We start from the raw sequence: 124,958 nt of genomic DNA, 5'->3' as shown, positions 1-124,958 counted from the left end.
TAAGATAAGCACAGATAACTGAGACAAAGCCTGCATAGAAAAAGACACAGTTGGAAAAATGCCTAGGTACGCCAAACATTCCTCTTTTGCCAGGGGCGGGTCAGGCTATCATAATACTTCTGGTTTGTTATGTACTTGTATTACATGTGGCAGCTGAGTCCCATCAGTCGGGTACACGGCCATAATTGTCACTTGTCCTTCTGGTTCCTTTCCAGAAATGAGGTAGGTTATCTCAATCCTCGCCGAGGCATTGCCAGGTGACTCTCACTTGAGGCCAGGACTCACCTGAACACTGAATCCTTTGTTCCACTGCCCAACCTTGGGTCAGACAATGAGCAAATAATCAGATTGCTGTTCACTGACAACCTGTTTTCCTTAGAACATACCTAGAGAGACTGTGATCAAAAAGTTTGAAAACTGGTGTTTTTTTGACAGATCTTCATCTAGCCTCCAATACTTTTGGTGTAATTAAAGTGCTAAGCTCCTAAATGGAGACAACCATACATGCAGTGTTTTACTCTAAATAAGATATATATGTCCATGGATAGATACACAGAAATATTGATCTCCTTTGTTTGGAAAACACTTTACTTTGCTTGTGGACTATCAGCAGATTTGCTTTTCCACTCACTGTCACACCAATGAGGACAGATGGAGGGTACATGCTCTTGAAAATTGAATGGTTCCTTTTAAAAGACAAACAATATGGCTCATTTCCTCTGTGGGTACTGATAAATGCACGTTACTTGCTTTTAGATCTCTAACGGTATAGCTGATACGTTGTATTTTGAGGTCCTTTATGTTATCTGTGTGTTAAGAGTTATAAAAACAATGAAGGACTTGGCTAGGGCTTCCTGTGTCTCACCTCTTTTAACAATGGAATGATTGGATGGGTCAAACAAGAAGCCACCCAGACTTCCTAAAACCTAAAATAAGAAAGAAAACATCATATTAACAGAAGCCTTTCAATACTGAGCTCAGCTTATTCAGTCATCCTTAAAAGCCCAGCAACAGAGATGAGCATGTGGCAGGTTGTGGATGTTATCAGATTTCAGTTGTTTTGGTTTCAGGAGGTGATAAACTGATTTCCAATGTCAGACTATAAAATCCACTCGGCTAGCACCTGCCAGAGCTGCTGCAGGAGCATGTTCCCTGCCGTAACTGTGACAAGATGGATCAAAGATCTCAGATTTCAGGCATTTTGGATTCAGAAGAAAAGAGCTCAAACTCAATCCCCTAACCTGCACGCCGTTAGTATGGAGTATGGGATCTGGGGTTCCATGCAGCATAATGATGCTACACACTTCTGTGGTCCAGTCTGGTTGTCTTGTATGTCTACAAGTGTATCTGTAGGACCCCGTGGAGAGAGAGTCTCTGCAGGTAGCGGGGTGCTAAAATTGCTACTCATAATAAAACCCATGGTGTCTTGGGTACAAGGAGTGGATGGGATTGGGTAAGGGCATTAGTTTCAGCAGGCTTTTGCAAGTGCACGTGGGCAAGTGCTACAGCTTGGCATCCTCAAAGTAGTAATTAATGTCTGTCCATAGCTGAGGGCAGGCAGGGAAAAAGGTTTTATCCTCTTTCCTCTCTTTATTGATTTCCCCTCTTTGAGCTCTTGTACTAGATACTGACATTATGAAAAGATCAACTCTACATTTCTCTAACTACAAAAAAAAATGAAAATAGCTGTATTATCTGGGGGAGACTTCTTTTAACTCTTGAAAGACATTACTGTACTGAATGTACAATGAATTCTGTCTATGCTGCACAAAACCAGGCATTTCTCGTCCTTTAAAATAATTTATCTATGCCTCCCTAGCCAGTTATTTCTAGGATGAGATGAATCATAGCCTGTTTCTGCCCAGTGACTATAAAAGGAGCTTAAAATGACCATCTCAGTTTTTTATAACCATTTTTGTTGTATTGCTCTTCCTTAATTTAGCTTCACAGTTATGCTTAGTTACAAAAAACTGTTTGTAAACCAGAAGGCATCAGATCTGTTATGCCAAAACTAAACACAAAATTGTTTTATATAATAAAATATGATTTGGAGAGTATAAAATACTTGTAGATAATAAAGTAACCCACCTAAAGATCTCCAGAGTGGTGGTTTGCTGAGGCGGATGCTCTGGCAGCTCTTGTGTGCACTGGGTGGTGTGCGGGTACTGGGGCTCTCCCTGCCTATCGTGATCCCAGTGACAAGCCTTCCCAACCCCCAGCAGAAGAAACAGCAAACACTCTTTTTCTGACCTATTCTAGACATCTGTGCTGAAGCTGATTGGAGGGCTTGTTTCCATCCCTCAGGACTCCCCTTGCAGTTGGGTACCATTGCAGAAGCGAGGTGTCTGCAGCACCAGCATCCCTCTGCAGCATGATGGACCTGGTCAGAGGGTGCATGAGGCAGGTGAGGCTGCAGCAAGACCGTGCCCTGAAGGAGCTCACTTGGGAAAACAGGAGGTGAAACGTGCTGGGATGGCGCTGGCAGAAGGGCACGCATGGTACAGCACAGATGTGGCTGTATTTGTGATTGTTATTTGTGGTTTCATGGGTGGATTAACAACATCTTGCAAGACCACTGCAGATGTGCTGAACTGATGGCTGCTTGGACTTTGCAGCCTGAGAAAGGACCTTCCACCAGGGCTGACCACAGGGGAGCATCACACCTGACTCCACTCCACAATGTGAGCACAAAGCTAGCCACTCTGCTCTGCTTAAACAAATCAGTGGTAAATGACATTATAAGCTCATTATGACAGGGACCATCTCTTTTGTTCTCTGTCTTGTTCTCCACTTTTTTTCTGACATTGTCACAGAGATAATAATGGTGTTATTAAAACAAATTACAGGGTTGGTGTAATGTATCATTTTCTGACCAAAGTTATTGTTATTTATGAGCATTATGCACAGAATGCTGTAAATAAATAAATTTCAATAGGTATAAAAATAAAACACTGGTTTTGTTTCATAAAATGAATTATATTTATTTTATAAAATAATTTATTATTGCTTATTCTTTTATAAACTTTAGTAAATTATCTTGTAATATTTTGTAAAATAATTTATCTTTTACATTTCTGAAAAGAAAATTAATAAATTATAACGCCATACTAGTCATTAAGCCAACTGGGACCAGTTCAGTAAGATTAATTTTGCATTCTGATGTTGTGTACTCTGCTGGCTAAATGAAAAGCAATTAACTATAATGAACCTTTATATTTGCTATTCATTTTGCAAAACCAGGAAAATCAGAAGACTGCAATACTAGCTGCTTCTAAACTTCATCAATCCAACTGGACCCATTAGGAATGAATAATTTTAGGCTTTTCTCTATATTCCCATTTTCTCCATGCACTTTTTCCATACTGCAGGAGAGGTTGTATTCACAGTGCCAGAGCAGGGGAGAAAGACTCACTGTAAGGTTCAGGATTGAGAAATAAATACGAGAAAGATGATATCAGATGCCAGAGCTCATAAACCGGGTAGAATAATGGCTTTTCTTATTGCATCACTCTGAATTTTTGGGGTGTGGTTTAGACGGTGGCTGAGCACTGGGAGAAGGGACCTCACTGGTTTTGCTGTGTGTCTCATAAGGCTGTAGCTTTAAATCAGCGCTTGGAAACACAAAAGCATTCAAAGTGCTCATCTCTGGTTTTAGGTAGTCAGTACCTCTGAGAGGGTGCTCAGAACATGTGTAGGAGTTTCCCTCTGCCACGAGAATATTTTGAGATATCTGGTTTTTGACAACCCAATTTTCTTTGCATGCTTCAACTCCCTGGCTTCATGTTCTGATGAGACAGTTCTGTCAAGCATTTGTAATTTTTTTGTTTCAACGGATTAATAATTCTAACCCGGCTGAAATGCAGCTAAAAAAAAAAAATAAAATATAGATGGCTTTCTCTTTTTTTGAGTAAATATTATTTGTATGTTTTAAATAAAAATTTTAAATACAAATTTAAATACTATTTTTTAAAAAAAAACTTTACAACTGCATTTTGTCTTGGCTGTGTCCTACTATTGCTCAGATTTAAGAGTGAGGTACCAGAATCATTTGGACACAGAGCACCATGGTGGTCCTCTGTGCATCACCCACCTCTCACTGGCAAACACCAAGCACTTCCCAAATTCATCAGGCACTCCGACAATGTTAGTCCATCAACCACCTCTTTGCTCCTTAAAAGCAGATGCTTGCTGACATTTTTCTTCTTCTTTTACACCAGCACAGGGAGAAAGGGATGAGAAAGAGGTTTTTAAAGAAGGTGAAGGCAGTGCTTAAGAAACGAGGTTACTTTCCACTGCTGCTGACATGCGCAGTTGTTGAGCTCCTTCTCACTGCTGCTCTCCTTCCTTTCCTCCAGCTTGTCTTCCTCTCAGCATTATGAACATCTATTTGTCTCTTGTTTTAAATCTGCTCAAAGTATTTGGTAATTTTTAGAAATACTATGATTCTTTTTCATATTGGTACGGTGCAGGAGCAAAACATAGGGCTCATTGCTGCCGTCAGCAGTTAGCTGAAGGACATGTTCGTTTAGATCTTGGCAGGAAGGTATCTTTAAACATCACTGTAGGGTGAGATGGGATCTTGTAAGGAAACACATCAAGCTGTTTTCTGTTGCTGGCTTTCCAGCGTGAGCTATTTCGATGGGATGGCCCCTCTGTGCCTGTCCTAATCCCTACTCAAAGGATTATGGCATTGCGCTTCGTGAGGGGTATTGGCTGATGTAATCCACTGCTACGTGAGAGATTTGCTGTAGGATGGTGCTGAAATGCAAAGCAGTATTTTTACTCAAAAGATGCTGGTATGTTGTAGTAGTCCTTTTATGTTTGGAGCTATGAAAAATCAGTGCAGTGTAATGATGTGCTGCTTGTGACAGTGCCTATCATCTGGAATTTGAGTTTTGTATTGAACACTTCAGCCCCATTTCTCTGTTGTATTTTACAATGTGACCATAAGCCTTCTACAGGCGTCTGCCTCCTGTGACAGAGATTTGCAGGGCTCGTTCGATTTGCTTTCAGTGCAGTTGTTTTTTGATTCTGAGTCTTGTTTCCCTAGTCCTTCAGAAGACCCTTGAAAGTTAGGTCATTGTCCATTTCCCATATTTACTTGTAGCTTCAGAGTTAATTTTTTCCATTTCTTCCCTTATTTTCTCTATCTTCATGATTTCTGTAAGGTAATACCTGTTGATAATGGAATATTAATTTTTTTGTTCGCACTTCAGGCTTCTTATATCTTCTTATTCTTCAGTGGAGAAGATATTTTTATCACAAATCAATAAGAACTAATGTATTACTACCAATGACATCTTAAACCAAAATTTTTCATTTAAAACTGACTTCTGTAGTGGAATTTCAGGGAAAGTGGACACAAGTATCTATAGTCAAGGTTTGCTGAGGTTTCCTGCAGTTGTATCAATATCATGTAATGATAGATGCAAAATTAGATTCAAGGTGCCTGCTACTTGCTTGGCTTTGCAACCTTGAGGAATTTCATGTAAAAGCTGAAGCATCTGGTGCACTGCACCTTTTCTGTCACAAAAACTAGAAACTTTTAATCTTGCTGATGTAGATCGATAGGTACGCAATTTTGCATGCATGTTTTGCAAGAAAAATTTTTAAATGATGGCTTATCTGTTTTGTGAGCGCCTTAAAAATTGCACTTTCTGGGCCTGGCTGTGTCATGATGCTATTGGCCAAAATGCCCCCATGCACCATCTCCTGCCCTGACAGACTTTATAATGTGGCAGTTTTTCCCAACTGTTTTTTTCCTCTCCAGAACTGGCTGTGTTTCCTGTCAAATGGGCAAATTTTGAATGTGCTTAATTGAATTGACTTTTTTTCCTAGTTGTGTTATAAGGCACATAAGCTTTAATTGTCAGGATTGCTTGTCTTCTGTTTTTATACACTTGAACATATTTCAGGATATTTTTAAAAAGAAAAAAACCCTGAAGAACTGTGATAAATCAGAGCTCTACCACATACCTTAAAATGGTGTCACTGTACCACGTTGGTGCTGTTACAGTGCGTGGTTGTCTTGCAGGCACGTTGCTTGAGTGGCCTCATCTCCACAGTAGAAGACCACTTCAGAGTTGTGATGGGGTGCTGTACGGCAGCGGTGGCCAGCCTCTGCTCCCCAGGCAGGGCTTCCTGACACAGTGCTGACTGGTTTCTGGTGCAGAGGCACCAGTCATGCTCCACATTTCCAGCAGCCCACTGTTCCTCCTGCTTGCGTGCAGCTTGATGAGGTTTCTGAGATGCTTTGCTTCCTCACACATCCTCAGGACATGGTCAGAGTAGCTCAGTAAATGGAATTAAAGGAAGCCACTCATCAATGGCCTTGATTTGTGGGGGTTTTTTTGGCCCTAAAACACACTAAGTGACTTAATAGAGGCAATTTTAAATTTAGTCCCAAATTATTCTCTTTTACATCTAAGGAATTTCTCTTTAGGATGATTTTATTTCACTGTCCAGTCTCATTTTCTGAGCCAAGCTACCCATTGATGTTTCATGCATTGCCATAATTCTGACCAGTGTTTTTTCCATTTTTAGTATCTTTTGGTAAGTCTTCTACTGTTGGGTGGTATGTGGGAAGATTGTGAAGAAATTCTTCAAATAGCAAATTGGAGAGAAATTCTCCTCCCTCAGAGCTGGTGGCAATTCTCTAGAACAAGCCCATTTATCTGTTTCTTTTTTTAACTCCTCTGCTCTTGTTACCCATGAATTGGGTATTTTAAATGAAATTTTAGTTTCAAAAGATTTTGCTCATTTTTCTTCCTGCAAATCAGCTTTATTGATGAGTTTTATTTTAAAACAATATCCCCACCACCATACCAAACCGCAGCACTTTGTTGTCATGTTTTGGATATTCCAGATTCTTGACAGAAATTCTTGTTTCTATCAGCAGTACCCCTAGCAGAAGGGAAAGAAATGTAGGGAAAAAACTGGAAATGCAGCTGTTTTGTGGATAAGAACAGGAAATAAAAATTTTGCTTATATGCTGGTTTCTAGAGATAATGATGTTCCGTGTATTATAAGCACGACGAAGATTTCTAATGTTAGGATTGATGCACATGGAAACATATTAGACAATGCACGGCTATTCTTTATTTTTATTGCTGAGATATGTATTATGAGTAAAGTTGGAAGGACCTTGTTGTTTTTGACATATGCTAGTCCAACTTACAGTGATTTCATTGACCTCCACAAACACCGTGCTCAACCCACCTTACTTTTGGAAACTGCCTGGAGCATCCCAAGTGTCTGCGGGTTGCTGTCAGTCCAACACAGGACCTTACAGGAGATCTGGTTCAGCAAATGGAACCAGGCAGGATTGTCCTGACATGTCGCAAATGCCACCAAGGCCCACAGGAGTTCCTGGGTCAGCTACCCACACTGGTGACATCCCATATCATGACGGGGGCTCTAGGGGCACCCTACCTGATTGACAGCTACTGTTCCAGAGAGGTGCATGTGTCCTGTGGATCCTGTGTCTGATCTGCCTGCTTGGACATTCCAGGGCACCTCAAACAGAGCTTTGGACATTCCAGAGCATCTCAAACAGCACTTGACACCTGAAACAAGCCTTGAATTTCTCCTGCTGCCAGTTAAACCAACTGACTTTTTTCCTTTTTTTTCTGTGGGTACAGAAATCAGTTGTCTTCTGCCTCTTACATATTTAGTGATCATGGTTGTGTATCTGCACACTAGATATAAGGAAGAAATTTTTTATGATGAGGGTGGTGAACCACTGGAACAGGTTGCCCAGAGAGGTGGTAGATGCCCCATCCCTGGAAACATTCAAGGCCAGGTTGGACGGGGCTTTGAGCAACCTGATCGAGTTGATAATGTCCCTGCTCATTACAGGGGGGTTGGACTAGATGAACTTTGAAAGTCCCTTCCAATTAAAATCATTCTATGAGTCTAAGATTCTATGATTCTTCTCAACACTAGATAAATCCTATGTTTGAGATTAGTTTTAATAACGGTTAATAAAATATCATACTTTAGAACTAGTGTTTGTAAACATTTTGAAGATGAAAATGCTATATGTGTGAAATACTATGAGCTTTTTGTATTGTGTTAGATCACTGGTGTAGTCAAGCAGAATGCAAAAATCTTCCCACTGTCTCAAAACATTATTAGGATGCAAACCTCTTGATGAGTAACAGCTAAAGCAGAGTGGAAATACTGTAACAGTGAGTATACTGACTAGTATAATGAGGGTGGTGAGACACTGGCAGAGGTTGCCCAGAGAAGCTGTGGCTGCCCCCTCCCTGGCAGTGTTCAAGGCCAGGCTGGACGGGGCTTTGGGCAACCTGGGCTAGTGGAAGGTGTCCCTGCCCATGGCAGGGGGGTGGAACTGGATGACTTTTAAAGGTCCCTTCCAACCCAAACCATTTCAGGATTCTAAGATTACATGATAATAAACTTTTCTTTCTCTTAGATGTAAGAAGTAACCAGACCCAATGTCTGGAAACAAACCCAACACCAACCGTTTCAGTGTGACAATACACTTTTTAAGGTAGCAAAACAAGGTCTGCCCCATTTGAGTCACTGTATTTCATCCTTTACTAATGAATGTAGTTTCAAATATCTAAGTATGCTCTCTATATGTAGTCATTATCACACAGAGCATTCTATGAACAATCTCAGTTTGTGTTTAGTTTGATTCAAAGGACATTAGCCCTAATATGGAAAAAAATTTATATATCATAACTGATTTTAAAACCATTGACCTCAGTGTGATAAGTGCAGATAGCATACTTTAGTTAAAATGTCACTTTTACCCATTTTAATGCTTGTGAGTAAGTTTAAGAGTAGGCACATTTATTCTTGCTGCAGACATTTGTTTCTAATCACATTTTTGAGAAAACAGAAAACAAATATTTTCCCCCACTTTCTCATGAAAAGATTAACACATTTCCTAGTTTATTATTCCTTTCATTTCAGTAAAGTCTCCTTTAACTCACGCTGATAAAACAGATCAGAATCCTTACATGGGCATAAAATACATCTGGCTAATAAGATATATTTGCTTATGTCACCAGAAATAAATCCTTATATGAATTTTCAATGAAGTTTTTTGTCTGTATTATGAGCTTTGCTGAGGAGATGGTGAATTGAACTTTTGCTTCTGTCACATTGACAAGTACCTGTTAATACAGGGAAAGTTTGGAGCCACATGCTCACAGAGAAGACAGTTCCCAGTCCTCCCTGTGCCTGGAAATGGGTAATTTTCTATCGTTTGGAGTTGAATATAGGAACAGTTAAGCAACTGTTGCCAATGGCCAGATCTTTTTCTGAGGAAGTACAGCATTGTCTCCAATGCAGCTGTGTAAAATATAGAAAAATAATTTTTTTTTTCTTGCTACCTTGAGCTTGCTTGTTGACAGTTTCTGGAGGCACTGGTGTGGATGCTCCTCTGGCTTTGTGTTTGTGGTAAAACAGAAGGTGGCACTCCTCAGTTGTACATGTACTTGGACTCATACACACCAAGCTTCCAAAACTATCATGCCATAAGCTGTGACAAACATAAAGCAGACAGTTCTGTGTGCACTTGGATCTTCTCTGGCTTATCCTCCCCAGTGCTAAAAGACCACGTTCCTGGAGACATACAGTGGGTGTCAGAAAAAGAAATAGGATATAGATTACACGATAAAAGTCCTCCTGAGGGTTCAAGTGCAAGTCTAAGAAAACACACTGGAGTGAGATCATGAAATGAATGCTTTGTATAATTCAAGAGTGGTCCCTTCCAGCTATAATGTCTATAAAACAGATGAGCTTCAGCCTGCAGACCCCTAAGAAGCTGCTATGCAAGGAGATGGGTGTAGGGCAGGAAACTCCAGTCCCTGCCTGACTGCCCGTTAACAAAGTCATGTCATGGTGTCTAAAAATGCAAATTTCTATGTGAATGAAAAATAGTTGTATAAATTGAAACAGAGTCCTGTATGTTGTGTTTCAAGGGTAATTTTTTATTTATAACATTCAAATGATAATACATATTCATTTGTATACACAATACTGGATTTCAGGCTGCGGAATTGCTGTGTGACTCTCGGCATGTGCCTCTGTAAGATTCCCTGGTGTTTTTCCAGTAAGAGTTTGATGCCCATCAGTGAGATTGACCTATTTGGTCAGGATCTGGCAGTCACATTTTCTTCTTTCACAGAGCTACTTAAATATCAATGAGCATGTTGCTGTCACCATTTATGCTAGTAAGGTATAGGCTCATATCTTAGGGACTCAGAAAGTAGAAGATACTGTCAAACTCTGCTTACAGGAAAGTGAGCTGTTACCTGCATTCTATATACAAACTATTACACTTCTAAAAATGAACCTCATGAGGTTCTACAAGGTCAAGTGCAATGTCCTGCACCTGGTTAGGGGCAACCAGATATCATTACAAGCTTGGAGATGAAGGGATGGAGAGCAGCCCTGCAGAGAAGGACTGGGGGATATTGGTAGATGAAAAATTAGACATGAGCTGGCAACATGCTCTTGCAGTCCAGAAAACCAACTGTATCCTGGGCTGCATCAAAAGAAGCATGACAAGCAGGTTGAGGGATATGATTGTCCCCCTCTGCTCTGGTGAGACCCTACCTGGGGTACTGTGACCAGCTCTGGAGCCTTCAGTACAAGAAAGACATGGACCTGTTAAACCAGGTCCAGAGGAGAGTCATGAAAATGGTCAGAGGGCTGGAACACCTCTCCCATGAAGAAAGACTGAGAGAACTGTGGTTGTTCAGCCTGGAGAAGAGAAGAATCTCCAGGGAGATTTTTAATGTTTAAAAGGGGGCTTACAAAAAAGATGGAAAGAGACTTTTTACCAAAGCTTGTAGTCACAGAAGAAGAGTCAGTAGTATTAAAATGAAATAGCATTGATTCAGATTGGATGCAAGGAAGAAATTCTTCACTGTGAGGGTGATGAGACACTGGCACAGGTTGCCCAGAGAGGCAGTGGACAAGTGTTCAAGGCCAGGCTGGACGGGGCTTTGAGCAACCTGGGCTAGTGGAAGGTGTCCCTGCACATGGCAGGGGGGTGGAACTGGATGATGTTTAAGGTCCCTTCCAACTCAAACCATTCCATGATTCTACCCTTTTCAGAAATAGTAAGACCCAGAGCACCCACGCATCGTACGAACTAAGGACTTCGGCTGCAACTGCCCTCAGCAGTCTGGGATGAACAGGAAGAAGAGGGAGACACACTGTGCTCCTCAGTGTTAATCTTGGTGTGAACAGAAGCTGGATGTTCATTGTCCAAAGTCAGCTTTGATTTTAGTTTTTCTTGTTGTAGCAAATTGTTCTGCATTCATGGGTTTACCTGCTTTTTAAAATTATTTTTGTTTCAATTGTGTTTAACCAGTCTAGTTCCCCTTAAAGTATTTGACTGTGTATAGCACATACTTAGGTTTATATACAATCAGTACTTATTGGTGGCAACAGGCAGGGAAAATGAAGACTAGAGTAACACAATACATGTTAAAATTAGATGAAAACTGAAAAAGAGGGTGAGAGAGATGTAGTACAGGTAAAAATAGGAGAGTTTAAGAGCTGTGTGACAAATAAGCCATATGGAAAATGCAGGGAAACTGGGGGTTTGGGGCTGGAACAGTGCTATGTTATTTAAAAATGGTGACCTTCTCACCTAGTGCTGGGCTGCCAGCTGCACATGCCTCTCTCAAGAGCTGAGATGTGACTAAGTCCCCTAGATGGTGTTATAGCACTATAATTCTTTGTTCCCTCTTATTGCTTGTTCTGCACTCTCAGGGGACTAGCTGGTAAAATAGGCAATATCCTAAGAATGTCTTGTCTTTGGAGGGGTCACGTCATGTCGGCAGATGTCACCCAGTCTAATCAGCTAGTACTGGGTTGTTTTTCTAGAGTGATAGTGAGAAATTCAGCCAGATACTTTGGAAACTAAAGTTTCCTTATTTGATAGCTCTTTCTCAATGTTGTTAGTGTGTACTTAAATTCTTGTCTTTAATGTCAAATAAAATGCTTCTGCAGAAACAGAGGCTTGTTTATATTGGAGATCTGGCCATGCAGCTTCTATGCTAAATTTCTTTGAGCGGACAAGCTCTCTCAGCTGAGAAATCTTGATAGAAGAGCAGAGAGTAAGTTCACAAACCTAACTTTTACCATAAATTGCATATTTCTTTGTCTCTATAGTTTGGGACTGCCCATCGAGTGTTCTTTGTGGTAACACATCTGGGGTTTCAAACCCTGGGGACAAAAGCCTGCTACTGGACAAAGGCCAGTTATGTCCTTGCTCAGTTATAAAGAAAAAAAAAAAAGACAGTCTTTGAACAGCCATAGGGGATTGCTATTTAATGTTACACAGTTTATATCTGCAGCATATGTTCTTAGGAATAGAAGTTCCTTGGCTACAGGAGGTGACCTTTCCATGCAGGTGTTTTTCTATCAGCATCATGCCTAGGGAGTACAGCACTTTTTAATGTGAAATGATTGATCCATATTGGGAATTTTCACTCTAAACTGTTGATGTGAAGGGGCCAACTGTGGGCTTTCATAAGAAGAAAGGAAGAAAGGCCTAAAAGACCTAAATTTTTTGTAAGTAACAGGTATCAGAGCCATAGCTCCTGAAATGCCACACTGAGCTGGCACAGGCTGTCAAATTTGGGTCTGAGGAAATCTTGTGGTCCCAAGCTGCAGGTGGAGGAGCTGAATGAACACTTCCAGGGAGGGGCCATCCACAACTTCTCTGGGCAACCTGTGCCAGTGTATCATCACCCTCATAGTAAATAATTTCTTCCTTATATCTAATCTAAATCTACCCTCTTGCAATTTAAAACTGTTACCCCTCGTCCTATCCCTACACTCCCTGATAGAGTCCCTCCCCATCTTTCCTGTAGCCCCCTCTAAGTACTGGAAGGCCACTGTAAGGTCTGCCCAGAGCCTTCTCTTTTCTAGGCTGAACAACCCCAACTCTCTCAGCCTTTCTTCATAGGGGAGGTGGTCCAGCCCCCTGATCATCTTTGTGGCCTCTTCTGGACCCACTCGAGCAGGTCCATGTTTGAACAAGGTGTGTATGTCTGCAGAGACTCAGTTTCCAGTGTCAGAGTGGCCAAAGTGACTGCTGTCACTTCAAGAAGATGCTATTGAGCACACTAGAGCATGCAGGTATTATGGCAGCATCTTTTATAGAGTCACTCTGAATCAGTTTATTACTTTTAAGAACTAGTTAGCCCCAAAAAATCAGGTATGAAACAAACACACACACACACACACCCACCAACCATGTAGGTTTCTGAGTATTATGTTTGATAGATGCGGTATGACAGTGGTGACTTGTCCTCATCTCACCCCGGAAGATGAGCAGCAAACTGATATTTTGTAAAGTCAGTGCACAGCTGGATGGGTTTACTGCACCTGTTTTTGTTCAGATTACAAGAGTCCAAGGGCTGGGTGGCATTCCCACAGGCAAAGCAGCAGCATGTGAATTTTGATGCACAGCTGGGGTTATTGCCTTTTATTTATTCAGGCACTCATTTGTACTGCATTTGAAGAAGATGCAGCCTGACTTCTGGGCCTTAGGGAGAGGAGGTGGATAAGGAAGTGAGTGTTGACAGCTCAGAGACTGGAAACTTTAAAGCAGTTAGTTTGGATAGTGGTACAGATACGAGTGCAAGGGAGGGGGACTGCATTCTGCCCTGCAACCTGCACTGGAGGCTTTGTGCCTATGGCTAGGCTGTGGCTGGCATTTGGAGTAGCTGGTTGAAAGCTGTATAAGGCATATGTGTGCAAGGCACAGTCATTTCTTTATTTTTTTTAGAGTAGACATGAAGAAGCTGTGGAGGGAGCAGAGTGGAAGTACAGTCAGTAGGTGCAGGGGTGGCAGCTACGGTAACACCCTGTCCTGATGCACTTATAATGAAGTTTATTTGCTTTATTTTCCCCCCAGAACAGAGCTAAAGTGAACATGTTGTGTTTGCACTGTGGCCTGGAAATGTTGCCATCATGGGTGTCTCACCCTCCAGTGCTTCAGCTTGTTTGATCCTGGCAGGATTTGGCCTGGAGCTGAGTCATCAGTTTATTCAGCATGGTCCATATAGGCAGATATCTTCAGCCCTGTTATACAGATCTCATTTTCCATCTGTCATCTTGTATGAAAAAGAAGTTTGCAGGACAAACAGGTCAGCCAGACTTCATAAATTCTTCTCATTTCATGGGAAAAACGATGTATGTGTTTGAAAAAGTGAAAAAAACCTCAAGCATGAGGAGATGTGTGGAAGCGGAGCACGGCACTACCACCTTCATGTCTCCTGGGGAGGAACGTGGGTGTTGTGAAATTTATATGTGGATCTAACTATAATATTGCCTGAATAATAAAACTGAAGGCACTGGAGACTAACAGTGTAAAGAGTAGGAAGGAGCATGTGCCAGGGGCCAGAGCAGAGAAAAGGGAGTGTTTACCCCCAGGACTACCTGGCCAGGGACACTGTCCTCCTGTGCAAGTAGGAAGACCAAGTCAGAAACAACATCTTCCTCTGCAAAGTGGGTGTTGGAAATATTTTAGCCTTTTCTTCATGTAGCACCCAGAGGCGTGGTGATGTGCCAAGCGATGTAGGAGGTTTTAGCAGGTAGACTGGACCCTGGTGCAGTACCAGAGTCAGTGCCAGATGCCTGTCCCCTGGGGTCACCCCGTATCCTGCTGCCACTTTGGTACTGCAGGGCTTGAAGCTAGAAGGGACAGCATGTGGGGTGTTGCAGCCAGGTCACATGAAGTACCTGACATGAGAGAATACTGTAAAACTAATTAGCTTTTTCCATTCATCAATAGATCAGAAATTAATTCTATCTCCTTTTCTAATTTGTCATTTGAGCCATACATTAAAATGTTTCTTGATCTTCAAAAATAAGCAGATTCTTAGTTAGACAATTAGACAATTATTTTATACAATATTGTACATTTATCAGTGTATTAGTAATATGAAAAGCTTGCCCCTAAGTTATTGACACATCAACAGTAAATCTGGCTTTCTTTAATGTTTTTCTCCCTATCTTAATTATTTTAAAAAGGTTTACCCGCACTGTAGAAGTCCAAACACCAGTATAAACTGGATCGTGCCATTTGATTTGAAGTGACCCATCACTCATCACTAGCCTCATTATTGGAATCTGCCCATTTGGTTTGACTTCTGTGCATGGGGATGTCAGAGGCCCACTCCAGTACAGGCCAGATTTCCACCTTGGTTATAGCCATAAAACCAATAATTTTCTTCAAAGCCTCTAACAGCACGAAGGGGATTGTTTGCAAGGTGCAGGAAGTGGCATCAGGCATTATAAAAATCATAGTGTATAAAATGTAATAACGCAGTAGCAGCTCATCAAAACCAATTTAGCACTAAATCACTCAAAATTTAAATATGTTATTTCATAATTCACATCACTCTTGGTAACTGATGCTAGTAAAGACCCCATCAACACAGAAAGATGGGTAATGGGATTGGTGGCCCACCCTAATTCCGGCATCATGAGGTAAGGCTTTGCTAACACTGCTGCTATCATCGCCGTGTCTTCCTTCCTTATTAGGGCAGTCTGAGGTTTAATTTCTACTTGGACCGCCTCAAACAGATCAGATCGTCACTGAACTGGAAGTGGCAAAATCCTTACTGGTAACATTTGCAGCTGACCCAGACTTCAGGAAATGGTTAAAAGAGGAGGGAGGACAGCCTGTGGATGCTGGGCAGCCCAGATTACCTCTGCCCATGGCCAGATTCTCACTGAAGAGCAAGAGACCGTGACTCATCTGGTGAGCCTGGTTATACAGCACGAGGCTTTGCACCTGCCCGAAAGCGTGTGGCTTTGGGGGAAGCCCAGGGCAGCCCCAGGGCCTACGGGGAGGGCAGAGAGGAGCTGGAGCTGGGCTGCAGGAGAATGAGAGGCAATGGGCACAAGCTAAAATATGAGAGGTTTAGATGGGCATAAGGAGAAACTTTTTCCCTGTGATGACACTCACACAGCTGCTGAGAGAAGCTCTGCAGCCTCTCTCCTTGGAGACTTTCAAGACGCAACTGAGCGAAGCTCTGAGCGTCTGGGGTTGATCTTGGAGCCAACCTCCAGCCTGAATTTTCCTCTCATACTATGGAAAAGCCTAATGCTACCAGGGGAAATGCAGGCAGGCTGGAAAATATCAGGTAGGAGTAGATGTGTTATTGTACCTCCTAATTTGGCAGTGTTGTGATAATCCTTGAGCCATGAAGGTTTCAGTAACAATTTAACACTGAGACAGTTTAGGGGTGAGTCACAGATTTAATGAAGCATTGGGAAAAGTACCTTTGTTGTGAGACTCCTAATGAGCTCATCTACTTAGTTTAACAAAGTTAAGATTAAGAGTCAGCTTTGATTCCTGTAACTGTTTATTTGAGGAACAAATCTGATCATGAATTTTTCAGTGATTCAGATAAAGTCACAGCAAAATCCAGTGGATGAATGAAGTCAAAGTTACATGGATTCAGGAAAGAGGTCATTATTAATAATTAATAAATCATTTTGATAATATATTTGATTTTTTGAACAAATTTGCTATGGGTCATGATCAGTCCTCCACTATGAGCTATCTTTAAATCAAATATATTTGACAGGTGTGGTCTACCTTAAAAGAGAATGCATTCAAGTGAGTCCCTTGCCCCACATGATGCAAGTTGAGGTGGCTGAATGGATGAACCTGAGCAGCTAGTTCTGGCCTCGTCCCCTGGACTGGTGCAACCCAGGGCAGGCACACAAAACCGTGCTCAGGAGCCTGGCACAAAACCACAACTTTGTCTCTGATGCTATATTTAGTCACTTGGACAGAGATTCAGCAAAATACTTAGTCTTGCTGTAAGAGTGTAAATAATTCCATCATCAAGAAACAGCTTAAAGTACACTTAGTTCCCATTACTTGGTTGCATAGACAGTCTAGCTTTCTGTGCTTCACTTGCTCTAACTGTCAGATATAGATAATGACTCACTAAAATGCAGCATTACGTTATTCATCTCTTTGTAATTCACAAAATGTGAAGCACTTTTGATGAAAGACACATATAAACATTACTGTGTTGCAACTAATTGACAGTCACAGGCTTAACCTATGTTTCAAATAATGCAAACTTAATGTGAGCTCACAGCAGAAAATGTACACTCTTTGTCCTTTCTATATTTAACCAGCACTCATAAAGTATGCCACTTTATAGAGCAGTTTTCATCAAGAGGTTTAAATACATTTAAATGTTAACTAATTAACCGCCCAGCATTTTTATGAGAAGGCTGAGCAATAGTAATGCAATGGTTTAATTTTAAGAGCATGTGCTGAGGACCAGCAGTACACTGAACACAATTCTTCACACTAACACTGGTCTTTGTAGTCCTGGGCACCATCTTTTTAAGTGTTTTTTTTTTTATTTAGAAAAGTGTATTTACATTTTAATTGACATAGTGTTGGGTATTGTCACAATAATTGTCAGCTAGCAGTTGTCAGGGTGCTACCAGCTGAGGTGTGAATGGGTATTGAGAAGCACAGATGGTTAAACAGAATCATGAGAAATCACTCATCTGGAAGTTGTGGGAACAGGAATAGAGCCCTAACCGGGAATCAGATCTCCCAGGCCACCTGGTCTGTATGTTACATGTCATCGCCTTCCGTGCTGATATAGAAATGTGTAGACATTTTCTTCTTTTTGTCCACAAACAACTCCCATCATTGTTGCTGAGCATGGAGAAGTGATTTCTAATAAACTGAGAGCATGGCATCACCTTAAATGATGAGAATGTTTTAAATGTCATATGTAACAGTGGGTAATCTCACACACCTTATACAATCATTCTGTTCTTTATCAGACAGATATGGGCATGGATGTTGAGGTTCCCCAGCTGCTAAACATCACTGCAGGATTCAGCACAAGGATAGATATATGAGATTTCTTTTTTTCCTTTTTGCAGTCTAGGAGCCTAGGCAGGTTCAGCGCTTACCTGCTCTGTAAGTTGGGTTTTTTTTCACAGAAAAAATATACACAAAACCTAAAGTTTTATGTTTCTTATTTCTATAAGAAAACTTGATTTAGAGATGCACTGCTTAGTTATGTATCAGTGGATGTCTTTCTCCTCCCATGCTCAACAAATTGCTTAGATGCAAAGGCTGCATTTGCGATGAAGGGTCACGTTGTCACACTCATTGGGTGCCACCGTCTCTGCTCTTAGCTTCACGTTTACCTCCCCATCTCCTGACACATAGCTCAGACACATGAGCTGTGTGACTGCTGCAGGCTCCACCATTAGACAACGATGCAGCTCCAGGAAGGAGACCAGATCTTACAAGGACTGAGCCCATCTTCAGTGATGCTTAGCTCATTCAGTGACTGCATAGGGATCCTAGGGCAGGACAGGATCCTAGGATTTAGCTGCTTCAAGTGCATCCTTAGGTGAGATAAATCTGAGCTTAAATTCACTTATAATTAGAAAATATAATATATGTGAGTACCTGGATATGTGTGCTTTTCTTTTCTCTGTTGTTTCAAGACCCGAAGTGTCACAGCTGTGGTCTGGGAGAAATGCATCCCCCGGTTCCTTGCATGTACCCTGAATTGTAAACAGAGATTTACATGATGCTGAGCAAATGTTTGGCATCTGCATATAGCCCAGTGAAGACAGCCAAGCTAAGGGGGAGTAAGGTTGTTTAGAGGGTTTCTGCCATCACTCAGCATTTTGAGAAAATATTCAATTCAAACCCATGCCATATAACTGGACTGAATGAATAAGTACATGACTATTTTTAGCATTTCTTCATCTAATAAAATTCACCTTGCCCTAACTATTTTACAGAAATTCTCATAGTTCTAAAATTACAGCTATATATTAAATTCCAATATGGAACTTGCTGACAGAGTCATTAGTTACGTTGCAAAGGCTGCATAGCAACCCATGTTAACTTTTTTATTGCTTTAGGATGACCACAGTTCATTAAAAATAGAAGACATTGCATATAGACCAATTTCACCCATGTAGTCTTAGATTTTAAAGGTAATTCCTAACACATATCCCTCCTGGAAGAGAAAAATACAACTGTAGAACTTCTCTTGAAGTAATTCATATAAGTCTGATTCCACAGTTTCTTGCAGTGGTTCTGTGTTGCTGCCAACACAATTTTAGAGTGAAGTGTAGTAATAACTTTAATGGCCAAGAAACTATATTAAATAGGTATTGCAACAGGTAATATATTCTGAAATCATACACAGAAGAAGTCTGCATTTGGATATTTCATAACACTTAAAATCAGAATTGAAGGAGTCCCTGAGAAGAAAGACTTTCCCAGAATATAAACAAGAGGGTTGCCACACATCTCATAGAGGTGTCTGAGCTATGAGTCAAGAGACAGGGGAGGTGAATGTGGAGCTAACAGCAGAGGCAGGGGCACTTGATGTGTGTGACACTGTGACCATTCTCTGGGTATGCAGCCACTGCATCTAAGCAATTCTGTGCTCGTGTACACAAAATGCTCTTCCATCTGCCACAGCACAGATTCAGCTGGCACATGCAGTGCTGCCTGTGCAGAAGATCCTTTCTGATGCCGAAGGGGAGCCCTGGGGTAGCTGAGCAAAATACAACTTCCCCCATGCAGTTCCTGGTGAATAGGAGAGTTCACCTGGGGCTGGGGACAGGATGCTCTGCCCAGGCTGGCAATGGGCACAGGGAAGTCTTTCCCTTGCTGGAGTTGCCTGGAGGTCCTCAGGGGCATAGGGGGCATTGCCAGGCATTGCAGTCTTCCCAGAAAGTTTGCAGATGCTGAAAAACTGCTAAGTGTGCTTGTGGTCTGAACCTGTTGTTAGTGTGCCTTTGTCAGGGCTGCTGGCTGTGAAGAGCATCAGTGTGCCTGTGTCAGAGCTGCTGGCTGTGAAGAGCATCGCTGGTGGTTGCAGAAGAGGGTCTAACAGCTGATAGCTGCTCTTTCTCTGTTAACTTTCAGGGGAGACTGAAATTCTTGGCAGGGGCTGTCTGGAAGCATGGCTTTGGAGCCTGAGCCGTCTGGGACCATTTCTTCTGGAACAAGACAGAGCCTATAAAACCAAATATTTAAATATATTTGCATATCATCACACAGCACACACACCTGTGCACTCTGTGAAAGAAAAAAGTTACAAAGATTTAAATGCTTGGTCTTACTTGTCTTGAAAGATGACTATATGTAGAAGGCATCCCACCACGGTGTCCCTGCGCATCACTGCAGGAATCCCACCAGTGCATCTCAGCAGGCGTGAGAGCAGGTGTCTCACCAGACATCATCCACATCATCTCACCGGGACACCACGGCAGGAACTACAACAGGGTGGTGCTTTGCTGCCAGCCCTGCTTTGGGCCTGGCGGGGACAGACAGACCAGGAAGGCAGGTTAGCCTGGATGGGACGGGGCAGGGATCAGGAAGGGAGAAGCAACAGCCTCCAAGAGCATCCGATTATGTTGGTGGAAAGAAGAGCCCTGAAGGTGCAACCTGCTCCTCAGCTGACTTTTAAGGAGCTTTATGCATGTTTAGTCCAAAAATGGTAAAAAATGGCTTTTCTTCCACCAATTATATATCATGTCACCAAAAATACAGTTTTCATAGTGAAATCAAGCCTCTGGCTGAACATGCATAATGTGACCTTGAGTGGCCTATGCCCACGAGCAATGGGGAGAGCAATCCTGCAACAGCACTGCGTACAGGAATGATATGTCCCTGGGTCTTGTCTCTCTCAGAATAAAGAAAAAAACCAGAAGCAGCCATGCAGATAAGAAATTACCATTTACTTTTCTTAAATGTTTCTTTCACAGGGTCTGGTTGGCTTGTGAGCACCCCATGGCCACTAACAGGGGGAGCAGCCATGGGGAGCCAAATCTGGAGCTGCCTGACTGGCTTCTCTGTTTAGCAAAGGGAATAATCTTACACCGTAAAAATGATTTTCAGAAATTTCACTGGATTCTCAAGGCTATCAATACAGTCTTTCTCCAACTCTGTCTTTCATTAGAGAGGGGAAAGTATTTGGGTTTATATTTAAAATGAGGAATAATTTGTTCTCTGAATTAAGACAGCTGAGGTCTTTGTGTGCCTGGTGTAGCAGAGCATCAGGAATTATAATATTTAAATTCACATCCTGGTGTCCAGGGGCAAACCCCTCACTAATGGCCTAAGATGTGGGGCATAAATAGATGATGTCTTATTCTGCAGGTACACACATTTAACTTCTAGGCTCCTTTTCAAGGTTGATTCTCCACTTACAGAATCTTTTCACTATCTGTTTACAAGAGATCTCAAATGGTTCCTTAAGAAATAAAGTTTCATTGCATCATAGGAGTATTTCTGATACATAATATGAATGTTGGATTGCTAAGAATATATCACATTGAATCTCTTTCTGAGCTCATTCTGTTGTTAATATAGATATTGAGGTAATTGTGGTAAGGAAACAGGCATGGGCACAAATGTTTTGGAAAATGTACTCTAGTGTCAACATAGTGGAGCATAGGAACAGAGAATACATTAAAACACACTGACACATGGGCTGGTGAAGGGCTAAGGCTTGGACAACCAGCCCAAGCCAGAGTTGACCTATAGATGAATCTGCTATATTTTATAACTGATAACCATTATGCTAGTGGGTATTGTATTACGTTATAACAACCCACTTATGCTGATGTAAAAAGTGCTAAAGCATTGAAATACTGAAGCCTGAACAACAGGCCCCAAGCCGAAGCTGATAACTTAGCATGTAATCATTAACAAAGTATGTAAGCTCGCTACTGAAAGATGCAGCTCAGACAGAATATAATCTGTAGTGAGGAGAGAATGTATCCAACTTCCCTTGTTTAGCCTTGTTCAAGGCTGAGAACCCACGTATCTGGCCTTGTTAGAAACTCCCTTGGTCTCCCACATCCCGAGCCCTGGCCAGGCTTTGGGTGGAATCCAACAGGAGAATGAAACCAGAAATGTTCCGCTCAAAACAAAGGTCCCAGCTATTCTGGCCTGTCGATCTCTGGTGTATAAGGCTGGGCCCGCTCACAGCGACTTTGGCAGCCTCACCTATGGGTGGACGCACACGCAGGATTTCCCCCTTGCCGGGACAGGCTCCCCAAACCCTCGCTGTAACCGGGGCTGCCCAGCCACTGCGGGGCTGGGTGATGGTAACGTGTGCGAGTGGTGAGGGATCTTTCTTAATCACTGTTCTCTCTCTCATGCAGCAATGATTTGATGCATTACCCTGTATTTTCCTGTTTGTTGATTTAGGTGCACAATTCTGCCTTTTCTTACTGCACATTTTCTGTATTAGTTACATTATTTGGTTATCACGGGTAAAATACGCCTGCTCTTTCCACTCTGGTGTCTGAGTTTAATTGGTATCCTTAATCAGCAAAACAGCTGAAAATGGAGGAAATGCTCCAGGCCTTGCTCTGGGCTCAGTTTTAACAACTCAGGAAAGTCATATTCTTGCTGTCTCCCCACCATGGTTACTTGAAGGACGACTGTGCTCAGGCAGTGACTGCAGTGCAGATTTGGCTCCCAAAAGTCATAATTTGTGATCATGAACAAGGACTAAGCCTTTTTTGCATGGAGTTTATATATTTCCAGTCCAGCCTTGCTGGATACCAGTAAGTTTCTGTCCAAACTGTTTCCACATTGCAAGCACAGCATTTGGCTGTGCAAATATCGCACCAAATAACACTCTTACTGTGGTTTGAATTTTCTGTATGCTAAGCATTGCTATTCAGGTGATGAGTCCAAGGAGCTAAAAAGATCATGTCACACATTTCAAATGACAGTATTTTGTGGATTTCCTGTTTATATTGCAAACAGTAGGAAGGTAACAAGTTGGTAATTTTATTTATATATTGGCAGATGCTGGCATCCAGTATTTGTCTACCTCTGCTGGTTTTGCAGTAGCTGTTTTTTGTATTTGACAATCTTCCTGTGTTTTATCCACATGCTGGCCAAGATCTTTCCCCAGCTCTTATCCACAGGTTATAGGTGGTTATAGAAGAACTGAGCCATATGTTGACTGTGAGTTTAAATACTGGCACATGAACAGCCAACATGCTCTTAAACAGTAAGAGAACTTTTTGGAAATTATTTTCAAGAAGGAGTGAAGGGAAAAGTATCAAATTAGTTTATTTATTTGAGAGCAGGAAGAACTGTCAAGGCCAGGGAATACCTGTCTTTATTAATATATCTCTCAATATCCAAATTTATTTCAGTTCTTAGTGTCTTGCCATACCCAGTTGGATCAGAAGTTCTTTAAATCAATGTGATGGGGCTATTAAACATGTATACTTTATATAAAAGTGATACCTCAACTTGTGTGCTTTCCTTTCAAATTATTTTCAAAAGAATTCCTTTCAAAACAAGTAAATTCATTTCAAAATAAGAATGAGTGGGAGCTTTAACAGGATAAAACTGGGTTTGACTCAATGTTTTCATTCCCTGATAACATTGCAGCATAATAATTTATGGATCAAGGAAAGCTATGGAATCTTCAAGCATCAGTATGCAATACTTTATATTTTTTTTGAAAGAACCTACTTTTACAGTAAAAGGCTAACTCGCAGAGGTGGTGAGGACCAGGAGATGAAAGTCACCTTGCAATATCTCACCTTGCATTTTATCCATGGCCTGAAGGCCCATGTGGGGCTCTGGGCTCTGCCCTGGCAGTCCCAGGCCAAGACCTGGGTCCAGCAACATCTGACTTCTAGGATACTCTCACTCCTGCTGGGATCGAGCCCTTGAGCTCTGCTGCTGTTGGAATGGCATGCAGGCACGGGCATGGCAGCCACTCTTCTGACAACAGGTTTCCCCATGCAGTAAACTGGTTAATAACAGTAAAATTTCAAAAGCCTTTTTTTTAACCACAGAGAATAAATAAAGTCAAAAACTGACTGTGGGGATGGTTTTATTCAGGACAGGTTTGAATCCAGCGTCTAATTTAGCCAATATACTTTGAATTATATATAGATTTAACATTTACTCTTCAGAAGCCTAAGGTTCTTTAAAAGGTCATATTTCATTTTGTATTAGAACATGCTGTGTTGGCTTTCTGCTCATGTTTTTTTTGCACGTATGACCGCTTAAGATAAAATGTTTTCTACTTCCAAAAGCAGCAAGTGTACCGACACTTAACAAAAATATCTTTTCTTCATGCCCATTTCTGGTCAGTAGGAATTTTTCCTCTCTCTATCAAGCAGCAGAGTAGAGGAATTAAGGCCAATTTCTTCAGGTTTCTGTCTCAGATTCTCCAGAGAGCAATGAATATCATAATAATGCAAAATTATTCTTCACATTCAGCACCATTCCCAAATGATTTGCCTGTCTAACTCATCATGCTGATCTCAGCTGCCCGCTTTGTTTTTATGAGTTCTGGGAAATCAAAACACAAAACAATTTTGCTTTAGCAATTGTATCTTCAACCAGACAAGAAACAAAGTGTGTGCAAGTCCTCCTCCCTTCCCCATCATGTCTAGAAGAAGCATGACTGAAGAAAATGGAGTAATGCCTTCATTATAACTACCAGAGTCAACAAGAAGAGAATGAGCCCCACGATATTTACTCTAAATTTTACAAGAGTAATCTAGTTTTGAGTCCGTTAAACCAAGTTAAACCAAGTATGAACCCAGCTGTGTCATGTCAAAGGTTCAATACTACACTGAAAGATGTATGTACTTAAATATACAGCATTGTGCTGGTTTAATTGAACTGGTGCAACCCTGAGTGTGCATACCTCTGACAAGAGTGGCTGTCATTTGAGGGTCCACATCAATTTTTAGTTTATTTAGATTTAGATGGGTTGAATAGTAGAACTTTGGCAATCTGACCAGTTTTGGTTCAAGTAGCTGAGGACATCTGCATGCAGGTCCCAGCCAGCAGATGTAGGAGGCTGTGCTCAGGCTTGCCCATGTGGTCTCTGCAGAGGAGGTCACCTGTTCGCAGCCAAGCTACAGAGCTGCAGCTCCTGTGTTTGAAGCAGCCCTTAATTATACTCCAAAGTAAAGTGGCAGGAAAAAATGGTATGGTCCCTGCAGTCATGGAGCTGTACAGAAAGCCAACTCTGAAGCTGAGGAACAGTGAAGTGTTTCTGAACTGAAACTGGTATCACTTCAAAGTGCAAAGAAAAGAATTGGAGAATGGAGAAAGAAGGAAAAATGCACTTGTGTGTGTGTGTGTGTGTGTGAAACAAGACACAGCTACGATACACAGAAAGAAATGCTGTCTTCTACCCGATACATCAGCAGCAGATTACTTCAGATTGATTAAAATCACCTGCTAACTGCAGTCCAGAGAATAGCCACAGTCTCCTACTTGGTTCTTTAGAGGTTTGTGGATGACTCAACTGAATATGTGATAGTCCGGTTTAACGGCAGGCAAAGAAACATAATTTTTCTGTCACACCAGTCTGTAGGGAAGCATTTCTCTCTGGAGCCAACGGCTGCTTTGTGCAGATGGAGCTACCGCATGGAGCATCCCTCTGCCATGCTCACCAACACATCAGTCTTCCTGAATACACCAGCAGTAAAAATAGACTGAGGAAATACCCAAAGGGAAAACACAGAGCATCTAAAATGCCAGGAGCAATTGAAGTTTGTAGAACACCATCTCTTCCTGAGAAAACCCTCATAGCTCATCAGCAAGCTTCACCTAACAGACACGAGAGAGTGATTTGCATGCTTAATTTAGCCTTGCAAATATGTCAGTGGGCATAGGATGGAAATCTACCTAACGTTTAAGAAACTGAAAGAATTTAGAAGATGCCAACTTTTAAACACAAGAAATATCAACCAAAGCTGACTGTAGGTGCCCCAGCTCCAGCCCTCCTGGAGCACAGGGACTGCAGGGAGTGGCCTTCTCCTACCAGCTATGGCTCATCTAAACTGGTCATCTGAGTGCTGGTGTCAGGGAAGTGGGAGAGGGTTGCAGCTTTTGAGAGTGAAACAGTCCATCCCAAGTCAGGAATTTGGTGTGATTCATCTCATCCTGAAAGTAGGCACCTCCGTTCATGTGGGGTGAATTTTACATCTTAAATCAGGTGAAACTAATCCCAGCCATGTAACCCTTCCAGGTTAGAAAGCTTTGAAAGTAGTCTGCAGTCATAGATCCATTTTGGGTGGGAATCATCTCCCCTCTTTAGGACATTCAGACATCAGATATCCAGGTCTGAAGTAATTGCTTTAGTCTTTCTTTGTCATCAGTGGAGAAGAATGGGTACCGCTGGAGGGAGATTCATCTGTTTTAGGAGAGCTGGCAGGCTGGTTGTCTGACTCATCCTCTGGAAATGCTTACTGCATTCTGTTAAAGCAGGTCACTGTTAACAAAAACTGCATAAAAAGAAGGAAAAAAAAGGCCTTTTGGGAATACAGAAACTATTTTATGAGCTAGAAATGCAGGGATTTGCTAGCAGGTGGAGAACCTGGGACTGTTTCCATAGTTGCAGGTGCACTACTGAAAGCATTGGTCAGAAGTGCAGGGGTGGTTAGCCCAAAGATGTCTTACACATGTGCCACACATATAAAAACCCAGAAGTCCTCTGATCTTGGACAAAATAAGGAGTGTGACTTCGAGAGTAGCCTCTGAGGATTGGACTTCAAACACTGTTTGATCAGACTATTTGTGCAGTGTTGGTGCAGCTTCACAGGGCTGACACCTGAGCCAGGGTGACTAACTGGGGGCTGGCTGTCTAGCCCTGCATATATATATATATCTGTATGTGTATGTATATGCATACACAGAGAATTCAAAAGGACTGACATGGAAGGAGCTGAAGTTCACTTTACTTTCCGGTGTACTGGTTAAAAGAACAAAGAACTCAGAATGCTTGCACCAGACAGACTCATTTTCTCCTCTGAAAGTACTGGGTTGGTTGATGGGAGAAGCCGCTGTGCTGTGCATGTGTAATTCACATTGCCAGTTACTACAGGCTGAGTCTGTGCTTGTGTACTCAGACCTAGGAATTTATATTGGTAAAAATAGCAAAGCACTTTTATCTGAAATAGGTATTTCTGTATTAAAAGTTTATTGGCATGTGGTATAACAATTTAGTTTTGTGCCCAGGTACTGTGCCAGTGAAGCTGGTGGGAGGTGTTGGTTGTTCTATCACTCAGTAAATGCATTTTTGTTAGCTACACACTAATCCATGTGTAGGTAGAAATGGTGTATGCTCTATTTTTATGGATGATGTTATGTTAACTTGGCTAAAGTTTTCCTAGCTTTTTTATTAATAAATTGCATGTAAAATCCATATCTAGCAATCAGAAATGATAGAGCACTACATACTGAGCAATAAGGAACTGTCATTGTTAAAGCTGCCTATCCCTGGCTTGCTTCTACATCTTGTTGGATGAAGGATTTTGCTGGATGAAAGGACTTGCGTTTGCTTTTGTATTACTCAACAGAAGATTATTGAGACAGCACTACAGCTTTAGATATGCTTGTAACATCTTTTAAACCTACGTAATTTTATTAATTTTTCATAGAACTCTAATTTCATAATGAAAGAAGACAAATTAAAGGATATTTGTTTCTGTTGACAGAAGATACATATTATAATCCTTTTGAAAAGCAGCACAGACTTTTTAGATGCAGAATACACACCGATGCAGTTAATTATACAACCAATTTTCCTGCAGTTATGCTTCATTTATTTCTGAGTAGTCCCTTTAATTTTAATAGGCCTACATGCTAGAATAAAATTAAGCAAATGAATGTTTGTATGTCACAGCCTTAGGGGGCCACTATATACCAGACAAAATGTATAATACAGCTCAGTGCTGTATATATGGGTTGCAACTGCTCTTTTAAAAATAGATTCCTCAGTTAGAAAAGGGTATGAGACAACTATTTAAACTAAAGGAGAACATAGGCTTAAGAACAAATGGACATCAAATGCCCATGAATATATTTAGGTTGGAAATGAGAAGAACATCTTTAACCATTAAAAGGTGAGAACATCCTTCTAAAGGAAAAAATGGATAGAGGATGAAACTAGCTGTGAGATATACCTTGGCTGGTTTAGCACAGTCTCGTGACCGATTTCTTGTTTCAGACAGCAATGGAGTATAATCGCCCAGGAGCTCTGCTCCAGCCATCTTCTAGTTCTAGTATAATTTAATGAGTACTTTTTATGTAAATAACCTCCATTGTTCTTCACGAGTGCTTGGATCCGCACTAATCACCATCAAGCTCATTAAGTTCAAGTACTTCAACATGAAAGCTGTGAGGTAGAATCAGGTTCTCTTCTGCAGAAGTAATTGGGCAGGTGAAAATGGCTGATGACCTTCAGTGACTGCAGTGGGAGGTGGGAAGATGAAGGCACTTGCAATATGTCCCTGAGCAGCATCAAAGAGAATACATTAATCAAAGGAGGAACAAAACAGGGCAGAAGAATGGCTGATCTGAGAACCACACTGCATCTTGCTTGTTAGCTGGAGTCAAATTGCAGCAAATGTCCTCAGCAGTCACAGACTGGGAAAACCTGGGGGATGGTGCACAGTAAAAGGTGGTTGTGAAGCAGGTAAATTAGTGTCTATATGCACAAATAGCAATGTTGGAAATAAAATGAGAGTGATGGTACCTGATCCTTGAAGATGCCTGGTGTTTGTAACCCAAAAGTGAAACATGGGCTTTTCTGTGAAAACTATCTGAATTTTGCAAAGAAAACTATTCCAGATTTTTGAGAAACACATCATGCCCTGATGTAGTGAGTTTATTATTCCTCTGCACAGTGGTGATAAGGGCCCATCTTGGCTTGGCTGTGGAGAGAATACCCTGAATTTGAGCTCCCCACATCCCATGGACATGGAGGAGCTTCATGGGCTGAAGCTGTGATGATGATTTTCTTCAAGACAGAGAAATTTGGAAATGCTGTCAGCAGCCCTTCCACACATCTAATAAATTTGATTAAGGTATGAAGAAAAATTCATTATACAAACAACAAGCTCTACAGTTTGTTGGCCAGATTACCTTTAGTGTACTTTTAGGCATCACTACTGTCAGAAACAAGAAGCTGGGCTTGAGGGCTGTCAGCCTGCTCGGCTCCACTGCCTTTTGGTGTTAACACAAGCTGGGGACAAGTACTGAGAAAGCAATTAAGGGTTATCTTGTTTCTCACAGTCTGGCTTGGAATTAGTTGCTTCCCGTGGCTGCTGTTTCACCGACTGTTGGTGCTGCAGAGCTATTCCCTCAGGAAAGCAAGCAGATGGCTCTTTCCTCACACAAGAAACGTCCTAGTCTCCATTACTCAGGTGCCACACGACTGCAGCAAAACAAGACAGTTGCTCATGCAAGATGGTACACTCAGAAAAAGAGAGCTGCTGCTTCTGGTCATGTCAAACGTGGGTGTCCCACAATCTCCATACAGAAGGTATGTGAAAATTCAGAAGTTTTATTGAAATAGGATGTTCTTCACACAAAGATTAGGGAGTGCTTTGCAAGAATAAACAAAGAATCAAGAGAAAAGAATAAAATGTCCATGAAAGACACCATAAAGTGTAGAAGCCATCTTCTGTAAGTAGGTTGCACAAACCAACCTAAACTGCAATTACACAGCTTCAGCTTCCACTCACCTCTACAAACAGCAGACAAAGTTGGGATTCAGAGACTCTTCTTGGACTTTGGAGTTTCCTCTTCATCTTTTGTGGGGACCTGCCTCTTTAGTGACTGTTTCCCATTCCTTTTCTTTGGAGGTATACTCCTCTCGGGGCTGTCTGGTCGGTGAGAGCTGCAACATCTCCTGTGGAGGGGACACAGTGGCTGCAGGAGGCTGTTGGGGGATTCTGTGGGCTGGGACTTGCTCGGCATCACCTCCCCTCTCACATCACTGCCACCTGGGGAGCACCTCGATCACCCCACAACCTTCCACCCTGACCAGCAGTGCAGGACGAGTGGCTCCATGAGGCTGGGTGATTTCAGGAGGGGTCCCCTTGGCCCTGTCATGGGCAATCCCAGAGAGGCTGTCTGCTTTGTGCTGCAGCAAAGCACAGCACACCTTGCTGGGGTGTTATTTTTGAAGGGGTGACGTGGCATAGAAGTGGGGCTGGTGCAGAAACTCCTGGCTCCATCCCCTGCCCTGTGCTTGGGTGGGAGGCGATTGCAGGGTGCTGTCTCTATCCTGTCAGCCTTGCAGTAACTTTCCTCCAGACCATTTTAGGACTGTGCCAATCCCCTAAATTTAACCAGTGATGTCAAAGGCTCATGTTAGCTCCCTGCACAGAGCCCTGTGCCCACACACACTGACGTGAGCCAGGAATAACTCCACCACCACATAGATTTGAATCCTGTCCCAAGCAATGCCACCCAGTGCCTGTTTTCATAACACAGACCCCTGAGCCATTGATGTGCAGGTGGAGCAGCACCACGGCTCAGGGGGAAGGAGAAGCTGGGGCTGGGCAACCTCTCAGCAGTGGAGCTGAAGGAGCTGGATGCAGCCGACAGGTTAAGGAGACACCTCTCAAGGTAAGCTGGAAACAGGCGGTGTTATTTATTGATCCAGTGGTGACTGGAGAGCAGGCGTAGGGATGGCTATGTTTGGTTTGGCTGTTGAACTGTCAAATTGGAGGAGGAAAGAAAACCCACTCCAGTGTGGATTTGAATGGATGTTACTTTTCTTGTTGTTGGTTTTGTCGTTAAAACAGCAAAGGAGAGAAGAGGAAGTTCTATTCAAAACAAGATTTTGGATGGGACTGGAGATGACTGTTTCTACTTTGGGTGCCGGTAAAGGAAAACAAGGGAAACAAAGGACTCATTTCACCAAAATGTGGGAAAGGTGGCACCCGCACCCCCTCCAACCCCCCACCCCCCCTTCCTGTCCACCCCCCTCCTTCCCTTCCTGCCCCTGAGAGGCAGCGGTGCAGCACCCCACCAGGGGTTGAGACATGGACAAGCTCCCACCTAGCTCCTCCCTGAGCTGCTGTCTGTTTTCAGACAGAATTTGCCAACCACAGTGGGGTGGCTTTTCTCATCCTGTTTCCTGGTGTCACCTTGTCTCACCACACTCTTCTGGAGGAGTGCAGTGCTTGCAGCTGGGGACATGTTTAGCAGAAGATAGGCCCTGGTGTGAAGACCTTTCCCCCCCCTGTTCAGAAGAACTAGTGAACAGGACCAGGTGAGAGGAATGGGAGTTTTGACATGAACCTGTTTCAGTGGGGCATTGTTGTTTGTGGGGATGGACTTGTCTAGTGCTATTAGGGAAAAGCAGTCACAGCCACACGTGGTGTTTTGCTGCCTGGGCAGGACATGAGTGAGCAGAAGGTTTGAGCTGCATTAGCACAGGACAACCATCACCTCTGCATTTCAGTCTGGCCGCAGGCTGTTAAACACCTGCTGAAGCCTGTTGCCGTTCTTGTTTTCTGGAGCCGAGTGGCTGAGAGCAGCCGCAGCACGGATGGTGCAATCTTGGCTCAGTACACATGCAGACATCATGGGAAACATGGAGAACATTCCCTAGGAGTAAAACAGCTTGAGCTGTGGCTGGGAAGAAACACTCTTCTAGCTTTATCCTTTTCCCCCAACTTTGCAGGAGAACAAAATCTCATCTTTAAATTTTTTGATTTATTGATTTTGTTGGGAAAAGAGTTAGAGCCCAAGACCATAACCAAATGGTTAAGGATGTAGGAAGCTCAGGTTTGAGATCCGCATTTGAAACAGGCCATCTGAGGTCCCACAATTGCCCTACCCTAACTGTTGGCTGCTCATGCCTCCCAGGTGGCTTTTCCACATATGGACTAAGAAACTTTTCCTGGCAGAAGCTTTGTTGAAAGTGGTATATTCCCAAAATGAGAAAAAAAAAAAAAAAAAAAAAAAAAGGATTAATTGATATTTTCCAGGGAAATATCAATTTCCCTGGCAATTGAGAGGCAGCAGTGTGTGTGCAGGGGCTGCGGGAGCCTCTGCTGACCCTGCTGTGTGCAAGCCTGTGTTGGGTGGACAAGGCTCTTCCATGGGTGCGGAGCAGCCCTGCGGCCTTCATGTATCATGGCCACTGCTGACACAAATGACAGCCCTTTGGAAAACTGTGGAGGCTGGTGTGCAGGCTCCAGTGCCTGGGAAAAAAACAGCAGTGGAAACCCCACTGGCAGAGCCCAAGTGGCAGAGAGCCAAGAAAGAACTGTTACAGCTTGCTCATAGGGGGAAAGAGGTAGACTTCGTCTCCTTCGGTTCCCATCCAGGACACATATGCGATGTTTCATCCTTTGTGAAAAAATCTTGGAGGAAAAGCCTAATTCTTGGCTTTTCAGATAACCCAAGCTGTACATCCAATGTGGTTCACTGTCCCCATAGGGGAGTAGAAGGTGGGTTTGAAGGGCACCCTGCCTGCTTGGTGGGGAGAGAAGGGACTGAGATATGGAGGGAACCAAGGAGTGCCATCATTTTGTGGGGGTGGAGCTTGGGATAAGTGGCTACTGGAAAGAGGGAAAAGGGCAGCCTCTGTCACACCATCTTTTGGGGAAGAGCCATGGGATTGCTCCATGCCCTAGAAAAAGGTGCTGCCAATTTGCTCAGACCTACCAGGCACGCTTCCAGCATGTGGCTTGCAGTAAGAACAGAAAAAGGCTTGAGAGCAGTTGCTTTCTTCAGGGGAGAGGGAGTCAGACAAAAATTAATGCATTTAATAGAATTGAAAGCTTATTCTTTGTTTATGAGTGATAGCAAAAAAACCCTAAACCACCCAATGGAAAGAGTTCATATCTATTGTATCTCTGATTAGAGAATCATAGTGACAAACGTGGGTAGGACTGACTGATGGTCAACAGCCTGGTAAAGCCATGGGAAGGTTTTTTAGTTTATTGGCAGCATCACAAACATGTCAGTGTTGAAGCAGGTGTCTTCTTGGCTTTTACAAAGTGTAGGGCAGTTCCAGTGTATCATACAGTAAAAAGATAGAGCTATCCCCATCCATTCACTTTGTTGCACCTGGGGTGTGTGGTCCGTCATCTCTGGATGTCAGCAGGGAGAAGAGAACATTGTGGACCTGAGGAGGTCTCTCTTTGCCGCAAATGCGGAGCTGATTCTATTAGAGAAGTGCTACCCACCAATGTCTGATTGGTGATGAATTTTTCAGTAATGCGCGTGTGAAAGTAATAACCAGCTGTGTATTACCTCAAGGGATAATTAAATCACCTGGTGTCAGTCTCCAGGATGCATCTGGACACATCCTGTTAGATGCTGTTCTTCCATAACTGACCTAAGCAGATGTTCTTTATGGTTGTTCTTCACCGATAGCTCATACTAGTTACATGGCATCACTGTGTTCATCAGAGTCTCTCATTAATCACCAGACCGTGGAGTGGATAATTGTTACTTTGGTTCCTTGCTGAGAATTTCAATAACATGCACAAACCAAAAGCCCCTTAATGCTATAAAACACAAGTCTAAGGAATACTCAAGCAGTAATGTGAAAGGAGAAGAGGAGCTGGCATGTTTTACATTTCAGCTGGAACAAATGCCACTGCAATGCTGATATTTTTGCGGTGGAGACAGTTTTGTTTTCTTAAGCAGCAAGTAGACCTGGCTGGAAAACGGCATTTCTCTTTTATGAGATATACAGAAGTTTCAGCTTTTGAGTTTGTTCTGGTGTGAAGCAAAACCAAGGTCTTCTCTAGTTTTTCACAAGAACTGAAGAGGGTGAGGCAGTGGTTTGCTGACAAGGACTCACCCTTTACCATGCCACATCTGAGACTGGTGGATAAACCCTTGCTCAGCCTAATTAGTGGTGGGGGCTTATAATTGTTCCATCCTCATGCCTGGTGAGCAGCTCTGGCTTCCCCTGTGCCAGGGGGCAGAGGGGACCCTGCGTGAGGTGGGGCTGAGCCCTGGATGAATGCAGGTCCTCTTGCAATTAGAGGAGGGACCTGCAGAGTGTGTGGGGTGCAGGGTGACCGCAGTGTCCCAGTTCACAGGGAAGGGTGGGCAGCCAGAAGAAAATCAGGAGAAAGTCACTGATGGTTGCATTTCTTTGATCCCAGGAGCAAGACATTAGGTGTCTGTGCCACAAATGACCCTGGAGGCAGAGATCACACCCTCATAAGTCAGCACCAGACTCTTGGGGGTAAGGAGACTTATTTCTCTTGGAGAAAGGAGGAGAGAGATTTGTTTCTCTTCTCCCCAACCACAGCAGGGCTTTCACACTCCGTTTTATGTAGTAGACATGAGCAAGCTTGTGGCTTACCATTATCTTGAGGTCCCACTTGGTCTGCTTTTTACATATCCCAGCCTACCCAAGCAAGACTTGATTCTTCCCTCTTCCACCAGTGTGAAACCATCAATGAGCATCCATCTCTGTGTCTGTCCAACAAGCGTGCCACAAGGCCAGCTAGGTGGTCATCTGGGACCTGGGGGCCCCACACCGGCACCTCCTGAGTGCCAGTGTCTTTCACTGATGGAGCTGGGGCTGGGGCACCCGGCAGCCCCACTCCCACCACCCAGGGAGAGGCACACCGGCTGTCAGCTGAGCTGGGAGCGAGCGCAGGCTTGTCCTTGCATGGCGACATACGGGACTGGGAGGTCAGAGCCGTGTATGGGTGAGTCACAGGGAGCAAAGGTGCTGGGTTAGCCCTGAACTGAAGGAGGACACATTAGGACCCAAACCAGGTGCAGGATGCCATAACCCCTATATGCAGCCAGGTAAGGAGGGAAGGACAGGGCATCCTTTACATGAGCCACTGAGGTCTGGTTTTGCCTTGTGACTCCTCCCCTAGTTGCCAACACCACTGCTGCCTTACCAACCCCTTTTCTGGTCTTGCTGATCCTGGGGAAAGGCATAAGGGTGGGTGACAAATCAACACTCAGCCATGTGGCTCTGCTGCTGCTGAAGAGGCAGCAGCACAGCACCCCACCACTGTTTGGGACATGGACAAGCTCTGAGCTTCCCTGTGAGATTGTGCCCGGAAAGGATTTTCTTAGGAAAAAGTGTCTGTTTCCAGACAGAATTCGCCAGCCACACAGGGATGACCTTTCTCATCCTGTTGACTGGTGTGACCCTCTTCTTCATTCACCCTACTCTTTCGGGGGAGTACAGTACTTGCATCTGGGCAGACGTTTAACAGAAGACAGGCCCTGGTGTGAAGACCATTCCTCCACCAGTTCAAACAATCTCATGAGCAGGATGAGCTGAGAGGGACAGGAGTTTGGACATGGGCATCCAGATGCAAGACTCAGGTGATGTGGCTGAAGAAGGGACATAGGCTGGTGGCATCCAGCACCAGCCCCTGCCCCCAGCACAGGGTAGTAAGAGATAAGAGACACCCCATTTGTGGGTTAACCTTTCTGCAATGCTGTGCGATAACTGCTCATTGCCACCTCACCCCATCTCACCCAGGAGCTTGACTTGGGCTGCAACTGTCCGCTCCATTTGTCTCTGAGGCAGATTGGTGCCGCTGGCTGTGTATCTGCTGTGGAACTCGTGACTCACAGTGTGAGAGCTGTGGAGGACCGTGAATTACACAGCGCTGGCTGCTCACCTCTCTGAAGGCGGTTTTGGCTCCCCGGGATGTTTGTGCAGGAGCGAATGAGCCTGTGCTGCAGCAGGGCGACCACAGTCCTGCATGGACATGCTGGGAGAAGGGTAAGAGCATGCCCCGTGTCAGCAGGGATGGAAAAGCCACCAGGACTCCATGTTGCTTTAATTACAAGCCTGCTATTTAGGATTTTTTTTAGAAAACAAGCTTACTCCAAATCCTCCATTGCACAAATGTCCATCTGTTAACTTCTGTCCAAGCAAAGTGATTTCTCCAAGTGTCTCCCACTACAGTCAGTGTCTTAGGGTGTCCTCATCATCAGGGTGTATCCTGGTGCACCAGCACCCCAGGGGCTTGGTGGAAGAGGTTTGACACTGCCAGGGCTGCTCCTGCTGCTTTGCAGCTGTAGTGGGTGAGCCTGAACGTGAGGATGGCTCCGGACATCCCAGCACAGCCGAAGCGCCTCTCAGCTCCTCACCTGTGCACAGGCAATGGCACAGGCGGAATTTTTCACCACCCCACACAGAAGCTGCCGCCACGGCTGGCACCAGTTGGCATCATGCTGGCAGTCCCCAAAATGCCTCTTGCTAAGAGGTGCTTTGTGGTCAGAGCTGAGACATGCCTCTGGAGGAGGTGTGGGAATGCAGGTTCTTTGAGGGTCTTTGCTCCCCTGCTGATGTCTGCTGCTCCTGGACCAGCTGGCTTCTTAAAAGCACAGGCAGCCTGCAACCCACCTCATGCCTGGCACCATCCCAACCTGCTCACACTGCACCAAGGCACCAAGCACAGCCACATACTGTCAGAGGCATTAGGCAATACTGGCCAAAGATGAAATAGGGTGATAAAACTGAGCCCTAGCTGGAAAGAGCGAAGGCTCAAAGGCTGCACAACATGTTTCTCTTTGTCATTCCGTGCACGTGGGAGCTTGAAGCCCTCCTGGTCCTGGGAATGGGAGCTGCTTGCCTCCCAGGTATGAGGTTTTCTGTCTAACCTGGTGGCTGGAAGTCCTTCACAGCTGAGCTCATAATTTTGAAATCACCTCCTGAGTACTGTAAACTGTCAAGAGAGATGATGTCTGGAGCTGGTCTTTCGGGAGATGGAGCAAAAATCAAGATCCGTTCACATCTGCCTCAAGTGCGTGGACTGCCTGTGCTCAAGTGAGCTTGCTGTTGTCATGCACAAATCAGAGCTTCATTTCTGAGATGTCCTTGTTATAAATCATCTGGGAAAACTGGCAACTCTGAAATTCAAACACTGCAGGGTGTGACCATCTGCTGGAGCCATTCCTTTCATGGTAAGCCCATATTCTTCCTTGGAAGAAGCTGGTGTAATCAAGGCCCCCTTCACTGTTTGATCTCAATTCTCAGCCTTGTCTCCTCCCTTATGTTTGGCACAAGGGGCTTCTCTGGGAAGTTCACCTACATGGTATCTCATTCTCTCATGGTATCTATTTGTCTTCTGAGACTGCCTGAGCTGGCATTTGATCATGGCAGAAATCCCTTTCTGTCACCTTTCCCCAGGTGCTTCTGATTCACTGGAAAACCCAGGAAGACACCCGCCATCCTTATCAAGATGTAACTAGCCCAGACACTGCCTCATCATATCATTTTTTCAGCCTGTATCACTGATGACTCAGCCTCCATTAACAGAAGTTAACAGGGATTATTTCACCCTACCTTTCCTCCTGGCCAGATGCCCCCCTGTAACTTGTGCAACCCACTGAGCTTCAGATCAGCTCTTCCAGCGCTGTGGCGGCTTTTGAGACTGTGCTGCTCTTCTTCAGCACTCCCCACATGTGCTGCTGCAAACTGCAGAGGGAGGCAGGAATGTAAGTGGACAGCCCAGCATCTCTGATAGCTTTGACGTTTGGGACACACGAATTAGCAAGGCCTCTGTTCGAAGTGATCTCCTTGCAGGGCTACCTGACCATCAAGGGATTTACATGGCCAGTTGATTTCTTTTTTTCTCTGCTGTGCTTCTGCAGGTTACTTTCCCAAAGATAATTATATGACTCAGGAAGACAAATGCATACCTTGCATACTTGCGGGAACCATAATGCTGATAGGTGGTGTAGAGCATTTTGAAGCTCTTTGAACACACAAGAGCAGCTGAATTCCGGTGACTTACCTACCCAAACTGAAGCAAGTCCAGGCAACGGCTGCATAGTTTTCGTGGAGCCCTTACCCAACAGAGGACAAACGTCTCCACAAGAAAGCTTTGGTCTTGCAGCACTGAGGCAAGAACGCTTTTGGTCACCAGAGAAATCACAGGTGTTTTGTCAGGTAAGATTTACCATGTATATTTTACTTATTTTTGAAAGATCTTGTCCAAACTGAGGCGTAATGGGTACATCTTCTACTAAGAATGCAAAAAAAAAAAAAAAAAAAAGCAGTCGTGTGCTTTCTGAGAGGTCACGGGAACAGCACAGACAAATTAACCTCTCTTAATAGATAATTGATTCTTGTGGCTAAAATAACATGGCAGCTAATTGCCTGTGAAGATAACTGGCAGAAATGAGGTGTGGTGGTGTTTGGTATCGCTGGTTTAGCACAGACAGCTCTGCAAAAGACACAAAGGGAGACACAGGCTTTGCTTCAAGTGCTTTAGCGTTTGAATCATTGAGTTGCAATTCAATTTGCTGATTTTGGAAGAAAACCAGAGAAAGTAAGAAAGAGAAATTTCATTCCACGTGGTAACTTGGAGAACCTTACAGATCTTAAAACCACCCCAGATCTGGGTTGACCCGCTCACCCAGCATCTCCAGTACCTTGTCATTGGAGTGGTGTTCCTGGAGGGCTGCGAGGTGGCTCCTGGTGTCCTGCCGTGCCTACGAGATGGCTGAGACAGTCTTGTGAGCTTCTTTGGGACTGTTTGGGGGGGCACCCTTGCTCAAGAGTGAGAGTAAGATCTTGGCTGAAATTGAAGCTAGTATTTTCAAAGCTTTTCAAGGTTTTGTTCTGGTTCCTGGTTATCTGTGTTGTCTCTAGCTAGGGATGAGCTTTTCAAATGAAATAATGACAAGTAAATAGGGATGTATTTATTGATTTGCTTCCTACCTTTATATCCAAAGGGATATAGAGGAGCTTCTAGTAGTGCCTGGCCCATCAGTGTGGGTGACCTGAAACTACCTGTCTGTCAATATCTCCCCTGAGACCAGACCGGGACAGGGTGTCCAAAAGGGCTTTGTCATACAGAGAGCTTATCAGAAATGCCTTGGGGTCCCTAAGCAATGCTGGGAGCCTGTCCCTGAGCCCCTTTCCGCTCTGGCCATCCTCACAGCCCTGAACCAAAGCAGGGGGATGGAAGCTGCGCTTTTGGGAAGCGTCTCTTTGGAGGAGATCCTGTGTTTCCTGTCTCCTGAATGTTTTTGTTCATTGGGGCAAGGGGAGCAATACATCTTGCAGCTTGTCCTGACATGTACCTGCTGTGTGTAAACCCACAGCTTTTATAAAAAGGGCTTCTGTCCTGGGGACTCTGGAGCCTTCAAGTTCTTCTTGGCTCTGGGCTTTTCCTTCAGCTGTCGTAAGATCAGATTAATGATGTATTAGTTCGAGATAACGGCCATGAGATCATGTAATTAACTTGTGATCATGCTCTGTGCCAGCTGGCTGAAACTTGCTACTTTTAAAAAAACCTTTTCCAGACCAGCTACAAATAGAGCTTTTTGAATGATCCATTAATAAATAGCTCATTTGTCACCTTTTGGGCTATTTAAGGGAGAGCACATCCAAGGCAGTAAAGAACAGCAGTGGGTGATTAAAGACAGCCATGAGGCTGAGCTCTGCGGTATGGGGGAAGCAGTTTATTGCCTTGTGCCCTTCGCTGTGGCCATTGTGCTCCCAGTTACACAGGTTTGTGATGTCCGTCTCCAAGACCTGATCCTGCCCTGCTCAGCTCCATAAGGCTTGGTCAGACCTTCTCATTCCTGTTCGCGTTGCCCTTGGGCAGATGAATAGCTGCAGAAAGGTGGGTGCAGAAAGGTGACGCCTTCGCAGGGCAAAGATACCTGCCCAAGAGCAGCGGCTGCTTGCCCAAGCGATGTGACTTCACTTTAGCACTGCTCCCACATTTGGCATACGTGGCCTTTTTGACACATGAAAGTTTTGCTCCAAGCAAAACTGAGGGTCAGGGGATACTTTAACTTCTCTGGATTCATTAGGAGTGGGAAGGATCTGGGTTACTGTGTAGGCACCATAAGGATGTATATACCATTTTGCTGAGCACTGTGCTGGAACAGGCACCATAAGGTTGTATATATACTATTTTGGTGAGTGTGGGATGGACCTTTCCAGCCAATGCCTGACAAGAGGAAGGCTGTGCTGCTATCCCACTATTTCTGCAGGACACTGGGAAACATCCCAGGGGAAGGGATCTTCTGTCTTGTAGCATTTAATTCCACATGTGGCTGCTGCAAGACTGCTGCCCAAGACCTCCTACAGTCTGCCTGAGCTCTCTTGCTCTTCTCCAGCTGGACCAAGCTCCCTTCTTCAGTCCCTGCTTCTTGCCTCAGCTTCAGTCCTGCCTTGGCTGCCCACCTCATCCCTTTGGCATGGTGAATATCTGTCCCAAACCCCACAAATTGCTTGGAAGCACAGGTTAAGGTCAATGAACTGTCTTGCTGGAAAACACACTACCAACGGCCGGTCCCCACTGTAGGGTTTGCAACATGAGTGGAAACAGAGATTTCTCTCCCCTGTCCCACCCTCCCTCACCAAACTGATACCCCACTCTCCTCATTGTCCTCCCTGATGCCCATCTACCAGACCTCCCATGGCTGGTGGCCATGTTAGCTGTTGTGTAGCCCTTCCTCTTGCCCCAATCCCTGCTGATGCTCACTCCCCCTTTACACCGGGCTGTGACATGCTGGTGGTGGCTCTGCAGTCACTTGCCCTGGCCTGGTCACCACGCCCTGTGATGGTGTGGCTTGGGGCTCCTCTGCTGCCCAGGAACCAGCTGTGTGCACCTCACACTGCCTGACTTCCCCAGGCTAGATCCTGCTCAGAAGGGTTCACACATGAGCTGTTCTTAGGTGCTACAGGGGGTTGGAAAGGTTTTTCATCTGAACAAAGAAATCATAAGAGCAAATGGCTCCCATGTGCTGCTTTGGAGGCTCAGATCAGCAAGGTGGTGTGTGGTTATCACCAGCTCCAGGTGACCACCATCCCTAGCAATGCCTGGGTCAGACTGGACTAAGCATCTCACAAAATTATGCCCTCCTTGATTCCTTGTGGAGGAGAGAAGTAGATGAGTCTGCATCTTCTGGAAGATGCCACTGATTTTTACCCCTGATCAAGTAGGTGGATAGAGCTAGAGATTTGAAGTTGAATCATATGCAAGGAGATACAAGAGCTCAGAGAAATGGGAGATCCTTCATAAGGTGACTGCATCTCTGCTCAGCAGTGCCTGTTTTTGGTGAGCCACGTGGATGGAGGCAATTTTGAGGGCAGTGCTAGAGCAAACGCTGTTGTCTTCTTCTTGTCCTTCAGATCAAGGCCCTGTGTGCTAGAGCATTTAGAGTTTGACACTTTAATCTCTTGTCTATCTGGTTTAGTCTCAGGTCATTAACTTCTATTTTCTTGCTGGTTTGGCTCTGTGAATTCTGCAGTTTATGGTACTAAAACAAGTCCCCTGTGCAGCTGCTGAGTGTCCAGAGAGACTGCATGGCAGACTCTCTTAAACTGGAAATGCTCCAGAAGAAGAGCTTAACTGGGGCTTGTCCTTCGACAGTCACTTCTTACAGATTAAGGAGGTTGTAAAATATTGCTGAAATGGTCATTCCAATATTACTCTATTATATTCTGTAGTTTGGAAAAGATTTGCAGTTTAGACTGAAAATGGACAGTGGTTTGTGATCCGTGTGGGTGTTAGGTGTAGTGAAAGCTGTGAAGTGAAATGGCCTGCTATTTTTTAATGCTGTATCAGGGTATGACATAGAGCAGGAATGCGAGTCAAGTCTTTTCTCATCTCGTTCTTTCTTAGAAGACTGGTAGAAGCTGTAGGTGTGTAAAATTAGCTCCCCCTGCCCTAAGTGAAGACTGGACACAGGATCTGAGTGCAGGCACTTTGGAAATCTGATATTTGATTTGTTTCCTTCTTAAAAAGGTGGAGGTAATAGGTGTTGACTATTGACTGCAACAAGGCTGAGTGCTTCAAGCAGCTGGAGGATAAATCCCAGCCTCATGAGACACCAGGCTGAGTGGCAATGCCTCTTTCTTCAGCTTTGCATTTTAGTGAGAAGTCTATTGCATCAATGTTAACGCAGGCAATGAGCCCTGGTCTGTGTTCGCACCCATCCCTTTCCCTCCTACCCCATCCTGCTGGGTGGCCGCAGCAGAGAGTGGGCACAACGGATGCTCTGTGGTGAGACAGGGACCACAAACCCATCCTGATCCTGTGATGCTGGCCACGAGGACCTGACACCACCAGCCTCTGGTGGCACCAAGCTCTGCTGTGAAGGGAATGGGTGGTTGCCCCAAAGCTACAGCAGTGTCTGAGGTTCATGATCTTTCTCATTGCTGGTATTGTTGTCCCCAGTAAATTTTGTCCTCTGTTTTCTCTAATGTTGGTTGGACCTTATGTATTGAGAAAGTCAGAAGTTTTAAATTTGCAATTAATCTTCTGTGTGATGGGAGCTCAGGACTCATGTCTATACAATTTCATGTGTATATGATTCTGAGCAGAGGGGGACAGTGGGCAAAAAGCTGAGGTCTGGAGTTTTGTTTTTTCCTTCTTTCAGAGAATTGAGTGAATATGGAAAAGCCATTTTATCTTCCACATTATATTGATAAATTGCCCTTTTGTTCTTTTCCTCGTATACTTTTATTGAACTTGCAGACAAACTTCTCCCTTGGCAGGTGAAAAGAAGAAATTGCCAGTAGTACACATTGACAAGATGCCTTTCAGTAGTGGAGCTGTACAAATAGTAGGTTTTTCATTTCAGTGGCTGAACAGAAAAATTGAAAATACTTTTGTTTTGGGTCACCCCCTAAAGGACAATGTTTTGTTTCTTCTTTGATTTCTTTTCATAAGCATTGCATGAGACATTCTGGTTTAAGATTACTTAGTGCTTTTCATAACTTAAAAAAAGAAAATAAAAGAAAAAGCAAACTAGGTCGCTTTCAAACCAAAGACATCATTTGAAAGAACAACAAAAAAAGTTTCTTTTTTAAGTGTCAAAATGTAGCTTTTCAGCTTTTCTGAGAACTTTTTTCTTCTCTTTCAGCTAAAACTACTTACATTTTCAACCCAGATTTGCTCAGAGTCTCAGTACCTCTTAATTGCACTTCAGGTGAATTTGCTACATCAGAAAAACTCCAGTCAAGCTCCATCTACACATGGCAGTGACCTGTCCTGTTTGCTGCTCAGGAAACACATGTGCATAAGTATTTAATTCTACTTAATTACGGTGTTGAGCAAGAGACCGTGTGAAATGACCTCTCGCAGGTCTGTCCAGCCAGGAAAGCACCAGTGCAGCCATGATTCACCCTGGTGAGACCCAGCAGTACACTGGGGAAGGAGCTTGGGCTGTGCTGTGCCAGGAGCCACTGGGGTGATATGGCAGTGTGAAGCTGCTGCCCCTTCCCAGATCTCCCCAGCTCCTGCATCTCCCCCCGATGGGATGGTCTCCCAGAGGCACCCTGAATTAGGGTCCTGGTGGCATTAAATTACAGCATGTTCCTACAAATAATGATAATGAAAATCAGAGGCTGATAGAGATGCATAGCTGCCCGTGTGTTGGGTCTCAGGGGACTCACCTCGCCATGAAACCAGTTCCATTGGTGCCATCTGGGATCCGAGTTTGCCTCAAACAGCATTAAGGAAAGTCCCTGTGGTCACTTCCTCTTCAGCATCTTCCCACAGAGGCAAAAAACCCCTCTGCAGTAACTTTTTTTTGCATACCAACACTTTCATGTGTTTCTTCGATAAATTAGAGGTTGTTGATGCTGGAAGGACTTTATTCCCTCCCCAATCCATGTAATCCTGAAAATTTAGGAATGCATGAAATGCCATTGTGTGCCTACCCCACCAGAGGTCAGCAGGTCCAAGGGGTCAGGGAGGGAAAATATCTCCACGTATTTCCATGGACTTCCAGCTGCAGCAAACCTGTAGGTAGCACCAAATGGCTGATAGTCAGGAAAATAATTCGGTATCTACACCAGAAAGGGACTTTTTGGGGTCAAGAGCTCCAGCTTTAACTGCTCAGTAATCTCCATCCTTCCCTGGCGTCTCACAGCCATCGCTCCGGGACTGGGACAGTTGTGAGAGCCAAGCAACCAGTAGTAGCATCAGCTTGTAATGTGTAACTGATAACTCTCAGCCTGTAACTCCTGTCCATGGAGGGGCTGGGACATGGGAGCAAGGGCCAGCACCCCTGTCAATCTCCTCACCCACCAGGACCTCATAGCAATCAGGCTGGGCAAGTAAAGCCAAGACATACATTTCTGATGGATGCACTCGTGGCACATCACACCACTCAGAACTAAAAGCTCATCCCTGAAAATACTGTGAAGGATTAGGAATTTCTAAGCACTGCTCAGACTGACAACAGAAAATGGAAGAGGTCCAAGCATCAGTGGCTTTTTGACACAGCAGGGAGACTTGTAGATGTGATAAGTTGAGGCTTGGCAGAGTCAGCTACTCCTTGGTCCAATAGTCCCCTGTGAGCCGTGCAATTTTTTTCCTTTTTTTTTTTTTTTAATTTTCCTTTTTTCCTGAAATACTGGCAGACATTTTCCTTTGCTGAGGTAAGCTTCTCAGCAGCTGGCCATGGTGCAGCCCATGACAGGCACTCAGAGTATCTTCTGGTTATTCCCCAGAGAGAGCGGCAGGAGTCATTGCAAGCACATCTTTGATGCTGCTGATCAGAGATGGACCCTGGTGAAAACTGGAAGCTGGATGAAACCAACTGGTTGTCTCATGGTGGGATCCATCCCTTTGCCAGTGTGAAAGGAGGTAGGACATGATTGCTGGTTTTTAATCCACCCAGTGAACATGCTGGGAGCCTTCCCGATGTGCTGCTGCCCTTCACTGTGCTTGCAGTGGTCCCAGGGGGTTTGCTGGGCTACGTCCAGAGCAAGGCAGTACTCAGCGTGAAGGTGGGAAAGGTCTGATCCAAGCTGCAGTGTCTTGTGAGGAGCTGGCACATCGACACAGGCACTAGGTCTGTGGTTTGTCTTCCTTCTCTGGAGTGGCCTTTTGCCAAAAAAAACCCCGACACCCACCTTTTGGCAAGTTAATGTGCCACTTGTGCTAGACGTGACCACCCTCATTCTCCACAAGCAGTACTCCACAGATGACAGTGGTTAAGAAGGATGATGAGGAGACCGAGTAAAATACTCCCTTCTCTCTTCATTCGTATTTGAATGGAACAATTGAGGATGGCTCCAGGGAGACACGCTGTCTCAGCAGTGATAGGAGGGCCGAGGGCTGCCCCAGCTGGAGCTCCCTGGGCAGAACCATTCAAGGTTTCAGCCCACCTTAGCATGACACTAGACCTGCCAGCCCAAGGCTGGGGTCCGTTGCTCTGCAGAAATTGCCAGTCTCAGGAAAGCACCCAGGGCAGATGCAATGGGAAATTCCTCTATTGATTCATTTCTACCTAATTTCCAGACAGCTGCTGTAATTTGCTTTTTCATTCCCATTCAAACATTTGGCAGAAGAAGCCACATGTACTCTCTGCTCAGCCCCAGCTCATCTTATCACTGGAGCCTGCCCCTCCTTGGGCAAAGCTGCTTCTTTGGCTGGGACGCACTGTGCTCCAGACTAAAAACAAAACAAACCCACAGCCTTCCAGATGATAGCACCTTGGGAACGGAAACATTTTGCTTTGGTGAAATGCTTCGCTTATCTCCATCTGTTTCCCTCAGCTTCCCGCTGATAGACCAGATGCCTGGGGAAGGGGAAAGGGACAGTCCGAGACAGAGCATTGCCTCCTTTTCCGTGAGAGCTGAATTAGATAAGTGGGTTTATGCTTTTGAACCCAGCAGCCCTGGGTTCAGTCCTCCCAGTCAGGCACCACTGGGTGGCATCCTTACGACAGCATATCTGCTGCTTCTGCACGTACCCAGGCCCGGGTGGCTCCAAGGGACCAGCACAGGGATGTCTGCGGCAGTCCATCAGTTTTCCCCATTAGAACAATCTCTTTTTCTGTTATCTTTTAAAATCTTCACCGTGTGTGTAGTCTGTGTTACTGTTTATAGCTGTAGTGGTCAAATGCCTGTTGAGTTCATGATCCCACTGTGCTTGGGTCTGTAAAGCAGAGGAGGGCAGAGCCACTGCCATCAGGGGTTTATAAAAATCCAAAATATTTAAATGTAGATATGTATTGGCTTTTGGTTTTGTATGCAGCCCATTGCTATCTTAAACTAGTGGCTCACAGCTTTTTCTAACTGATGGGCCATTTTATAGTGGGGAGCAAGATCTCTTAGAAATGTCACAAGTATGGATTATGAATGTGTCATGCACCTGCCCTTCTTAAACATCCTCTTTGAACCCCCTAGGAACAGTCCACAGATTCCAGACCAAAATGTTTTTTAGTCTCACTCCTGCATTGAACAAATGCCATAAACCTGAAAGAAAAAAACAAACAAACAAAAAATGAGAGAAAAAAAGGCCACCTCTGCGTTTTGGTTTTTTTTTTGTTTGTTTGTTTGTTTTTTTAAATTACATTGAGTTTTTGCAGTTTAGCAGCATTTTGACTTTGCAAGGAATGTTTGAAAATAATGAAATCCCCACCAACTCCAAGACACAAATGGCATTTAACGCTTGGCCACATGCTCCTATATGTCTGCAGATCCTTCTGGCAGTGAGGGATCCCTGTGCACTGTGGTCTGCAGCTGGGAGCAGAAAGGATGGGAGAGCTTGTGGTGGGATTGGGTTCGGGATACAAAATAATATCACATGAACTTTTGGTGAGAGATGCCACCAGCTCAGGAGTTTCCAGAGCTCACGGTCTAACCTGCCACAGGCACTGAGTTACAGCAATATTATTATCAGATGACTCAAGGGTTTGCTCAGCCTCTGAAAAATCGCAGCTGGAGCATTTTCCTGCTCCTGGTGGCTAAACCTACTTCCGCTGTCATCGTTGGAGGAAACCGTAGCATGCAGGAAAACTTTGCTACAGGCAGGATGCTCCTGGCCATGCCCTGAGACCCAACTGAGCCAGGGAAGGGAGCAGAGAGACATGGCATGGCTGAAAAAGGGAGCATGGCCAGGGGATCCCAGCGTGGGCAGATACAGGGAAGCAGAGCTCTTGCTCTTCAGCAGTGCTGAAGGGGGATAGGAGTTCATCCTGACAAGTCTCCATCTTGAGCTGTTTCCAGGGTTTTTCAGTAACAGCTGGATTAAAAGAAACACACACATAAAGGCTGTTGGGGTGAACTGGAAGCAAGCTGAGCAGGGGCTTATCTGCAGTGTGATTAAAACAGTGTTGTCACCCCAGCTCTCCACACCTCCCTCTCCAGCTGGCCTTTCCAAGCATTTCTTCTTCTTCCCTCAGACAATGAGCTCTCCGAAGGTGCCCCAGCCCTCTTTGCTCTGGATCAGCTGGGTAAGTCCATGTGTGATACATTTTCCTCTTCCTTTTTTTCATATTTAGAGTAATTAGGAGACGACTTAAAACACAGGGCAGCTGCTGAATGCTTTCTACTGCATAAATTCGTCATCACCGGTGCCTCCTTTCTGTGTTGCTTTTGAACGCCGTTCATCAGAGGGGTGGTACAGCTCAATGCTAGATGTGTTTAGTACTTTCTGTGTTAAATTGATGCAGATTTTTTTTCCCTGGGAGAAAAGCTCTCACCTTTCTGGTGCAGAGCACTCTCAAATGCTGCTGCTTCTTGGCTGCAGATTTAGCCACAGCTGGCACTTGGACTTTCTAGTGCCTTGTAATTCAGTGAAGGATATTTTTCTCCCCAGGAGGCAGAAGTAGAGGTGTAGAAAGTGAGAATGAAGAATAAGACACCAGGGAGAAAACAACCTCAAATGGGCGTGGGAAGCTGAAGGCTTCATAGGATGAATAGGAGAAGCCCTATCTGTCAGTGATCTCCCTTAATCACAAGGCCAAAGTAAAAAAATATATGTTGCTCAGGAGGATTTAGAGGTGCATAAGGTGAGGACCTGAACTGCATGCTGGGAAGCTTCTGCTGGATGTCTGATATGCAGGGGACAGGTGAAACCAAACCTCCAGCCCCACCTGAGAAAATGGGTGAAGGCTGGAGATGGAGCATGCTGGAAAGTGGAAATGAGACATGTTGGGAGAGATGCCAGGTCTGTGCACCTTGTCTTACTCTTCAGCAGCATGGTGGGACCACCTACACACACTATAATGCCCATCTCCTTACACAACCAATCACTGGCCCTTCCTCCCAAGGAAAAGACACCCTACTCTTCACTTTCAGGGCAATGAATTCTCCATCTTTGGAGATAACTCAAAAGTCGTCTGAACTTTGTTCTGAGTGACCAGCTCTAGGTGGCGTTGCTTGAGCAGAGGGGTTGGACCAGATGACCTCCAGAGGTCCCTGCCAACCTCAACCAGTCTCTGGTTCTGCAACTTCCCCACTGCTCTGGAAACTCACCTTGTCCCCAGCAAGGATGCTCTGCATGCACGCACCAGGCTGCTCACCACATGAGGCACTGGTGGAAGCTGCAGGAGCCAGAATGGTGATTTTTGTCATGTGTAAACATCTCTGCTTCTAAGAGCCAGGTTCTTGAAAAAAATCCTATAAATACAAAAATATTTATAAACTGTATGATGCCTTGCTGGCACTAGAAGGGGTGGTGGGGCCGGCAGTTGTCCTCACTGGCAGTGTCATATGCTTGATGGTATTTTAAAGGAGCCCTTGTGAGCTCTCTCCACTTGGTGTCAGGATAGAGACTGCTCTCACATGCGTTCAACCAGAGGTGTCTAACAGGGAATGGGAATAAGGCCAAAAGCCTTCCCTTGGCTGCCTCATTCATTACCCAGTTGCGGTTAAAACAAGTCAAGTAACTTTAAAATGCATTTTCTGTGACACACAGTCTCCACCAGATCCTTTTCTTCTTGATCTTCCTCATTTATTCCTTGAATGGTGCCTTCCCTCAGTGACACGTGCCCGTTTCTCCTAATCTTGGCAAACCCTCCAAGTCTTAGCAAATGTACCCAGTGACAAAACAAGCTCCCTCTCACAAATAACAAGATCTGGTTGGTTTTAGTTGATTCACAAAGGAATGTATTAGCAGCTAGACAGATATTTTAGACATGCAAAATAAGGCTTGTGGTGACCCCTGGTCAAGAGGCAGGACCCTGGAAGGGCAGGGATCAGGGCTGAAACATGGGACAAACATCTTCCTGGCATCATCCTCATGTTAATTGGGAAATAGTTTGTGCCATCCAGTGCAAGCCATTGCCTCCTGAGGTGGTAATTGGCATCTCCCAGGGCTTCTGCACAGCCCCGCTCCCAGCCAAGGGGCAGCAGGAGCTCTCAGACACTGACTGCTTTCCTCTGCACAGCAGTATTAGACATCCCTCGGTCTGGAAAAGATTATTCAAACCAGTGCTTGTATCACCTTACATTTCCACTCTGCTTTCCAAACACAGCACAAGACCTGATTGCTCCATCCAAGGTAGACAAGAGAGACAAAATATGTGAGATAGCAGAACAAGTAATGGAAAACTGATCCCTCCTCTTGCCTCCCTTGCAGCTGGTGAGTTTTTAGCTGGATCAGTCTCCTGACCTGAGTCATGCACAGCTGTGTGGTCTGCAATGCCAGGCAAGTGAGGGGTTAAGAGCAAGCATATGTTGCAGGGGGAGAGGACAAGACCATCCCAGTAGCAGCTCGGATTTATGCTGTGTTGAAGTGATTGTGTACCCAGGGTCTGAGAATACCAGGTCAACCCGGGTCAAACCAGTCACCTGGACAGGAGGAGTTATCAGTAGAGGAGCAGAGAATAAAGCAGCATTATAACAACAACATCCTGAGACAAAATATCAATATCATAACAAAACATCATCACCATAAAGATCACACAAAGGCAGGTCTGAGCAGGACTTCAGGAGGTCAGGTATGCCTCCCTCCTGCCTGAAGGCAGGGCTAGCAGCTCCTGCTCACCGATCACCCCACATGGAGGACCAACCTGTCCTAGCAGTCTTCCAGGCAATCCACCCCAGTGCTTCATTGCGCTGAAAGGGTTTTCTTGGTGTCTAATTAAATTTCTGTAATTTAAGGCAATTACACACTGTGCTGCCAAAGGCAGGCATAAGCAGGGAAAAGGCCTTCCATGGGTCAGACTGAGAATTTCTTGTTCTCTGTGCGGGGAGTGGAGGAGGATCCCAACAGAGGATCGCTGGATCACATCCTTTTTTCCCTGCTCATCAAGTCTGCCTTGATATCTAGTCCTGTGTCTAGCTTTCTGTCAGCTTGTCCCAGTCTGCTGTCAACTACAAATGTAAAAAGCCATGCTCGGATTTTGAGTCCTTTGTGGAAATGCTGATCAGTACCAGATTTATGAGAGGTTTTTTGTGTTGTCTCATGCCATGAGTAACTAACCTCCAAGACAGGTTTTGACCATCCATCTTTTCATATGTTCTTTTAGTCCAGTCCTCTCTTGCTTATAGTGATACCATATGACACAGTATCACAAGTCTTACTTGCACACCAACACATGCAACATCTGCACCTCCCCCCTCATCTACAAGGTTTATTACCTCATTGCAGAAGATTAGGTGAGTGTGACCAACTCTGTTCTTGCTGAATCTGCACTAGCTATTACTCATATCCTCCTTTTCTACACATTTGCAAAGACTTTAGTTGTTCCAGTGCTTCCAAGGATAGAATTAACAATAACTGGGAAATTGCTTTCTGACTATTTTTTCTCTCCTTATCTTGAAGACTGGTGTTCTGCTTGCCATGCCCAACCTTTGGAAACCTCTCTGTGGTCTGCTGCTGTGTGAGTCAGTGCATGGCTCACCTGTACCTTGAGCAGTGAGCACGTTTCTGAGGTTCCCTGGAGAAGTACCAGGCAAGGGAGGCAACGGTGTCCAAGGGGCACAGCAGCTTCTATGAAAGCAGACACTGCTTTCATAGATGATGTGGAAAAGAGGTGCTTGAAGGAGGATACAGTAGAGTACAAGAATTATGAATGGCATAGAAATGAATAAGAGCAAGAGAGACATGGATATACTGGAGGTAGTCGAGTGAAGGGCCACAAGGATGTTGAAGGAACTGGAACATTTCTCCTGTGAGGAAAGGTGGAGATAGCTGGGTCTCATCAGCCTGGATAAGAGAAGGCTCTGGGGGATCTCATCAATGTATATAAATATCTGAGGGAAAGATGCAAAAAGGACAGAGACAGGCTCTTTTCAGTGATGTCCAGGGACAGGACCAGAGGCAGTGGTTCCCTCTGAACATCAGGAAATACTTTTTTTACAGCGAGGGTCACTGAGTGCTGGCACAGGTTGCCCAGGGATGTTGTGGATTCTCTATCCTTGGAGATATTCAAAAGCCATCTGGATGTGGTCCTGGGCAACTGGCTCTAGGTGGCCCTGCTTGAGCAGGGGGTTGGATCAGATGATCTCCAAAGGTCGCTTCCAACCTCAACCAGTCTGTGATTCTGTGAAATAAGGAAAGGCTTAAAACAACCCAAAGGAAGTATGTCTTCAGACAGCACACAATTACATTGTGCAACTTGCTGCCACAGGATGTCCAGGGTGCCAAAAGTATGAATGGGCTCAAAAAGTGATTAGAAAACATCATGGAAGAAAGGTCTATGAAGGGCCCTCAAATATGATGATGCAGCTACAACCTCTGGCTCAGGAAGGGAAATAGGATCACATACTAGAGGAAACAGCATTTATACTTGTACTGTTCCTTTTATTTTCCCTGCAGTCATCTACCAGAGGCCACGTCAGAAAGAGGACACCAGGGGCTCTTAAACTTTGGTATACTCCAATGTGGTCCTTCTTGTCTTTCCTTAAGTCCACAGTGACTAACCAGAATTAAAACCCAAACCAAACCCACACCTCCTCTTCCTTTCCTTTCTTCATCTGTGTCTCTTCTCCCACAGCTTTGGCTGCTGAATTTCAGCAGATATGAATCAGACAGTGACTGTTGTGTTCCTTTTGTTCTGTAAATGATTAAAACAGAACATTTCACACTTGCTTTGTGGGCCAGTAGAGGAATGCTGCATTGTCTCCTTGGCAAGTCCTGAGGTGGAATTTCTGGCGGTGGAGAAAGTGAGGTCAGTGAGAGAGAAACTCTCCCAACCAAGGAACATGTGCAGACTGCTTTGCTGTCTCTCTCCCATGCTTGCATGTCTTCTGCCTGTCTTCCATTCCCTCATCCCTCCCCTCTTTTCCACCTCCTTCCCGCCCCACTGGCAATTTTTCTGCTTGCTGCTTTAAGATGATTTAGCTGAATATCAGAAAGAAGGAAGAAGACTGATTGAAAAATGGAAGGTGAAAGCTCCCAGCCCAGAAATCCTTGGGTAGACTAATGAGAATATGATGAAATGGAAAAATAAAGTGGGAGTGGGGGGTATGAACCCCACCTTGCCAAAATCAAGATGAAAATACTTGTGTAGGAGATGCAATATCTCAGTGGAAGCCCCTAGGATCTGTGCATCACATTTCCTGACAGACGACCAGAGGAGGGATTAGCTGGCTGTGCTATTTATATGTGCACCCTGGGTATGGTCAACAAGCTGGAGGAGACTTCCCACAATGGCAGCTTGCAGGAAACACTGCTTTTGTGATACCGTCTGCCCAGGGAATAAATATGCCCAGGAATGAAATCCCATTGGATAAATAAAAGGGGAAGGAAAGAAAAAGCCCTGGTCCCTGCCCTGTTTTTTCCCACTGCTTCGTAGCCATCCAGCTGTTTCTTTTTCTTTGTTGTCCTGACCTCATCCCGTACTGGAGCGAATCCAGAGAGTGAGTGCTCTGCTTAGCCGTCTTCTGCCAGAAACCAAACAGGTCAAGTTATTAGAGAAAAATGAAAGCTCTTTGGCAGAACTGGAAAAACAGATGTGCGGAGATTTTCCTGCTGCCTCCAAATACAATGCTGCCTGTTAAGTGCATATCAGAGGGGACCTGATAAATATGCACAGTTGTCATTGTGGAAATCTTAACAGTGGCTATTAATGTAGCAGGATGGGTTTCTTCGGGGCTCCCTGAATCGCTGAGCTCACTGGCTGCCTGGTAGCAAGATTACTTTAAAACCTTCTGCAGCTGTGGTTTAGCAAGCGCTGCTCCAGTGCTGCAAGAGGATTTGTCTCTGCTCTGTAGTTAGAGATGCTTCGGGGATGCTGAGGATGGGTAGAAGGGTCTCTGCAGCGCAGGTGAAGCCTGTGACTATCAAGAAGAGGTAGGATTATCTCCACCTGAGACAATGGTAAGGGCACCTTTCATTCTTTCATTTCAAAGGCTTTGTGGCTTTTATTTACTAAACTTAACGGGGTGAAGCTTTCTACGTATTGTGTTCTGATTTCTTGATTCAGCTCATGCTGTGGTCTCAACATCACACAGCATTGATTTAGCTCATGCTGTGGTCTCAACATCACACAGCAGTTATTCGTGCAGTCCCCAGCAGAGGTGTTAACAGGGCTGTAACTCTCCGGCTGCCCTTCGGACATCGTTAAAAGCAGCAGCAGCAACAGCAAGAAGTGAAACTGCGAGCAGGCATTTGGGGTTGCCACAGTGTCAGGTGGAGTGGGACAATTATTTGTTTGCTTGCAGCATTAGGAATCTGTGGGATTACATGCATGGGTGGGTGCAAATGCAACAGTCGTCAATACCCGGTTGTGCTTGTGGGTTGGGATGGTCATGTGCCTTCTGCAGGGCCTCAGTGGTCCAGCCCTGGGTCTGGTGGTAGCAACTGCTCAGAGCTACCCAGCCGCTGGGGATTCAGGATGGTGCAGGGATGCTGAGTGAGCCAAGCCTGGGAAGCACCTGGAAATGGTTCTCCCTTCCCACACAGCTCTGAAACACTTGAGAATTCCACGAGAGGTGTTTATTTTCCATGGCTGGGTACAAGAGATGTGGGCTTCCAGCCCATGGATGATGTGTGCCCTGGATCTGTAGTTACCAGGGAGCAGTGGGAGGGAGGCAGTGAAATGAGATGGCACTGTCAGCTTTGCTGACATGACAGCTGGAGTTATGGTGGCACTTGGCTCTGCTGACCAGGTTAGGACTTGGGGGGAACAGTGTTTTTAAAAATATAAATAAATAAATAAATGCGTATAAAAATAGTGGAGCTGCAAAGGGGAGAAGTTTGAGTGGCAGTTGCCTTGCCCTCCTGGGCAGACACAGCTTCCCACTGGTTATCAGATGTATTAAACCACAGAAGGATTAGTGAACTTCCTTTCCAAGCTGCCATCCTTTGTGGCCACTTAGTTTGTCAAATAAAAATGGAGCTGAACAGGAAGAAAATTTTGAAAATCATGTGGAAACACATGCCTGAAAATGAATAATGTGGGGGAAAAGAGAAATGACACTTCTTTTCCTTGGAAATGTAACAGCATGGTTCATGAGGCCCTTGCAATGCTACCATAAGACAAGACAGCAGATAATCCTTTTTCTTGATACATATATTTCCGTTCCTCTAGCACTGAAATCATCAGTGATCATCATGCAGCAGTAGGTAAAAGGGAAGTATAGACTGTGGGGCCAGAACGAGAAATAAAACAAGCCCTTGGACATGCTGAATCTGCTTGGCTGAGGGCAGTACAGCCAGATTGCATCCAGTCTCCCATGACACAGACTGTGAAGCAGAATAACCACAATAATGTGTCCCATTTTGCCCAACCAAATGATAAAGTTGGAGCATGGCAAAAAGTAACACTTGAGTGGCCATTTTGAACTGGGCTTGGTGAGTGATGCCTTCATCCAATTTCACCCACTGCTGTGAACAGGCACCTAACAGTTGAGGGCAAAATTTCTCCTTCATTTACAGCTGACCAAGTTCATGGCTCACCTGTGTCTATAAGCAAATCCAACATTTGCCTCTGGGGGAGGTAGGAGAGGGCAGCTATACAATCTGAAAAACCCAAAGCCAGTTCCTCCAGGGGACCCAGGTGTCTAACTCTATCTATTGTCAAGGTTCCCTAAGATTTTGCAGAGGATTAAGCATTTAAAAGCCTTAATTTGGGCCTGACTTGCTCTGAGATACTTAGGGCTTCTTCAGAAGGCAAGAGAATTGAACATCCCTCTCTTGTCCAAGTTTGCTACCCTAACCACTAGCCTGTGTTTTCTCCCCCGAGGAGGCTAAACTGTGTGCCATGGTTCCCTTGCCTGCCTCTGGAACAGCAGAGTATTTGCAATTCTCTGCTCTCCTGCTTGAGCATAACTGCAGCCTGTATTAGGTGACCCCAGGGTGACAGCTAATAGCTGCCTCAGAGGGACACCCCCAGGGACAGCACCCGACTTTCACCTCACCTTGCACACCAGCACAGAGGGAAGGGCACCTTTGAGGATGCTCAGCTCACACGGGAAACGTAGCTCTGGGGTAACTGCTGCCATGGGAGATGCATAGATGTGGGAACTGAGGAACCCAATTTCACCATCAACAGCTTTTCCTCCTTTGCCCCTTTCCCATATCCTATAGTTTCCCTGTGCCTTACGCATAAGCAAAACTCAAACTCCGAGCAAATCTCAGGTTTGCGATTCATAAAAGCGGTGCCTCAGACTGCTGTGATTCAGGGCCAGCTCTCAGTGCCTGGAGCTGCCAGGAGTCCCTGCTGCATCCATCCAGCCCTGTGGCAATGGCCCCGGGACAGCTCCCATCTTGCTGTTCCCCTTTGCAGGGCTGGGGTGGCACTGGGTCCATTCCTCTTCAGCGTGTTGCTGCACTTCAACCTGCTTTTATCCCTTTGGTGCAGTATTTCAGAAGGCAGATCCACCTTTGGGGCCTGAAAATCTTGTCTGTGTGTTAAGAGCCAGGAGAAATGAATGTAAATGGAAAGGATAATCCTGCATTCACTGGGCATCTTGCTGGACTGAAAGGAGGCTGGAGCAATGAGATGGGGAAACACAGGCAGCATGCTGGCAGCGCCAGTCATCCAAAAAGAGGTCTGCCCTGTGGGACAGTGCTGGGAAAAGGGTGCAGAGGAACTGCTGAATCCAGTTTGTGCCCACACAGCCCTGAGGAGGGGAATGAAGTGTGCTGGAAACACCTGAGGAGATCTCCCATGCTATCCCCTGTGCCAGACCCTCGGCAGCAGGACTAGGGTGGGCTGGGGCGATGGAGCCGTGACTGCAGCCCTACTGCAAACGCATCCCATGGAGCTGGTGTGCTGAACCGCAAAGAAACCCCCAGCTGCCAAATGTCCTGCGTTCATGTTACTGCAGCGCTTGTGTCTGGCATCGCCCATAAATCCCTTGACGTCAAGTGAATCTGTGGCTCACATGGAAAGGTGTGATGAAGCAGGTGGGCAGCAGGTGAAAGGGGCTGCATTTAGGAACGGGGAGCTGCGTTTGAGAACGAGGGGCTGCCCCACCTGCCCACCGGCCTGACACAGCCCAGTCGCTCCCCAGCAGCCCCAGGCACAGGGGAAGCACCTGGAGGGAGCCCTGGGAGAGAGGGAGGAAGCCTGGGGATAATGCACGGGCTTGGGACTCGGCGTAACTCCTGCCAGCTGTCCTGCGAGGCTTGGGGCGGGACTCCGGGAGCCTGCGCTGGCACCTAGGGTGGGATTCGGGCCCCACGGGATGGATGGCACCTAGGGTGGGATTCATCCCACGGACGAGGTGGGGAGGCCGTGCTGCCGCGCAGGCTCACCGCTGGCAGCACCCGCGTGTCGGCGGCGGCTCCGTTTGCGGCTGCGGAGCTCCGCGGAGCCCGTGGACAGCCGGGGGGGCTGCGGGGGGACCGGCCTCCCCCGCCGCGCGCCGGGCGCGTCCCCTGGGCGGGAGGCACCGGCGGCCCCGCCCCGCCGCCCCGGCCCCGCCCACAGCGCCAGGCCCCGCCCCGCCTCGCCCCGCCCCGCGGCGGAGCGCGCCTGGGGGCGGCGGGGAGCGGCGCGGATCGGCGCGGATGGCCGCGGTGCTGCCGGGGGCGGCGGGGCGCGGAGCCGGAGGTGAGGGCGGCGGGAGCGGCGGACGCGAGCGTGCGAGGCGTGCGTGTGGCCGCGTGTCACCGCACAAGTGCGTGTCTGCGTGCGCGCACGTGTGTCCGTGTGCGTGGGGCTGCGTGTGCCTTTGTCCACGTGTGTGCCGGGGAGCGCGCCGGGGCGCGTACCGGGCTGCACGCCGGGCCGTACGGGAGTGCCGCTGCGGGCTCTCTTCTCGTTCCCGCCCGTGCGTGGAGCGGGCGCTGCGTGGGGTGTCGGGCTCAGCCCGCCGCTCCCCCCGGGACCTGCCCCGCCGCTCCCCCCGGGACCTGCCCCGCCGCTCCCCCCGGGACCTGCCCCGCCGCTCCCCGGGGAGGATGCGGGAAGGCCTGGGCAGCCCTCAGCAAACTTCTGCACCCAGCACACCCGGCTGCCCCCGGGCTGCGTGGAAACCCCACCCGGTGTGGGAGCGGGGACGAGTTTACGCTTCCCCCGCCCCGCTGCCCCGTTAGGGCCGAGCCGCCCAGCCTGCCCGGCCGCGGGCTGCTCCATGTTTCTCCACCCTGAGCCCTCCCCAAGTAACTTCAGCGAATTTTCTCCGCTCCGGAAAGGCAAAACCAGCCGGGTGGTGCGAGCCCGCGGTGAGCACCGGAGCCGGCACCGGCCAGGTCGGGATGTTGCCGTTTATTTTGAGGGAGCGGAGTGTGGGGCGTCGAGGGGAGCCGCCGCCGGCTTCCCCGGGTGAGCGCGGAGCGGGCGGCCGAGGCCGCCGGGGGAACGTTCCCAGCTGGACCCGGCGCGGCCGCTCGAGTTTCCGCAGCAGCGATCGCAGCGTCCCCGCGGGTCCCTCGGCGGTCACGGCAGCTCCCAGCCCGGCCGGGCGGGAGGGCTCGGAGGGCCCCCCGGGAGCCTCCCCCCTCCCCGCGCGTCCGCGTCCCGCGGCCGGGTGCGTGGGGAGGGCAGGGCCGGCGGCAGGGTGACATGCTGGAAGGGCCTCCCACGCCGGGAGAGCGTGTTCTCACGTTGTTGTTGTAGGGGGATGGTGAGAGGAACTTTTATATTTAACCTTCCTAACCCTGAGGGAGAACAAAGATAAACTCCTGTTTAAAGAAGAAAGCGTTGAAAGGGGAGAGGAAAAAAAACCCACACAAACCCTCGTGAATTTAACTCGAATCCTCCTGCCAGGTTTTGTGATTCATAGTTTTAAATACAGGAAGGTCGCTGCTTGGTCTTTTTCCTCTTTCGATGGAAAGAGGGTTTTTTTCTCTTTCCTGGTGCTGTGCGAGCGTCCCGGGAGCAGTGACCAGCTGCCTGCGGAGCAGCGGGCTGCCCAGATCCCTGTGCTAAGGCATCTGCGAGGCCCTCGTCGGGCATCCACTGCGCTGAGGTTTTGTCTTTTTGGTATAAAAAATAAGCCTAAAAAGCTTTCTGAGAGAGGGACGGCTGTGAAGATGAGGAGTGCCTAGAATTTTGCTGTGGACAGCTAACTGGCAGTGCCATTCCTGCACACAGGTGTGCATGGAAATAATATTTATATATATATTTTAGATACATATATTTTTACATATATAGAGGGATATATTTAAAAAGAAGATATATGTTTATGGATTTTATATAGTTATATATGTAGATATATGACTACATATATATAAATAAAAATATACTGCATATATGTATTTACATTTTTATATGTGTCTGTATACATAATATATATATACCCGTAGTCATTGCTAATGGCCTGAAAAGCTCTTGAAAGGGTCCTCTAAATACCTTACCAAGAAATGCCCAAGTGGTGAGGGCAGGGAATATCAAGTGATAAATAAGTAATAAAACCCTCTCCAGGGTTGCGCTGGGTGCATGCCATCGCCCTGCGTGGAGGGGCCGCACCCTGCCCAGCCTTCTTCAACCCCAACCCCAACTGGAGCACTGGTGTGAGTGGATGAATTTGGGGGGCTGGTTTTAGGTTGTTAAATAGGGAGGGATGTGCCCCTCAGGCTATGTGGGGCCAGTGGGAGCCTCTGCATCACCTGCATGTCCATCCTTCTCTCTCCTGATGTCCATCGCTCCCCATTCCTCTCTGCCGGAATTTGGCAAAGGGACTTTTGCTTTCTCTTTTTCTTTTGGAAATTGCTCGGCTGCTGGAACAGGGCAGTTTCAACCTGAACAAGCACATGCTGCCTCTCCAAAGTCCCGGTGCCCACAGGATCTGTAGCTGTTCTCTCTGACTTTTCATTTCCATGGATGTGTGATATTGTGGACAGGTGTGGGGGCAGTTCCCGGGGTCCTGGCCCCACACAGCGATCTGGACCAAAGAGCATTGTCCATCAGCATCCTGAATGGAGGGACTGATACACGGAGACAGCTCCGGTGCTTCGCGCAAGAGCTTCTCTGCAAGGAAACACCAGCACAGAACTAAAGGCGTTGGCATTTCTCCAGCGAAGGATTCACCGAAGGGGGTTTGTAGGGATCCCAGCAGCAGCCTCAGGGGGGCTGTGTGGGGTGCTGCCCGGTAGATCAGGCTCAGCCAGACTCTTGGGATGTACGTGGAGGTTTCAGGACAACATGGAGATGTTACTGCTCACTGTTGCAGCTTTCCTTCAGGAAACGAACGCCTGATGGTCCCCAGTGCCGTTTTCTTCAACGTTGATAGGCTTACAACTCACTTTAAAGGCCAGATCTGGTATAAGTGTTACTCGGTGCTAAGGTGGGTGTACGTGCCTTGTGCAGCCTCCCTGTCCTGGAAACCATTAGCAGGATGGTTGCATGCTTGGGTTTTCACACAGAGGCTATCTGCTAATGTCCCAGTGGAAACTTTAGTGCTCGGGAATATTTTGCGGATTTGGGAAAAATCCCAGGAGGACTTTTGGTTTCATACACCAATTGCTTTTTGGCAGCTTTGGGATAGATGTAATCTGGTTCCCATTTGTGTCCTGAATTTTTAAATGGAACAGCCTGCATTTGGCTCAGGGCAGAAGTAGAAATAGATGGAATTAGATAGAAAATAGTAGTAATACCAACAAGAACAACATTACCTCTATAAAAAAATTGTTAGGGCAACTTTTCTATTGAAATGTTGCATTTAGGAAATGTGTCTGTTCTTTTTGGTCCTTTTAAGTGACTTTTTCAGTGGGTGGGATGCTGCTGTGGGTGTAAATCTGGAGTAAATCTGTAGAAGCTGGTGAAATCCCTCTGGATTTGGATCAGCACGTGTGAGAGCAGAGTTTTGCCTCACAGTAAGGTGTATCCCGTGTGCGGCAGCAGGTCCTGCAGCATTTGCTGACCTCAGTGGCTTTGTCCAGCCCTGGCATGTCCTGCTGTGCTGTGTGGCTGTGCCTTTCCCCACGTGCATCTCTACCATGTCTTGAAGTTGCAGCAGGTCCTTCTTGTGCAAGCCAGGCGATGATGGCCAGGATGCATCGAGGCAGCGCCTTTCGGGGAACGGGGTGGTCTGTAGGGGAATGCAACATCTCAGGAAAACATGGCATGGGATTAAATAATTGAGCAATACTTGGGATTATCTGCTCTGACCGTAGTGGCCGGCACAAATATAAATGTGCTTTAGACAATAGTAACTCCAGTGATCAAGGTTCAGGCTGGAAAATAATGATGTTATTAATTTAATTTAATGAATAATTTAGTGAATTAAAATGTTTTTTGTGAAATTCAGTCTTCATTTAAGGCCTAAACCAACTGAAGCCATTAAAAACCTGTTATTCCTCTGCCCTCCCTCCTCGATGTGTATGCTGTGAACAGATATTTCAGTGAAGTCCCTGCTTGGCTGGGGGAGGACGTGCAGGTCCCCTGAGGTGCCCCAGAGACCTGGTCTGGGAGACGGGGAGGCACTTCTTGGGGGCACTTCACCTGGGATGGCTACCTGGGGTGGGGCAGGGCATCCCTGCCAGTGGCATGTCACCCCTGCCAGCAACCTGCATTGTTTTGGCACCATTTTCAAGGCGATGGCTACACGCCGTCTGCCGTTAACTGTGATTTTCTCTGTTCTAAATCTGAGCTCAGCCATCTGGGAGCAGGAACTGAAGGCAATTATCTTGTTAGCACTTCTGTGTATAATACCTTTATTAAATTTCTGCATTTTAGAAGTGGCTGAATATAAATTGCATGTAATGATTTAATAACGGAAGGCTCATAATTTTAATATATATTCAGGTGGGAAGAAGGTTTAATTTCTTTATCCTTCAGACATGACATTTGAGAATAATGCAAAGGCTTCACTCAGTGTAGGGTTATCACGAGCAGTTCTTCACATGGATTAAATGAAGAACCGTGGATCCTTAGCCTATGGTTTGTTGCCTATGTTAAAAAAAAAAATGGAAAAGCTCTAGAAGTCTGAAGATCCATATGATAGAGTTCAATGCCTGTATTTTCGGCTAGAGAGTACTGTACAGTCTTTGTACTATTTTTGTTCTGTCCTTATCCCAGGCTCCTTTGTACGCTGCAAGTTTGTGGAAATGACTCAGGGAGAAAACTATTTAACCTAAAGGACACCACTGGCAAAAAAAAAAAAAAAAAAAAGGATAAAGAGCAATGTCAGTGACTGCAAGTGGGAACCGAGTATTTGTGTATATTTGAGGAAGAGGATACTGAAATCTCCTCCAATGGGGTGGAAAAAAAATCCTCTTCTTCAGATGCTGTTTGTTCAGTTCAAGAAGGGAGTTTTATAATATGGTTGGTCAAAGTAACAAGGAACTAGACTGAATGATCCACAGTGCTAGGTCCTATTTCACTTCTGGTTAATTAATGGAAGGGCTTAAATATCCAAGTGACACAGATCGTGCCAGTGCTTTTCTGTAACATGATCATTTTTAAAGGCAGTAAGTACAGTTAATCATAGCTTAAACTCCTGCTTTGCAAGTGTCTTGTCTGTATGTTGTAGCTGGTTGATTTATGTTTTTTTTTTTTTCTGCCCAGTGGAAAAGAAAAATTCCTTCCCTAAGAATGTGCATGATGAATTTTTATCTTGGAGTTTTTTTATGGCTTGGAAATCAGAATTTATGGTGTAGTGAAAACGTCTGCAGGCTCTTTGCTGTGCTGACAGGCAGCGCGGCTGTAGCAGCAGCGTTGTCTCACTTGTGAACTCCATGTCAGTCTTTGTATTTCACTGTTTTATGGAGAGTTTCTTCCCTTACTTTCAGCTCTGAATACTTACCCTTTTATCTCAAAGCAGCAATGCTGACATGAGTTGTCATCGTGCCACTGGCACTTTGATCAAAGTAGAAATTTCAATTATTGATTCAATTCTTTGAATAAATTTAGGCTGGCTGCATATTGTAGATTCACTGTTATAGCTGCAGAGGCAAATGTATAGCTCATGATAAATAGGGGCTTTAAAATGTACATATTTCTGCAAAGCCTGGTGCAGCCACCTAAGAAACTTGCATCCCTTCCTCCATCAGGTTGATGCCCAGGTAACTGCTCAGTGCCTGGAGCTGCAGAGAAAATACTCTGCCTTCATCCTGCCTCTTCTCTGAGGATGAGCCTGGGAAGGGTGAAAAAACAGTAGATGATTCTAAAGTTATAAACCCTGTAACCATCAGAGATGAAAGAGCTGTGACGGGCACCATTTGCCCCCACACGCCTCTGCGCTTGATTTCCATTGGGAAGGGGGGGAGGCACGGGCATCCGTGGGGATCTCCTGGGCAGGCAGGCTTGGCTCTGCTCATTTCAGTATCCTTCTGATCTCATGCCAGGTTCGGGAGCTGCTTTCAAGGCGCCTTTGCTTTGCTTTGCTCATAGCGTTTTTGCTTGTCCGCTTTGTTGTTTGCTGAGGGGAATCATATATGAAAATAAGCACGTGAGGCAGAAGTTTCACAGAAGGTCTTCATCCTAGGCAGTTAAATTTGGATGTGTTAGCCCGATTCCTTGGGAGAGATGGGATTTGGCTGCCTTCATCATCTCCTCATTTGTCTTGCTAGTGCTTTCTTGGACAAGGCACTTTTTGGAGAGTGGTGACAATACCTGAGCTGGGAGATTGCAGGAGCTCTTCTCAAGCAAGGGGATAGCACAGCGTGGATCCCAGAGCTAATACCGGGATAAGCATTTCTTTCCCCAGAGCGGGGAGCGGTGGAGTGGGGACTCAGTCTGGTGAGCCCTGCCAGGAAGAGGGGTAAGGCTTCTCCCAGCTCAGATGTGGTAGATCCCTGGCTTTCATGTGGGAAATAAGAGGTGCTGCTCGCTCACATCTGGTGTGCGTTATGTGCGTTGGATTTCTATCCTGCAAGATGTTGCTCTGCTTCTGTGAAAACAATATTAGTGATGCTTGTTCAGTCCTTATGGGGCTCAGGAGCCCTGGCAGCAGATACAACGTTCCCAAGCAGAATTATGGGTTGCAGAAGTGAGTCAGCCACCCCAGAAGTGACCTAGAAAACCCACACATCAACCAGGAAGCTGCTGATGGGAAACAATCACCAGCGTGTGTCCGAGGCCCTGCTCTTCTTTGGGGCTGGGACTGCAAAGGAATCCCAGTGCCATTGGAGAAGAGCTGCCAGTCGTACCAAGAGCATCCTTTGCAATGCTCTTGGAAGTGATGTCTCCTTTTTGAAGGTCAGCCAAGAAATGGGACACACAAACTAATTTTTTCTGAGCTGAAGGAAACTCAAATCTGCCTCCCAGCCTTGGGAGAGCAGTATGGCTGTGTGGCTGGGTTGTGGTGATCCCCTCTCAAAACTGGGCTGATGTTCAGGAGAGAAAGTAAGGTTCACAGGCCAGGCCGCACATGGAGGGGTCTCCAACCTCGACAGAGGGTCCCTGCAACCTGTTAGAGGTACTGATGGGTCCACCCTGGGGAATTCATGGCACAGCTTTGGGCAGAGCTCCTGGGACCCTGGAGTGCTTCAACTATCTTTTTGTTATTTCCCTTTATTTTCCTTTCTTGTTGATCTGAGATTTTTATGCAGCAACAGGGCAGAGAAAATGTTTTAAATGTGGAATAAGGTATTTATACTCCTTTCTGACTTGGCTATTAGACAGAAGGACAGATGTGGGCTTGGAAACGATGTCATTTTTGTTCTGTCATTTTTGGACCTCCCTTACAAACCGCGGCAGAGTTTATAGGAAAGTGTAAAGTCCCCTTACTTACTTCTTGATTTCAGATGATTGCTTTGGATCATATTTGAAATGCCTTGGTCTCTTTTGAACTGCTCAGTCAATAGGGTACAAATTGGAAGAGGATTTTTTGGAGGACAACTCCGTGTTTTTGTTTGGCTGGGTGGCTCTTGGGTGGCAGAGGAGGAGCCGTAAATGCTGGCAGAGTGGGCTATGCCTCGGGCAGCGCAGAGCAGCACCCAGGCAGGCAGCAGACTGCAATTCAAGAACTCCTCACCTGGGCACTGCCTTGAGGTGTTACCTCTAAATAGCAGCAAACTCTGTACAATGGGTATTTTTTGGGGGGTTTTACTGAGAGTGAGAGTAGTAGTACAGTTTGGCTGTAAGAAAATAATCTTTTCCAACTATTTTTGTGAGGAGGAAATTTGCTTCTTGGGGATGCTGTTATTGCTCTAAAAACATGACATTCATGTAAAGTCACAGCAATGAGCTTCCTATGAGGTTTTTCTTTAGATCCTTTTCAAAACCAGACTGAAACCACATCAGAAACAGGAAATATTTAAGTGTTGCTCCTCTGTCTCTGGGTCCTTGCTGACTGTCTGGTGTTAATCTTAGCAAATGATTTGCTGAAGTAGTTCTAAATCTTCAAATGAATTGCACTGCTGTGTAGTAACCTTCCAGAATAATACATCTGCTTCTGTATGGTGTAACACATGTTTATCTTAAAAAACAAAACCAAATACCCAAAACAAACAAATTAATTGGTATCAGTCAATCACTTAGATGTGGGAGAGTTGGTAGAGATGAGATGCAGAAATGAAGGCCTGGAGCAGCTGCCCAATTCAGCAAGGACTGAACTGGGTCAGAAATGTTGTCATGTCTTACAAGGTTGGCTATAAGAGACAATGGATATATGGCCATTGAAGACATGATGTCTATGGACTGGGCTGTATTCTGGCAAGCTGGGGCCGAGGGGACTGGGCTGGCTTTGAGGGGGGAGAGGAGAGGGGATGAGGTCAGCTCTTCTTGGCAGCAGCAGGGACAAAACATGGGGCAGCAGCCGTGGTTTGTGGCTTAGGACGTTTGGGCTAGATGTGGATAGAAAGCCCTTCACTGTGACATGTCCTTGGAGGGATGATGGCCTCCATCTTAGGTTGTCCTCAACTGGCTGCTTACCTGTGGCCCCTGGGCACCGCTGCTCTGGCACCAGAATTCAGTTACAGGGATGAAAATTGCTTTTTTGGTGAGCATCGTAGAAGAATGGGGAGGTTTGGGGAAGGAGCAAGTGCCTGAGCATTGAACGGGCACCTTGCATCCCAGCAGAGTTGGGTGTAGCAAACCTTTCCCTCCGGAGATTGGAGCCGGGATTTGGGAGGCTCCAGTGACAGCAAGGGGGGGAAAGAATAAAGGCTTGTGCCTTGCTCCAAATGGCTCGTGAGGCTTCACTAAGCTTTCAAGTGGTGCGTTATTGTCCACGATCTGGATCATGGCTGCGCGCCAGGCACTGATCTTTCAGCAACTGTTATCTGTTTTACACATAAACTGGCTTTCTGTGCCAGTTACAGCTGACATTTTATTAAAACCTGCTGTGAATGAACATAAAATATCATTACATCATTTTTAACATGAAGCTTCATTACATCATTTTAGGATGATAAAACATCAACATCGATACAGCAAAGTGCACTGGTTTCGGTCCAGGTTGGAGCTACTTGACTCTGATATAACAGAGGTCAGAACCTGAGCAGTTTGGCAGATGCTAGCATTTACCAGTCCAGATTTTAGTAGAATATTGCTTTGCCATGGCAAAGACAAGTGGTTAGGTGAGAATTTCTGCTCTTATTACAGAAAAAAACCAAGTTTTTGTTTTCCTTTTTGCATCTCAGAAAATCTGAAACCATGACTCAAGGATGCCTACAGACTCAAAATGCAGAAGACGAGTATACAGTTCTACTAACAATTTCTTTCCTTTAAATTCTGTTTGGGGAGTGGTGAGGCCAAGTCATTAGTTAATGACTGTTCAGGTGGCCTGTAATGCTTGAAGCTGCTTGCCTTCCTTGGGTGTACAGATTTTCTTTGTTTCACCCCAGTCAACTTTTTATTCATAAAACAAGCCCAAGCTCAAAACTCCCTTGTTTCATAGGGGATTTCTGATTCTAAGGCAGGACTCTGTGTGTGGAGGAGTGGTGAAGGGTCTTTAATACTATTCTGTACCAGAATAGGGTAATAATGTTGGAAATTAGGGTTCTTGAGTTTTTTCCTTGAGTCTGTATCAGCATCAGCACAAATTTCAGACCAGTCTACCATGCTCATTTTCATAAATATATTTGGCTTCGATCTACTCAAGTGAGCAATCTTCCCCTCTTGCTCTCTAAATATAGATAACTGCCATACACATTCATGCATAATATGAATGGTAAAGTGATGAATTCATTAACATTTCGCAGAAATGCCTATTTCCTCTGGGCACAGAAGAAAATAGTATGCCTGTAGAGAAGATGGACTCAATCCTGCCCCCCACTACTCCTCTGCTGCCCTATTCCATGCAGGGATGTGGGATTAGCAGTGACCTTTATGTAAAGAGGAGAGCAAAGCAACTTCCCCGTGTGATATATGCCAGTGAGCACACGGTTAGCTGAGCACAGACTAAGCAGTTGAGATTAATAAATCCAGGTCATCTGTGGATGATGGTTTTTCCTGCAGAGCAGGGTGCTGCAGGTCCTGGTGCCTGTGGGCTTCCTTCTCCACTGGGATGGACGTTTGCCCTGCTGGGATGGGTGGATGCCCCACTGGTGCCACTTTGAGCCGTCTATCTCCTGCTCAGGCAAGTCCCATGTCAGTGGCTGGTGCTGAAGGTCGATGGCCATTTCCATAGTCTAAAACCTATGGCAACTGGTGGTGTAAGTGGAGAGGGATTCTGCTGTGTCACTGCTGCACCAGGGTACTCGGGGCCAGGTGATGCTTGTCTCCAGGGTTTGGACCTCAAAGACCTTTCTGTTTACAAAAATGAGATAGTGCTTAGAAAATTAAGTAGGAAGTGGAAAGTCATAGAATCATAGAACAGCCCAGGTTGAAAGGGACCTCAAAAGATCATCTGATGTAACATCTGGTGGGAAGGAGAGCCTAGATGAGATTATCTAGCACCTTGTCTGATGGCATCTGGAAAACCTCCAATGATGGGGACTCTACCACATCCCTGGGGAGGTTGTTCCAGTGAATGATTGTTTTCACTGTAAAAAAGTTTCTTTCTTATGTCAAGATAAAACCTTTCTTAGTGCAACTTGTACCTGTTGCCCCTTGCCTTCTCCAGGTAGCTCCTTGTGAAAAGAGAGATGTCCCTTAAGTAGTGGAACACTGATGAAGTCCCCCCCTCAGCCTTCTCTTCTCCAGGGATAAAAGACTTAACTCCTTCAGCCTTTCCTCAAAGGGCAGGTTCTACAGCCCTTGGATCATCTTCGTGGCACTCCTTTGGACCCTGTCCAGTCTGTCTGTGTCTTTCTTGAATTGTGGGGTCAAGCCAATGTCATCCCTGGCTTAACACCGCAGTGATGCATTTCATATGAACTTGTTGAAACAGGCACTGCCAGAGAAAGCCACCCCTGAGAGCAGATTTAGGATGAGCCTTGTTGCTTGCCAGGAGAGTTTGTTCTTGGTCACTGATTGTGAAAGGGTCTGGGGGACTAGTCCAGCCATCAGTGTCTGCGGGATGCTGGAGTTCGGGGCATGTGGCTCCTGTGCAGTTGGTCTGCCAGACACATTCCCATGGCCCTCCAGCTACATCCTCTCCTTACCGTATTAAGAACATCTGGACAAAGGGATTTATAAACTCCCTCCATTGATAGCGTTGGCTGTATTTTATGTCTCAGCAGGTTTCTGCATTGCTGAACTATTGTTCGTGATCTGATTTTGTGGTAAAGCCTTTCCCAGACGCTAGCCCTGTTGAATGTGTGGCTGGGTCCTCACCTATCCTTCTTTTCTTCTTTTTACCTATCCCCTCTTTCAGTTCTACACTCGTTGTTGGCTTCATGTCCTGGGGCCATGCCTTGATTTGTGAGCTTGTCACTGTCAGCTCTTATAAACCTTGCTTTGTACCTGGACTGGGGATCTTGAAGGTGAGGCTGGGTTGGTGCATGAAACAGCACTGATGACTTGGTGGCTGCCTCTTGTTCCTCAGAGCTAATGTGTTATTTAGGTGGTGAGGACAGAAGAGGTTTGCTCAGTGGCCTTAGCAGGGCTTCTCAGGCACCTTATCATGCTCAAGAAAATTTTTTTTTACTTCTGTTGTAAGTCGTGGCTTTATATTTTGTCACTCAAGCAGTTTCTTTACTGACAACCTATTCTTCTTTTTTACAGGCTCCACATCTGTTTGTTACAAGCCTACCAGCCCAGTCCAGCTACTGGAAGACACTGGCTTTATTTACCAGGATCACCAGTTGTTTGCTGGCAGGCATGAAGTTTCTCCACTAACAGCTGAAGTGATCAGTGCCAAAGAAAAAGCTGGTAAGTGCCTGGCCACACTTCCATACAAACCCACTGTATTTATTTCCACATTTTTCCCAAAGCATAAATTGAGAATTTAGACCCTTTACAAATAGTATTTACAGAGTTGAAGGCCAGCTTCTCATCCTTGGTAGAGTTAAAGGTAAAGGGGAGTTACCTTTGACTTGAATATTGTGACCCACCATCATTTGTCACCTTGTGCTTGTGGAGAATGCAGCATTTCCACCTGTCCTTCAGGACATGGCTGCTCTTCTGACTGCACAGCTGGGCTGAGGTCCATAGCTTTTTGCTGATGGAGCAGGACTGCAGGCACCCTGTGGAAGGCTCACTGTAGTCAGTCCTTGTGGACCTGAATAATAGGCCACTAAAGTACATCTCCCAAATATAAGGATGATAACAGATAACTAGTGCAGGGGTGGAAATCCTGATGCATGATAAAGAGCTGCCTTGACCATGTGACCTTGGCTTTATCCACTTTCCTCAGGCTTATCTCAAGCATAGTCTAACAACCTAGACCACAGCTTCCTAGTATGTTGGGGAGACTTTTATTGCATGTCTGCAAAAATGTTCACTATGGTGAGGCTTCTGTGCTCTGTGATAACACGGATGAAGCAGTAAGAGTTTTCTGTAACTGCAGGGATGTATAAAGTAGATGGATACTTGGCTGTTGTGCGGACAGGTAGATGGAGTTATGTGTGTCTGTGCGTCTTTCCGCTTAAACACTGGCCGGGGAAGCTGACATTGCCTCGGGGAAAACAGGAGAGGAGTATCTTGTAGGGCAGGTGTGGAGTGAAACAGCCTGGGAATCTCTCCCTCCTGAGCCCCACAATCATCTTTAAGGCTTTGCCACAAAAATGTTAGTGGAAATGACCTATTCTCATAGTGAAGAGTTGAAGGCTTTTCTTCCCCTGTGACATCCGGGTTGTATATAAGTTGTCCCACAGCATGTGCAGTAACTGATGAAACCTCAGGGAAATACCAGACCTCAAGAGAAAGTTTGCTTTTTAACTACTTTCAAATGCCAAAAACCAAATGTAAGTTCTTCTGATGAACTCCTCTGAGAATTGAAAACAGCAGGAAAGAGAGAGAAAGTTTCCAAGAATGACCTCAAAAAACTGAACTGAAAACAGCACCTCCTTCTTGCCTAGGGACATGGGAGGTCTCTGTCAAGAGCTGCAGGCTTATTCTCACTTTTGTTCACGCTGGGGTCTTTCAGGAGCATTGTTCTGGGTTCAGACACTGTTCAGACGGATGTTTTGCACCACTTTTGGGATGAGTGTGGGAGGAGGGCTTCAGGAGGGAGGGGTTCCAACCTCTCAGCCATGGTTATATGCTATTAGATGCTTAGCTCCAGACAAACTCCACAGCGTATATAGTGCAAAAATTATGCCATTGCCTCTGAATGACTTCAGTGGCCTGTGTTAGGGTTGTGCAGCTAATCCGTCTGTGCTTTTTTTAAAATGCTGGTGTTACATCTGTGACCGTAATGCAGTCTTTGTACTCGCCCAGCAAAATTACAACAGTTAGTATTGACTCCCTTAGAAATAGTGTGACTGGCCAGAAGGAAATTTGCAGTTTTAGGGGAAGATTGTCAGAGCACAGGTTATTCTTTAATTACACTTTTAGGACCCTTTTATTCAGTGTCATTTCACAGTTTTTCTGTGACACATTCGGTGTTTTATTTTGTTTTGGCAGGCAGTGCACTTAGGAGGGGATTTGACTCATCTGACTTTGGCCGTCAAAAATGCAGCATCTTGTTTAGTATTGCCATACAGGGTGCCTCTGTAAGACTTGCAAGGCATCTCCAGGGGAGAGGTCAAACCTTAGAACAGGCTTCCTGGAGAGGTGGTTGATGCCCCAAGCCTGTCAGTGTTTGAGGCATTTGGACATAACATGCCTTAAATTTTGGCCAGCCCTAAAGTGGTCAGGCAGTTGGACTAGATGATCATTGTAGGTCCCTTCCAACTGAAATGGTCTGTTCTACTCTATTCTATTTGTATTTTAGAAAAGACTGAGTTTCCCTGTGACATTGCCTGTCTGTCTGTTGAGTTGGGAGGGCGTTCAGAGCTGTGGGTATTGGGCACATGTAGGATTATGGAGCAGAGGGCTGGGGAGGGGTCAGGAATGCAATTTAGTGGTTGCTGCAAACAGAATTAGGGATGATCTGGGAGGGGCACACACGAGTGGGGAGTGGTGCCCTGCCTCCTTTCATGGCTTCCAGCTATGTCTCCTCTGCTCCCAGGGGGACCCTGGCAGGGCACTGCCCCTGGGGTGCATCCTGGACACGGGGTCACAGCCATGGGGTGTAAGAGGGGGAAAAATGGGCGAGGGGGGGGGGGGGGGGGAATCAGACCTCCCAGGCAGCAGAGCTAATGGCTGCCTCTCTCTCCCCGCCCAGCCGAGGAGGCCCTCTGCACCCTGCGCCCACCCAGCTTCCGCCGGGTCCCAGAGGCGGAGATGCGAGGGGCGGAGGAGGTGGCAGCTGGCACCGTCCTGCAGCGCCTGATCCAGGAGCGGCTGAGGTATGGCAACCCCAGCGAGAACATGAACCTGCTGGCCATACAGCACCAGGCGACGGGCAGCGCCGGCCCCTCCAACAGCACTGCCAGCACTCTCTCTTCCGCAGAAAACCTCGTGCCCGAAGAGCTGCCAATGGTCCAGCCATCGGGGCGGCAGGAACCGCAGGGGCAGGAGCACCAGGGGGACGGTGCTGCGATGGAGAAGCAGCCCCGGGCCCCACAGCCCCCACACGGCACCGAGGAGCTCCCTACCTATGAGGAGGCCAAGGCCCAGTCTCAGTTTTTCCGAGGCCAGCCACCCTCGGCCACTGCTGCCACCCCAGGTTTCTATGGTGCGTCCAGCCAGAAGTCCAGGACAGAGGGGAGGCCAACGGTGAACCGGGCCAACAGCGGGCAGGCGCATAAGGACGAGGCACTGAAGGAGCTGAAGCAGGGCCACGTCCGCTCGCTGAGTGAGAGGATCATGCAGCTCTCGCTGGAGAGGAATGGGGCCAAGCAGCACCCCCCGGTCTCTGGAGGTGGAAAGGGCTTCAAGGCAGCCCCGCTGCCCAGCAAGGCCACGGACCCACGGGGCCCGCCGCCCGAGTACCCCTACAAAGGCAAGGTGGCAGCCCCCAGCAACAAGGGGCAGGAGCACGGGCTCTTCTACGGCGAACAGCCGGCGCAGGATGTCCTCAAGGCTTCCTACGCCACCCCCCAGCCCACCCGGGCAGACGTGGCCCTCGTCCGCTACCAGCCGCCCCCAGAGTACGGGCTCAGCAGGTAATGGCCGTCAAGGGGGGTGGGTCTGCCGGGCGGGCCTGATCCTGCCCTCACTGGAGGAGCCAGCTTCTCTGGGGCTTGGGCCTCGTGTAGGTGTGGCCCCTGCGAGCTTCAGCCATAGGTGTGCAGTGGGGACGTCACACCCCGTGGCCAGGCTTGCACAGGATAGCTGGTGGAGGCACCTGCATCTGCAAGAACGCTATATAAAGCATATTCGCCGCTTATGCCCTGCTTAAATCTTTCCAACAGAGCTCACGTGGGGCTTTCACAGTACCGGGCCCCTCGTCCTGGGCCTCCCTATGAGCACAGGTTTATTCCAAGCGCATTAAAAGTAATCCGGAGTGTTTACTCATTGCGAGTTGATCCCTGCAAGTGGTGCAAGTCCTGCCCAGTGCCCAGGCACATTTGATGCCTTCAGAGGTGAGCCCGTGTGTTGAAGGCTGCCTTTCCCTTGCTGTACCTAAATACAAGTGTTCCTCTGTCTCATCCCTGTCTCTTTGACTGCCTGGACAGTATTTTGCTGGGTTTGGAAGGCTGGTGTTGTCTGATGTGATTGTGGGTGATTTTCTTGTCGCAAACTGCCTTATTAGGTCTTTTCGGACCCCAAAATCCCCAAAGGTTTTGTCAGCATTGACTTAAATTGTGTGTACTTATTTTGCCACAGTGCAGGCGCAGAGAAAAGATGGCAAAGCTGACCTGGCTCTTCTGTTCCAAAATATGTAAGGCATGAAATCAAGGGGTGGATGCTCTGCCTTTCTGTGTTTGCAGAAGTGATGGGTTTTGTGTCAAGATGTGGAGGAACTCGGAGGGTGGCTTTGATGAATGTTGCAAGGCAGTTGTGACAAGCGGAGGGCCCACACTGAGTGCCGCTGGCCTTCCTCCAGCTACACATGTGTTTTGATTACTAGCCTACCACTGTGCAGAGTTTGTGCAATTTTGTCAGAGCAAGATGATATTTTTAAGAGCTCAGCGAAAATCTCTGTTTATGCTAAGAATCAGCTATATGAACTTGAGGGCAACAGGGTCAAGCTGGGGCCATGCTCTGCCGCAGCCATTTGTGGTGCTAACAAACATCTCTGGCACCAAGTAGATTCATCTCCACAAAAAAGGAGCTGGTTTGGATTTTTTTTATTACTCTTGGAAAATGCTGATTCAATACTCACAGAGTCTGTTCTGCTGAGTCCATGAAAGTGTGTGGACCTTGGTGCTGCATGCACTGCTACATGCACTGCTGCGGCTAACTGGGAACGGCACTGAGTGGGAAACCCTTTGGGACCAGTTTCAAAACCTTGTCCAGATGCCTGATCAGCAAGGTTAACGCTGAGAAACCCCGTGATTTCAGTGCAGCTTTTCCATACTGGCAGCGCAGGCCAGCCCTCAGCTTTATCCCAGTGTGCTGCTCTATCATCCCAACAGCTGTGGGGAGAAAGCCCTGGCTTGTGATGGTGGTTACTGCTCATTTCCAGTAAGGCACCATGGTTTAACCCCCAAATCACACTGCAGAGGGGATGCCTGCTACCCGTGTGCCATTTCCTTTGCATGATGGTGGTGAAATGTCCCTCTTGACATGTTCAAGAGCAGCGAAGGGATGTGTTGTGCAGCAGAGGACTGGCAGCGTGGCAGAGCAGAGCTGCTGCGGTTTGCAGACTTAACCAAAAATTCTTGGTGGTGTCTTGGAGCTCAGCAAGGGCCTGAATACTTCTCAGTCTGCATGTACTCCTGCTGACTACTCCAGAATATGTTTCCAGGGGTAGGTCAGGAGGTTGGGGTGTTTCACCGAAGCTAGGTTTGTTCTAAGATATATGGTCTCTCTTGTGCTTTCTTTAAGGCTGTTCTGGGTCCTGGTGTGCAGACAGGGATTTTTGGGTCCTTCTTAGCTCCTTTCACAGGGTGCCTGGATTTTGGGGGATGTTTCCTCCCTACCTGTTCTTGCCATCTATGTTTTAGATGGTAATTATCACTAGCAGAACAGTTCCTCACTTGCAGACTGTATCTCGTGCTGTTGCTTTGCACAGCACCAGAGACTGGCAGGGACACTTGGCTACGTAGATTTCGGTAAGCAGTAGTCTTCATACTCATCTCGGGATTTTTTTCTGAGCTATTTTTCTGTACGGGAATGTTAATCTTTGACTTTGCTTGGGCTCACTGAAATATTTTCACTGTTGACATTACCCAGACTTGCTCTTAATTGGTATGAATTGGTTTGGTTTAATCTCCTGTGCCATATTCCAGCCTCATGGGCTGCAGGATCCCCTTATGGCCCTGTTATCTGGGAAGATTTGGGTGACGAAAGCCTTCAAGAAGTGGCAGTAATCCCAGTGTGCTCATCAGTTGCCATTTCTCTGTCTGCAGCAGCTGTACATCCCAGTGAATCCCTGTGTGCATCTTGGGCTGTGTTGCAGGATGGGTTTGTCCAGGTCTGGAATGAGTGTAGATAAAATGCAATTTCACAAAAATGGCCTCTGCTACAAATATTCCTCTCTGAGGAGAGAGTTAAGGCAGGTACCTGTCTGGGGATGCCAGCCCCATCCCTGCTAGGGGACTTGTCTAGTCGGCAGCCCCTGAACACTGCTGGAGGAGAGTGGGGGGCTGTGTTACACTGCTGGGTTGCTCCCAAGTGCAAACCTTCCTGTGCCTCTGCTCTTGCTCACTGCTTCTTGCCCCTACCTGGGCTCTCGGAAGGCTCACGGACAGCCATCTGGCTGGGATGGAGGACCTTGATAAGAGAGGTCAAGGTAGGAGACTACCCGGCTTCATACAGTTAATGGATAAGTAGGGTTTGGAGAGGCTGGTTTTTTTCTGCTAGAGGAGCAAGAAAAGTGAGAAATTCCAGCTTTCGTCTTGTCAGGAGGGCCTGGGAAAGAAACTAATGGAAACAGAGCTTTGCCTGTGGTCAGATGGGAATCTCGTATATCCCAGCATCTCCTTCCCTCTGTCCTGGTCATATCTGTTCTCCATCCCATCCATCCTGGTGTCCTCTGGACAGGGACTGTTGCAAAAGGCTTCTGTCTTCTAGAAAAGAGAGGTGAGAAGCGCAGAACGGCACTAGTCCAGAGGAAGCACCCACAAATACCAGAGACAGAATAGACCTGCAGGGTCAACGATCCCCCACTCCCCCAGCTCTTCTGTGATGAGGGAAATGTGGCTGGAAACCCACAAATGCTGGCAGGGAGCTGTTGAAGGAGATGGGATAACTGCAGCTGCTGCTTAACTTGCTTTTTTGGTTTGGCGCTTTTTTTTTTTTTTTTGCACATGGCTGGTTTCAAAGGGAACATTGCCTTTATAATCACCATGGTGAGATCTCACAACTTTACTGTAAATCTCAAGGTATTTTGTATTATCTTGAAGACGTAGAGTCATATAATTCTGCGGTAATCTCAGCATTTATATAAATTAGACTTAATGACATCTGCTTTATGGACATCACGATTGCAGAGCTTGAACCCTGAAGCTTAAAGGCCAAAAAACCAAAAGGCAAATAAAAAGGAAACAATATTTGTTCCTGTTTTAAAATATCAGCATTTTTAAGCCAGTTGCATGTTGCTTGGGGCCCTGACTCATGACTTCTGAATGCTTTAAGTTGGCCAAGTGTAATAATCTAGGAAACTTTTCCTTTCCTAGATGTGCAGCTATTCCTGAATGGTGTCTTTGCTAACATTCCTTAGGTGCATGTTCAGGGAGTCACAGCTTGTCAGGTAAAAGGGCTTGGAAATAATCTAATTTAGTCTTTTGCACAACACCATGAATTAATTCCAGTTTGCGAAACATTCAGTTCTGGTGATTATAACACTGTCTGGAGAATCCATCACTGCCTTTACAGACTTGTTCCACTAGCTAATTGCCATCCCTGGCACAGATCTGCATCTTAGTTTTAGCCTGTATTTTCTAGTTGCCAGTTGGGATTTTGCAATATCTTTGTCAGATACATTGAGGAGCCCTGTGCTATCAGTCCTTTAATGTAACAGATGGAGCCTAGAGCCCTGTAATTATTTCACTGTTGTCAAAACCCCTTTTTTTACTACAGAAAGTCGACCTGGACACCATTGCAGTACCAGCTGAACCAGAGGCTCACCAGATATAATATCACCTCTGCAATGCAGCTCAATGTTCCTCATTTACATAGCTCATTAACACTTGATGTTTCAGACGTTGGCACCCTGGGAGCTCCCCATACAGCTTGTTACCCGGTCAGGCATGTGAGGGTAGTCACAGCCCAGGATAGGATTTCCCACCCTTTTACTGTAGCTTACTGTATTTATTCCTGGGTGGATGAACTTGGACCTGCTCAAGTCCACATTGTTTCTCTGTGCCCTGCTTAAGCAGTGATCCAGATCACTCAATGCAATGAATCTTCCTCATTGCTTCCAGTGGCCCTTGTCAGATCCTGGTGTCTTTTCTCCAGAATGATTTCTTTCTCTGCACCATTAATAAAAAGCGTGTATAATGCAAATGAATCCTTGAACTGGAAACACTATTGCTTGTTGACAGGACTTTATTTGTGGCTGCTTGCAGACAGGCACCTTTTAATTCTGATTTAATCCATACATTTTAAAAAATGGCATGCAACTGAAGAATAAAACTGAGCTGCTTTTTAAAGATATCCCAGCTTATCTGCCTCCTAAAATTCCACCCTGCCTGGATGTAGAAGCCTATATTTAACTGTTGGAATAGACTGGCTTCTCTGGCTGTTTGTGTATTAACCGCACCCCCTTCAATACCGCTGTTTTCAGACAACCTGTTGATATTTACTCATTCAACCACATGTCTGTGGCTGCTGAGGGGACTACAAGGAGCTCCTTTTCCTCCCTGAGACACCCCAGGCAGGCAGGCGTGCTGGCAACATGGCTGAGCCGAGGGATGTCACACCCAACCTGAGTTCTGCTGGCCTTTCTCAGCGAGGATAGCCCAAGCATGAGCGTGGGTTGGAGACTGCGCTTCCAGCTGACTTGGATGCTGGCAGCCCTGCAGAAAATCTTGGTATCCTCTCCTTCTGGTCTAATCTGCCTTTCATAAAAACAATGAGAAATGAAGCCGTTCCCACAGCTTGGGTGATGCCCATGTAATTTCTCCTTACACTTCTGTGTTACCATCCCAGTTGATTCCTCTAGGAGTGCAGAAGTTGAGGAAGGAAACCTTTTTCTTTGCGGAGTATCAGCAGGGCTTTAGAAAGAGTATTCATTACAGAATCACAGAATCATCTAGGTTGGAAAAGACCTTGAAGATCATCCAGTCCAACCATTAACCTAACACTGACAGTTCCCAACTACACCAAATCCTTAAGCGCTATGTCGATCCTACTCTTAAACACCTCCAGGGATGGGGACTCCCCCACCTCCCTGGGCAGCCCATTCCAACACCTAACAACCCCTTCTGGAAAGAAATGCTTCCTAATATCTAGTCTAAACCTTCCCTGGCACAATTTGAGGCCATTCCCTCTTCTCCTATTGCTTATTACTTGGTTAAAGAGACTCATCCCCAGCTCTCTGCACCCTCCTTTCAGGTAGCTGTAGAGGGCGATGAGGTCTCCCTTCAGCCTCCTCTTCTCCAGACTAAACACCCCCGTTCCCTCAGCCGCTCCTCGTACGACCTGTGCTCCAGACCCTGCACCAGCTCCGTTGCCCTTCTCTGGACACGCTCGAGTCATTCAATGTCCTTTTTGTAGTGAGGGGCCCAAAACTGAACCCAGGAATCGAGGGGTGGCCTCACCAGTGCCGAGTACAGGGTAAGATCCCTTCCCTGTCCCTGCTGGCCACACTATTGCTGACACAAGCCAGGATGCCATTGGCCTTCTTGGCCACCTGGGCACACTGCTGGCTCCTGTTCAGCCGGCTGTCAATCAACCCCCCCATGTCCCTCTCTGACTGGCAGCTCTCCAGCCACTCCTCCCCAAGCCTGTAAGCGCTGCTGGGGGTTGTTGTGGCCCAAGGGCACCCCCAGCATTTGGCCTTATTGAAGCTCCTCCAGTTGGCCTCAGCCTATGGCTCCAGCCTGTCCAGGTCTCTCTGCAGAGCCTCCCTACCCTCGAGCAGATCAACACTCCCGCCCAACTTGGGGTCATCTGCAAACTGACTGAGGGTGCACTCGATCCCCTCGTCTAGATCATCAATAAAGATGTTAAACAGGAGTGGCCCCAACACCCAGCCCTGGGGGACACCACTCATGACCAGCTGCCAACTGGATTTAACTCCGTTCACCACAACTCTTTGGGCCCGGCCATCCAGACAGTTTTTTACCCAGCAAAGCGTGTGCCCATCCAAGCCGCGAGCAGTCAGTTTTGCCAGGAGAATGCTGTGGGAAACAGTGTTAAAGGCCTTACTAAAGTCAAGGTAAACAACATCCACAGCCTTTCCCTCATCCAATAAGCAGGTTGCCCTGTCGTAGAAGGAGATCAGGTTTGTCAGGCAGCACCTGCTTTTCATAACCCCATGCTGACTGGGCCTGATCCCCTAGTTGCCCATTATATGACTTTTAATGGCACCCAAGATGACCTGCTCCATGACCTTCCCTGGCACCGAGGTCAGACTGACAGGTCTATAGTTTCCTGTATCGTCCTTCCTGCCTTTCTTGTAGATGGGTGTCACATTTGCCGCCCTCCGGTCCGATGGGACCTCCCCAGTTAGCCATGATTTCAGGTAACTCATGGACAGCGGCTTGGCGAGCACATCTGCCAACTCCTTCAGCACCCTTGGGTGTAACCCATCCGGTCCCACAGACTTGTGTGCATCCCAGTGGTGCAGCAGGTCTCTGACCACCTCCTCTTCAACTGTGCTGACCTCAGTCTGCTTTCCCTCCCCATGTCCCCGCTCATGAGGCTGGGTGTCCAGGGAACAGCCAGTTCCACTGCTAAAGACCGAGGCAAAGTAGGCGTTGGGCATCTCAGTCTTTCCCTAATCCTTAGTTACCATGTTTAACTCTGCATCCAGTAAAGGAGGGAGATTTTCCCTAATTCTCCTTTTGCTGTTAACGAATTTATAGAAACATTTTTTGTTATCCTTAACAGCTGTGGCCAAGTTGAGCTCTAGGTGTGCTTTGGCTCTCCTAATGTTCTCCCTGCTTAACTTCCCTATATCCTTATAGTCTTCATGAGAGGCCTGCCCCCTCTTCCAAAGGCAATAGATTCTCCTTCTGTTCTTGAGATCCAGCCAAAGGTCCCTGTTTAGCCAGGCTGGTCTCCTTCCCCACCTGCTTGTTTTTCAGCACATGGGAACAGCCTGCTCCTGTGCCTTTAAGACTTCTCTCTTGAAGCATGTCCAGCCTTCCTGGACTCCCACATCCTTCAAGGCAGCCTCCCAAGGGATTTTGTTAATCAGTCTTTTGAACAGGTCAAAGTTAGTCCTGTGGAAGTCTAAGATGGCAGCTTTACTAACCCCCTCTATTTGTTTCTTCAAGGATCGAAAATTCGATCATCTCATGATCACTGCACCCTAGATGGCCTCTAACCTTTACTTCCCCTTTACTTATTCTGAGTGTGGATCCCTGTGAAGAAATACGATATCCTGTCCCTCACTTAACTATGGATGATATGATTAATACAGTGTGTGCCTTTTCAGATGATAATTTTGCCCTGCAAATCTTGATGTAGTCACCCTCGAAAAAACTGGGCCAAGGTCTGTCCAGCACTAACAAACGAAATAGTGAATTCTGGAGATGTGAGTCCAAGTCTACAAAATGTTTTTTGAAATAAACCTTTGTATGTACAAGGTGCTGCAACTGTTGCTGATTCTGTAAGTCAGAGGATACCACAAGGGCTACTTCTTGGCTATGGAAAAATCTTCTCCCATTTCTGTCTGTATCAGCATTTAATGATGGATCTATAACTATATTTCCTTGCGCCGTGACTGTCAGACTGGGCTTACTGAACTTCCCAGGATCCTGTCTTTTTCCCACACAGTGACAACACTGATTCCTTGGTTACTCACGGCTACAAAGAATAGCATTTGAAGTCAGCTTCATGACTGCAGAAATCACAGTGGAAGTCAGGTAGACACTTGGGTCTGAGGTTAGTATCCAGACTCAAGGCTCCTGGTCACTGGGCAGGAATAAGCACCTTACACACTTTTTACTCTCATTGCAAGGTAAAAGCCTAAGGCAGCTTCAACAATCTGCACCCCAGAGAAGCCTCCTCCTTTTTGCTGACTCAGCTGAAGCATCCACATTAGATTTGTGAAGTTGTGAGATGAAGTTCCTTGGGACAGTCTTCAGGAGATGAAGTATGCCAGTCTGCCCCAGAGACAAAGGAAGGCAGAGCATTCAGAGAAAGATGAACTAAAAAGGTTATAGGAGGGCATTTTAATTATGTATATAAATGCCATGGTATGTTGGAAACAATGTTCTTCCTCCATTGGTCACTCTTCATCTCTACATAGAGGAGAGCTGCATTGCATCTGTAGCAGGGCAGTGGTGAAGTTTCCTTTCCAGAACATTTACAGGCATTTTCATTTCATTACTTCCTTACACTGCCCTGTTTTACTGGGCAGTAGGTCTTTCGTATTTATGATTTCCTAGTGGTCAACAGCAAGTGTCCTTTCAGGGTTTCTTATTCCTACATAAAATTACAAATTCCTCCCCAAATTCCTCTATGTTGGTCATTCTTGCTCCCAGGGGTTCGAGTGTAAGAGGTATATTAAGACCATGCCAAAATTTGGGAGCTTGGGTGGCCTTGCTGAATTCTGAGGGGTTTCTAAGGAAATTGAGGTCCACGGTCAAGTATTTTGCTGAAGACATTGTACTGTAAGCTATATATAGCAATCTATTACCTGTATTACAAGCTATACATCACTTAAAAGAGAGAGTGCCGTCTGGTGACCCTAGTATGGTAGCCCTTGAAAGGCTCACTGCCTGTATGGTGCTCCCTATTCTGAAAGCTGGTTTCCTTAGTTTTTTCTTTTTTTCTTCTTTGCATTGTATTGCAGAAGTATATAGGAGTCATACTTCTACAATAATGTCAACAAAAAAATATGTTTTCAATAGAACTGTAGCTGCAGTGTTTCAGAGAAATCCAAAACTCATAAGGTTCCACAGTTTCATGCTTTTAGGAAGGACAGTTTTTGATGAAAACATGTTTGGCTGGAAGATTTTAACCTGCTGTAATGCAGAGTAAGATCAACATTTAAAATACCATAGAAGCATTTTGAGAATGTCATTCTTTACTAAGTCTGAAGGAGCTCAGGATAATCCTGATTGCTTCGTTTCTTTGGAGCTTTACATGAGCGGTTGGATGTGAACTAAGCTGATGTTATAACTCCCCTTTTTCTACAAATGTTGATTTGTTAGTATGAATCGCTGTGTTGATTTTATTGCATATACACTTGGAGATTTTGCAGAAGGCTTAGTCAGAATTAAATTGGACAGATTAAGCAAGTAAAAGGAAAGTCAGAAATATGTTCATTATGTTGAACAGACGTGCTTCGAGAAATGTAATGTCAGTTTTGCCAGTTTAGTTTCCAAGCTGGAAAATGCTTCAGCGAATCTCTCCTGTGGCCCTGGCTGTTGAAACTCTGGTGCCTGGCTGCTGCTACAGGGTGTAAATCTTTAGTAGCTCAACAAGTGGTTTGTAGTTCAAGAAAATGGAGATCCCAGGGAGCTCTCCTCCCTCTGTAGTGTAAAGCTAGACAGACTAAAGTGCATGTGAAAAGGTTAAATTGATGGGAGCTTGAGATTTTCTAGAAGTATGGTGTCAGGAGTTCCTGCAGCTGTTTAAAGGGTGTATCTATGACCAAAGAACGTACTACTTCATTGGGAAAAAGAAAAATTGCTGTATCTCCACTGGTTTAGATTCAGAGATATATTTAATTATGTTATTCTAAGCTATTCCTGTAAAGAATCATAGAAGGGTTTGGGTTGGAAGGGACCTTAAAGATCATCTAGTTCATCATCTCTATGGGCAGGGACACCTTCCACTAGCCCAGGTTGCTCAAAGCCCCGTCCAGCCTGGCCTTGAACACTGCCAGGGAGGGGGCAGCCACAGCTGCTCTGGGCAACCTGTGCCAGTGTCTCATCACCCTCACAGTGAATAATTTCTTCCCTATGTCTAATCTAAGTCTACCCTCTTACAGCAAACCTGTATCTTTGTAGTGGTGTAACTGTGTCCAGACAGATTGGGCTTTTACTTACATAAAATCAGCTGTGGCCTTTATTTTGGTAAAGACAAGGAAACTCACACATAGCTCAATTACTTGCTGTGGGAAAACACGCAAGTGCAGACTGGCACTGAGAAGGTGCCCTGTGCTTGGCTGAGTTTGCACATGCTTGTGGAGCACCTTTTGCATCATGAGTGACATCCGTTGCTATACTCCTCATGATGTTCTTTATTGTTCAGATTTTCGAGAAAAAAAATATTCCAGTCCCACGATGGGCATGGGGTCCCTTGTTGGGATTTGCACACTGGGCCACTGAAAGAAAGGGGCACTGTAGGGATGGTGTGAGAGGTGTGCCCGTGGCGGCCTGTCCTTGTGATTTGCCGAGCAACTCGACACTGGGCTCGCTGGGCTCACTGGCTTTCACGGCCCTTGATCGCAAGGTACTGCTAGGAGCTTGATTTTGGTCTCAGGAAGGTAAAACGAGCCCCCCAGGTCAGTGTGATCCCCCCCCCAGGGCATCCTGCTGTGAGGTCCCAGCAGCAGGCAGAAGTGGTGAGGCTGATGAGACGGTGAACTCCAAAGGGCGCTGAGCAGGGAGCAGCATCTTAACCTGGTGCCAGTGTCCAGGAGCTCTGGGGCTACTCAGACCCACTGTTTTAAGGGGATTTCAGGGGAAGTCGTGACTGCTTCCTTTTGCAGCCCTGGGCTTTGCTGAGCACTGTCTGAAGGCTGCAGTGCAGATACACCAGCCATAAAGTCAGCTTGGGAGTGGGAGTGCATGCTCCTTTCCTTTCTGATGACAAATACAAGAGGGCAAGGCAGCCTAACATGCTCAGTTAAAATGATACAGTCCCTGTTGGAATGTGTCCCATCCTGATAAGGCAATGCTGATCACCACAGCAAATCCCTGCAGTCAGCACAGAGGGAAGAGCTACAGTAGCATCTTCTCCTCTGGCAGAGTGGGATGTTTTTTGTCTCCAGCTAGTGTGGAGTTTGATGAGAGGTGTTTTTGTCTAGCTGCTGCAATTTCGTTTTCCTGTTTCTCCGTGCTATCGCATTTCTGCTGTGGTGTGTGCTGTGTGGGCACAGGGATGGATGAGTGGGGCCGGGGCCAGGGCCAGCACAGGCAGAACCCTCACCAACCATGACAGATAAAATTTTGCAGTGTTTCTCTTGGGAGCTATGTAAAAACATATGGAAAACAAAGGTGATTAGAGACAACCAACTTGGCTTCACCAAGGGCAAATCAAGCCTGACTAATCTAGTGTCCTTCTACAATGGAGTGACATTATCTTTCTTTAGCATTGGATAAAGAAAAAGCTATGGATGTCATCTGGCTAGACTTCTGTAACACCTTTGATATGGTCTCTCACAACACCCTTGCCTCTAAATTGAAAAAATAGGGTTTGATGGATGGACTGTTAGATGGATAAGGACTTGGCTAGAAGGCCATATCCAGAGAGTTAAAGTCAGTGGCTCAGTGTCCCAGTGGAAACCAGTAATGAGTGATGACCCTCAAAGGTCTGTTTCATATCTTCATTAATGACAAGGACAGTTGGATCAAGTGCACCCTCAGCAAGTTTGCAGATGACACCAAGCTGCATGGTGCAGTTGGTTTGCTTGAGGGAAGCGATGCCATTCAGAGGGACCTTGACAGGCTTGAGGAGTGGGCCCATGCGAACCTCATAAAGTTCGACTGATACTGGCAATCTCCAGTATCAGTACAGGCTGGAGGATGAATGGATTTGGAGCAGCCCTGCAGAGAAGGCCTTGGAGATACTGATGGATGTGAAATTAGACATGCACCAGCAGTGTGTGCTTGTAGCCCAAAAAGCCAATTGTATCCTGGGCTGCATCAAGAGAAGCAAGCCAGCAGGTTGAAGGAGGTGATTCTCCCCCTCCACTCCACTCTGGTGAGATCCCACCTGGAGTACTGTGTCCAGCGCTGGGATCCCCAGCACAAGAGGACATGAACCTGTGGAGCAGATCCAGAGGAGGGCCGCAGAGATGATTGGCGTGGGGATGGAACACCTTTCTCATGAGGACAGGCTGAGAGAGTTGGGGTTGTTCAGCTTTGAGAAGAGGAGGCTCTGGGGAGACCTTATTGCAGCCTTTCAGTATTTCAGGGGAACTTACAAGAAAGTGCAAGAGACTTTTTACCAGGGTCTGTGGTGATAGGACAAGGGGCAACAGTTTTAAAGGACAGTAGATTTAGTTTGGATATATGGAATAATTTTTTTTTTGACAAGGGTGGTGAGACGCTGAACAGGTTGCCCAGAGAAGCTGTGGCTGTCCCCTCCCTGGCAGTGTTCAAGGCCGGGCTGGACGGGGCTTTGAGCAACCTGGGCTAGTGGAAGGTGTCCCTGCACATGGCAGGGGGGGTGGAACTGGATGATGTTGAAAGGTCCCTTCCAACCCAACCATTCTATGATTCTGTGAATTACTGTATGTTTTGTTGGCCTTATGTAAAGTGTCATACAGCACCTCCCTGACCTACTGTCCTTTGGAAAATTTTATCCACTTTCAGTAGACATTTAGCTCCTAAGTCATTAGACTACACCTCTTCCAGAGAAGTAATGTGCCTGGGGCTGAGAGCAAATTCTCCTGGCCTGGGGAACCGCCCAGGAGGAATAGGCCCTCTCCTGTGCTGCCTCCATGAATGTTTAATTTACCAGGGGATAGCCTGATAAATGAACATAGACAGCCTTAGGGTGTGTCTGTGCTGTGCAGGTAAAAGCCCTCTCGAGGCCAGGGGCGAGCTCAGCACAGGCTTTTCCAGTGATGGCTGCACGAAGCTTGGCTGCGATCTTCTTCCCCAGGATGCTTAACCTGAATCAGGGTCTGTGCTGCTGGGCAGGTTAGCAGTATGCTAATGTTTGGGAATGGGCTTGTCGCTAGTCTTTGCTCCATTTCAATACTTTTCTGTGCCACGGTGGATGCATTGTGCAAAGCATGAGAGCTGGGATGGGAGCGTGGGGTTGTTTGTGTGCTGTGTCTGGGGGTCTGCAGGGCCCCATTTGCTTTCCCTCTAGTTTGGACAGAAGATATGACTGAATTGCTGGCTTTCCTCACTGTCGTGTGGCTTGATGGGGACAAGCTTGTTAGAGCAGCCACTGCTCGCTTTTAGGGCAGGGCTTTAAAATTGCCTTTGCTTTTCTTCTTATTCTGCTGCAGTTGAAGGCAGTGATGGGTTATTATCAGCAGAATTAAGCCAATGCTGAGAGCTTTTGAAAACTCTGCTTTGAGAAGCCGTGTAGGTGCTGAAGGCAACACTAATCATATTTATTGTGTATTTATATAGCACAAAATTGTCTGTCTGAAAAACAGCATTCACAGATCTTTGAGGCCAAATGGGGTAAATACTTCTGTTTGTTAGGTCTCCTGCCTCATGTAGGGTAGGGAAATAAAGACAACTATAGCTATAGCCAGCCTAATAGCTTGTGGTTAAGCTGAAATACAACTTTCAGAAGGTGCTTGATTGCAGACTTCAGGTGAGGTCCAGCAGCCAGCTTATTTTCCAGTCCAACTGGGCTCTGACACAGATGTCCCATGTGGTCCGGGTTGAGTCTCTTAGACAAGCACTGTGTAGAAATTTCACAACTTTGGCATCTGGGCTGAGGAATGGATCAGCCTGTGCACAGGGAGGCTCTGCATGGGGCCGCTCACCCCGCCTGAGGCTGCAAGGCTGTCTGTGCAGTGGCTGGAGGGTTGGAGATGGGTCTTTGAGCAGCTCCCTGCCTAAATTTCCCCCTTTTGAAACAGGGGCAGTCTCACTTCTTGAGCTTGCAGGGCTGAAAGCAGGACAGAAGTGAGGGACTCCTCTCTTGCCTGGCCACCAGCAGCAGGGTTAACCAAACTGCTAAGATGTCCTCCTGGAGTATCTTCCAGCTGTTGCATATTGTGACCCGGGTGGATTAAAGAGCCGCCCGCCATCAGAAAGCACAGCCCAGAAGTAGGTCCACTGCTGGCTCGCTGCTTCTTATCCTTCCCCGACATGAGCCTGGTGGATGATGGATGCCGTTGGTCAGGGAGTGACGCAGTGAGGTCTTGCACTGGAAGATGGCTTTTGTGGCTCGCCATGATTGACCAGGGCTGTGCCTCCAGCAGCTCTGCAGCAGCCCTTCCCTTTACCGCTTGCTAAAGCTGCTCGGGGACGCTGCTTCGCTCACATCACTTCCTTTCGCCTCCCAATTCAGCCGATCAGCCAGTCTCACTCCAGGCAGGGAGTGGTGTTCGAAGGGTGAGTAATGCATCCCTTGTGTTTCCTTCGAGCCCGTTGGCTTACACTTCTCAGCGGTGGGGTTTGTGGCAAGGGGGGGCAGGGAGAGGCTGGCCGGCTGCTGAAATATTAGCTGCGCACCTAGGCAAAAATGCTGGGCTTGAGTCAATGCTTCCTTTATCCACTTGTGCCAGAGGTATACATCACTGTCAAGAGCAGGCGAGGAGACAATTTACCCAGTCCCTGCTGTGATTGTTGGTATTTAGGAGTGACTAAGGACCAGAATCATGACTGTACAGTTATAACTCTATTAATAAACTGTGCAGTCATTAGGTGAAAGCTCCTGCATGCATTTTGAGGGTGCATGTCTCTAACACCTCCTCCATTTGTGCTTTCCCACAGCCGACAATGCCAGCCACCCTTCCCGCCACCACCAGCCCAGCAGCACAGCCCCATGTCCTCGCAGGCCACCGCTGCCACCGGCCCTCTGCTCCCGGGCACCTTGCCCCCGCTGCCGGCCCCTGCTGCTGCCCAGACACCGCCGCCACCGGGCCAGCAGCTGACGCCCGACGCCTTCGCCATCGTGGAGCGGGCGCAGCAGATGGTAGAGATGCTCTCCGAGGAGAACCACGTGCTGCGGCAGGAGCTAGAGGGGTACTATGAGAAGGCAGACAAGCTGCAGAAGGTATGTGGAGAGGTGGGATGAGGCCTGGGCAGCATAACTGTCTTGGTGCTTCTGTATTTCAGTCCCCCAAGGTGTTCTTCACAGTCATGTCACCACAATGGGGATGCACTAGTGGCATCTCTTAACCATTGCCTCTCCATGGTGGTTTCCCTGAAGTGTAATCCTGTGCCCATGGCCTGTGGTCTCCCCTGCCTTTAGGGTGAAATGGGGCAACTCATCACATGTGTCACTTGGAGACCTTCCCTTTCCATCCTTCTGTTCTGGCCTCACTGGAGCTTTCCCTGGAAGTCTCCCATGGGCAGAGTCTGGTCCTGGTGCAGCTGAGTCCTGCACCGTTTTCACAGGCAGCAGAGCTTCAGATGAGAAGAATTTGAAGAGCATGGCCACGTCTGTCCTGAGTGGTCTTGTCCACCTCAATATGCTCATGTGGCACTCTGTGCTCTGTAGAAGTGTAACAGCCATTGGTGGGTTGCCCATTATTTGGTAATGTGTTAACTTTGTTGTCTCAGAGGCTTTCAGTGACTGTTCTATGGGTTGCTAAGAGCTGATGTTAGACACCCACCTTTGAACATGTTGATTCCAAAAGCACTGCTCTCTTACCTGAAAGAACCATGTGGTAAAGGTTTTGCTCTAAGACCCTTTTTGCGAAGAGATCCTAAAAGAAATGAGGGTGCTCTTTTCTATATGGCATCTTCAGTGAAGGGCAATGTCTTGCGCATGGCCTGAGGTGACAAGGTGAAATGCCAAATCAAACAAGTTGCTTAAAAATCAGAGCTCACTGAAGGTGATGCAGAGATGCTCCCTAGATCTGCTGCCTTTAGGTCCCAGACACCCAGACCAAATGATTTAGGATTATTTAGGATTCTACACTGCTATTTCATTTATGTATTCCTGCCACTTATGCACAAATGGGCTTAGGCTGCAGGTCTTTTCTCTCTGAATTTAGGAGTCTAAATAGGAGCTCAGGTTTTTTCTGTGCTGTGGGATCAGGGTGTTCTTGGAGACACTCCTCACAGGAGAAAAGGCAGCTCTGAGAGACCATGTCCCAGCCTCAGCTTTGGGAAAAATCTGTGACAATCTGTTCAAACAGGTTAGAAAAAAGACCTGTTGTTTTGTAGCTGCTCTTATGTTTTCAGCCTCCTCCTCTGCAACCAGATGAGTTGACCTTATTCACAGAATTTCCTAAACTCAGTTGAGAAATTTTTTCAGCAACATTGACTGTGAAGGTTTTAATGCTGACTTCCCTGTGGCCTTCATGGGCAAAAAGAAATATTCCAGCTATTAATTTTACAAAAGCTGCATTGTTCGGTAAAAGGTATTTGAGTGCGATGCCCTAAAAATATTCTGATTTCCTTTTACACTCTTGGAAATGTCTCTCTCTTTATCTTGGATGCCCTGTGAGTCGATTGCATCAGACACCAACAGAAAGGTATTCAAGCATGGGCTGAAGTCTCACTTCAGTCAACAGAGCGTGGACTCGAGTCCCATTGACTTTGGGGGAATGTAAGCAGAGTACTAAAGTGAAACACATGCTTAAGTGCATACTTTCCTTGGGAAAATGTCCTGAACCAAAGCCTTAACACAGTATCCCTCCCATGCTGTTTTTAATGTGTTTGAACACAAGGACAGGGCAGGTCCTCCTCTGTTCCCACAGTTTCAGCTGAACATCACCTCTGAAAACGTGACAGTGAGTTAAATTACATACTTTGTGTGTGAGAATTCTTCCCTTTTCTTGGAAGTGGAAGGGTCACGAGGAGTACTGCTTGTTTGTCTGTGCGTAACAAGTTTATTCTAGGTAGAGCCACCCTCCCATCACTTTTATTCATTACGGAGTAGGAGAATAAATTAGAGAAAATCAGCCTGATGTGGAGGGCTCCCTGGTGTTCCTATGAACAGATCAGCCCTGAGGGTTGTCAAATTCCAAGTCCTGTCTGAACAGACTTTTTGCAGAGAGGTACAAGGTGGTGTTTAATCCATGCTGTTTGATGAGTTGTCTGGTTTTCTTACCTAAAAACAGTTGGTGGGGAAGAGGGGTTGTACACATTTTATTTTGAGCTTTTTTTGCAAAAGCAGAGCATCACTTTGTCTTTTTTTTTTTTCTGTTTTTTTTTGTTGGATGGTGTTACTTTGCTGAAGTTCAATTGCCAGGCTGGGCTGGCTCTTCCCCATGCCATGTGTGTGGGTTGTTTGAGTGGGTTGACTCTAGGAGCTACCAGACAGAGAAGGGACTGAACTGTTTTTTCCCCTCCATAGAAGGCGGCAAAGGAAATTGCAGAGCTGCTGAGAAACACTGACACAGTTTATGGCTGTTCTTCTGTTCTCCTTTAATTTTGTTCAGTGCTGTTGGGAGTTTCTTGCTTTTCCTGCAGCAAGTCTTTGCCTCTGGCGCTGGAGGACACCTGTGTTGATGTGTTTTGGGAAATAACAGCAGATAACAGGTAGAGCAGAGCGCTTGTGGTAACCAGCAGTGTTGGGCGGGATTCTTGGGCTGTGGAAACCCCCTGCCCTGTTGTCAAATCTGGTTTGCTGTGGTAGGAGCAATCTGGAGCAGGCACCTTCTCCTGAAGGTAGTGGCTCACCCAGAAGAGCAGAAGCATGGGAACTGACAGGTGTCAAGGCATGTAACTGAGCACAGTGGTTGGGATCATGTAGTTAAGGATTCAGGAAAGCGCTTAACAAATTAGTTTTGCTAAGCCAAACCTTCCTTGCAAGGAGAGAGAAGTTCAATCTGCTTAAATGGTCAAAGAGAGCAATGTGAGGTAGCTTGAATATAGCCTCTAACTACTTATAGGAAGAGAAAACTTTTGTTAGTGGAGGTCGCACTGATCTCAAGAAAACTGTAGCTGAATCAAGTAGCTGTAACTATGCTGTTATTGGAGTCACTTATCAACATGTCATTTTGATTCTGGAAAATTCACATGAAATAGATTTTTGATTGTAGATCATAGTCATAGAATAGAAGAGACTATTTCAGTTGGAAAGGACCTACAAGGATCATCTAGTCCAACTGCCTGACCAGTTCAGGGCTGGCCAAGCTAAAGCATGTTATTAAGGGCATTGCCCAAATGCTTCTTAAACACTGACAGGCCTGGGACATCGACCACCTCTCTGGGAAGTCTGTTCCAGCGTTTGACCACCCTCTCAGTAAAGAAATGCTTCCTAACGTCCAGTTTAAACCTCCCTTGGTGCAGCTTTGAACCATTGCCACTCATCCTGTCACTGGATACCAGGAAGAAGAAATCAGCACCTCCCTCTCCACTTCCCCTCCTCCGTAAGTTAGCTGCTTTTCATAGGACAGGCCTTCCAGCCCTTTCACCAGCTTTGTTACCCTCCTCTGGATGCATTCAAGGACCTTCACATCCTTCTTAAATTGTGGAGCCCAGAACTGCACACAGTGCTCTGGGTGATTTTCTCAAAAAAGTTTACACTTTTTTTTGAGGCTTTGTACAAGCTTGCATTGCCATGCATATGAAGAAAAATAAAACTCTTTGACTTTTTTTGAACCACAGTAAGGTTCAGTCTGAATTTCAAACAGGTTTGGATTTATGTGTTCCTCTGAGTGTGCTGTCCTCGTTGTGGGAACATGTTAGGTGTCTGGCTATGCATCAGCAGGGTTGGGAAGAAGGATCTGCTTTTCTAGATGTGGTTAGGAAAAATGTAACGGGGCTTCCTGGAGCTCCTGCTTCGAAAACCAAAATGGAAAGTCAGAATAACATGAGTAAGTTTGTAGTTCACCCAAGAAGGAGTGTCATAGTGTGGGATATGACTGGCTCAACAGGTCATCCTCCTCTTGGAGCTGTGGAGAATTGTTAGCTAAGAACTAATCTACATATGGTACCTTTTAATGTCATGCCTGTAAGGGGGCAGCTTGTATGTTTTTGAAATACCTGCAAGCTGTTAAATCACCACCAGTGTGAGAAGATGATGTGATACCCAGCAAGGTATTAACCCAAGGTGTCACGGGGGCCACTGTGGGCTTTGCCCATTGCCACTTGTTTCAGCTTTTGTGCCTGAGAGAGCTGAAAGCAGAAATCAGGGAAGGTAACCAGGTTTCCCCATGATGGCTCTGCAGGGCTTTCCTCGGCGCATGGTTCAGAGGTGCTGCGTGCCCATGGGCCATGGGCCATATTCAGATAGAGTGGTCCCTGCATTATGCTGGAGCCTGGCTGCAAGTTTCTGTGCAGACAGCTGGGTGACAGCTCCAGCATCCCCACAACTTTTTATTTTGCAAGTGCTGCAGCTGGCAAATGACACCTAAAGCTTAACAGGCCCTGGAGAGGGACCTGTCTCCACAGCAAGGGGAGGTGGGCTTGCACCCTGGCTTCACAAATCACAAATCCTTCCCCATCCACAATTCAAGAGGCTAAAAACCCACCAGATTTAGAAAGGTATGCAGGAGGCTATATATATCTTGTGGTTTTCCAGCCTGTGCAAATTATCAGGCTTTTCTCCACAAACACAAGAGCCAGGCGTGCAGGAGCAGATTCCCACATTAGCGTTGATCGTTCCTGCAACAACGATTTTAGCAAAGTTGTAACACTTAACACAACATCAGCTTATTAAGAGTTGGATGGGATTGACCTGAACAGCAAAACTCTGCTGGGGACTATCCTCCTGTCAGTCTTTTGTTCTCTGGTCTTAAGATGCAAGTTCACTGCTAAGGGCTTCCTCTGCATGCCCTCCTTGCACTTTACCAGATTTCAAGATGAAGTTAAGAAGATTGAAAACCCCAAACAATTGGTTTGATGTTTTATAGAGAATTTCCTCTTCTGTAGAGCAGACTTCAGTCGAGGATAGAACGGAGTGGACCACAGTAGTTCAAAACTGACATGAGGTCAGAGCTGAGCCTAAAACTCTTCTGGTGACACGCAGAACTCAGAGCTGTTTTGGATCACGGATCTGGCAGAATAATAAATCTTGCCTCATACAACCCTTTCTAGGAAAGAATACAGCCAACACCAATACTCTGTTTCCTTCATTTCTTCCCTTGGATGATGTTAAAGCAGCCACCTCAGTTGTAGAGTGAAGACAACTGAGCAGTTACATCAAGTCCACCCTACCCAAAGCTTTTTGGGGAGCTGCCAGCAGGGTGTCAGGGTGTGTTGTGGGATGGCAAGCTGCCCCACAGGGCGGTTGTGGGAGTCCCCACTGCAGGAGCCTCCCGTACTCCCGCTGATGGGATTGGTCATTGCAGAGCTGGTGGCTGGCGTGACACTCAGCACGAGCATCGCCCCAATTCCCACGCCTCGCTGAAACGTGCTGGACAAACACGGGACACATTCCTGCTGGACTTTAACAAGAACTTTCTCTCCTTTTAGTTTGAAATAGAGATTCAGAGGATTTCAGAAGCTTATGAGGGCTTGGTCAAGACCACCACTAAGAGAGAGTCTCTGGACAAAGCAATGAGAAACAAACTTGAAGGGGAAATTAGGAGACTTCATGACTTCAACAGGGATCTCCGTGGTATGTTATGTGCTTGTGTCATTTTTTTTTTTTCCCACTTAACATGGTGTTTCACTTTGCACAAACTCCAGAGCAGCAGGCTTTAGAGGAGTAGCTTCACATGTTTTAGATACATGTCTTGAGAAATCTGGCCCTGCTCACTGGCATAAGACAAAACTGCTGTCACCCCCCTGGTGGAAAGGAAACCTTCTGCCAAAATATGAGAGTCAGCTTCAGATGGTGCCTTTGCTTTGAGTACTTGCAAATAGTGATTTGACAGTAAGGCCACCAGTCCCAAAGGCTTATCCAGCTCTAACAAGCTGAAGAGCAAGTTGCAACATAGAGCAGTGCTGTACAACCCATAAATCTCAAAGTTGAGTGCCTTCATGAACCAGTAGCAAGTATCAAAGGGTATCTCTTACTTGTATTAAAAAACGTAAAATTGAGCGTATATCCTTTTGAGAAAGCAAATCGAGAATATGTTGGGTAGCTATTACCTGTCTAGGTTCCTGATGTGGTACTTTAGTACCTCCTTGTGCTGTGAGATGCCTTCTGGAAGCTGGCTCATGCTTATTGCAGTGTTGCAAGGAGGGTCACGTGGTCTTTTTGAAGGAGAGGGGCACTTGAAGTCAGGACCTTCTCGGGGGGAGCTGTCGCTGGCTGCAGAAAACTGCTCCTTTCGCAGGGCATCACCAAAGATTGGTGCCACTGGTCTGGAGACTGCCTTCCCCAGGGCATCTCACTGCACCAGGGGCAGCAGTCCTCTGTGGGAAGGCAGCCATCCCCTTGCAAAGCTGGGTAATTCAGATTGCAAATGCCTTGTGCATTTTGGACAGTGTGAGAGATGAAGTGCCTGGGCATGTCAGCCGTGAATGTCAGAGGCTCTTCCTCCAGTTTCTGTAAATCTGAATGACACAGTTTCATGGAAGAGGTCAAAGGCCTCATCTTTTATGTATGTGTCAGCCTCCATTTTAATGTCCTCCTTCAGAGAGTCTATTTATACTGCCCTGCTGGCATGCATCTTATTTTCTTGGTTGGCCTACAATTTTATATACATATATTTATACTTAAAGTATTTCCTGTTTTTTGCAGAACGACTGGAGACGGCCAATAGGCAGCTAGCCAGCAGAGACTTTGATGGGCATGAGGATAAGTCAACAGAGGGGCTTTATGTCACTCAGAGTGAGTACTGTGCTAATCTGTTTTGAAGATGCATATATATATATATATATATATATGTACGCACATATATATATTTGCTGGACTGGAGGTTAATACTTTGCTACTAATTGTTATTGTCTTTATGGCTTAGTTTTACTTAGCTAATTTGTCACATACTCTTATTTAAGCTGCAGACTGGATTGTTTGGGCTGTTTTTTCTTTCTCTCTGAGCACCAGAACTAGACAGTGGGAGTTAATGGTAACACAGCTTAGTTTATTTTTTATAAATATTTATCTGAAATTGTGAAGTATTGCTTATGGGGATCAACTCTGGAGATGCACGCTTTTTAGAGAAAGCAGATTCTTCTCTTGGCTGGGATAAGCCCAGAGCAACTTCTGCTGACTTCTTGTCAGTGACAGGAGTTGACTAACAGGAGGCAGAGCAGAGCTGGACCCTCCTCTTTGCAAAGGATGGACGAGGCAATATTTTACAACTTCTACTGCTGTGAAAAACATTGATTCCTGTCAGGTTTTAGGCTCCCATAATCAATGAACCTGATGCTGCCACATTTCCCTGCCCTGTGGTGATGGCTCCATATGACCAGCCAAACCCAAACCCAAGCAGCTGAGTGCTGCATGACAGTGCGGGGCTTCTTGTGTATCCTGAGCATCTCCAGCATGCTTCCAGAAGGGCTTGACCACCTGGGAGCTGTGCAGTATCTTGCAGGCTTAAATCCCATTGAAGCTAAATGCTGTGTAACCGATCCTTCTGTTTTATCTATTACATCAAGAGCTTCCTTGGAAGATGAGTTTCAACTGCAAATCCTTGAGTGAAGGACTGGCCACCTCCATTAGCAGTGTGGTGTTTGATGCCCTCAGCATGCCTCGCTGCCAGCCTTGCAATGTCTGCCAGCTGCTCTAAATGCAGGAGAGCCTTCTCCTAGCTCCCACCAGCAGTGATGATGCCAGCATGGCAGCTTCACTGATAATTGAGCATGTGTGCACAAACAAGAAGAGAATCTAAAGATCTTTTCCATGACTCGTTAGCTTTGCCATATTAGCAGATGCCGCAAGGACGTGTAGATACTGTTGCGAATCCAAGGGGATGATCTGTTAAGAAAATAGCATTGCTATCTAAGTCTTGTCATCCTTGGGAAGAGTTCAAATGGGGTAAGTTGCACAGTGCAAATTCCAGACCGGGGTCTGCTGTCTTTATATAGAGACAGCCTGGCAGTGTTCCCATATACTGGTATCTGCAAGGGGGAGTTAAATCCCCAGGATGGACTCAGTTTGAGTCATTTTCCAGTGCATAAACATGCTCTGTGCTTCTACTGACAAGTATCTAGCAATAAAACTTTGCATTGTGCACTCAGCATGTTACTGCTATCAATTCACAGCTTATGAACAAATATAGCTTTTTGGATCCTATCACATAAGATGGGCTGGATGCTTGGAGTGTCTCCTGGCTAGGCCAGAGAGCTAAATGTTACTAATGCAATGCAGAGTGCTTCCAAGAATAGAAAAATGGGCACATGTAAAGCAGGTCCTCTTCAGTCATGTTCTTTGGGCTGCTGGGGCATGCACAGTAATGACCTCAATATCGGGGTATCAGCCTAAAACACCCCTTTGAGAGCCCATAGAAAGTTTTGCTTGGACATCCTCTGTTGCTGCCTGCATTTATATGCTGATGTTTATGAGTCTTCCTTAGAGGAGAGCATGACAAGGATTGCACCTCACTGCCAACCTGGGGATTTTGCAAGTATTATCTGCATTCTCTTGACATCTTTTGGTGGGATGCTCAGGTAGAAAACTTGAGAGGAGAAGAGGTGCAGCTTGTCTTAGCTGCCGTGTGTACACTTGTCTACTGAGACTGGAACAGTCATTTTTAGAAGATGAGAAGAAACGGTGCCCACATGCACTCCCATTAGCTGTGGCAATTTTGTCTCGAAACTTGCGTTTGTTTTTTTCCTGAGGGTGGTAGCTTATTAAGTCAGATTAGTAAATGCAAATCTTAGTTTTCATTAGGAAAACAAAAGCAGATTTCCAGTCCCTATGTTTATGGAAAACAGCCTGAAAACATGACCCTTAGCATCCCTAACCCAAGTTATATAAAAAGACTCCACCAGCACATTCCTAAAAGTTACCATTTTTAGGTCAGTCTCATGATGAAGTGAAGAAGGAAAGATAAAACTTTTGAGGTTTTTTTAACACTTGCCCTTGATAATACTGCAAATGCAGAATTAATGCTGTAGTAAAATGCCAGTAATAGGAAAAACTCCCTGCAAAAGAAGTCTGGCAAGGCAGGACGTGCAGGGATCATTTTTCAATTCCTCACAGCACTCTCCATTAGCAGTGCAACAGTGCAGAGCAGTTGTGTGCTCTGAGATGGAGGCTGGAGGTGACAAAAACTCTTATTCTTTGTAATAATAATAGGCAAAGCCAGGCTGCATGCGTCAAAGTATTAAGTGCTAGACATTTGTGCCTAAGAAAAATGCTGCCCTATTGAGGGTAGGAGAGAACTCACAGCCCATTAGTTTCATGGTAATTATGTGATGTTTTGTCAGTAAAAAATGTTCTTTTAAGGAAAGACATGAAGCAGTGACCGATGAAGTCATATGGGTCCATACAGGCTAGAGAAGAGCCAGGCAGGAGGAGATGCTGTGGAAGGGGAGAGACAGGAAGACTGAGGATCGTTTCAAGGGCATAGGGCAGAGAGAAATCTTACGATACAGCGTATCATGGGAAAAATCTGTTTTGGTGGAGTCTGAGAAAGTTGTGTGTTTTTCTGGGATTTTTTGTCTTAGAGACACTCTGTCAGAGCAGGGGTTCCTCCAAAGGGCTGTTTTTTCAGGTGTCTGAGGCAGATCAGGGTCTGTGCCCATCCACGTGGCTCTGCACCCATTAGTGGGGATGTGTAGATGGTTTTGGCAGTGTGTGGGTAGAGCCTCATGCTTTGTAGGAGCGTGCAGTGTATGTGCCAGGTACTTGTGCTTATACCTCTCTCCCAAATATCCCAGGCAAAGAAATATTCCCATTGAGTGAATCCAACCAAAGAATATGCTCACAGTAGATGTTTTTGAGAGTGGAGTTTTGGGCAGACTAAGAGCTGTTCAGTGTTAAGACAGGAAATAATCAGGGCAGAGGCAGAAGTTTCAGGGGTGAGTAAAAGGGAGCTCCTTACCCTTTGATTTCACAGCCATGAGCTGCATGCAGGGAGATGGGGAAGCTGCTGCTCCCCTGCATCCAGAGCCAGGGGCACCTGTGCAGGGAACAGCATCCTGAAGAAATGGTATCGTATAGAAAAATGGGTCTATTTTGCAGAACTTCCCCTTGCCCTCTGAAGGAAAGGGGAGTGGGAAGTTCAATTTCAGTTTTTAACACATGCAGGTCAAACTCTCACCTGACTTGTACTTCATGATGTGTGAATGGAAATACCCAGGCTGTAAATCAGACCAAGTTTAAGATACCTGTGATACTTCGTAGGGTAAGGAAAGCCATCACAAGTTTTGATAGAGATTCCGTGACTACCTCTGACAACATAGCACCAAACTTTCCTGCATTCCTGCTTACATCAATGACCACAAGTGATCCTGTACCAAACCATTTATTAAGTACGTTACAATTGATCATAATGACTAATTCCAGTGCAGAATCCCTGTTAATCACTACATGAGAAAATGGACTCAGGGACTCAAGCACGACCTCCTGCAGCTTCTCAGCCTTCCCTTGGTGCTGGCATGGCCCAGCCTCCAGGGAGCTGTCAGGAATCTGCCATTTGTGAGCGAAACTGCAGGAGGAGAAGATTGCAGGGAGCTCTCTTGGCATTTGTATCTTCTTTTTGTTTTTTTTCTCACGGAGATCTGCCAGTGTGGATGGAAAGAAATGCTTCATTTCCCAGTTCTGTGTTGCTGCTCCAGGCCTGCCTTGGCCCAGCCTAGTCAGCAACAAAGCACAGCTGCAGGGGGCTGCAGTGAGGCTTGGGCAGAGGGACAGATGGACAGATGGATGGATGGTGGCTTTGCTGCTCCTCTGGAGACCTGACAACCTGGCCCTGTTTAATGTGCAAAAAATTTAGTAAAGGTGTGGAAAACCTCATTCTGTCTGCCTGCATGGAGTGAATGGGCTCTATTTATTATTCTGCTTATTCTTATGGAGTGGTAACCAGCTGCTGAAAGATCTTTGGAGCAGGCAACAAAGTCCGGTCCTCATTTCAGATTCCTCCTGCTGGTCACTCTGAGCAGAGTGGGAAAGTAGGAGGGACCCATCCCACTCTTCAGCCCCCTGCCTTATCACCCCATCATCCTTTTGGGAAGGTTGGGCCACTGGAGTTAGCCAAGTCCCAGCTTGAGCTGGATGAGCAGAAGAGGCAACTCTGGTGCCCCATTCTGGTGAATCAGCTGGTCTGAGGGTGACCAGCAGCAGCTGCTGCAACCTACACCCCAGCCTGTGGAAGGCAAATGACAGAGCTCCTCCATACACTTGCCATGTCAGAAGTTGCAAGACTGATGAGAAGCTAAATAAGTCCCACAGGTTTCATTCAAAAAAGGCATGGTCATCAAAGAGCATCTGTGGAATTAGCAGCTGTGAGCAAAGAGCCACCATCAGGAAATGCAAACGTGTGTAAGAGAGATTGTTGGAAACACCACAAGGGACATGGTATGGGAGCCAGTCTTGTTTTCAGCAAATCTTCTGCAGCCAAATTAGGGTCTTGCTGCCATAATTTGATATATTTCTGCCAGTAGTCGTCATTCTGTAGGAACGAGTGTCTTTAAGGTATGTCTGTGTTATCACTGCAGTATCACAGAAAGAAGAGATGCAGCTTGGAATGTTTTGAGATGGTGATTAAATTTGTCAATTAAGTTGATACTTAGCTATAATGTATGAAAAACATCTGAGTGTAGAGAAGAGCAACCACAGATTGTGTATCTTTCTGTTTAAGCTTCTGCTTCAAAGCAAGGTCAAGACTAGTGTACTCTTGGTGTAGCTACCCAGCTTGACAACTCAGCCTGTTTGTGAAGCACTGAAGCAGGCTCTTTGCTTTATCTCCTCTTCTACCCAGGCAGAGTATAGGTGAAATGTCCTCAGTGTTGAAGTACAACAGTCAGAGGCAGTAGGTGGAAAGCTTGAGATTACAACTGTAAACTGCAGCAGAGAAGCCTGGGGACTGTTCAGTAATGGGTTGTGGCAGCGACCCACCAGAAGATAGAAATAGTTATTAGCTGGATTCTGTTAGGTAAAAAGCACATGCCTGGGCAGAAGGTGTATGCAAGAGTAGCCCAGTAAAACTATTTTTAGACCTTAAGGATACCTTGTATGTACTTGAAGAGAATTTAAGCTATGTTCAGTAAAGTCCTTCTTTAGTAAAATGAGTGCAATATAGGAAAATACTTATAAAATGTGCCTCCAGCATTTTGCAGGGAGAAGCTGACATGGGGAAGTGTTGAGAGCTGTGAAGTAAATTTTTCTTGCCAGCTTTCTAGTGGGTTCAGCAGTTATTTTGTGTACAGCATAGTCTTTGGTGGGGGGTAGAAAACATAATGCAGTGGGGCAAGCCAAGCACTTTGAGTTCCCTGGATGAAAGTTGAAAGTGAAGGTCCCGAGTCCTGGTTTTCTATGTGCTGTCCCCATGTGTAACATGAAGCATGGGTTTCAGATCTGGAGCAAAGCAAGTGTGGTCCCAGCATGAGATGGTGGAGTGCCACAGGGCTGAAATAGCATTCATCTCCCAGCTTCTTCGCCCTCTAATGAAATTAGCTTTTTGATAATTTGCCCAGATTTACACTTCTGTACAATAGATATTAATGTTCCTTCCGGTCAGCGTGATTGAATTAAATGTATTTATGTTGAAGGAAGAGGTCTGCACATCCAATATACAATTTCTTGCTGACATGGGAAGATTAAGGCCACGTCATACTGAGATGGCTTGTGGTGGCAGTCAGTGGCACACTGTGTGCAGCACTCACTGGGCTTTGCTTGTTGACTTTGCAGAGGCCAGTGTGGTGGTGTTTCTGCCAGGGTTTCTTCTTGTGAAGTGCTGAATTCCTCCTTTTAGGATAAATGGGAACATGACTGAGTGGGTTTGGGCTACCTCATCTACTTGTGCCTTGTTCCACATGGCTCAGTTTGTATGCCTCTCACTTTACTTCTGGCACCTACCAGTAGTGTGTAAATTAAACCTTCTCATCCTACCTGTAATTAAGGAAGAATAAGGCCCTTCTGGGGGTAGTTCAGGTCTGAAATGGGCTGGCTTGGGCCATGTGAAGTTTCCTGACCCTCCTTGCCAGGGAGGTGGATGATGGGGCTTCCAGCTTGAGTGGTCACACTTGAGTGGGATGGGCTGGATGTTAGGGGTAGATTTTCCATGTTTCAGTGTTTTTGGAGCAACTTTTCACTTCAGTTAAAAAATAATAAATTCTGTAATGCTGTGTTTAAACAGTCAAAAATCAAAACAACGTTTAATTGACGCCAAATTAATTTTTGGAGGAAATTTTCCTTCCTGGATGCTTTCCAAGTGCTCTATTTTTGTTATCATTCAGAATGAAGGCCAGATTTTGAAATCTCAGATTTCACTGAATGAAACTTCCATCCCGTGCTCACACCAATCATTAACTGTTTGCAGTCCGACGTTGGGGATCCAGTGAGTGGCCCGTCATGCTCGTGTTCCCAGAAATGGCTTCTCAGCACTGTCAGGGCAGAGGTAGATGGAGCCAATTATTTCCGCAGGCAGTTTGCCAGCAAAGTCAATGGTGGGCCTGAAATTTGTTGCTGAAGAAAAAGATGTGAGCAAAGCTGACTGATTTTAGCCAGGTTTTTTTTTTTAACATTGTTTTAACTTTTATCCAAAGAAGGGAGAATTTTTCAGCAGAGGTTATCTACATGTTTTAGTCTCTCCCCTGATGTGTTAAGGTGCTTAACTGGAATGGACCACTGGTTGCTGGACCCTTAGGTCATACAGGACTGGAGATTCACTCAGGGTCCCCACAGGTTGAAATGCCTCCCACAGTCTCCTTTTATCTGCATGGCCAGAGAAAGCCTATTCAGATGCCTCCTATCTTATTCTTCCTTATTGCTTTCCCCTCTTTCTGTTTTCAGGCTGTGCAGCACAGATCTGTGAATTGTTTGGCTTCTTCACATATTCTGTATCTCATGATCTCTCTATCCTTGCAAGTAAAATGGGCCAGGCACAGCACAGCCCACATCCATGGGGCTGAGGTTTCTTGCACGTTAGGGAAGGGCAGCAGCATTCAAGCTGGCAGCTATAAACAGTCCTTGACATAGGCTGCTCTCAGGCAGAGCCTGGGCATTGTATGGGAAGGGAGTAGCTGCTGCACGCCAAAATTTTTCTGGAGAATGTGCTAGTAGTTCAGCAGAATGGACAATTGTGAGGCAGTGCTCAGGTCCACAAGCTCTGCTAGTTCAGATGCAGCCCAGGCTGCCACTTGTTTCTGGTGCTGGCACTCGCATAAGGCTGGGCATTGAGGGACTGGGCCATGGCAGTGCAAACTCCCTTCCTGCTGTGTCTCAGCACTCTGTTGTAATGTCCCTACCTCTGCTGCTAGTGAGGTGGCAGCTTATCTCTGGTGCACATGGCCCAGGGCCTGTGAGCTGTCCTCCTGAAGTGGCTCTTGTCCTTGTCTCTCTTCCAGACAAAGAGCACTTGAAGGAGAAAGAGAAGTTGGAGATGGAGCTGGCAGCTGTGCGCTCTGCCAACGAGGACCAGCGGAGACACATCGAAATCCTCGACCAGGCCCTAAACAACGCACAAGCCAAGGTCATCAAACTGGAAGAGGAGGTGAGGCATTCGCAACATTTCTGTGCTCTGAGGATAGTAGTGGCTCACTGTTAGGGCTTTCTTCATCCAAGTCCTGAATCTCTTCTAGCCATGGTGTGGTAGATCTTCATGCTTCCTATGTACAGGCCCTCTTATAGAGAAAATGCATAGTTAGACAAGACTGAGCCAAACAAGCAAGCAAAAGAGACCAGAGCCTTCAACATATAACCAGGAGCAACACCAGTCTCAACTAGCTGCTTGTTGAGGTAATGGTAGGACTTAACAGAAATATCAAATAGAAAGCATGCTACTCACAGACTTGGGACTGTGATACAAACATGTGATGTTGGTGCATCCTATTTCTCCCCAAAGAATGCCAGGAGGCTTTTGAGGTGTGCTCAACAGCACTGGGCTTGGTAATTTCACATCTAAATGGTGGTCTTAAAAGATCTGACTGATCTGGCTGGAGGCAGACTGTCCAGGATTTAGAGGTACAAAGAGCTGCAGGTTTTGTTTGAGAGCTGAAAAAAACCCTATCATACCATGAGACCCAAGAAGTGCCGTCTGTGCAAAACTCCCCAGTGGTCTTTAAACAATGATCCTATAAGCACGATAGTGAAAATTTGCATAGGAAGAGAAATCCCAGGAACAGAGGGCTCTTCAAACTGACAGGCAAATACAGAACAATGTCGAGTAGCTGGAAGCAGAAACTAAACAAATTCAAAGTGGAAAATAATGCTCAGTTTTAACTATAACTAAGAGCTATGTTGTCAGTTGGAGATCTCTAAGTCTCAATGTTTTATGTTCCTCAAGGACCTTCAGTCAGCAGGTGTGGGTTTAATAACAAGTTGAAAGTCTGTGCATTCTGGCAGATCAGGCAAGACTGTCAAAACAGACCTTTTGGGGCCTAAAATCTCTGTCCATGGGACCAACAAAGAGGAAGGATGTTTTATGGGGAATAAAAGAAAGATAATCGTTACAATTTGAGTGGGCAGGTCATTGGTGAGGGGAAGGCCATTGGTGCACCTCTACCCTAGCAGACGTGGAGAGGTTCAGGCTCTGGCACAGACTGCTGGCATGATCTTGGGCAGGTCCGTTCCCTTTCAGTGCCTCATTTCCCACTGGCACCCTCCCAGGGCTGGCCTGGTGGTGAATCCACAGGACCCCACTGGGTGCAGGGATGCAAGGGGTCTTGTGAGGAGCAGGGAGAGGTCTTATCTCAAATACCTGCAAGTAACTTAAGTGCAGGTTACTGTCTTGGAATGATGAAGGGTGAAGTGACCTCAGTGATATTTGAATGGTTTTTTTACCAGGGTATCCAGCATGACCGATCCCCTGTCTAACGGTATTTAGAGTCTGGAAGATGGAAGGTACTGAAGTGCTGAAGACATTGCATTTTGTTCCTGACCATTAGACCATTCTGACTTCCTATTTAGAAATATTTTAAAAACTCCAGTCCCTCCGGTGGATACACCTAGCAGCAAGAAGAGAATCACATTAAGTTTAACTGCTCCTTTGTTAGACTAAAGCCTGCTCACTGTCCCAGTTTATTAGGGGCAGTCCCTGTGGGGTAGCTGCAGGAGCTAGCATACCTTTAACTTACCTAATTCACTTGATGCTATTTGCCTTCTGTTTGCATTTAATTACAAAGTGGCTGAATAAAGGAGTGTTTTAGATGGCAACACCTGCTCCTGCAGTCACTGCATCACACAGCGGGTGGGAAGAAATACGTTTAGCTCCTGGCTTCTCCACAGACTGTCAGTGTGGTATTGGCAGGTAACATTGACTTGCTGAACACACACCACTGAAGGCAGCAGAAGCATAAATGCAGATTTCCAGGCAGGTGGTATAAGAAGCCACCCTGTGCCTGCTGGATTGTAGTAAATAGTTTGCAGCCTTAGGGCTCCATCTCTAAGAGCTGTGCAGTTGCCAGTTTCTAGTCTAGTCATCCAACAGAAATGTGTCTCTGCTGGGGACAGGAGCTAGGATCCTGGATTGTGTACTTGTGGAGCTGAGGAGAGGACACATGTCCCCCTCTAGAGAGCTGCTAACCTCCTGCCCGGGGTGTAGTAGATGTTAGAGAGGTGGTAACCTCCTGCCTGGGGCACGGTAGATCTCAGAGGTGACAATATGTGAAGGTGATGCAAGGGTATTTGCCAGAGTTTGTCTGTCAGAGCCCTCAGTCTGAGAAAGCCTATATGACCTGGTAGTGCTTAACTGGTTTTATCATTCTAGGGGGAGTGTGAATGAATTTTATCCCAGATGCCATGTTTTAATTGTTCAAGGCAGTGTCATGCAGCTCGGGTGAAGTGCAGTTAATCTGTGGCTGCCAGCATGTGCCCGGGCTCCTGTGCTCCCTTTCCCTGGCTTTTGCCTTGTTTCATCACTAAATCAGAGCACCCTTTCAACAGGTCTCTGGTGTTTCTGGAGTTCAATTTGACACATATGCAGCAGATACTGTTGAGGTTATGACCCTTCATCTTAAACCAGGGATTTTTACTATAATTTGGAATATATTCAAGGAAACACAGAACCACTCAAATGAAAATTACTATTATTATTAATAGAGCTCTACCTCATGCACTGCTTTGTAAATCCATGCAGATTTCTTCTACCACCAGAACGCAATTAAGTTTAAAATGTTTTTAAATCAAGACTTGAGAAATAGGCAGTAGCTACTCAGTTGAATTAACATAAGGTAGTGTGCTATGTAAATCTACATTATCCTGAGTACCTGCTAGCAGGAGGATTTAATTCAAAAACATGTAGGTGGTATTATCACCACATGTCATTTAGGAGACTGCTGATGCTGGAATTGTGTGTTTGGTCCACGCTTTAGATAGAAGACTGAATAATTAGAGAGGCTTCAGAAAACAGCTGTAGAATTTATTTGGGGCCCAGAAGCTGTTCTTTACTGTGAACAGTTAAAGTGAAGAGGTGGCTGAGCTCCAGTCTGTGCTCATGAACTTGAAGAAGGGATTCCTGTCAGCCAGATTAAACGTTACTCTTTAACATAAGAAGAAATAATGAGATGCAGAGTTTAGGGGCTGAAGCTGAGCAAATCAGGCTGGAAATAAAGAGTTAGAGTAATTAACACTGAAACAACCTACTTAGGGTGAAGTAGATTCTCCATCTCTTACAGTCTTTAACTCAAATCTCATGTCTATAGAATAAATACAAACTCTATTATCTCAAACTGGAGTTATGTTCCTAGTGCAGATATTTTTCCAAGACCCACTCATCTTTACAGATTTATTTGCTTGGATCATACCCTTTTAGACTTAGCTCGTCTTCATCTTTATTTTCCTAATCCCTGGGACAAGGGCAGTGTTCAGGCAAGTTTGCTGATCTGGTGAATATGTGAATTGTTTCATTAAATGCTTCTTGCTCTAGTAGATCACAATTTGGAAACAGAACAAGAAGTAATTTGCTTAAATTGCATAAGAGTAAGACAGATTAGGCATTAGGGTAAAAGTTTTCTGGCAGTAAAGGAAAATAAGCCGTGAAGTAGTTTGCAGGGGGAGGTTGTGGAGTCCCTACCACTGGAGGGTTTTGTAAACTGATTATACAGACAGGCACCAGGTTTTAGGTAGAGTTGATCCTACCTTTCAGCAGGAGCATGGACTGGTACCTCTCCAGGTGCCATCCATCTTTTTTTCAGGTCTGTGTGCCTGTGAGGTAGTGGAGCTTAGTATCATGTATTTCTGATTGCAGTACCCCTCCCTTACAGATGCATACTGCACTGGCAAGCCCATTAATTTAAATGACAACATTTTGTACTTCATTTTTTAAATGTGTGGGTGAATTTTTTCTTTATGAATCTACAGGCAGGATAGAAAAGTCAGAATTGGCTCAAGAACCTTTCTATAAATTTATGAATGTGGGAACTGTCTTGTTGCATATCTTCAATAAAATTGTTTTCTAAGGCAGCGGACACGTGTGCATTGCCTCACCCACATGGGCAGAGGTGCACTCATGTGTGAGTGTGTGAACCCTGGGCTTTAGAAGGCTTCTGCAAAGCTAAAATCTGACTGCTGTGATATGGATGGAGCCTCCAGCATCTGGCAGGACATGGGGGTGCAGTTGAGGTCTCTTTCAAAGAGGGACCCCGGGGGAGCCCTTTCCCCTCTCTGTTTGACACTGGTGTGGCTGGGGGGTGGCACAGGCACCTTCCTACTGCCAAAATAGCACATTCAGCAAGAAGGCACCGCTGTGTCTGTCTTGCCAAGTCCTGCACTCCCCAGGAATGCAATCTTCGTGCTGCTGCCAGAGACTAGTGGGGATTATAATCTCATTAATTTTCATGGAAAGCCCCGGCAGCCATAAGCGTTGGCCTGTATTATGGCAGGGCTAGGGAGGTCATGCTGCCAGTTGTTGGCTCTGTCTGGGAAGGATTGTTTAGGCCAAGCTTTGCTTTTGCTGTGAGCAAGCCTGTATTTTACTTCACCCATGACATGGATGGATGGATTTAGGGTAGCAGAAGAGCCATTTCAAGAAAAAGTTATTTTATTATCATTGTAATCAGTGGGAGGGAACCTAGTTAAATCCAGCATCACACAACTAAAAAACCAAACATTTGCAGCATTGTAGTCCTGGCCTAAGCAGAGGACTCTGAGTGAAGGGAAGTCCCATGGAGCTGGGGGACCCAGCACTGGTGTTTATTTGCTCCACACTCCCAGGAACAAGGCAGCAAACTTCTCACTACAACCCCTAGATATTCAGACACAGGTATTTTGTGACTATAGCTCCTATATCATAGCTCGCATTGCAGTTAATTTCAATAGCGATTTAAGTACTTAAAAAAGAGGTAGGCACTAGGATATCATTTTGGCCTTGGTCTCGCCAGCTCACAGCACCTCTCCAGCCTCTCTTATTTATCTAGTTCCCCAGTGTTGACTGGAGTTAATGTGTTTTTCTGCCTCCTGTTTTGCTTCTGAAAAATTTCAGGTCTCAAACAAGTGTACAAATAAATGAGGGAGACTGGAAGTCCTAAAGAGGATCTTAGTGATAATGGCAATGACCTCAATCATCCCCCATTAATCCCCAGGCTGTAGATGGGGTCCAACTGAGATTTGGCAAAGTGTGATCCAACATTCAAGCCAGTTCACCCTTTCCGAGTCAGGGGATTAGGTCAAGAGTGTTTTGGGATCTTTTGGGGTTCATTGAGGTATTTTGGGGATTGAAGCTTCAGTTTGTGTATGCTGTTGCTCTCTCTAGTACAAGGCAGATATCTTTAGAAAGGTAAGTTTATTCATGCTTGTGAAGAGAAAATTCATGACAAAAGGTTGGGGGAGAAGAGGAGAACTAGTTTTCCTGAGCTTGGGACTGCAGCTCATAGGGTGAGGAGGCAGACCCCGCTGCTGCAGCCCCATCGGCGAGTTTTTGGGTCAGCTTCGATGCTCCCCAGGGGTGATGAACAGCTCACAGACACCCAGATGTGCCTGTCTCCCGTGAGCTCTCCCCTTCTCAGTGCCAGATTTTGGCTGGTAGTCAGGTTTCAGCACAGGCTTTGCTGCCCATCCCAGTGCCCGGTGCAGCTGATGCCCAGCATGTCTGTTGTCTGCAGCCTTCTCTCCCCGAGGGCTCTCAAGCCTGCCAAGTCCTACCATGAGCCCTGATCGCGATACCCTGTGGTGTCACTGAGAGCCTGGTGGCCAGAAGAAGTGGGGATAGCCGCTAAGCACCCGAACATCTGCAGTCCACTTGAAAATTCCTGTTGGTGTATGCTGCTTGAGCAACCTCTGGCCTTAAAACCTTGTATTGCAAAATCCTTGTGTCATGTTTAGCCCTTCAGTATTTGCATTATATACATCAGGAATGTCTGGCTTTAGTTGCCAGCACATCTATAGATTGGCATGGCCAAGCCCATGAGCCAGACAGAGGTGGAGTGCTTCTGGCTGCTAGTACTTCGTTTGTTCCACCTGCATTGAACAGGTACGCAGGGTTGAAAAAAAGACTGTTTCAGTGCAGACAATGTGCCAGATGTCACCAGTCGATAAGACCCACCGTGATTCCTCTTAGCTGAGGCCAGCCTGTGTGCTTGCCCAAAGAGTATCCACCAACATGGTGGCTCTTGCTTAGAAATGGCCGTTGGAGTTCATGGCTAGCAGATCCCCAATGGGTGGAAGATCTGGGCAGCATTCCCTCTGAAAGGGGTAGTAGAGCTGCCCCAGCAATGCCTGCCGTGCCCTTTCCTTGCCCATCAAAGGGGCACCATTCTTCCCCTGGAGAGGCTCTTTGAAGCAAACGGCCAAAGCTGTGCTCGAGCCCAGTGTGTGCCTGCAAGTGCGTGGGGGTCCCGGTGGCCCAGGGTGGGGGTACAATGCCCACAGCACTGCTGAGCCCCTGTCCCCCACAGCTGCGCAGGAAGCAGGCCTATGTGGAGAAGGTGGAGAAGCTGCAGCAGGCGCTGACGCAGCTGCAGGCGGCCTGTGAGAAGAGGGAGCAGATGGAGCGGCGGCTGCGCACGCGCCTGGAGCGGGAGCTGGACTCACTGAGGATGCAGCAGGTGAGGACGGGGTGGTCTGTGTGGGACCCCAGCATGGGGCCTTTGGCGTTGCTTTTAAAGAGGGACAGTTGCTTGCAGCCCTGTCAGGTGCCACCCTGCTTTTGGGGTCAGGTCGTTGGACCTGAGCTTTTCCTTTGGATGGGGTCGTGGGTGTTCCATCATTGGCAGTGTTCAAGGCCAGGTTGGGCGGGGCTTTGAGCCACCTGATCTAGTGGAAGCTGTCCTTGCTCACGACAGAGGGGATGGACTTAGGTGATCTTTGAAGGTCCCTTCCAACCAAAACCACTCTGTGATTCTAACTCCTGATCTTCAGTGGAGGATGGGGGAGCTCCACAGTGGGGCTGCTGGACCCAGCCAAGCCCTGCCTCCTGTGTGGCTGGGAGGTCCTGGTTCCCCTGCCCAAGGACAGGCAGGCCCCCATGTGTTCCCCAACACCTGCTGGGGGAAACCATCCTACCAGATTTCTCTCCAGCCATCACAGATTATGCAAGATCAGCTCCACACTGGTGGAGGATAGGAAAGGTGTGGTGCATGTGGGCATGAGATTTAGCCCACAGATTTTGGCTGATCTTTCATTGCAAAAGCAACATGGGATGATACAAGATTTGTCGGGAGCAAGAGCTTGGCCTGTATTTGTTCTGGGCAAAGCTGATGTACACAGTTCAGAGAAACCTCTCCCCATCGCAGATCTGGAGACAGATGGTGTCATGTTCAGACAATAAATATTTAAGCATCAGTCCAGTCCAGAATGGACTAGAAGTGTAGCTTTGCATTTCTGTGTACATCCCCTTGTTTTTTGGCAGCCCTGTGTCCTTGGAGGGATAGTGTTATGCTTGTATTTTATACACAGTTATTCCTTTGTTATTCCTCCTCCGTTCCCAAGTCCCATAGTCCAGGGGACCTGGAAAATGAAAAAAAAAAAAAGCACAAGGAGGTTGCAGGGAAAATTTCCAGGCTATAGCCAGCACCAAGTGCCAAATACACGGACATTGGCTCCAGAGGAGAACATGCAGATGTACTAAGTGTATCAAACCACTGTTTGGGGAAAAACCAGCAACATAAGCAAAGCATGACGTGCTTGTAACTCTTGAAGGGCTCACTCGTATCTCTGTCAACGTATGCATCTGCTGCTACCATAACCCTTCCTTATTTATGAGCCATTAGTGGAGACCAAAGCAGCTGTTACACAGGGCTTGTGCTGCCAGAAAGCAGAGGGGTTGATCCTGCCGGCAGCATGCGATTGGGAAGTAGCTCTACAGGCAGTATCAGCGGTTCGCAGTCATGCAGTGTCCAGACCTGAGTGCATCCCCTTCTTGCTGGCAGCCCCAGGGCAGGGCAGATTCCCCCAGCACCCCTCCAACAGCATCACTCTCACTGATGATCTCTGGAGACCCTTCCCATGCATCTTGGCTATTCCTTGGTGCTGTGTAAGTGCATTAAGTGTTTCTTGCCCTGTCCGCCATGGGCTTGCTGTTCCTGTCTTCTTCCAGTAGCTCTTCTCAGTTGCCCCTTAGCCTTCTCTCATCAGTTTAACAAAGAAATTACATGGGGTATGACAGGTTAATGCTGGTGTAAATTAAAGAACATTTGAAAAAAATACTGTTAAAGTTCAAGTGAAGATAAAACTAGAACTAGGAAAGGTTTTGTTCTCTGAGCTGGAATACAGGGACAAATTGATATATTAAGTAACTGGGATGGACTGTCGTTGAAGTCCTTGTCTTGGGAGTTCAGGGTACATCTGTTCATTTTGGCAGAAAATTCCTTTGTAACTTATAGATTGCTTCATTATAATTCTTTTTTTTTTTGGCACTGTAATTAGCAATTGGATTTTGGGTTCCTATAGTTCTCAAATGCCTGCACCAGTTCATTCTAGTAAGTTTTAAGAAGAAAGATACTCTAACTTCATGTCTCACCTATCATCTTTGAGAGGAGACTTTGGGATATTTTTTACTATGGTTATTTATACTTTTTGTTTTATGAGCCACAGTGCTGCAATGAAGCATGTTGCATCAATATGCCCCAATTTTTTTAATTTAGAGCTGTCTTCTCTGAGTTATCAAAGTTGTATCTACTGAAACATTTTCTGGTCACGAAAATAAGAGCTTTTTTCTCCATTTTTCCGGAGTCAGCAGAAGAGATGCAGCTCACAAGGAGACCACGAGCCAGAATCTGTTCTGTTTCTGGCTTGTTGGTAACCGAGTCCAAATGGCAGATCTTCATTATTGCTGACGCATGAGCTGGGACCAAAAAAAAAATCCCTTTGACTTAGCATTGCAGGCTGAGCGTGCAGGGCTGGCAGAGGCTTTGACTCAGAAGACAGGCACCCGTGATGTCCCAAGATTCTGTTTACAGACCAGGACCATGCTTCCAGACTCTTACATTCCTGCCAGAGATTTGACAATATTTGAAGTGTAAGTGCTATTTTTTGCAGAGGCAGAGTCACACCGTTGCTCCTAAGGACTGCTCCAGAAAGCAGCTTCCAAACACATTGTTACTGCACCAAAGACAAAGCCTGCAGCCCTCCCCTGGTATCTCTAGTTTCCCATAAGCAGGAGATCAGTGCTAGAGGAGGAAATGTGGTTTGGAAAATGGAAACGTTTGCTTCAGCCCTTCTTTGCAGTGTGATGGTACAGCTTTGCTGATGGAAGTTTGTGGTATAGCACAGATGAGAAACCGCTGCTCCCGAGACACGGTTTCCCCTTTAACACACTACTGTGCACCATGGTGTGTAACAAATCTCTTGCATTTTTTATTGGAAAAAATATGTACTTCTACTGAGTTCTCCCAGAGCTTCATGCCTTTCCCCTTGGTATGAGTTCATCCCACCCAGGCTCTGCTGAGCTTAGGACCAGATCTCCATCTTCCTCTCACCAGCAGTGAGAAGAGCTTGAGGCAGCTACCCATGCTGCTTAGGTGCCTTAATTAAGTGCCTGTAACTGGGTGGAATAAATCCTGCCTGTATAAGTGACTTCCTTGCACCATAGATGCAAAGGGTCATGCATCCATTGCTGCTTGTCAGCATCCCATGGGAACCACCTCACAGTGCCTGGGTATCTTCTTCCCCACCAGTCAAAAAGTTACCTGCTGCACCACAGAAAGCATTTCCTGAGGACACGTGATAACTAATGTTCTAGAAGAGACAGGCATAAATCCATGTCAAGAGTATTTTCCCAGCTGCTCTTTTAAATAGGTTACATGTAGCTAGGTTATATACCACTTTTTTTCCTGCTTTTATATATAAACCCTTTGTTAATAACTGTCTGTGCATACTGAGCACTGCCCAGCCATGTGATGAAATCCCAGCAAGGAGAATATCTTTTAAAGCTTCATTGCTTCTTTTTCCTACCACTTTTTTTTCCTATTTTTTTCCCTTGTCTTGAGGTAGCTCATGAAATCCCTGCACATCCAGGGAGCAGCCAGATCCCTACTTCTGTCAGCATGGTCCGGAGAAGTGTGTGTTGGGATTGCACATATGGTCAGCCTGCCTTGTCCTCCTGCAACCTTAGGGGTCTAGCCTGGGGTTTTCACCCGCCCTTGTCAAAAGACATGGGGTGTCTTTGCATGCTCCAGAGAAGTGGGTAAATAAGATCAGATCCCATACTTGGCAGAGAGTGAATATCTGTTGCTGTTTCCATCGGCAGAGGCAGGGCAGCTACCAGGCAAGCAGCCTCCCGGAGCACAATGCCCCAGCCCTGATGGAGCTGGTGCGGGAGAAGGAGGAGAGAATCCTGGCCCTGGAAGCTGACATGACCAAGTGGGAGCAGAAGTACCTGGAGGAGAGCACGATCAGGCACTTTGCGATGAATGCTGCAGCCACAGCTGCAACAGAAAGGTAAGATGTTGCTGCAAGCAGGCAGCTCTCATCACTGTTGAAAGCATGGGGGAATAATAAGGAATGGGTATTTTCTTAAGGCTGGATTTTGCTTGCCTTTCCCTGCTGAGTCGCACCACCAGGATTAATGTTCCTCTCCATGGTGTCATGCCAGTGAGATACAGTAGACGGTTAAGACAGGATTTACACTTCTGACCAGATCCAAAATTTTATCAAATCCAGGCACTAGACTCAAGCAATACTCTTAACAGCAAAGTCCCAGGCTGCCAAATTGCATAGCATAGGTAAGACAACTCCCCAGTGCACCAATGGAGCAAGCAGGGACTGTTGGTCTATGGCTGTATCCATCCCACAGTCTGCAACATGGTTGTCTAACCTAGTTTTAAAAACCTGTAACAAGGAAAATTTTGTGGCCTAAGCCCCCTGTTTCACTGCTTCGTTACGCTTCAACTTAAAAAGGTTTTCCTGATAGCTAAAGCTAAACCTCTTTACTGCAAATTACCTCAATCAATTCTTGTCCTTCCCAGGTGTACATGATGAACAACAGATCACTGTTGACCTTGTAACAGCCTTGTAAATACTAGAAGACAGATATCCCCTGATGTATCTTCCCTGGCCTGAACTAATTTACTTCCTTAATCCATTCCTCACATGTCCTCGTCTAAATTCCTTCCCATTCCCATTACATTTGCCTGGACTGCCTCCAGTTTGTCTGTGTCAAAGTATGGAGCCCAAAACCACACAGGACACTGCAGTGAGGCTTTCCAGCTTTGCAGTGAGGAGGACGGGATAATAAACTTCTTGCCCCAGTTTCTTAGAAGCCAAATCTCATGGAAATGTCCGAAAATGAGATTTCCCTTTGAAATGTGGTTAAGTGCATGGCTCAGAATGATCCCTTTCTTTTGCACTCTAGTCTAGGTAGCAATTCCTGTGCTATTTTTCACCTTTGAAAGGGTACAATTTTGTTTCTTGTTTGCGATGTAGTCTTGTTGACTTGGGACCATTTCCACAGGGAGTGAGTCCCTCTGATGTCTGACCCTGTCTTTCAGGATCCTTGTTAGCCCCGTGGGTGTCACCCGTGATTTCAGCGTGCTCTCGGCTGTTCCATCAGCCCAGTTAATTAATGGTGTTAATGACTAAACCCAAGCTAAGAGTAGCCCCCAGCAAGATGACCCAGTGCCAGATGGCCATCCACTTGACAGGGAAACATTGCTGGCTTGCACTTCGAACATGGGTTTGGGGTTTTCTTTGTGAGTGCCAATCTCACTTGCAAAAGCCACCCTTGTGGTCTCAGGAGCCCGACTCACTGTGTTGAACTGCTTTGCTAGGGATGCCTCGGCCCCGAGCCACTCACGCAACGGCAGCTACGGCGAGAGCGCACTGGAGGTGCGGGGCTGGCAGGAGGAGGAGCAGATCGTGCAAGCCAACCGGCGTTGCCAGGACATGGAGTACACGTAAGGGGCCGTACCTGCTTGTCATGGTGTTTGGGCTGGGTTCAGATAAACCAGGATGACCTTCTGTTCCTTCATGCAGGCCTGGAAAGGATGGGCTTAGCTTCGCTTTGACTTAATTTTGTTCTTCAGCATTAAAACAGAGATTAAAGAGTTGCTGTTGTTAGATAAATTCATCCCTACCTTCCTGTAAAACCTCTGTGCCAAAAACAATCTGCTTGGAAAACAGAGACTGTTCCACTATTAGAAGTAGGTTGGCATGCGAGGTAGCTCAGTGCTTATTTAATCTCGGTGAAAATCCCACTCTGGAAACAGGAGTATCTGGTCATAAATAAACTTCTTTGGATACAAGATTAATAGTAATTGTTGGAGATACTTCCCATTTTCAGCACACAAGTGGACATGTGGCTGTGTAGTTCAATGAGCATTAGACCTGGGCAGTATTTTTAATCCAGACTTTTTCCCTGGTGAAAAGTGACCTTTTAATAAGTAAAAATCCCTTGAGAAAGTTTGTATATTCCCCTAAGTTTTTCCTGAAAAACTATTTAAAATCTGTTTTTTGATGTTGGCTTCCCCACAAGAACACCAGTCTGCAGACACTTTTATAAAAAGGTGTATTTGTTGCTTGTGGAAAATACCAGTGATTGTTTTTGCTGAGTTTGGGGTTTGTTTTCTACTCACAGATGCAAGCTAATCCTGCTTCCAGTGAAGTAATGGAGTTTTGCCATTGGCTTCATTAAAGATAGATTAGGATCTTGTGTTTTCATTGCAAATTAGACATCTGATTGTGAAAACTAATGCCAACATGAAGTTACTAGCTATCTCTCTGTACGTATAGGTTTTCCAGATGTGGCATTTTTAGCTTTCATTGCTTCACAAAATGCAGCTGCATTGGACTATATGTTGTACATCACATTCAAGCTATAATCATCTGGCTGTCATATTGTACATGTGCAATTATTTTTTTAAAAATGTGGTTTTGTAGTCTTTCAGTATGATTTGGTGTTAATCATTCTTGGAGAAAAGTCTCAGATAATCCTGGGGTTTTGTGATTTGAGAGTCTTTGGGGTCTGTATGAGAGAAGTAGCGAGCTTTGCTTGGCTCTGTACACCATGTGCTGATCATTTCTGCAGCAGTGAGGAAGAAACAAGAGCCCAACGCAGCCGTTAGAGAAACTGAAGGGAACCTTTCTGCTCGCTTCAGCAGGTCTTTACTCCAACTGATGACAGACCTGAATCATGGGGCTAACTCAGCCTGCCAAAACAGGGTTTCCACATTTGGCTCCGATATATTATGAAGGTAGAAATTGCCTGTGTGTTTGTATTCTGGTGAAGGTAGCAGTCTGCAGCCTGGTCAGGACACTGCCTTTATTGCTCCTGCTGGGTTGGTAAAGACACAGCAATCAATGGATTCAGTTAACCTTGCAGAAAGGACTTTACAGTTTTGGCTCAATAGCTAGAAACGCTGCCTGTTTTGAAGTGTATGGTTATCTTCACAGGAACTGGTAGCAGCAGTCTTGTCCAAGTCACTCAAAACTAGAGGGGATAGAGCAGCAGGGCACATATCTGGGGACCCATCCTGCTGCCCATATAAATTCTTTTTACACTCCTGTAAGCAGAGCATTTATATTTTGGCAGAATAAAGAATCTCCATGCCAAAATAATTGAGAAGGATGCCATGATCAAGGTCCTTCAGCAACGGTCACGGAAGGACCCTGGGAAAGTCGACAGCGCCAGCCTGCGACCGGCTCGGTCTGTCCCCTCCATCGCTGCTGCTACGGGTGTGCATTCACGCCAGACCTCGCTCACCAGCAACCAGATAGCTGAGGAGAAGAAGGAAGAGAAGATCTGGAAGGGAAGCATCGGTGAGCTCAGTTTTTGGTTAAGCTTTGGCTCATCCATCACATTGTCCTAATCCTTCTGCTTGAGCTTAGCAAAAGTGCCTCAGCCACAGCACACATTGCCCCTACAGCTCATTTCCAGAGCACTTTCCATGGGCAGAACATGTTTCCTTGTGCTGAAGTCAAGAATTAATATTTTTTTAACCTTGTATTTTAATTATATTTTTAATCATATTAAATCGTTCTGCACTGATTATGGAGAGCCATAGTTGGGGGAAATCCTCCCAGACACAAGCAGAAGATTGCAACTTTGTGGGAGTAGATAACAAATTCGAGCTAGAAAAAAGGCCTGGTTAATGAAGAGAGTGAGCATCCCTTTGCGTAGGAGTACATGATGTGATGTGGCAGCTAAAGGGGAAAATGAGTGCAGGACTGCCTGTGGTTTGGGGCCACACAGAAAGAGGGTGTGGAGGTGTAGGTGCAAGGCTGTGCCAGGGGTAGGTACCACTGGGATGTGCATGTAGAAGGGGATGCAGAAAGGGGCAGCTGCTCTGAAAAGGCTGTTTTGTAGGGAAGTACCATATGGATGTCAAGGGAAGAGCTAACAGGCAGCATCAAGGGGAAAAGCTAAGCCAAACTAAAGGACTGGAGACATATCTAGACCAGCACCTTGTAGCTCTGGGGTGGGATGTGGGAACAGCACTTGCACTCGAGTCAGGATGTGACTGACCTCCGTGTGTTTCCAGGGCTGCTCTTGGGGAAGGAGCACCACGACCACCCATCGGGCCCCTCGCTGCCCCCTCCGCTGCCCTCCTTGTCCTGCATGCCCGTCGCAGTGCCAGCAGCCTCCCACGCCAAGACGGGCAGCAAAGACAGCAGCACCCAGACGGACAAAAGCACGGAGCTCTTCTGGCCTGCTGCTGCCTCCTTCCCCGGCCGTGGGCGGCTGGGCACCACCCCGTCACACAGCCCAGCCCCACGGCCCCCGGCGACACGAGTGGCCGGCGAGAAACTGGGTGAGCTTTGCCAGATCCCCATGTCAGGGTGAAATGCCAGCACCCCCAGGGCTGTCAGTGGATCCCCAGAGACACCCCGGTATTGATGGAGTAGGGGGTGATGCCTTCACAGTTTGTAAGGTGGAACTAAAATCAAGGGGGAGAACTTCACAAGGCTGCCTGGTCCAGCTTTGCAGAGCTTTGTGTTCTGCCTTGCCTGTGGCGGGCAGAGTTCCCAACAAATGCAATTATTCATGCTGCCAAAGATAAAATTACAGAGTTTCACACCTTGAAAACATTCTACACCTGCTCAGATACTCAGATCCTTCTCTTTTTTTTAGTTTGAGCCATGGATAGTGAAAGCACCATTTTCTCCCTAAATTTTAAAGAAAACCTGGGGGGAATTAGAGAAACCAAAGAAAGTGGAGATTGTGGGGGGAGGAGAGGGTAAAGAAATACAATTTTAATTGTTTTTGAAAGGTGGAAACTGCTGATTTGCAGCCGTAGCAAGGGAGACATTTATTTTACACACATTATTTTGAAAAAGCCTGTTTACTACGCATTCATCTCATCTCAAAAGCAAGCCTTCTGTCTAAAAACATGCCATGTATCATTAATAGGGCTGAATATCACCCAGTTCCTTGAAATTCTGGAATACTGTGTTTTGGGCAATCCAGATTAGACTTTATTTGCAAGTACTTTTAAAATAGCCTTTCAAGCTTTTCCTGCTTGTAAGAAATCAGAGTCCTCCTTCTCCCTGAATGTGACTGTTGAGAACTATGGTGACAAACACCTAACAAGCCCTATCATACATTATGACAATTGGCCATATATATATACTCTTAGTCCATCCCACTGGCAAAGTAATATATTTTAGATTAAACCATCTGCCTGATTGTGTACTGCCATCATGATGTTTTGAACTCCTGAATTTTGTTTGTGAAGCAGAATAAGAATATACATGTGGAGAGCTACTGTGGATCAGATGACAAGTAGTAATTTGGTAAAGTGATGCAGACCTTTCATAAATGCCTGTTTCTCTCTAGGGCCGCAGCTAAAGAGGTCCTTTGGTCTGTATCTCTTAAATACTGTCTTTGTGCCTGCCCTCGGGGTCTGTGCACACCGACACACCAGCTGGCATTGTGCAGGGAGTTCAGCATTACAGCTTCCCAGCCTCCTGATCAAATCTTGCTTTCAGTATGTAGGACATACATACTGATATGCTGTACATAGTATGTAGGACATACAGGATATGCTGTAGTTGGGAACTGTCAGTGCTAGGTGAACGGTTGGACTAGATGATCTTCAAGGTCCTTTCCAACCTAGATGATTCTGTGATTCTGTGACATACAATTAAGGCATGCCCCACCATCACCCCCAAAAAAGGGTTTATATTTTCTTCAGACAATTTGCTGTTGAATTTGAGCTGAAGACCAATTTTTTCTTCTTTCCATAGCAGATAACTCCAGCCACGGAAAGCCACCCGACAGCAAAGGCAGAGTGAGCAGCTTGCTCCACAAGCCTGAGTTTCCAGATACAGACATGATGGAAGTCCTCATCTGAGCAGAGGACGGAAACTCTGGGGTTTTGTGTGTGTACAGCCAGGTCCAAGATGGTCCTCGGTGTGCCAACCTTAAAAACTAACCCTGAGAGTTTTAAGAAAGATGAAGTTTGTGCCCAAAATGAAGCTTGAATCTGATATGTTGAGACTTTGGACCAGGCGAGAAGTTGAGTGCTGAAGAGGAGCGATGAAATGAACGTCTGGGGTTTTCTGAGCAGAAAGGCACGTTGAAAATGGAAGGTGGCATGAGAAGGGGATCGTCGAGGGAAAAGGAAACTGCATTTTCTGGTGTAAAGAGAAGGTAGCAAAGTTACAGACCGGGTGCACACTGCTGCTCTGTTTTCCTGCCTCCCTGCAGCCAGGACAGGCAGCTAAATCTCAGCTCTTTTGAGGCCAGAGGGAGTTTCTGAATAACCCAGGAGAAACTTGCATCTTCCTCAGTATCAATTCATTTCTCAAAAGTATTCACTGCTTAATCTCAGTGAATAATTGGTCCATAGGTGTACACAGCAGGTTCTTGTAAGTATTTGTTTGAAGTGGTGTGGTGTGGTTTTCCTGGGCAGGCAGGTCAGGTGCCTCTTTCCTGGCTGGACAAGTGTTGCTCTTGGAGCTGGATTTACAGTTCAAATATTCATGTCTTGCAACCTCAGAGCTTGCTGAGACTTCTTTTTTTGGTAGGAACAGTTGTTGGCTGGAATTCTTATGGAGGATGAATGTAGAGGGGGGAAGACGCTGAAGCAATCCTTTTGTAATGGTGGGAAAGTTTCAGGAGGGAAAGTGGGGGGAGGCTCCTGGCAGCTCCCCGAAGGGCTGTGCACTGTGGGTGCGTTTTTAGTGGAGTTAAGGTGGGTTTGCATGTGAGAGCAGAAGATGCCTCTTACCATGCACTGGTTCACAGTAGTGGAAGAATCAGTGTGTTTGTGGTAAGAACAGGATTTTGCCTTATTTTCAATACCTGCAGCCAAATCCTACTTTCCTTGAGCATACAAGTCTGCAGTTCAAGCTGATGTGGGACTGCACATTAAGAGGTGTAGGATCAGGCTGGGAAGGGTTTAACTGCAAAGCAGTACATGAGCATCTTCTGTTTTCTGTGCTGAGCTGCACCTTCTTTTCACCTGGTTTTACCCAGGATGGAACATTTCTCATTTTCAGCTTAGTCCCCGATTTCTGTAAGAGGTGGTGACTACCTGTAAGACAGCCAACTCGCCAGCTGTGTTAATCATGGCATACCGTTTGCTTCATGCATTGCACATGCTGGTGGGGGAATTTTCCTCTGAGACGTATCTTTGTGTTGGCTTTGCAGTTCCTGAACTTTGTGGTGCACCGTAATGACATTAAGAAGAATTTGGCATTGGGAAAAAGGATGATGGGATTTTATGTGAAGCTGCCTAGAGTGGAGAAGTGATGATGGGTGCTGGAAGTAATCGTGGGCTGGCTCAAGGCCACCCTTTCCTGTAGGTATCGAATTGGAGCCCTTGATTGTGAAAATACCAGCCACTTTAAACTTTGCTTTTCTGAAAACTGAAGTCCTTGCAACCTCAAAGCCTTCAGGGGCCAGAGCCTTGTGCTTAATACTGCCTGATGGATACCTTTTTTTAAAAAATCAGAATTGCTATGTTAAATCTATGCACTTATTTTTGTGTGTACATAGAATTAGACATATGTCAGCGTTGCCCTCTTTCTGATTTTTGCACTTGTTAAACGAAGTAGTGGTAGGTAGGTTGTGCGGGCAAGCAAACTGTGTGTTTTGAGTATTAGCAGCTTTGCATTGTGAAACCAAATGTGTAAAACCCTTGGAAGATGTTACACAGCTTAATATATGCCTTGTAAAAATATTTTTTTCTCTAAAGTTAATTTAAATGTTGTGTTTGCATAAAAGCCGGGCCCATGTGTGGCATCTGTGCTGACCCACCTATGTGGCCCTTCCTCACGTGTCTGTGGTAGGAATGGGCCAGGATGAAGACACAGCAAGGGAATACAAGTAAAATGATGGTGAATATTTCATTTCATTTCATTTCATCATTTTTCTCCAACAAATAAGGATACACAGGTGCTTGGAAGTCCCTAAACATTTTATTACCAGCTGTATTATTTCTTTTGATGTAACTGTGTAAGTTGTGTACAGACAGACAGCTGGGCGTTCAGCAGAAACAGTGTTGGATCAATGTGCGTGATGTGGCTTTCAGTTATGGTTGGTAGTGGTTCAGCTAAGCTTTTCCAAGTCAGCTAGAGTACAGCCCTCCTCCTTCTCCTCATGGAGACTGCAGTCCCTCTGGTTTCTGGTATCCAAAAGTGTGTTTGCAATCGATGCTGCCGCAGATTCATGGTCACATGTAGGAAAATGTTCGTTAGAGATTATAGTGTAAGCAACTCTTGCTGTAAGCGACAGCTCAAATAAACCCAAAGGTTCATTTTCCTCAATTGTGTTGAACTCTAAGAGATGCTGGATTTCCTGGAGGGAAGGTCTGGAGGACCAGCGGGTCTCCCCCCAGCCTGAGCACTAGCAGGACTTGCGTGGAGTACTACTGCCATATATCAGCCCTCTCAGCAGAGCGGTGTGACTCCGTTTGTGGTGGTTTCCCAGTTCTTCGAACTGTTTTGTGTTTTGGGAAACTAAACTGTGCTGTAGCCATTCCAGGTGACGTTGGTAACTAGTTGTAAAATACTGTCGTTTTTTATTGTCGTTGGTTGTATAGAGAAGTTGGTGTACAGTGTTGTACAGCTGGAGGGTTATTTGTACATAGGGGTGAAAATGAAGAACGTTATGTGTCACCCACAGCAAATATTGATATTGTTGGTCAGCCAAAGATTTCTTATTCTTTGCTGTTTAAACTTGTGCCTTAATATTGTATATAATAAATGCATAAACATGTTTATTTTCTCACTCTTCCAGTGTGAATATATTCAGTCCCCAAGAAGAAAGGACTTTTTAGACAATTCTCTGAGCTTTGTACACAACGTGCTAAAACTAAGAAGTGATACCTCGGGGACTTTAAAGTTGCATCTTCTCTGTTTTTCATAGCTGTTATGAAAGGCCCCACAGCAGGTGCCACTGATAGGTGTATGTGGGCATGAAATCAGTGGGTCTGCAAAGCAGAGGATCGAACTGAGAGCTTTACCAAGCAAGAAGAGCAGGATTTTAGCGAGATCATCTTCATCTGAAGGAAGTGAGGGTGGAAACTTAGTGCGACACTTTGGTGAAGATCTGAAGATCCTTTAGCCCTACGTTCCCACATAGCACTCCCATTGGCTGGGGGTTTTCTTGTTCTTGAGGGTCTGGGGCTTCTTTATTTGACAAGTGTTGGATCAGTGTGAGTGAGGTAGCTAAATACCTTGTAGATCTAGATATTCTTGAATTACTACAATGTCCTCAGTAAGGAATAAAGATCAGATCCCATTTCAAGCTGCTGTACATCAAGGGGAATGCTCAGGCCTGGTGGAAATACTGCCTGTATGTTTGCTTATGCAACTGAAATAAATGGGGGGAGGGGAGCAAAAGTTACCCAAGTGTCTGGCTTTGCGTAAGGGAGGTTTGCTCACATGCTCTTGAAAGTGTCTGTTAGAAAATTCCTGAATCGGGTCCCAGGGAGCTGCAGGCATGAAAAGCATGAAAGCCACTAAGGGCATCTGTCCTATGGGTTCTTTTCCTCCTGTGCCAACCTCCATTTCCCAAATCCTCACACACATTAAAAAAACAACCTGCCCTGGGCAGGAGTGTGTCAGCAAAGATCCAGGAGTTTTGCAGAAACTTGAGCAGTGGTTTGCTTCACCCACATCCCAGCACCTCGTGTTCCCTGTGTGAGCACAGGTCAGCCTGACCCATCTTATTACTCCATCTTCACAACACAGCAGCTGGAAGTATTTGTAGTGCCTTGGTGCTTTAAGACCAAGAAGAAAAAAATTTAGTAATTGCTGAGATTGTGGCTTTTTAACTTTCTTCAAGTCAAGATTTGACAGTAAAATCTGGGGCTTAGCTCAGATTTTCAAGAAACTAACAGAGGCCAAAGCAGTAATAGGGTGGGAAAAGCCTCGTGGCCAGCTGTGTTCAGGTACAACAAGGAGGGGGTTTATCCCATTTATGGGTTATGTCTTCACCACAGATGCTCCAGCCAAAAAAGGAGAACATCACTGTAACACTGTCTCCAGGTTAAGTACATGTTGCATATTAACATCAGGAAAAAATGTGCAAAGAAGCAAACTTCAGAGTGAATTTGTTTAAATGTTAAAAGCCCTGGTTACTGCATGCTCCCAAAAGTAAGTGCTGGGCAGTAGTCTCCTTACTTGCCACATATAGGGAGAGACCTCAGAAGAGCTAAAAATATTAACAAAATTGCCGTTTAGAAGCATTCAGAAATCACAAGTCCCACCCAAAGTGATGACACCTTTTCAGGATTCATTTGGATTCAGCACACTATACAGCTGCGACGTCTCTTCTGCTCTGGTTTGTTACCATATTCAGGGCTCTCTCCTCCCTACGTTGCAGACGAGCAAATGTACAAACAGCAGTGAGGTGCATCCTTGGGGAAAAGCTGTGATTTCTCATATCATTAAATGCCTCTGGGTCTGGACTAACAGCACGCTGCAGTGAAACATCTGCAAAGTGAAGGATGTTGCCATGTGTCTGCTTGTCATCAGGATCCCCAGCCTGGGCTCTGGATGCAACCCAACAAGCCAGGCTGGGTCTGAGCATCCTGGACCACCCTTAGTCAGGTTTTTGGGTACCCTGTGGCAGGTGAGCTGTGGGACAGCATGGGAATGGGAGAGCCACCCGGTGGGGTCGGTGCTGGGCTGCCCTTCCCGGCCGTCAGCCTGCAGTGGTGGGGGCTTGAGACACCAACTGCACGTGGGCCCCAAACTCCATCGTCTTACAGGTCTGTAGCTCTTATTTACAGAGACCATGGAAATTTGGGAAACACTCCTCCTCGCCCCCATGGTGTAAGAGTGCTGTTCAAACAGCAGCTTAGGGAGAAAGCTGGCACTTTCGTGCTGGCACTGCACAAATGTGCTGGGCATAGACCCACCCCTTGAATCCCCATACTAAAATTGGTGGACCAGTGGTCCCACAAGCCTGAGGGTAGTAACCCCCCTGCTCCGCAGACCAAAGCGACTGGGGAAAACAGGGTGCAATGTGCAGAAGCTGTCATCATCCCCACTGTGATTAATGTTCATCTAGACCTTAAGCCACAGCTTCACAGCCTTGTAAAACCAACCGAGAGTGCCCAGCATTCCTGAGCTATAAAAGGCCCAGGAATTCATTGACTCGAGGTATGAAAGACCACAAGCTATTTTCTTTCATACCGACCACTTCAGCTTTAGATGAATAAAATATCAGCGCGCATACTTTCCGGACTAACCCTGCGTGGCCCTGCCGCAGCCTGGACTTTGCTCCTTTGCCAGCACTCTCTACTTTGACACAAAGCAGGGCAGCAATGAGATGAGACACAGGTTCACACTGGCTCCCCATTGTATGGGGCCTGAGGACCTGCAGAAAAGCTCAGTGCTGGGTGGGAGCTTGTGTTTTCTTGGTTACCACTGGGAGAGACAGGGGTGGAGCTATCAATAAGCTAAAAGTTGGGAAATGGCAGTGTCACCACCTCTCCTAGGATGTCATACCCATGCCTGGCCATCATGGTGACTTCTCTAGATGCTTGGTGGCCTCTGAGTCCCCGTTCATGGCTTCCGCGATGCCTCTGTGCCCTGGGAGCACCCTTGGGCCCCTGCAGAAGCTGGGTGGGCAGCTGGTGACCCTCCAGGCATGCAAAGCTTCCCACAGGACAGCTGGGCTCGGGGCGAGGACAGGGGACTGTGATAGCAGCCAACATCCCCCTCCCAGTCCCCACTCTGGGACATCATCAATCCAAGATGAAGAAATCCTGCTGGGAGGAAGCAAGTGCTCACTGTTCTGCTCCATCCCTCTCACCCTGCTGCCTTCCATGTCTTTTTCTGACTCAACCCTGCTGGAAACAGGTGAGGAAAGTCCAGGCCTTCAGGTCCTTGCGTGCCACTGTTCCCCTGTGCTTCCCTGTTTAGTTTTAAGACTGAAGAGCTGGGAGGAAGGGGCTGACCTCATTTAGGTGTTTGTGCAAGGCACTGTACAGTGGAGCCATGCGTGGTGGCCCAAAAACACTGTCTCAAGCTGTAAATATTAGTATTATTATTAGAATCATCATCATCATTATTATTTGGTACCAGCTCGGTGCACCTCTGCAGTTAAAAGGAAATTGTACAATTTCCCAAAGCCTTAATCTGGCGCAGAAGTAAGAGCCCTTTCACTTAGGTGTTAAATAATGCCTCACCCCCACCACAGGGCTTTTTTTAGATGGATGAGCCTTTATTTTCAGATGCCATGAGCTCCTTATCGTGTTACCCAGATGGCTGTGAGTGCTGGCTCTTCTCCTGCTCACGGGGCCCTGCAGCCTCACCTGACCCTGGCTCGGGCTGTACCACCAGCCTCCCTTGTCCCTGTCCCCATCCACCGTCAACAGCTCCCTAGTGCTGGTCTCCAGTAGCCACGTGCTGAGCCCTGGGCAAAGCCAGCCGGCAGCAAGGGCTCTGCCCATGTGCTGCCCGCCCCTGCTGCCCTGTCCTGCCTGCTCTGCCCTAGCTCTTAAACTGGGGAGGCTCTGGCACGGGGAGCGCAGACATTTTGTGTTTGTGTGGCACACAGCATGGCTGAATATTGGTGCAAAGGCTGGCTCCAGCCTGTAACAGTGATCATGATGTAATAATAATATGGTAATGGTAGTAATAGTAGTAATAGCAATAGTAGAGGAAGATAAATAAGAATATGAACAAGAAAATAAGAAAAACAATACAAATAGAAATAAGAATAAAAGACTAAACACAGTCTTTTATAAGAATAAAGAAATTTAGTTCATCCCAGGGAAAAAGGAAATGAGTAATAATAAAAATAAGAAATTCAGATCATCACAGGGAAAATGAATAAAAGATTTTTTTTCACCACAGGTGGCAACCACAGGTTTGAAGGTGAAGAATTTGATTCCAGAATGTGCTGTGTGTCCATGCAAGTAGAAAATTACCTGTTTTGCCCCTGTGACCACTGGCTGTGGCCAGCCAGATCAAACTTAGGTCTTTTCAGATAAAAATTTCAACCTCAGTACAGGGCTTGAGTTTGCATGAAGAAAACAGGATGATGCACTCACAAGAACTGGGCTGCATCTGAAAACTTTTAATTTTATTATATTTTATTATAGCCTCTGGGTGTGTTAAGTCCCGCTTGCCTCATCACCCAGTTGACCTGTTCAGACCTAAACCAGCTACTGCAGACCGGGTTAATTTCAGTTTTAGAGAGGAATTTCATACACCTCTTTAGAGCAAACATTTCCCAGCACTTGGCAGCCTTCACACGGCACACATCAGCCTTCTCCTCAGATCCTTCACCAGCAACAAGATTTTTCCCGTGTGAAAAATGCACTTGAAGTCCTAAGTAGAAGAGATGGTTTTGGACGCACAGACTCACCTCCAGGTCACCTGGGACGGGAATTCCACTTTGGGACCTGCCCTAGGAGCAGCTCCAGTGCCATCCTGCAGCAGGCATCTGTCTGTGGGATCTGCCCTGGGGTCCCAGAGCCTCTCATCAGTGCTGTGTTATCATGTGCAAAAATCATGACCCATGGCTCGACCCTCCAGATCCCAGCAGCGGTGACAGGGAAGGGCGTAACAGTCCCAGGGTTGCTCTGGCACTGACCAGCATCCAGGAATCCCCTTGGCAATCTCCTCCTCACCCCATCAGCTCCGTGCATTCCCTGTGCCAGCCTGCATGACCATCACAGAAGCACCATAACACCTCCACCCATCCCCAAATGCCTTTGTGGGGACTATCCCGTTGGACGCTGTATGCAGCAAAGGTTTCCCTTAGCAGACCATCATAGAAAGAGGGAGAATTGAAAGGGACATGTATGACCACGCAGCATTTGCTGGGCAGCGTGGGACATTGCTGGGGTGAGCATTCCCCCTTGTGCTTGTGAAACCTGTCCTGCTGGACCCCCTCCAGTCTCTCCTAAACATTTCCTTCCAGACCAGTGAAGCAAATTGTTCTCAGTTATAGTAATGTTTGTTTGGGCCCCAAGTTAGTGGTGTGCCA

At 46.2% G+C, this 124,958-nt stretch overlaps 1 protein-coding gene across 7 annotated transcripts; it reads left to right on the top strand.

The window, feature by feature from the left end:
- Window positions 1–30,261: 30,261 nt before the first annotated feature.
- Window positions 30,262–119,724, top strand: AMOTL1 (angiomotin like 1). Of its 7 annotated transcripts, none has more exons than XM_074917076.1 (16): window positions 30,262–30,451; window positions 37,436–37,733; window positions 44,268–44,403; window positions 46,949–46,999; window positions 67,883–68,029; window positions 70,428–71,310; window positions 86,011–86,293; window positions 91,612–91,756; window positions 92,828–92,917; window positions 100,543–100,688; window positions 107,026–107,175; window positions 110,817–111,007; window positions 112,336–112,461; window positions 114,096–114,322; window positions 115,045–115,314; window positions 116,753–119,724. In XM_074917076.1, the coding sequence occupies exons 3-16, from the start codon at window positions 44,319–44,321 to the stop codon at window positions 116,854–116,856; spliced, it is 2,898 nt and encodes a 965-aa protein (XP_074773177.1). In that variant the 5' UTR covers window positions 30,262–30,451; window positions 37,436–37,733; window positions 44,268–44,318; the 3' UTR covers window positions 116,857–119,724. The 7 variants fall into 7 exon arrangements, with proteins under 7 accessions (XP_074773177.1, XP_074773149.1, XP_074773159.1 ...); XM_074917048.1 differs by having other exon boundaries at window positions 116,750–119,724; XM_074917058.1 differs by lacking the exon at window positions 37,436–37,733 and having other exon boundaries at window positions 116,750–119,724.
- Window positions 119,725–124,958: the final 5,234 nt, after the last annotated feature.

This window comes from Athene noctua, chromosome 1 (genome assembly GCF_965140245.1).
Source record: "Athene noctua chromosome 1, bAthNoc1.hap1.1, whole genome shotgun sequence".
In the NCBI taxonomy this organism is placed as follows: Eukaryota; Metazoa; Chordata; class Aves; order Strigiformes; family Strigidae; genus Athene; species Athene noctua.
This window is presented reverse-complemented; position numbering and strand designations above follow the sequence as displayed.

Coding starts and splice junctions, on each gene's coding strand:
- AMOTL1 (XM_074917058.1), top strand. CDS start 44,319: ATGGACCCTGGTGAAAACTGGAAGCTGGATGAAACCAACTGGTTGTCT. Junction 111,008..112,335: donor GCCACAGCTGCAACAGAAAG/GTAAGATGTTGC, acceptor CTGCTTTGCTAG/GGATGCCTCGGCCCCGAGCC. Junction 115,315..116,749: donor AGTGGCCGGCGAGAAACTGG/GTGAGCTTTGCC, acceptor TTCTTTCCATAG/CAGATAACTCCAGCCACGGA.